This window comes from Enhydra lutris, unplaced genomic scaffold (genome assembly GCF_002288905.1).
Source record: "Enhydra lutris kenyoni isolate GAN:26980312 unplaced genomic scaffold, ASM228890v2 scaffoldscaffold12, whole genome shotgun sequence".
NCBI classification, from domain to species: domain Eukaryota; kingdom Metazoa; phylum Chordata; class Mammalia; order Carnivora; family Mustelidae; genus Enhydra; species Enhydra lutris.
Window position 1 is genome coordinate 1271241 of NW_019154096.1, and position 144179 is coordinate 1415419.

General features: G+C 41.1%; 3 protein-coding genes, 1 long non-coding RNA gene and 1 pseudogene across 6 annotated transcripts; 2 read left to right on the top strand and 3 right to left on the bottom strand.

Annotated features, from left to right (window-relative positions):
* Window positions 1-10159: 10159 nt before the first annotated feature.
* On the top strand, window positions 10160-56051 carry LOC111144751 (galectin-8-like). 3 transcript variants are annotated; one of them, XM_022499189.1, is made up of 11 exons: window positions 10160-10455; window positions 37815-37964; window positions 46631-46719; window positions 47657-47867; window positions 49378-49497; window positions 50166-50222; window positions 50942-50968; window positions 51095-51217; window positions 51690-51778; window positions 52528-52693; window positions 55218-56051. In XM_022499189.1, the coding sequence occupies exons 2-11, from the start codon at window positions 37923-37925 to the stop codon at window positions 55365-55367; spliced, it is 1074 nt and encodes a 357-aa protein (XP_022354897.1). In that variant the 5' UTR covers window positions 10160-10455; window positions 37815-37922; the 3' UTR covers window positions 55368-56051. The 3 variants fall into 3 exon arrangements, with proteins under 3 accessions (XP_022354897.1, XP_022354898.1, XP_022354899.1); XM_022499190.1 differs by lacking the exon at window positions 51095-51217 and having other exon boundaries at window positions 10164-10455; window positions 49378-49551; XM_022499191.1 differs by lacking the exon at window positions 51095-51217 and having other exon boundaries at window positions 10169-10455.
* A 1923-nt stretch (window positions 56052-57974) lies between these two features.
* Window positions 57975-59561, bottom strand: LOC111145416. The gene is made up of 2 exons (XR_002640470.1): window positions 59230-59561; window positions 57975-58282 (listed from the first exon to the last, which is right to left on the bottom strand). It is a non-coding gene; the product is annotated as an uncharacterized LOC111145416 (long non-coding RNA).
* Window positions 59560-67600, top strand: LOC111144744 (galectin-8-like). The gene is made up of 8 exons (XM_022499182.1): window positions 59560-59571; window positions 60927-61046; window positions 61715-61771; window positions 62491-62517; window positions 62644-62766; window positions 63239-63327; window positions 64077-64242; window positions 66767-67600. The coding sequence occupies exons 1-8, from the start codon at window positions 59560-59562 to the stop codon at window positions 66914-66916; spliced, it is 744 nt and encodes a 247-aa protein (XP_022354890.1). The 3' UTR covers window positions 66917-67600.
* A 1923-nt stretch (window positions 67601-69523) lies between these two features.
* LOC111145103 (HEAT repeat containing 1) lies at window positions 69524-118232 on the bottom strand. Its single transcript, XM_022499745.1, has 45 exons — window positions 118175-118232; window positions 117727-117900; window positions 116970-117186; window positions 114695-114836; window positions 113542-113643; window positions 112983-113123; window positions 111785-111996; window positions 111499-111632; window positions 110217-110319; window positions 109218-109328; window positions 108679-108796; window positions 107549-107653; window positions 105057-105152; window positions 104533-104621; window positions 103447-103658; window positions 102232-102353; window positions 101563-101754; window positions 99350-99533; window positions 99069-99205; window positions 98182-98374; window positions 93835-94004; window positions 93308-93466; window positions 91577-91819; window positions 91175-91306; window positions 90276-90379; window positions 89969-90112; window positions 89209-89327; window positions 88986-89107; window positions 87277-87405; window positions 85471-85701; window positions 83766-83892; window positions 82233-82393; window positions 79330-79376; window positions 79108-79231; window positions 78361-78501; window positions 77559-77848; window positions 76727-76877; window positions 75230-75388; window positions 74941-75075; window positions 74682-74786; window positions 74424-74592; window positions 73790-73944; window positions 73098-73256; window positions 70779-70887; window positions 69524-69831 (listed from the first exon to the last, which is right to left on the bottom strand). The coding sequence occupies exons 2-45, from the start codon at window positions 117866-117868 to the stop codon at window positions 69743-69745; spliced, it is 6426 nt and encodes a 2141-aa protein (XP_022355453.1). The 5' UTR covers window positions 117869-117900; window positions 118175-118232; the 3' UTR covers window positions 69524-69742.
* Window positions 118233-125178: 6946 nt separating this feature from the next.
* LOC111145311 lies at window positions 125179-126153 on the bottom strand (annotated as a pseudogene).
* Window positions 126154-144179: the final 18026 nt, after the last annotated feature.

A 144179-nucleotide genomic window follows, 5' to 3' on the forward strand; every position in this document is an offset into this window, starting at 1 on the left:
CCCGCATTCAGTTTGCTGCAGTAGCTCACAGTTCAGAGAAACATTTTACTCACCATTTTACCACTTTATTCTAAACAGAGATGGAACTCAGTTATAGCAGATGGAAGAGATGCTCGGTGCAAGGTATGGAGAAAGGGTGCCGAGCTCCCTTGTCTTCCCTGAGTGGGTCATTCTTTCTAAACCTCCGGTTGTTCGGAAAACTGGAAGCTCCCCCACCCCATGCTTTAGGATTTTTATGGAGGCTTCATTACATAGGCATGGATGATTCAATCTTTGGCCACTGATGATTGAACTCAACCTCCAGCTCCTCCCCTTCCCCTGCATGTTGACGGGTGTGGGACAGAAAGTTCCAGCTCTCCAGTCACATGGTTGGCTCCAAGGTCCACCATCCTCTATCCGTAGTTAAGGTCAGAAAGGCACCTCATTAACATAATAAAAGGCACCTTTACAGCTCTCTTCCCTTAGGAAATTCCAAGGAGCTCTGTGCCAGAAAAGAGGACAAAGACCGAATGTATATTTCTTTTAAACTGTATTTATTTTCTTTGTTTTAGAGAGAGAGAGAGCAAGCATATGCACATGTGGGAGGTGGGGGAAGGGGCAGAGGAGAGAAGAATTGGAAGCAGGGTCCATGCCCAGCACGGAGCTCAATCCAGGGCTTGATCTCATGATCGAGATCATGACCTGAGCCGAAGAAATCAAGAGCCGTATGCTCAACCAATTAAGCCACCCAGGCACCCCCCAAATACATAGATACCTTACTATAAATTACAATATCACAGGCACATCCACACAATAGTATAATATGCAGCTGGAAGAAAACAAAGAATATCTCTGAAAAAAGAGCAAAGTGCAAAACTATGCGCAGTGTGCTATCATTTTTTTACAGTGCAAGTGTGAATATAAAAACTATCGACATATATTATGTGTAGGATGGAGAGGACAGGGCTGAAAATTAGGATTCCACGAATGTGTCTTATTTGTAGATTTGTTTGTAAATTTGGTGTTGGGACCATGTAAATATTTCATAAAATTATAATCCAAAATTAAATCAAAATGAAATAAACTAAAAGCAAGCCCCCAAAATTGAAAGCAAAATGAAACCAATGAATCTAGTGGTGTGTTCAGCTGATGCTTTATTCACACAGAGATAAGTTATTTCAAATTATTATTTTTTTAAAGCTGTCGTTAACACAACATCAAAGTTAGCATCTCGACCGTTTTAAGTGCACGGTTCAGTAGTGTTAAGTACATTCACATTGTTGTACAACAAATCTCCAGAACTATTTCATCTTACAAAACTGAAATCCTATACCCACTAAACAACTCCCCATTTTTTCATCGCAGCCCATGGAAACTACTCTTCCACTTTGTTTCTATGAATTTGACTTCATTAGATGTCTCATGTAAGTAGCTGTCTTTTTGTGACTGGATTATTTCATTTATCATGATGTCCTCAAGATTCATCTATTTTGGGGGCCTGGGTGGCTCAGTGGGTCTGCCTTCAGCTCAGGTCATGGTCTCAGGGTCCTGGGACCGAGCCCCGCATCGGGATCTCTGCTCAGCAGGGAGCCTGCTTCTCCCTTTCTCTCTGCCTGCCTCTCTGCCTACTTGCGATCTCTGTCTGTCAAATAAATAAACAAAATCTTTTTAAAAAAAAAGATTCATCTATGTTGTCTCATGCAACAGGATTTCCTTCCTTTTTAGGCTGAATAGTATTCCACTATAGATGTCATATTTTGTTTCTCCTTTTGTTTATCAAAGGACATTTGTGTTGCTTCCTTTTCCTGGATATTATGAATAATGCTGTTGTGGATGCAGGTGTACAAACATCTCTGAGATCATGCATTCAGTTCTTCTGGATATATAACCAGAGTTGAGATTGCTGGATCATATGGTAATTTTAGTTCTAATTTTTTTAGGCACTGCCATACTGTTTTTCATAGAGGCTACCCCATTTTACATTCCCATCAATAGTGCTTAAAGATTCCAATTTGTTGGGGTGCCCGGGTGGCTCAGTGGGTTAAGCCTCTGCCTTCAGCTCAGGTCATGGTCTCAGGGTCCTGGGATCCAGCCCCGCATTGGGTTCTCTGCTCAGTGGGGAGCCTCTTTGCCTACTTATGATCTCTGTCAAATAAATAAAATCTTTGGGGAAAAAAATTCCAATTTGTCCACATCTTTGGCAAACCTCGTTAGTTTTTCTCTCTTTCTTTCTCTCCCCCGACCTTTCTTTTGCAGTAGCCATCCTAAGGACTGTGAGGTGGTATCTCACTGTGGTTTTGATTTGCAGTTCTTTATGGTTAGTGATGTTGAACTTGTTGGTCATTTATGTATCAGCTTTGGACAAATATCTGTTCAGATTCTTTGAACATTTTTGATTTGGGTTATTTGTTTTTTGTTGTTGAGTTGTAGGAGTTCTTATATATCTGTTTTGGATATTCACCCCTTATCAGATATATTATTTGCAAATATTTTTCCCTCTTCCATGGGTCGCCTTTTCACTCTGTTGATTGTGACCTTTATGCACAGAATTTTTAAGTTTGATATGGCCCTGTTTGTCTATTTCTTAATTTGTTTTCTGTACTTTGGGTGTCATATCCAAAAAATCATTGCCAAAATCCAAAGTCATGAAGTTTCCCCCTCTGTTATTCTCTTCTAGGAATTGTATAGTTTTAGGTTTAATGTTTAAATCTTTAATCCATTTTGAGTTAATTTTTTTATAAGGTGTAAGGTAAAGGTCCAATTTTGCATGTGAATAACTAAATTTCGCAACATCATTTGTGGAAGAAGCTGTCTTTTCCCCACTGAGTGGTCTTGGCACCCTCTTTGAAGATTATTTGACCATATGCATAAGGTTTTATTTCAGGGCTCTCTATTCTGTTCTGTTGGTCTGTATGGCTGTCCTTTTTGCCACCACTACACTATTTGCTTAATAGCTTTGTAAGATGTTTTAAAATCAGGAAGTGTGAGACCTCGAGCTTTGTCATATTTTTCAGAGTCTCTTGAGATTCCTGATGAATTTTAGGATTTTTTTTTCCTATTTCTTCAAAAAGCACTGTTAGAGGGATGCCTAGGTGGCTCAGTCTATTAGGTGTCTGCCTTTAGCTCAGGTCATGATCCCAGGGTCTTGGGAATGAGCCCCACATTTGGAATCCTTGCTCAGCAGGGAGCCTGCTTCTCCTTCTGCCTGCCACTCCCCCTGCTTGTGCCCTCTCCCTCTCTTTCTGACAAATAAATAAATAAAATCTTAAAAGAAAAAGAAAGAATTTTTTTTTAAAAGCCCTGTTGGAATTTTGATAGGGATTGTGGTGGATCAGGAGATCATTTTGTATTATTATTTTTTTTTAAAGATTTTATTTATTTATTTGTCAGAGAGAGAGAGAGAGAGAGAGCGCGAGAGTGAGCACAAGCAGATAGAGTGGCAGGCAGAGGCAGAGGGAGAAGCAGGCTCCCTGCTGAGCAAGGAGCCCGATGTGGGACTCGATCCCAGGATGCTGGGATCATGACCTGAGCCGAAGGCAGCGGCTTAACCCACTGAGCCACCCAGGCGTCCCGATCATTTTGTATTATGAAATTATTTTAAGACACAGAAATATTATACATTGCTTGTGAGATATAGCTTAAAGACAGAAAGCAACTGCAAATAATCCTTCATTTTGTTTTGCAATCATATTGTTACGATATTTAACTTTTTAATCCCCAAACCCTTATATATAATAAATATAAAGAAAAAATAGAATAAAGAAAAAATAGAATAAAGCAAATAAATATGTTAATGTTGTTAGAAACTAAGATTTTTATTTTATTTTTTTACCAAGCTTTTAAAATGTGGTATAAATATAAAATAAAAAAGCTAAATGAAAACATTGTAATCCTAAATTGTATGAAATTAGTATAAACTCAGATATATATTTATATTTTATATATATATGTTTAATTTTAAAGATTTTATTTATTTATTTGACAGAGAGGGAGACAGACACAGAGGGAACACAAGCAGGGGGGAGCAGGGGGGAGCGGGAGAGGAAGAAGGAAGCTTCCCACCATGCAGGGAGCCCCGTGTGGGGCTCGATTGGGGCTCAATCCCAGCACCCCAGGTTCATGACCTGAGCCGAAGCCAGACGCTTAACTGACTGAGCCACCCAGGTGCCCCTATATTTTATATATTTTTATTTAAATATATATTTTAAGTATGTGTTTATATATTTAAGCATGTATTTAAAAATAGATTTATATATTTAATATTATATATACACAATATTATATTTTATATAATATTTACTATTTAAATTTTTATAATATATATAATATTTACTTTTTTTTTTAACAAACATTTTTCCGGCATCACCTACAGAGGAAGTCTAGAAAGCACCCCAGTGTCTATAATCATTCCTAGTCAAATTTGTGGTCTCTATATACCGTTTCCCCCTGAAAGTTTTCTTGGAGAAACTGCTAAGTCTGGGTTTAGCAGGAAATAACAATGGTAGCTTGGGACATTTTGTCATAGCCCAAAGCAAGGAAACTAAGATTACCAGGTTGTGTCAAAAGAACCCACAGTGGTTCTCTCTGAGGGGAAAATGGGATAATTATGCATATCCTGTATGATTGTAGGATAAATTTTGGGATAATTTAAGTATCAGAAAAAAACTAGAAACACATCAAGCATATTAATATTCATCAATTCATAATGACCTTTAAAAAAAGATGATTCATTGGTTACCTTTTGTGGAGGCTAGGGAGTTGAGTGAAATATGAAATTCTCTACATAAAGGGAAAGAATCGAACCCTTGCCTTTCTGGTATGAACTTCACCTTGGGATCACTGAACTGTATTTCCTTATACAAGAATTCCAACTCATAAACGTAGGAGAAATGATGGAATTGATCTACCACCCGTTTTCAGTTCCTAACGAAATAATGGATCTAGACAATGACCATCAACAGGTAGTTGCTAAAAATATTTGATCAAAAACTGATGAGAACTTTGTAACAGATGAGTCGGGCTGACATCATCTGAAATCACTGGCCAGTCTTGACAGCATAAAAAGAAAAACCAGAAATTAAGTGCCTCCTGATACTTGCAAATTGAAAGTACATATCACTTAGGAGGTCTTCTGGCCAAAAATGTGAACCTGGATCTTAGGAAACCTGTAAAGTTTTAGAGATTAAATGAAGTCTGAAGATTTGCTTCCAAATGAGCCAGTGGTGGGGAGGGAGTGCGGACAAGACAAGATAGGCCATCTTGATAGTTGCTGGAACTAGACAATGAGCACATGGAAATTCATCCTGTCATCTCTCAAGTGATGTGTATGTTTTTACATTTCCAAAATAAAAAGGGGTTTTAGTATGTGGACTCAATCACATTTTTCTAGTCGGAAAAAACCATCTGGATTTCTTGCTCGCTCTAACCTGTCTCAGAAATTCTTCCTCTGAGGTTTCCCTTGTTACTTTATTTTACAATGACCTGTGTAAATACTAGCTAGAAGAGGATTAGCCATATACAAGAAGGATTGGTTAAATATTCAGATTGGGTTGCTCAGGGAGGCCTTTACAATTAGCAGTTATTGAGCCTCAGATAAAGCTCATTGGCCACAGTGCAAAGCTGAGGGAGGCCTTCCAACAGCATTAAAAATCTCTGCTCCTGGGCACCTGGGTGGCTCAGTGGGTTAAGCGGCTGCCTTTGTCTCGGGTCATGATCTCAGGGTCCTGGGACCAAGCCCCGCATCGGGCTCTCTGCTTAGCAGGGAGCCTGCTTCCCTCTCTCTCTCTGCCTACCTCTCTGTCTACTTGTGATCTCTCTCTGTCAAATAAATAAAATTAAAAAAAAAAAAAAGAACCTCTGTTCCTTTGCACGAACAAAGATAACAAGGGGCATTAACAGTTACTGACATCATTCTTCTGCATTTTAAAATACATATGCATAATTACTTATTGTCCAATTCCCACTAGATGTAAGCTCCAGGAAAGTGATATATTTTTTTAATTTTTCATTTTTTAAATTTCTTTTCAGTGTACCAGAATTCATTGTTTATGCACCACACCCGGTGCTCCATGCAATACATGTCCTCCACAATACCCACCACCAGGCTCACCCAACCTCCCATCCCCCGCCCCTTCAAAAACCTCAGAATGTTTTTCAGAGTCCATAGTCTCTCGTGGTTCGTCTCCCCTTCCAATTTCCCTCAACTTCCTTCTCCATCTCTCCATGTCCTCCGTGTTATTTCTTATGCTCCACAAATAAGTGAAACCATATGATAATTGACTCTCTCTGCTTGACTTAGTTCACTCAGAATAATCTCTTCCAGTCCCATCCATGTTGCTACAAAAGTTGGGTATTCATTCTTTCCGATGGAGTCATAATACTCCATGGTATATATGGACCACATCTTCCTTATCCATTTGTCCGTTGAAAGGCATCTTGGTTCTTTCCACAGTTTGGCGACCATGGCCATTGCTGCTATGAACATTGAGGTACAGATGGCCCTTCTTTTCACTATATCTGTATCTTTGGGGTAAATAGTAGTGCAATTGCGGGGTCATAGGAAAGCTCTATTTTTAATTTTTTGAGGAATCTCCACACTGTTTTCCAAAGTGGCTGCACCAACTTGCATCCCTACCAACAGTGTAAGAGGGTTCCCCCTTCTCCACATCCTCTCCAACACACGTTGTTTACTGTCTTGTTAATTTTGGCCATTCTAACTGGTGTAAGGTGGTATCTCAATGTTGTTTTGATTTGAATCTCCCTGATGGCTAGTGATGATGAACATTTTTTCATGTGTCTGATAGCCATTTGTATGTCTTCATTGGAGAAGTGTCTGTTCATGTCTTCTGCCCATTATTTGACATGATTATCTGTTTTGTGTGTGTTAGTTTGAGAATTCTTTATAGATCCTGGATATTAGCCTTTTGTCTGTACTGTCATTTGGAAAGCGATATTTTTTACCCATTGTACCCCTAGTGTCTAAAATGTTACCTACTATAATATACATAGTTTAAGTATTCTATTGTGTTTTCACTTTAAAAATTTACATAATTGCAGATACGTTCTTACGTAGAATAACAATACCCTATTCTTTCGTTAACATACCATTGTCTGCCAAGTCTTTCAAGAGAAGTAGTTTAAAAATAGGACAGCATCTCATTCTTCGGGCCATTGGGATGAATTGATTTAATTTATATTCCTCTGCAGATCTTTCACATCTTCAAGGTTCTTTTATTTTATGACAAAACCATAGTTCTAGAAGCTTGTTCCTCACACCTGAAAAGACTGGATAAGGAACATGATCCTGTAGAACAGAAGAGGTAAGCCTGATAAATCTGAACACAGCGGGGTCTGAAGGTTGGGAAAGAAGGCTGAGTGCTCATGCGTGGTGTTAGTAGTGGGATGTGAGAGAGATTAGCTCAAAGCAAGAGAATTCAAAGAAGAAATGAGTCCATTTACAGAAAGGGGGGGATATTCAGAAGAGGTTGACGGCACCAACCATGAAATTTTCCTGGGAAGTAGACCTGTGTATAAGCAATATAAGTGCTGTGGTTTCATGAAGAATGTACTCCTGGAGTACCTGGCTGGCTCGGTCCATAGAGCATACAACTCTTGATCCTGGGGTCATGAGTTAGAGCCCCACAGTGGGTATAGAGATTACTTAAAAAAAAAAAAAAATCAAAATAATGCATTCCTAAAGACAGCATCATTTAAAATCTGCATAATTCAGGACTAATTTTCTCACGGGACTAGATGAAAAGCAGGTGTATGTTTTATAAATCTGTAACTATTGTGGCAGATTTTTTTTTTAAGATTTTATTTATTTATTTGACACAGAGAGAGAGAGATCACAAGTACACAGAAAGGCAGGCAGAGAGAGAGGGGGAAGCAGGCTCCCTGCTATCCCAGGACCCTGAGATCATGACCTGAGCCAAAGGCAGAGGCTCAACCCACTGAGCCACCCAGGCACCCCGTGGCAGATTTTTTAAAATAGTGCTTTTATATATATCATTATTCTTGCTAAAATATATCATTATTCTTGTTCTAGAGTTTTGACTTCTAAATGCACAGTGTGATCTATCAAAGTTAATTTAATTTAATTTAATTTATTTATTTATTTGACAGAGATCACAAGTAGGCAGAGAGGCAGGCAGAGAGAGAGGAGGAAGCAGGCTCCCCAATGAGCAGGGAGACTGATGCGGGGCTCCATCCCAGCACACTGGGATCATGACCTGAGCTGAAGGCAGAGGTTTTAACCCACTGAACCACCCAGGTGCCCCATCAAAGTTTTTACTTAAAGTTCTTTACAGTGTTTTAGCACACCTGACTTGTATTCCAAAATTATTGATTTGAGGTCTATTTTCCCAGCCATGGCACCACCATCCAATCAATGCTTGGAGATTAAAAAATTTTAATTATAATACAAAAACACAGCAACACAATAACAAACAAAATCACCACCAGAAGTGCTTCCTACCTGTAAACAACACGATTCACATCATTAAACTGTGGCAGATGTTTCTTTCTAAGGTGTTAATCCTACTAAGGAACCAGAAGAGCATACAGTTTCAACTCATAAAACTAAAATTATTTTTTACTGCTTTTTAAAAAAGTGTTAATCCTACTAAGGAACCAGAAGATCATACAATTTCAACTCATAAAACTAAAATTATTTTTTACTGCTTTTAAAAAAATTGGGGCATTATACATTTGTTCACATTTTGCTTCTAAGACACTTTTTATATCGTACACATTCTAAATTGGCAGCCCCTCTTAAGTGTGTCTTCTTGAGTGAGGAAAGAGGTCAATAAAGTGATGAAAAGACATTGATGCAACTAGAAACGATCCCTTCAGCTTTGGAACTCTAAGGCAACTGTCTGCAAATAATTTGTAACATCTATGTTATTGTTTTGAACTGATATTCTGAATGTTTATTGCTGTGTTTTGGGGGCAAAATCATCTCAAGAACCACTCTTGTAATTATCCCCTGTCTCCTCCATCATTAGCGTTCTCCGCTATACTGTATCATTCATAGGAGTAGAGTCAGTAGTGTGGTGGTAAATGTTTAATATCCAGCTTTGGGGGGGTAGGGTGAGTGGGGGAAAGCCTTAGGTGGTAGTGGTGTGGTGTAAATACTTCCACTCGTGGCCAATTTCAAGATACCAGCATGGAAATGAGGTGCAAAATTGGGTCTCCCAAGCCAGTATGATCCAGCTCCAATATATCCCTGAAAATGTTTTTCAAACCTCAGTTGATAACGCGCTAATGGGTCTTGCAAACATTTTAGTGGCAGCATTTTTTAAATGAAAAATTAGAGTGCTTTGCATAACAAGTGTATTGTTTTGCAAAGTTTTTTTTCATAATTTTAAATATGTATGCGACAAGTCACAATGTACATGTAGTTCTTATTGTGGCTTACTCAATTGAGTCTACAAGGCACCACTGTAGTATCTTCTTTTTTTAAAGATTTAATTAATTTATTTGAGAGAGAGCGCGCGCACAAGTGTGCATGAAATGGGGGTGGGAGGGGAAGGGAGGGGAGGGGAGGGGAGTGCGTGACGTGAGGTGGGAGAGTGGGAAGGAGGGGCAAAGGGAGAGCAAGAGACAAGCAGACTCCACGCCGATTGCTTGAACATGAAATCTTTGCGGTGCCTAACAGAAAACAGATGGCAAGCAGCCAGCTGTTCAAGTGGCTTACATAACTTGATTTGCATTTGTTTTTACAGCAAACCAGCGGCCAGTGTGGGTCCCTGACCGAGAAATCGGTTATTTACTGGACATCTAAGTCTGCTCGTAACTGTGCCCCATCCTGCTGGCACTGTTCCCTAGGGGAGGCGTGTAACTTAGAAAACCAACTCGTCAAGTACTTGACGAGTCGTCCACAGCTGCGGCAAGTCCAAGTTAAAGTAGCCCGACGCAGCGCGCGGGGCTGGGCGCCGTGCAGCGGTACCGAACCCGCTCCCCGCCCATGTCACGGGTACCCAGGTTGTGTACGGGCAAAAAGGGGCGCCTCCAGGTCGGGTTATCTTTCACAGCACCATCTGCACTCTGACCCGAGGCAGAGGCCGGGACACGTGCGCGGGCGGAACACGCGGGGCCCAGGGTGCTCCAGTTTTCTCCTTTCCAGCCCATTTCCCCGCCCTCCCACCCCAACCACGGGGCAGGCCAGCCGGGCCTAGGCAGGCGGGCGCGCTCAGGAATTTTTAAAACACACCCTGCTGTCCTCCCTCACCGTCCGTCCCGCAGCAAGCCGAGGGCGGAAGGTCCGCCTGGGGGCGATCCGCGGCCACCGGCGCGCAGCAGACACACACAGGCGGGCTCGCCGGCGACGCCCTCCCGGGCCTGCGAACCGCGAAACGGAGGCGGACTGACTCCTCTGGCTTGCCGTAGTCGCCCACGCCTCACGGGGTCCCCGGGACGCGCTGCGGCAGAAGAACAGTCCGGTGCACGACGGACGCCTGCGACGCCAGTCCCGGGGTGAGTCGGCCGACGGCGGTTCGCTGGGGGCGCGGCGGCAGAGGAGGGGCCGCGGACTTCGTCGTCTGCGAGTCGGAGTTTGGTGTCTGGGACGTCTGGGGGGCACCCGTTCCACAGGTTCTCTCCGCGGCCGCGTGGGGCGGGGTGGCGGGAGGCTCCCGGGAGGGACTCGCCGCGGGACCTGTGGCCCGGCCCTCCCGGCTGCCGCTGCGGGCTGCCCCGCCGCAGACCCTCCCCTCCGCACCTGCTGGCTTCCAGCCCCAGCCGAGCGCCGCCTGCCCCCGGGGGGTCTGGACACTTGGGGACGGACCTCCTCTGCTCTCCGGACTCTCCGCAGACACGTTCGTTCAAGATGCCGAGTCATTTGCAGCGTTAAAAAGTTGGGAGTGTAGTAGCTTTGACTGTCGGTGAAACGTGGTGGTGGCTTTTTGTGAAGCGAATAAACAGCGGGACCCGTCCGTTTGGGAATGACTGGTTTCACGCAAGCCTGTGGTTTAAACCGGGTACACTCTGGTCTTGATGTAAATTATCAGTGTGGCCGTGGCATCTCTGTCCTTTCTGTTTGCTCGGATTCACCCTTCCTGAATTTGACGGAGCGGAAGGGTTTTGAGGTTTTGACTAATGTCTAAATTGATGGCAGGCTGGGGTTACATTTAGGGGGTAAACCTAGAGGGAGGCAGTATTTTGTTCATAGAAACTCGTAGATGCGGTTACTGCGTATTTGTGGTGCGGTGTAATGACAGTTGGCGGAAGTAAAGGTAGGAAGCTTCACTTTCGGTTCTCTTTTAGTTCTGCTCGACGACTTCAAGGCTTCGCTGGAGCTAGTTAATGTGAACTTCTATCAGATGAGTACTTTTATCTTAATGCGCAGCAGCCCCCGCCCCTCCCCGCGGGTAGTATTTGTTGTTTTAAGCCACAAGGGAAACTATATCATTGTTATCGAAGGGATTGGGTTTTTTTCTTTTTTTTCAGATTTTATTTATTTATCTATTTGAGAGAGAGCGGGAGCATGAGCCCGGGGAAGGGACGGAGGGAGAGGGACAAGCCGACTCTCCGGGGAGCTGGGAGCCCAGATCAGGACCCCAGCCAGAGTCAGAGCTTAACTGACTGAGTCACCCAGGCGCCCCTGGATTTTTTTTCTTTTTGACTTGTTTAATGTGGAGGAGGAAGAGCAATGGCTCCTATTAAAATAAGAGCAAGCATTTATAAAGCACTTACTATTCCACTGTTTTATTAATTCATTTAATCGGAACAAACCTGTAAAGTGAATGCTATTCTTATTCTCACTTTACAGGTGAGAAGAGCTAAATGAGTATCTTTAGTAATTACAGGACTCTTTGCTATTATTTTATTTTTAGTAATAAATTCCAAATTAGAGATTTTCTATGCATGTATTCTAAATTTATTATTTGGTTTTATTTTTGTTTGAGCAACTTTAGAATTTGGGTGGCAAAAATAAGGGACAATTAGTGCTAATTTTGCTTATCACAATTAACGTCGTCTTTCCTCCTGCTGTTACTAATTTGCCTGCATGATCCGATAAACTTGGTCTTCTTTTTTAATTGAAGAATAATTGACATATATTGTGTTAGTTTCAGGTGTAACATTGAGTCTGTATTTATAAAGTTTATATACATTATTTATGAAATGATCACAATAAATCTAATGAACATCTACCACCACAAAGTTGTTACAGTATTATTGACTATATGTGTATGTAGTAAACGTTGGTTACTATAATGGAACCAACAGGAGTCTGCTCCTTGATGAGTCAGAGATAGAAACTACACCCGGGTGAGTTGTCCCACAAAGGAAGCTTTGTTTGCATCAAATAAGGAGATCCTGGGGAATAACTTTCAAAGCTGGGACTCCCCTAGGCAAGGTGAATGGGTTGTTATGTAAGTGAAGTTTGTGCTTCTCCTGGGTATTATATTAGTATTATAATGAGGTCAAGGTTATTCTGGAGGTCACTCCTTGGTCCATCTGTACAAGCCTGAGTCAGGGGTTTAGGGCCACCAGAGTTCTTCCTCTGGTCATTATTATTTTTATTTATTTATTTGAGAGAGAGAGAATGAGAGGAGAGAGGTCAGCAGGAGGAGCAGACTCCCTGCAGAGCAGGGAGCCATATGCAGGACTCAATCCCAGGACTCCAGGATCATGACATGAGTCCAAGGCAGTTGCTTAACCAGCTGAGCCACCCAGGTGCCCCTTTGGTCATTATTGATTGAGATGTTTCCATCATGGGATTTTTTTTTTTTTAAAGATTTTATTTATTTATTTGACAGACAGAGATCACAAGTAGGCAGAGAGGCAGGCAGAGAGAGAGGAGGAAGCAGGCTCCCCGCTGAGCAGAGAGCCCGATGCCGGGCTCGATCCCAGAACCCTGAGATCATGACCTGAGCTGAAGGCAGCGGCTTAACCCACTGAGCCACCCAGGCGCCCCTCCATCATGGGATATTATGCCCACGGGGTCTTTTGCCTGAATTAAGACATAAGCTGTAAAGAAGAGCTTAAGGAAAAATGCAGGATACCAAGGTTGGTGGGTAGAAGGAGGTGGGTGGTAAAGGTCATGTCTTGGGGGTCTAGTTGGTGATGTCACCCTACAAGATTGTTACAATATTAGTGACTATATTCCGCATTATATCCCTTTTATTATTTACTTTATAACTGAAAGATTCTGTCTCTTCATTTCCTTTACCTGTTTCCTCCATCCCTCCTACCCCTGTTCCTTCTGGCAACATGAGTCTCTTTTCTGTTTTGTTACATACTTCACTTAGCCTAACACCATCTAGATCCATCCGTGTTTGTTACAAATGTCAAGATTTCATTATTTCTTATGTCTGAGTCATATTCCATTATACAAATAAACCACATCTTTACCAGTTCAACTATGATGGACATTAGGTTGCTTCCATATCTTAGCTATTGTAAATGCTGCTATGAACATAGGATTATATATGCCTCTCCTAATTAGTGTTTTTCATTTTCTTGGGTAAATATCAAGAAGTGGAATTGCTGGACCATATGACGGTTCTATTTTTAATTTTTTGAGGAACTTCCATACTGTTTCCCGCAGTGGCTGTACCAGTTTACATTCCCACCATCAGTGCACCAGGGTTCCCTTTTCTCCACATCCTTGTCAACACTTGTAATTTCTTGTCTTTTTGATTTTAGCCATTCTGACAGGGGTGAGGTGATCTCTCATTGTGGGTTTGGTTTGCATTTCCCTGGTGGTTAGTGATGTTGAGCATCTTTTCTTGTACCTGGTGCTTATCTGTATGTCTTCTTTGGAAAAAGGCCTATTCAGGTATTCTCATTTTTTAATCATACTGTTTGCTTGAAACTGAGTTGTATTATTTTATGTATTTTGGATGTTTTATGTATGTATTTTATGTATTTTGGTTGTTAACCCTGATTGGGGTATAATTTGCAAATATCTTCTCCCATTCGGTAGGTTTCCCTTCTGTTTTGTTGGTTTCCTTCACTGTGCAAAAGCTTTTTATTTTGTTGTTGGCCCATTTGTTAATGTTTTGTCCTTGCCTGAGGAGACAGAGCCAAAAAGATGCTGTTGACACTGATGTTAAAGAGCTTACTGCCTATGTTGTATGAGTTTTATGGTTTCAGGTCCTATATTTTATAAGTTTTTAATCCGTTTTTAGTTTATCTTTGTATTTGTTACAAGAAAGTGGCCCAGTTTCTCTTTTGCATGTAGCTGTCCACGTTTTCAACGTCAGTTATTAAAGAGACTGTCTTTTCCCTATTGTTGCCTCCTTCGTCGTAAATTAATTGACCACGTAACCATGGGCTTATTTCTGCGCTCTCTGTTGTGTTCTGTTCATCTCTTTGTTTTTTATTACTCTACCTTGTAGTGTACTTCAAAATCTCGGAGAATGATACCTCCAGCTTTGTTCTTCTTGTCAGGATTGCTTTGGCTACTAGTTTTTTGTTTCTGTTTGTTTGTTCTGTTTGTTCCATACAGATTTTAGGATTATATTTTCTAGTTCTGTGAAAAATGCCATTGCTATTTTGATGGGGATTGCATCAGATTTTTTTTTTTTTAAGATTTTATTTATTTATTTGACAGAGAGATCACAGAGAGAAGAGGCAGGCAGAGAGAGGGGGAAGCAAGGCTCCCCGCCGAGCAGAGAGCCCGATGCAGGGCTGGATCCCATCATGACCTGAGCCCAAGGCAGAGGCTTTAACCTGCTGAGCCATCCAGGTGCCCTGCCTCAGATCTTCTGATTGCTTAGGGTAGTTTGGACATTTTGACATTATTAATTCTTCCAGTCGGTGAACATCGTATATCTTTCTATTTATTTGTGTCCTCTTCAGTTTCTTTCATCAGTGTCTTAGAGTTTTGAGATTCTAGGTTTTTTACCGCCTTGATTAAATTTATCTCTAGGTACTTTATTCTTCTTGATGTAATGGTAAATGGGATTGTTAATATCTGTTTCTGAGAATTCATTATTAGCGTATAGAAATGCACTCATTTCTGTATACTGGTTTTTATATCCTGCAACTTTACTGATTTCATTTATTCTAATAGTTTTTTGGTGGAGACTTTAGGGTTTTTTATACATAGTATGTCATCTGCAAATAGCAACAGTTTTACTTCTTTCTGTCCAATTTGGATCCCTTTTATTTTTTTCTTGCTTAATGGCTGTGACTAAGACTAGGACTAGTACTGTTTTGAATACAAATGGTGCAAGTGGGCAGATTTGTTCCTGATTTGAGAGAAGCTTTCAGCTTTTCACCATTGAGTAGGTTGTTAGCTGTGGGTTTGTCATATACGTGACCTCTATTATGTTGAGGTATGTTTCCTTTGTACTCACTTTGTTGAAAGTTTTTATCAGAAGTGGATATTGAGGGGCGCCTGGGTGGCTGAGTGGGTTAAGCCTCTGCCTTTGGCTTAGGTCATGATCTCAGGGTCCTGGGATCGAGCCCCACATCGGGCTCTCTGCTAGGTGGGGAGCCTGCTTCCCCTTCTCTCTCTGCCTGCCTCTCTGCCTACTTGTGATCTCTGTCTGTCGAATAAATAAATAAAATCTTTTTTTTTTAAGATTTTATTTATTCGACAGACAGAGATCACAAGTAGGCAGAGAGGCAGGCAGAGAGAGAGAGAGAGAGAGAGAGAGAGAGAGAGAGGAGGAAGCAGGCTCCCTGCTAAGCAGAGAGCCCGATGTGTGGCTCCATCCCAGGACTCTGGGATCATGACCTGAGCGGAAGGCAGAGGCTTTAAACCACTGAGCCACCCAGGCGCCCCTAAATAAATCAAATCTTAAAAAAAAAAGTGGATATTGAATTTAAGCAAATGGTTTTTCTGCATCTATCGAGATGTTCATATGATTTTCATTCTGTTTTGTTAATGTGGTACAGCATGTTAAATTGTAAGGACCTATTTTATTTTATTTTATTTTTTATTTTATTCTATTTATTTGACAGAGAGACATCACAAGTAGAGAGGCAGGCAGAGAGAAAGGGAGAAGCAGGCTCCCTGTTGAGCAGAGAGCCCGATGCGGGGCTCGATCCCAGGGTCACGACCTGAGCCGAAGGCAGAGGCTTTAACCCACTGAGCCACCCAGGCGCCCCTAAGGACCTATTTTATATTTTTATTTTAGCCAGAGGCTTCCATTGAGGTTAAACAATAACTTTGTTGTTTAATCCTTAAACTGTCCCTGCTCCCCTTCCCCCAGGGGACCTACTTAAAAACAAGTCCCAGAAACCAGCTCCAAGTAACAAAGCTCAAATACAAGGGTGGGTCAGGCCAGGTGGAGACATTCGATCAATGGGGGGGATGCATACTGTCTCCGTAGTTACCAAGGAGTATGGGCCCCGCTCTTTGGGAGCCTTTTGGGCGCCAATCCCAACCAAGGTGATAGGCTGGGTCAAATGTCTACTAGGGTAAATTGTAACTCAATTGGTCACCTAGCATCACTGTGGAGTTTCCTGTGTGTGTTACAATCTCATTGGCCACCTGTGCATGGCCAGGCCCGACTGCATGGCCTTTGCCCTTAAAAGCTAGTCTGTGAAACAGAGAAGGGTCACCCTGTCTTGTAAGAGGTGCGTTCCCGAACGTTCGGTTAGATTCTTGATGCTTGGCGCGAAATAAAGCTTTGCTTGATCTTCGCTTTATATCAGTCTAGCTCCTTTATTCACGGACCCATTATTGGGGCATAACAAAATGATTTGCGGATATTGAAAGAACCTTGCATCCCCAGAATATATCCCACCTGAGCACATGTATGGTCTTTTTAATGTATTGCTGAATTCAGTTTATTAATATTTTGTTGAGGATTTTTATAGCTATGGTCATCGGGGATATTGGCCTGTAATTTTTTGGTTGTGTCTTTGTATGTTTTGGTATCAGGGTAATGTTGGCCTTGTAGAATGAGTTTGGAGTAGAAACATTCTTTGATCTACAGTTTTTTGGAGGCGTTTGAGAAGAATAGGCATTAAGTTATTGAAATGTTTCATAGAATTCACCTGTGAAGGTTTCTAAGTCCTGGACTTTTATTAGGAGTTGTTTGTTTGTTTGTTTTAATTAACCTACAATGTATTATTAGCCCCAGGGGTACAAGTCTGTGAATTGCCAGGTTTACACTTCATAGTTCTCACGATAGCACACACTCTCCCCAGTTACCATAACCCAACCTCCCACCCCCGCCAACCCTCAGTTTGTTTTGTGAGATTAAGAGTCTCCTATGGTTTGTCTTCCTCCCGATCCCTCTTGTTTCATTTATTCCTTTCCTACTTCCCAAAGCCCCCACATTGCCTCTCAATTTATTAGTTTTTGGATTACTGATTCAATTTCATTTACAAGTGATTGGTTTCTTCAGATTTTTAGTTTCTTGCTGATTGAATCTTTTTTTTTTTTTAAGATTTTGATTTATTTGACAGAGATCACAAGTAGGCAGAGAGGCAGGCAGAGAGAGAGAGGGAGGGAAAGCAGGCTCCCTGCTGAGTAGGGAGCCCGATGCAGGACTCGATCTCAGGACCTGATATCATGACCTGAGCGGAAGGCAGCTGCTTAACCCATTGAGCCACCCAGGCACCCTTGCTGATTGAATCTTGAAAGATGGTATGTTTCTAAGAATTTATCTATTTCTTCTAGGTTGTCCAGTTTGTTGGCATATAATCATTTGTAGTAGTCTCTTATGACCTATGTATTTCTATGGTATCAGTTATAACTTCTTTCATTTCTGATTCTACTTATTAGACCCTGTCTTTTTCTTGATGAGTTTGGTTAAAGGTTTATTAATATTGTTTCTTTCAAAGAACCCATTTCATTGAACTTCACCATTTTTTGTCTCCATTTATTTCTGCTCTGATATTTATTATTTCCTTCCTTTTACTAATTTTGTACTTCTTTTTTTTTTTTTTTCTATTCTCCTGAGGTGTAAGGTTGGATTGTTTATTTTTTTGTTTTTCTTTTTCTTGAGGTAGGCTATGGCCTTTCCTCTTAGAACTGCTTTTGCTACATCCCGTATGTTTTAGAATGTTGTGTTTTCATTTGTCTAATTTTCTCTGATTTTTTTTTCATGGATCCATTGGTTATTTAGTAGCATGTTCTTTGTCTTAACATGTTTGTGGAGGTTTTTTTTTTTTTTTTTCTTCTTACTGTAAGTGATTTCTGGTTTCATTCCATTGTGTTTGGAAAAGTTGCTTGATACGATTTCAGTCTTTTTTAAATTCATTGAGACTTATTTTGTGGCCTAATGTGTGGTCTTTCCTAGAGAATTTCCGTGTGTACTTGAAAAGAATTAGTATCTACTGTGTTGGGATTGGATGCTTTGTATATATCTATTCAGTCGACCTGGTCTAATGTATCTACTAAGGCCAGTGTTTTCTTTTTTTTTTTTTTAAAGATTTTATTTATTTATTTGACAGAGAGAGATCACAAGTAGGCAGAGAGGCAGGCAGAGAGAGAGGAAGGGAAGCAGGCTTCCTGCCAAGCAGCGAGCCCGATGCGGGACTCGATCCCAGGACTCTGGGATCATGACCTGAGCCAAAGGCAGCAGCTTAACCCACTGAGCCACCCAGGCGCCCCTAAGGCCGGTGTTTTCTTATTAATTTCCTGGTTGGGTGGTCTCTCCAGGGATGTAGGTGGGCGTTAAAGTTCCCCACTGTTACTGTATTGCTGTTAATTTATTCATTTGTGTTTGTTAATATTTGCTTTATATATTTAGGAGCACCTATGTTGGGTGAATATTTACAATTGTTACATCTTCTTGTTGGGTTGATTTATCATTATGTAATGCCCTTGTCTCTTGTTACAGTCTTTGTTTTAAAATCTACTTTGTCTAAAATAAGTATTGCTATGCCATGTTCTTTTCTTTCCTGTTTGTGTGGAATATATTTTTCCATCCTTTCACTTTGAATTGGTGTGTGTCTTTAGATCTGAAGTGAGTCTCCTGTGGGCAGTATATGGATAGGTCTGCTTGTTTATTTATTTATTTAAAAAATTTATTTTAATTCCAGTATGGTTAATGTACAGTGGTATATTAATTCCAGGTGTACAGTACAATTCTCTGTAGTACTCCGTGCTCATGAAGATAAGGGTACTCTAATTCCCTTCACTTCTTTCACCCATATTCCAGCCCTTCCCCTCTGGTAACCATCTGTTTGTTCTCTGTAGTTAAGAGTCTGTTTTTTGGTTTGTCTCTTATTTTTTCCTTTGTTTCTTAAATTCCACATATGAGTGAAATCATATGGTATTTTTCTTTGATTTATTTCACTTACTCTCTAGATCCATTATGCTGTTGCAGATGGCAGGATTTTATTCTTTTTTATGGCTGAATAATATTCCTCTGTGTGTGTGTGTGTGTGTGTGTTCCACATCTTCTTTATCTTTTCATCTATTGATGGATACTTGGGTTGCTTCCAAAATTTGGCTATTGTAAATAATGCTGCAGTGAACGTAGGGGTGCATATATCCTTTCAAATTGTTTTTGTATTCTTTGGATAAACATCCAGTAGTGCAAGTACTGGATCATAGAATAGTTCTATTTTTTATTTTTTGAGAAACTTCTGTACTGTCTCCCACAGTGGCTGTACCAGTTTGCATTTCCACCACGAGGGTTCCTTTTTCTCCACATCCTTGCCAGCACTGGTTGTTTCTTGTGTGTGTGTGTGGTTTTTTTTAAGATTTTATTTATTTATCTGATAGAGATCACAGGTAGGCAGAGAGGCAGGCAGAGAGAGAGGAAGGGAAGCAGGCTCCCTGCTGAGCAGAGAGCCCGATGCATTCCGGGCTCAATCCCAGGACCCCGGGATCATGACCTGAGCTGAAGGCAGAGGCTTTAACCCACTGAGCCACCCAGGTGCCCCTCTTGTGTTTTTGATTTAGCGATATCTCATTGTGGTTTTGATTTGTATTTCCTTGATGTGAGTAATGTTGAGCATCTCTTCATGTGGCTGTTGGCCATCTGGATGTTGTCTTTGGGAAAAGTGTTCGTGTCTTCTGCCTATTTTTAAATTGGATTATTTGTGGGGTTTTGGTGTTGAGTTGTGTAAGTTCTGTATTACGTTTTGGATGTTAACCCTTTATCAGATATATCATTTGCAGATATCTTCTCCCATTCATTAGGTTATCTTTTAGTTTAGTTGGTTGGTTCCTTTGCTGTGCAGAGCTTTTTATTTTGATGTAGTCTCAATAGTTTATTTTTGCTTTTGTTTCCCTTGCCTCAGGAAGCATATCTAGAAAGACATTGTTATGGCCTATGTCAGATTAATTACTGCCTGTGTGCTTTTCAAGGATTTTTACAGTCTCAGGTCTCACATTTTGGTACTTAATCCATTTAGAGTTTATTTGTGTGTATGGTGTCAGAAAGTTCTTTTGCATGTCCAGTTTTCCAGACACCATTTATTGAAGAGAATGTCTTTTTTTTTTTTTTTAAGATTTTTTTTTATTTATTTGACAGAGATCACAAGCAGGCAGAGAGGCAGACAGAGAGAGAGGAGGAAGCAGGCTCCCTGCTGAGCAGAGAGCCCGATGCAGGGCTCGATCCCAGGACTCTGAGATCATGACCTGAGCCGAAGGCAGCGGCTTAACCCACTGAGCCACCCAGGCGCCCCGAGAATGTCTTTTTCTTATTGCATATTTTTTTTTTAATTTCTTTTCACTGTTCCAGAATTCATTGTTTATGCACCACACCCAGTGCTCCATGCAATACACACCCTCCTTAATACCACCACCAGGCTCACCCCCATCCTCCTCCCCTCCAAAACCTTCAGTTTGTTTCTCAGAGTCCACAGTCTCTCATGGTTCATCTCCCCCTCCGATTTCCCCCAACTCCCTTTACCTCTCCATCTCCCAATGTCCTCCATATTATTCCTTATACTCCACAAGTAAGTGAAACCATATGATAATTGACTCTCTCTGCTTGACTTATTTCACTCAGCATAATCTCCTCCAGTCCCGTCCATGTTGCTACAAAAGTCGGGTATTCATCCTTTCTGATGGAGGCATAATATTCCATTGTGTATATGGACCACATCTGCCTTATCCATTCGTCCATTGAAGGGCATCTGGGTTCTTTCCACAGTTAGGCGACCGTGGCCATTGCTGCTATGAACATTGGGGTACAGATGGCCCTTCTTTTCACTACATCTGTATCTTTGTGGTAAATACCCAGTAGTGCAATTGCAGGGTCATAGGGAAGCTCTATTTTTAATTTCTTTTTTTTTTTCCAAAGATTTTATTTATTTGACACAGAGAGAGAGATCACAAGTAGGCAGAGAGGCAGGCAGAGAGAGAGAGGGAAGCAGACTCCCCGTTCAGCAGAGAGCCCGATGCGGGGCTCGACCCCAGGACCCCGAGATCATGACCTGAGCTGAAGGCAGAGGCCTAACCCACTGAGCCACCCAGGTGCCCCTATTTTTAATTTCTTAAGGAATCTCCACACTGTTTTCCAAAGTGGCTGCACCAACTTGCATTCCTACCAACAGTGTAACAGTATTTTTTTTTAATTTTTAAGATATATTTGATTTTTAAAAAATATTTTATTTATTTGACAGAGATCACAAGTAGGCAGAGAGGCAGGCAGAGAGAGGAGGAAGCAGGCTCCCTGCCAAGCAGAGAGCCTGATGCGGGGCTCGATCCCAGGACCCTAAGGCAGAGGCTTAACCCACTGAGCCACCCAGGTGCCCTAGTGTAACAGTATTAAAATAGGTATTAACTCTTCTTCTTTCTCCACATCGTCTTCAACACATGTTGTTTACTGTCTCGTTGATTTTGGCCATTCTAACTGCTGTAAGGTGGTATCTCAGTGTGGTTTTGATGGGAATCTCCCTAATGGCTAATGATGATGAACCCTTTTTCATGTGTCTGTTAGCCCTTTGTATGTCTTCATTGGAAAAGTGTCTGTTCATGTTCTGTGCATTTTTTATGTAATTGTCTGTTTTGTGTGTGTTGAGTTTGAGGAGTTCTTTATTGATCTTGGATATCAGCCCTTTGTCTGTACTATCATTTGCGAATATCTTCTCCCATTCCATGGGTTACCCTTTGTTTTGTTGACTGTTTCCTTTGCCATGCAGAAAGAAGCTTTTGCTCTTGATGAGGTCCCAAAAGTTCATTTTCACTTTGTTTCCTTTGCCTTTGGAGACATACCTTGAAAGGAGTTGCTGTGGCCGATGTCAAAGAGGTTACTGCCTTTGTTCTCCTGTCAAAGAGGTTACTGCCTTTGTTCTCCTCTAGGATTCTGATAGACTCCTGCCTCACCTTGAGGTCTTTTATCCATTTCGAGTGTATCTTTGTGTATGCTGTAAGAGAATGGTTGAGTCTCATTCTTCTACACATAGCTGTCCAATTTTCCCAGCACTATTTATTGAAGAGACTATCTTTTTTCCAATGTATATTTTTTTCCTGCTTTGTCAAAGATTATTTGACCATAAAGTCAAGGGTCCATATCTGGGATCTCTACTCTGTTCCACTGGTCCAAGTGTCTGTTTTTATGCCAGTACCATGCTGTCTTGGTGATCACAGCTTTGTAGTAAAGCTTAAAATCAGGCCATGTGATGCCCCCAGTGTTGTTTTTTTTTTTTTTTTTTTTTTTTTTTTTTCAACATTTCCTTAGCAATGTGGGGTCTTCTGGTTCCATACAAATTTTAGGATTGTTTGTTCCAGCTCTTTGAAAAATGCCAGTGGAATTTTGATCGGAATGGTATTGAAAGTATAGATGGCTCTAGGCAGTATGGACATTTTTAACAATGTTTATTTTTCTGATCCATGAGCATGGAATGTTTTTCCATCTTTTTGTGTCTTCTTCAGTTTCTTTCATGAATGTTCTGCAGTTCCTTGAGTACAGATCTTTTACCTCTTTGGTTAGATTTATTCCCAGGTATCTTATGGCTTAGGATGCTATAGTAAATGGAATCGATTCTCTAATTTCCCTTTCTGTATTTTCATTGTTAGTGTATAAGAAAACAACTGATTTCTGTACATTGATTTTGGATCCTGCCACATTACTGAATTGCTGAATGAGTTCTAGTAGTTTGGGGGTGGAGTCTTTTGGGTTTTCCATATAAAGTATCGTGTCACCTGTGAAGAGAGAGAGTTTGACATCTTCATTGCCAATTTTAATACCTTTTATTTCTCTTTGTTGTCTGATTGCTGTTGCTAGGTCTTCTGGTACCATATTGAATAAGAGTGGTGAGAGTGGGCATCCTTGTTGTGTTCCTGATCTCAGAGGGGAGGCTGTGAGCTTTTCCCCATTGAGGATGATATTTGCAGTGGGTTTTTCATAGATTTTATGAAGTTGAGGAACGTTCCCTCTATCCCTATACTTTGAATTGTTTTAATCAGGAACGGATGTCTTATTACATATTCTTTTCCCCCATTGCATATTCCCTCATTTGTCAAAGATTAATTGGCCATAACATTGTAAGTTTATTTGCATTCTGTTCTTTTCCATTGATCTTTGTGTCTATTTTTGTTCCATACTGTTTTAATTACTAAAAGCTTTGTAATATAACTTGAAATCTGGAATTGTGATACCTCCAGCTTCATTTTTCTTTTTCAAGATTGCTTTGGCTATTTGGGGTACTTTATGGCTTCTCACAAATTTTAGGATTATTTGTTACAGTTCTGTGAAAAATGTTGTTGGCATATTGATAGGGATTACATTAAGTGTGTAGATTGCTTTGGGTGATATGGACAGTTTAACAATATTTGTTCTTGTAATCCATGAACACAGAATGTTTTTCCATTTGTTTTTGTCAACTTCGGTTTTTTTTTTTTTTTTTTCATCAGTGTTTTATCATTTTTAGAGTACAGGTCTTTTACCTCCTTGGTTAAGTTTATTCTTAGGTATTTTACTATTTTGGGTGCTGTTGTAAATGGGAGTTTTCTTAATTTTTCTTTTTGCTGCTTCATTATCAGTATATTGAAATGCAGTGGATTTCTGTGCATTGATTTTGTATCTTGCAACTTTACTGAATTGCTTTATCAGTTCTAGTAGTTTTTTTGGTGGGGTCCTTAGGGTTTTCTGTATAGAGAAGCATGTCATCTGCAAATAGTGACAGTTTTACTTATTCCTAAGTAATTTGGATCCCTGTTATTCTTTTTTCTTGTCTGATTGTTGTGGCTAGTACTTCTAGTACTATTCAATAAAAGTGGTGGGAGTGGACATTCTTATCTTATTCCTGACCTTAGGGGAAAAGTTCTCAGTTTCTCCCATTTAGGATGATATTAGCTGTGGGTTTTTCATCTGTGACCTTCATTATGTTGAGATATGTTGCCTCTAACCCTACTTTGTTGAGCATTTTTATCATGAATAGTGGTTGTTCTTTGTTAGATACTTTTTCTGCATCTATTGAGATGATTATATGGTTCTTATCCTTTCTCTTTTTAAAATTTTTTTTAAAGATTTTATTTATTTATTTGACAGACAGATCACAAGTAGGCAGAGAAGCAGGCAGAGAGAGAGGAGGAAGCAGGCTCCCTGCTGAGCAGAGAGCCTGATGCGGGGCTTGGTCCCAGGACCCTGGGATCATGACCTGAGCCAAAGGCAGAGGCTTAACCCACTGAGCCACCCAGGTGCCCCTCTTATCCTTTCTCTTATTGATGTGGTGTATCACGTTTATTGATTTGGGAATACTGAACCACCCTTGAATCCAAGAATAAGTCCCACTTGATAGTGGTGAATGATATTTTTAATGTATTTTTGGATTCAATTTGCTAATATTCTGTTGAGGATTTTTTTTTTTTTAAGATTTTATTCATTTGACAGACAGAGATAGTAAGTAGAGAGGCAGGCAGAGAGAGAGGAGGAAGCAGGCTCCCTGCTGAGCAGAGAGCCCCATGTGGGGCTCGATCCCAGGACCCCGAGATCACAACCCGAGCGGAAGGCAGAGGCTTAGCCCACTGAGCCACCCAGGCGCCCCTCTGTTGAGGATTTTTATATCTATGTTCATCTGAGATATTGGTCTGTTCTCCTTTTCTGTGGTATCTTTATCTGATGTTGGAATCAGGATAATGCAAACATCATAAAATGAATTTAGAAGTGTTTCCCTTCCTTTTCTGTTTTTTAGAACAGTTTGAGAATAGGTATTAACTCTTCTTTAAATGTTTGGTAGAAATTGCTTGTAAAATCATCTGGTCCTGGAGTTTTGTTTGTTGGGTGGTTTTTTTTTTTTCCCCCTCTTTTTTTTTTTTTTTTAATTTATTTGACAGAGATCACAAGTAGGCAGAAAGGCAGGCAGAGAGAGATGGAGGAAGCAGGCTCCCCGCTGAGCAGAGAGCCCGATGCGGGGCTCAATCCCAGGACCCTGGGATCATGACCTGAGCCAAAGGCAGAGGCCTTAACCCACTGAGCCACCCAGGCGCCCCTGTTGGGTGTTTTTTTGTTTTCTGATTCAATTTCATCGCTAGTAATTGGTCTATTCAAATATCCTATTTCTTCCTGCTTCAATTTTGGTAGGTTATATGTTTCTAGGATTAATCCATTTCTTTTAGGTTGTCCAATTTGTTGGCATATGATTTTTCATAATATTCTCTTATCTTGTATTTCTGTGGTGTCAGTTTTATCTTTCATTTCTGGTTTTTTTTTTTTTAGTATTTAGTTATTTGTATTGATTGGATGAGTCTGGATAAAGGTTTATCAGTTTTTTTAAAAGATTTTTATTTATCTGACAGAGATCACAAGTAGGCAGAGAGGCAGGCAGAGAGAGAGGAAGGGAAGCAGGCTCCCCGCTGAGCAGAGAGCCTGATGTGGGGCTGGATCCCAGGACTCCAAGATCATGACCTGAGCCAAAGGCAGAGGTTTTAACCCACTGAGCCACTCAGGCACTCCAGGGTTTATATATTTTGTTCATCTTTTCAAAGAAACAGCTTTTGGTTTCACTGACCTCTTCTATTTTTTTAGTTTCTATATTGTTTATTTCTGCTCCAATATTTATTGCTTCCTTCCTTCTGCTGGTTTCGGTCTTTTTTTTTCCCCCTAGTTCCTTGAGGTGTAAGGTTAGATTGTTTGGTTTTTTTATTTTTCATCTTGAGGTGGGCCAATATTGCTATGAACTTCCCCTCTTAGAACTGCATTTGCTGGATCCCAAAGATTTTGGACTGTTGTGTTTCATTTTCATTTGTCTCCATGTATTTTTTTATTTCCTGTTTGATTTTTTTGGTTGACCCTTCTCATTGTTTAGTAACGTTATTTTTTTTAAAGATTTTATTTATTTATTTATTTGACAGAGACAGAGAGAACGCGAGAGATCACAAGTAGGCAGAGCAGCAGACAGAGAGGGCGGGGAAGGGGTGGGGAAGCAGGCTCCCTGCTGAGCAGAGAGCCATGTGGGGCTTGATCCCAGGACCGTGGGATTATGACCTGAGCCAAAGGCAGAGGCTTAACCCATTTAGCCACCCAGGCGCCCCTAGTAATATGTTATTTAACCTCCATATATTTGACTCTTTCCACATTTTTTCTTGTGGTTGATTTCTAGTTTCATAGCATTGTGTGGTTTTTTAAATTCATACTTGTTACATGATCTGTTGTGGAGAGTGTACTGTGTCCTTTTGAAAAGAATGTGTATTCTGCTGGTTCAGGTTGGCATGTTCTGATTATATCTGTTAAATCCGTCTGGTCCAGTGTGTCATTCAAAGCCACTGTTCCCTTGTTTTTCTGTTTGGATGATCTGTCCATTGATATAAGTGGGGTGTTAAAGTCCCCTGCTATTATTGTATTACTATCAGTCAGTTCCTTTATGTTTGTTACTAACCGTTTCATGGATCTGGGTGCCCCCATGTTGGGTGCATAAATATTTATGATTGTTTTGTCTTCTTGTTGGAGTGTTCCCTCTATGATTATATAGTATGCTTTTTTGTCTCTTGTTACAGTTTTTGTTCTGAAGTCTATTTTGCCCAGTGTAAATATTTTTACTTTGGTTTTCTTTTGACATTCATTTGCATGACAGATGTTTCTCTATTCCCCCATTCTAAGCCTGCATGTGTCTAGTTCTGCGATGAGTCTTTTGTAGGCAGCATATAGATGGGTTGTGTGTGTGTATGTTTAAAGAATTTATTTCAGATAGAGAGCACAAGCAGAGGGAGAGGGAGTCTGATGTGGGGCTTGATCCCGGAACCCCAAGGTCATGACCAGATCCAGATGCTTAACTGAAGTGAGTCACCCAGGTACCCCTGGTCTTTTTTTTTTTTTTTAATCCACTCTGTCACTCTATGTCCTTTTTAAAAAATTTATTTTATTATTCTTTAAAGATCTTAGGTTTTAAAAAATATTTAAAGATTTTATTCATTTATTTATTAGAGAAAGAAAGCATGGGCATGCATAAGCACCGGGAGGAGCAGAGGAGCAGAGGAGCAGAGGAGCAGAGGAGCAGAGGGGCAGAGGGGCAGAGGGGCAGAGGGGCAGAGGGGCAGAGGGGCAGGGGGATGGATGAGCACTCTGTGAAGTGAAGCCTCATGCTGGGCTCAGTTCCAGGACCCTGAGATCATGACCTGAACTGAAATCAGGAGTCAGATGCTCAACGGACCGAGCCACCCAGGCACCCCCCACCCTTTGTCTTTTAATTAGAGCATTTATTCCATTTACATTCCTAATGATTATTGATAGGTATGTATTTATTGCTCTTTTGTTACTAATTTTGTGGTTGTTTTATAGTTCTGTATTCCATTCTTCCTTGCTCCCCTCTCTAATGGTAAGTCTGCTTTCTTCAGTGATTTACTTGGATTTCTCTTTTATTTTTGCATATCTGTTACTGGTTTTTGATTTGTGCTTAATATTAGGTTTGTAAATGACATTTTACATATATAGCAGTCTGCATTAAGTTGATGATTGCTTAATTTTTTTTAAAGATTTTATTTATTTGACAGAGATCACAAGTAGGCAGAGAGGCAGGCAGAGAGAGAGAGGAGGAAGCAGGCGCCCTGCTGAGCGGAGAGCCCAATGTGGGGCTCGATCCCAGGACCCTGAGATCATGACCTGAGCCAAAGGCAGAGGCTTTTAACCCACTGAGCCACCCAGGCGCCCTATGATTGCTTACTTTTAAACCTATTCTTCACTTCTCTTTCCCCACATTTTAGGTAGATGGCATCATACTTTACATTGTTTTATTTTATACATGGCCTGAGTGAGTTTTACAGATATACTTATTTTTACTGCTTTTGTGCTTCCTACTTGTTACTCTTACTCATGGTTTTTCCTTTCTGCTCAAATAGTCCTCTTTAACATTTCTGGTAGGGTTGGTTTAGTGGTCATGCATTCTTACCTCTCTTTATTCTGAATGACAGCCTTGCTTGATAGAGTATTATTGGCTACAGATTTTTTCCTTTAAGTGCTTTAAATATATCATTCTTCTCTATTTCTGGCCTGCCTGGTTTCTGCTAAAGAATTAGCTGATAGGCTTATGGAGTTCTCTTTCTCTAGCTACTTTTTTTTTTTTTTTAAGATTTTATTTATTTATTTGACAGACAGAGATCACAAGTGGGTAGAGAGGCAGGCAGAGAGAGAGGGGAGGAAGCAAGCTCCCCACTGAGCAGAGAGCCTAGGGCTTGATCCCAGGACCCTGAGATCATGACCTGAGCCAAAGGCAGAGGCTTAACCCACTGAGCCTCCCAGGCGCCCCGTCTGTTGCTACTTTTAAATGTTCTCATTATCACTACTTTTGTGCCATTTTAATTACTTTGTGTCATGGTGTGGGCCACTTTGGGTTGATTTTGTTGGGGGATCTCTGTATGCCATAGATCTGGATATCTGTTTCCTTGCCCAGACTTGGGAAGATTTCAGCTATTACTTCAAATAAATTTTCTGCCCCCTAATTCTCTCTTCTCCTTCTAAGATTTCTATACTGCAAATGTTATGCTTGATGGAGTCACTGAGTTCCCTGAGTCTATTCTCATTTTGCATTTTTTTTTTTCTTTTAACTGCTTAGCTTGATTACTTTCCATTACTCTGTCTTCCAGGTCACTGATTCATTCTTCTGCTTTGGTACCCTGCTGTCTATTCCGTTAGTGTATTTTTAATCTCATTTGTTTTGTCCTTCATCTTTGCTTGGATCTTCTTTATCTCTCTTCAGGGTCTCACTGACATCCTCCACTTTTTTCTCAAATCCAGTGATATGATTATTACTTTAGATTCTCTGTCAGGCATATAGCTTATCTCCATTTTGCTTAGGTCTCTTGCTGTGGTTTGGTCCTGTTCTTTCATTTGGCAACTATTTCTCTGTCTCCTCATTTTGTCTAACTCTGTGTCTGTTTCTGTGTGTTAGGAGAGTCACCGATGTCTCCTGGTCTTGAAAGTCGTGGCTTTATGAGGATTTCCTGTAGTGTCCTCTAGTGCAGTGTCCCTGTTCTGGAACCTGGTGCCTCAGGGGTGTGTCCTGTGTGTGTTACAGGCACCCTGCTGTGGTGGCTGAGCCCCTTGTGACTTCAGTCCATTCATCCTCAGTGGCTCTCTTTGTTGTGGGCAGTGTTTGGTCCTTGCAGTGTGAGTGGACCTGTGTTGGGCTGCCAGGGCTTGAGTTGAGTCAGAACAAGCATTTGCCAGAGCTGTGGTAGCTCTGAACTTCTGGGTGCTCTTTGTTGTTCCCTGCGAAGCTTTAGTTGGTGGGTGGGACCTGCAGTCAGAGCAGATGTCTGTCTCCACGCCTCTGCTGGGTCAGCAGTCAGACTGGTATGTGTGGTCATATTCCCCTCGCCCCGGGGCAGTAGTCACTGGGAGTCAGGCCAGCCCCTGCCAGGGCTTCTTGCACGTGGCCCGGCTTGTGGCCCGACTTTGAATGGGCCCCATCCAGGAGTGTATTGGAGGCTATAGATCTGTAGTGTGGGGGCGGGGTGTGTGTGTGTGTGTGTGTGTGTGTGTGTGTGTGTGTGTGTGTGTGGGCAGCAGTGTTAGCAAGGTTTGCACACTGCTGGTTTTCTACAGGAGAGGTCCAGAAGTGAACTGAAGCACGCCTGGCTGGAAGGGGCATATTCCTGAAGCCCAGGGAGCGGGAAGCGATGGAAGCAAGTTAGGTAGTGAAAGTCAGCACAGCGCTGGTTCCCACAGATTGCTCTGTATTTATGCTGGGGGAGGGTGGGGGAGGGAAATGGTGCTTTTCAGTTTCTTTGTTCTGGTGGAGTCCTCCAATGACCCCTGCCCCTCTAGGACCTGCTCTGAGATTAGTAAATAAATCTCCCTCCCATGGGCCCCAAGCATTTTTCAAATTGCTGCTTCTATTCTGTATCTCTCTAGGCTGTTTGTTGGGCTCTTTCTTTAAGGGCAAGGACTGAGCTGCTCATTCTCGGGGCTCTTCCACAGCTGGGCCCACTGATTTTTAGAATTCCAGACTTAAAGTCCCGCTGATTGAACAGGCTCACAAAATTCAGCCCCTCTGGCTTTCAAAGCCAAATATTAAGGGAATTCGTCTTCCCCGTGTGATCTTAGTGTGATAGTCTGTTCCCCTTCTCCCGGCCTGCACGTTCCTCACATCTTTGGGAGGCTCATAGTCTGTTTAGCTCCTCACTGTGTTTCTACCCTTCCTGCCCTCTTTCGTGTGGTCTTTTCTGTGCATTTAGTTCTGGAGTTTGTTCTGCCTTCAGGTTGTTTTCTGGGTGGGGTTTTTTGTTTTTTTTTTTATGCTGATATGGGTGTTGTCTAATTCTGTCTGTGGAACAGGGTGGGCTGAGGGTTCTCCTACTGCACCATCTTCCCAGCATTCCTCCTGAGAGGTTCGAATCAAAGGAGCGAGACTGATACAAAGGCGAAGGTCAAGCAAAGCTTTATTTCGCGCCAAGCATCGAGAATCAAACCTGACCGTTCGGGGCCGCCTTTTACAGAGAAAGCGACCCCTCACAGACTAACTTTTATAGAGCAAAGGCCACGTGGTTGAGCCTGGCCACTCACAGGTGGCCAGTGAGATTGCAACACAGAGAAAGCTGCACAGTCATGCTAGGTCACCACGGGTGTCCAGTTGAATTACAATTCGCCCCATAGTAGCTATTTTGAACTAGCCTATCTCTTTGGTCAGAATTGGCACCCGAAAGGCGCGGCCCACACTCCTTGGTAGCTAGGGAGACAGTATGCGCGCCCCACTGATTGGAGGTCTCCACCTGGCCCCACTCGTCCCTGCATCTAGGTTCTGTCATCTCCACCTGACCTGACCTGCCCTTGTATTTGGGCTCTGTTACCAGGGACTGGTGGACCACATTTTACTGGTTTCCCGGACTTGCTTTTAAGTAAGTCCCCTGAGGAGGGGGAGGGGCAGGGTCAGTTTAAGTTTTACTGCGCAAACAACAAAATGGCTGTTCAACCGAGATGGAGCAGCTCTGGCTAAATAGGCCCTTACGGTCCACCTTACTGTCTTTTTTTTTGTTTGTTTGTTTTTTCTTTTTGTTTTGTTTAGTTTAGTTTTGTGAAATGTACTCAGCCATCCTAAGTCTTTTAATGAGCATTTAGTCCATTTACATTAAAAGTAATTATTGAAAAGTATGTATTTATTGCCATTTTATTGATTGTTTCCTGGTTGATTTTGTAGTTCCCTTTTCTTCTCTTGTGATTTTATGACTTTCTTCCATGTGATGTTTGGATTCCTTTCTCTTTTATGCGTGTTTGTCTATTATAGGCTTTTAGTTTTTGGTTACCATGAGGTTCATATATAACAACCTCATATATAGCAGTCTGTTTTTGTTTTTGTTTTTTAAGATTTTATTTATTTATTTGACAGAGAGAGATCATAAGCAGGCAGAGAGAGAGGAGGAAGCAGGCTCCCTGCTGAGCAGAGAGCCCGATGCGGGGCTCGATCCCAGGACCCCGAGATCATGACCCGAGCCGAAGGCAGTGGCTTAACCCACTGAGCCACCCAGGCGCCCCTATAGCAGTCTGTTTTAAGTTGGTGGTTGCATAAGTTGGCGCATGTTGTAAAAGCACTACGTTTTTACTCTCATTCCATGTCTTTTTAATGTCATGTCTTACATCCTTTTATTTTGTGTGTCCCTTGACTAATTATTGTAGATAAAATTGATTTTACTAATTTTTCTTTTAAATTTCATACTAACTTTCTCTGTTATTGATCTGCTATCTGTACCATATGTTTGCCTTTACCAGAGAGATTTTTAAAATATATTTCTTACTTCTTGTTATGGTGTTTTCTGCTTAAAAAAGTCCTTTTAATATTTCTTGTAGAGCCAGTTTAGTGGTGATGCAGTAAGTTCCTTAGCTTTTGCTTTTCTGGGAAACACTTTACCTCCCCTTCAGTTCTGAATGATAACCTTGCTGGGTAGAGCATTCTTGTTTTTCCTTTTAGCACTTTGAATATATTGTTTCTTGCTCCTGGCCTGAGAAGTTTTTGCTGAAAAAATCAGCTGATAATCTGGGGGGGGGGGTCCGCCTTTTTTTTCCCTCTTGGTGCTTTTAAGATTCTCACTTTATTTTTAACCTTTTAATTGTAACATGACTTTGAGTGGATTTATCTGGGTTCATTTTTTGGGGGGGGGTACTCTCTGTGCTTCTTGGACCTGGATGTCTGTTCCCTTCCTCAGGTTTGGGAAATTTTTGGCCATTATTTCTTTAAAAAGTTGTTTGCCTTCTCTCTCTTTTTTTTTTTTTTCCTGGCACCCCTATACTGTGAATGTTAGCATACTTCATGTTGTCCTAGAGGTCCCTTAAACTATCTTGTACTTAAACTTATTATTATTTTCTTTTTTTGCTGTTCATTATGGATGATTTCCACTACCCTGTTTTTAGACCTCTGATCCATTTTTCTGTATCTAATCTGTTTATTCCCTCTATTGTATTTTTCATTTCTGTTACTGTATTTTTCAACTGTGATTGGTACTTTCTTATATTTTCTGTTGAAGTTCTCAATGTGTTCACTCATTTCTTCTCCCTAGGTCAGTGTCTTTTTGACCATTACTTTGAACTGTTTATTGGGTAGATTTCTTATTTCTGTTTTGTTCTTTCTCTGAAGTTTTGTCTTTTTTTTTTTTTTTACATTTTTATTTATTTTTTGTTTATTCTTGTTGTTGTTGTTGTTGTTCTTTTGTTTGGAACATATTTTCCTGTCTCCTCATTTTGCCTGTCTCTGGTTCTGTGTATTAGGTAGTTCGCTATGTCTCCCGGTCTTGAAGGAGCGACTATATGTAGTTGTTCTGTGGGGCACAGAAACACAGTCCCCTTGGCCTCCATAGACCGTTGCTCCAGGGCTTTCCCCCTGTGAGGGCTGCACGTGACCTCCTGTTGTGGCAGTGCTTGGACTGCAGTTGTCGTCCATTTCTCTGGTGGGCCGGGTTATCACCCCCTTGGCTGCGAGGCCACACAGAAGCACAGGGTCATGTGGAGCTCAGCAGTGTGCACCCCCTGACACTAGCAGTCTAGAGGGCGGATCAGCATGACAGAAGGAGACAGCAAAAATGGTTTGCCGCTGGTGTCTCAGTCCCGGGGAGAGACCCAGCTGTCCCCTGCCTCTCCAACAGATGGCCCAAGGTTAATAGGGGGTCTCCTTCACCTGTAGTCTCTATGCTTCTTGTCTGGTATTTTTGTGCTGGTTTCTGGGTCGAATGAGTCTGCACAGGCCCTTTAAGAATGGGTTTTCCCTCCCTAGATTCCTATAGTTTGTATGGGTGATTCCTTGTTGGTTTTGAAAGCCAGTTGTTTGGGGGGCCGTCTCATCTGTGCAGGATATAAAGCCTGATGTGAGTTTGAATTTCTCACTCCTCTGGGAAAATTTCCATTCCTTTGAGATCTGTCTGGACTGTGCAATACCATTCCTGGGTGTGGTTTTTCCATTAGTGAGACAAGATTTCTGCCTCGTCTACCTGTCTCAGGCTGTGTCTTGTTGTGTAAGTGCTGTTCATCCAGTTTCCAAGTCCCCCTTTAGAAGGAGGTTTGCCATACGTAGTTGTAGGTTTGTTGTGTCCTTGGGAGGAGGTGAGCTCCGGATCTACCTATGTGGCCATTTTGAACCATCTTCTCTACTAACGTATATTTTATTTTTTTTTTTTAAAGATTTTATTTATTTGACAGACAGAGATCACAAGTAGGCAGAGAGGCAGGAAGAGAGAGAGGGGGAAGCAGGCTCCCCGCTGAGCAGAGAGGCCAATGTGGGGCTCGATCCCAGGACCCTGGGATCACGACCTGAGCCGAAGGCAGAGGCGTTAACCCACTGAGCCACCCAGGTGCCCCTCTACTAATGTATATTTTAAGAGTCTCATGCTCTACCGACTGAGCTAGCTGGGCGCCTTACTAATGTATATTTTAAATCACTATTTCCTGCACCGATGATCCAAAATTATTTATTTATTTATTTATTTAAATTTTTTATTAATGACTTTTCAGTGTTCTGGAATTCATTGTTTACGCACCACACCTAGTGTTCCATGCAATACGTGCCCTCCACAATACCCACCACCAGGCTGGCCCAACTTCCCACTCCCGCCCCTTCAAAACCCTCAGAATGTTTTTCAGAGTCCATAGTCTCTCATGGTTCACCTCCCCTTCCAATTTCCCTCAACTCCCTTCTCCTCTCTAACTCCCCTTGTCCTCCATGTTATTTGTTATGCTCCACAAATAAGTGAAACCATATGATAATTGACTCTCTCTGCTTGACTTATTTCACTCAGCATCATCTCTTCCAGTCCCGTCCATGTTGCTACAAAAGTTGGGTATTTGTCCTTTCTGATGGAGGCACAATACTCCATAGTGTATATGGACCACATCTTCCTTATCCATTCGTCCATTGAAGGGCATCTTGGTTCTTTCCACAGTTTGGCGACCGTGGCCATTGCTGCTACAAACATTGGGGTACAGATGGCCCTTCTTTTCACTACATCTGTATCTTTGGGGTAAATACCCAGTAGTGCAATTGCAGGGTCATAGGGAAGCTCTATACTTAATTTCTTAAGGAATCTCCACACTGTCCTCCAAATTGGCTGCAACAACTTGCATTCCCACCAACAGTGTAAGAGGGTTCCCCTTTCTCCACATCCTCTCCAACACACGTTGTTTCCTGTCTTGCTAATTTTGGCCATTCTAAGTGGTGTAAGGTGGTATCTCAAGGTGGTTTTAATTTGAATCTCCCTGATGGCTAGTGATGATGAACATTTTTTCATGTGTCTGATAGCCATTTGTATGTCTTCATTGGAGAAGTGTCTGTTCATGTTTTCTGCTCATTTTTTTGATATGATTACCTGTTTTGTGTGTTGAGTTTGAGAAGTTCTTTATAGATCCTGGATATCAACCTTTTGTCTGTACTGTCATTTGCAAATATCTTCACCCATTCCGTGGGTTGCCTCTTTGTTTTGTTGACTGTTTCCTTTGCTGTGCAGAAGCTTTTGATCTTGATGAAGTCCCAAAAGTTCATTTTCACTTTGGTTTCCTTTGCCTTTGGAGACCTATCTTGAAAGAAGTTGCTGTGGCTGATATAGAAGAGGTCACTGCCTATGTTCTCCTCTAGGATTCTGATGGATTCCTGTCTCACGTTGAGGTCTTTTATCCATTTCGAGTTTATCTTTGTGTACGATGTAAGAGAATGGTCGAGTTTCAATCTTCTACATATAGCTGTCCAGTTTTCCCAGTACCATTTATTGAAGAGACTTTTTTTTCCCCATTGTATATTTTTTCTGCTTTGTTGAAGATTATTTGACCATAAAGTCAAGGGTCCATATATGGGCTCTCTACTCTGTTCCACTGGTCCAAGTGTTTGTTTTTATGCCAGTACCATGCTGTCTTGGTGATCACAGCTTTGTAGTAAAGCTTGAAATCCGGCAACGTGATGCCCCCAGTTTTGTTTTTGTTTTTCAACATTTCCTTAGCAATTCAGGGTCTCTTCTGATTCCATACAAATTTTAGGATTATTTGCTCCAGCTCTTTGAAAAACCGGTGGAATTTTGATGAGAATGGCATTAAAAGTATAGATTGCTCTAGGCAATATAGACATTTTAACAATGTTTATTCTTCCGATCCAAGAACATGGAATGGTCTTCCATCTTTTTGTGTCTTCTTTGATTTCTTTCATGAATGTTCTGTAGTTCTCGAGTATAGATCCTTTACCTCTTTGGTTAGGTTTATTCCCAGGTATCTTATGACTCTTGGTGCTATAGTAAATGGCACTGATTCTCTAATTTCCCTTTCTTTGTTTTCGTTGTTAGTGTATAAGAAAGCAACTGATTTCTGTACATTGACTTTGTATCCTGCCACCTTACTGAATTGCTATGAGTTCTAGTAGTTTGTGGGTGGAGTCTTTAGGGTTTTCCATATAAAGTATCATGTCATCTGCAAAGAGAGAGAGATTGACTTCTTCGTTGCCAATTTAGATACCTTTTATTTCTTTGTTGTCTGATTGCTGTTGCTAGGACTTCTAATACTATGTTGAACAAGAGTGGTGAGAGTGGGCATCCTTGTGTTCCTGATCTCAACGGAAAGTCTGTGAGCTTTTTCCCATTGAGGATGATATTTGCTGTGGGTCTTTCATAGATAGATTTTATTAAGTTCAGGAATGTTCCCTCTATTAATCAGGAACGGATGCTGGATTTTGTCAAATGCTTTTTCTGCATCAATTGAGAGGACCATGTGGTTCTTTTCTCTTATTGATTTGTTCTATCACATTGATTGATTTGCGAATGTTGAACCGTCCTTGCAACCCAGGGATGAATCCCACCAGGTCATGGTGGATAATCTTTTTAATGTGCTGTTGGATCGTATTTGCTATTTGCTAGGATCTTGTTGAGAATATTAGTGTCCATATTCATCAGTGATATTGGTCTGAAATTCTCCTTTTTGGTGGGGTCTTTGCCTGGTTTGAGGATCAGGGTAATGCTGGCTTCATAAAAAGAGTCTGGAAGTTTCCTTCTGCTTCAATTTTTTGAAACAGCTTCAGGAGAATAGGTGTTATTTCTTCTTTGAAAGTTTGGTAGAATTCCCCAGGGAATCCGTCAGGTCCTGGGCTCTTGTTTTTTTGGGAGGTTTTTGATCACTGCTTCAATCTCGGTACTAGATGTCGTTCTATTCAGGTTGTCGATTTCTTCCTGGTTCAATTTTGGGAATTTATAGTTTTCCAGGAATGCATCCATTTCATCTAGGTTGCTTAACTTAATGGCATATAACTGTTGATAATTACTTCTGATGATTGTTTCTACTTCCTTGGTGTTAGTTGTGATATCTCCCTTTTCATTCATAATTTTATTAATTTGGGTCTTCTCTTTTTTCTTTTGGATTAGTTTGGCCAATGGTTTATCGATCTTATTCTTTCAAAAAACCAGCTTCTAGTTTCATTGATGCGTTCTACTGTTTCTCTAGTTTCTACCTCATTGATCTCTGCTCTAATCTTGATTATTTCCATTCTTGTGTGTGGAGTTGGCTTAATTTGTTGTTCATTCTCCAGTTCTTTAAGGTGTAGAGATAGCTGGTATATTCTGGATTTTTCAGTTTTTTGAAGGGAGGCTTGGATGGCTATGTATTTCCCCTTTAGGACTGCCTTTGCTGTATCCCATAGGTTTTGGACCAAATCGTCTTCATTCTCATTGGTTTCCATGAATTGTTTAAGTTCTTTGTTTTCCTGGTCGATCCAAGCATTCTTAAGCAAGGTGGTCTTTAGCTTCCAGGTGTTTGAGTTCCTTCCAAACTTTTCCTTGTGATTGAGCTCCAGTTTCAAAGCATTGTGATCTGAGAATATGCAGGGAATAATCTCAGTCTTTTGGCATCTGTTGAGCCCTGATTTGTGACCTAGTATGTGGTCTGTTTTGGAGAAGGTTCCATGTGCACTTGAAAACAAAATTATTTAGTGTGCACGTACACAATGAAAGAATTGGGGTCACAGCTTTGATTGTAATATCCTATTATTTGGTAGATATAAGTAAAATAATTTGTAATTTAAAAACAGTTAAAAAGAAAAATAATGCATGCTAATTTTTCTTTCTGACTTTTAATTTTACACAGGGCAAGAGCATCAGTTTTAATCTGGGAAGCCTTTAAATGAAACTTGCTTAAAATCTTAGATCCTACACAGAGGAGAGACCTCAACCAACAGTAAGGTGGAAAAGAGTGATGTTGTCCTTGACAAACCTGCAGAATATCGTCTATAACCCGGTAAGTGATTGCTATACAATCACTTTTTATCTGTGGCGGGATTTAGAGCAAATCCAACTGGATAGTAATTGTCCATTGCTGGGGAGAAGAGACCATCAAATTCAGTAAACATATGGAAAGGGACTGTGACAGGGACTGTGGTGGAGCTCAGTCTAGTGGAGGACGAGGTCACGGTGACAATACAGGGTGGTGAGGACGTGTTCTGAATGGAGAGCATGGCAGTGCGGGGAAGCCAACTTTGGTGGTGCTGGGAAGATAATCACAAGACATAATTTTCAAAGGAAAATGGATTCATTGCTCTACAAATTTTTAATTTTCTTTTTTCATTAGACCCAGTTCATGAGAAGTAAATGTCTCAGCTTTTCCCTCTGCCTTTCAAATACTGTTTCGTACTTGTATGGGGAAAAGGTCAAAAGCTAGGGGCAACATGGCTAAAGAGAAGAATTAGGGTCTTGTGGTCCAAGAGCCCCAGTGACTGCAATTGCTGGAAGTTTCAGGAACATCCTGGGAAGGAATGAACTTGTTTTAATGTGGTGGAAACAATCTTTAGAAATGTCTGGTTTCCACATATCTGAAGCTGAATCCTGAATTTAGGTCTGAGGTAGAGTTGCTGCTTTTCTTTTGTAACCATCCCCCCAGGAGACTGGTGGGCAAGAGAGACAGGGTGTGAGTCCTTAAAGCAGGTAAGCCAGTCTCATTAGTGTTTGTGGTCCCCTTTTTTTGTTACTTACTTTCTAGTGGTAACTCTTTTTAATCCAGGTTTTGATGTCATTGTGCAGAGCAGGGACAACCAGCGCTCAAGCAAGTTCCATTTTAGAAGAAATAGCCTTCACTAGTAGGCGTCCTTTAAAAAGGAAGACCGAGTTTGAAGTGAGACATATAAAATGATTTTCTGTATCTTTGAGTTAAAAACATCTCCAGGTTGGGGATGCCCGGGTAGTTCAGTTGGTTAAGTGTCTTGATCTCAGGGTCGTGAGTTCAAGCCCCACACTGGGCTCCATGCTGGGCGTGGAGCCTACTTAAAAAACAACAGCAACAACATCTCAAGGTTGTAGATGGACTTTCTGCAAAGATTAAAAAAAAAAACCTGTCCACAAGGGTGCCTGGAGTACAGTCCTGGCTCCCACCAGGAGGTGGAAGGGATGGTCGGGTGACGCTCCGCAGTTCTGCCCTTCCTGCATGAAGGTGCCTCATCTGAGTGCGATTTAGAGTCATTTTTTAGATTAAAATCCCTGTGCATCCTGGTACAAGCATGCTGATGATTCCTGTAATTTCTGGCTTTAGCACATTCAGCTGAAGGGTCGAAACAAGAGTACACTGATGTTCATTTCCTGCCGAACGCCCAGAGACAGTGCTGCTCCGGGGCGGGAAACAGCCAGGGCATCCACACGGCCTCGCTCCTGCGCTGAGGGTAGTTTATGGTGACACATTCTTCCACAGTAAAGATTTTTGGCAGAAGCCTTTCTTTCTTTTCCTTTTTTTTTTTTTTTTTAAAGCTTCTCTGTATTATAGTCTGTTTTCACAAGCAGAAAAGGGTCGAGATAGAAAGATTGACCTGAATAGCAAAAATGACATTTTGCTGGGGCAACACGTCCTACTCTTGATTTTGGCTCAGGTTGTGATCTCAGGGTCATGAGATTGAGCTCTTTGTTGGGCTCTGTGCTCGGTGCAGAGTTTGCTTGGGATTCTTTCTCTCCCTACTCCCTAGCCCCCCATGCCTTTCTCTATTTCTGTGTCTCAATCTCTCTAAAATAAGTTAATCTTTTAAAAAAATGACATTGTGCTCCGTCTTTAACTTATTAAAGAAATATTCATAGCACCCAAGTGCTCACACTGCTATGCTCACTAACAAAATAACTGTAATGCAAGAAAATAGTTCTTTTTAAGTCTAGGTTGTATAGTATCCTAATAGATTGACTTAAAATCTCTAAATTACTTGGCAGCCTCTATTTCTTTTACCCGTTGTGTTTTGAACATTGGAAGGGTAGCTAGCTACAGATGGGAGAAGAGCTTAAGCAGTGTGCACACTCATGTGTTTGTTGACTTATCAGGAAGACACAGAAACTACTGCCTTTTAGTTTTTCTTAATGTTTCTAAAGTTTCCATCCACATTGGCAGCAAATTCTATCCACATTGTCTTCTTAGAAAAAGCAAAGTGCACTGTTAACTGTTCTGTGTGCTTTCTCATACCCAATTCATTTCACTGATTGCTATTTATGCAGTTCTTAATCTGTGACCGAGTGTGAGCTGGTTAAGATGCTCTTTAGCAGTGACTCACACTGGTGGTTAACATTCATTCCACCTGGTGCCAAAACACCCTTCCAGTCTCCTTGGGAACCTTGCTTCCACGTTTATCCTTCATCTCCTTCATATTCTGAGTAGCCCCCTTTCTGCCTTAGCACTGAATCTTAAAACACAAAAGAGTAAAATCTTTTTTTTTAATGTTTTTTTTTTTAAAGATTTTATTTATTTATTTGACAGAGATCACAAGTAGGCAGAGAGGCAGGCAGAGAGAGATGGGGCTCCCTGTTGAGCAGAGAGCCTGATGCGGGACTCAATCCCAGGACCCTGAAATCATGACCTGAGGCTTAACCCACTGAGCCACCCAGGCGCCCCAAAAGAGTTAAATCTTAACCTCCATGGTCTCATCCAGCCCCATGTCCTTCTTGTTCTCCCCTAGCAGACTAGTGTCCCGAGACAGCATCCGTTCTGCAGTCTTCATTCCCTCACCACAGCTCTGCCCTCTGATTTTTTTTTTTTTAACTCTTTCTTAATTTCCTCTTTGTCTTTACTAGTCATGTCTTTTCCATTTTGTCTTTACTGATCACTGTTAGACCTTCTGAGTATGTACACAGTATGTGAGCAGTTCTGGCCTTTTACCCAATGCTCTTAGATGCTCTGCCGGCCTTTCAGGACTGAGGAGTTTATAACTAAAGTCATGTCTTCCTCCCCGAATCAGCTTCCCTTTTGCGGGTTTCCATTTCTTTCCATGCCTTTCTGCTGTTTAATTATGCCTCCTCCCATGCCGCCAAGCCCTGAATAGTTTGAGGATAATCTGTGTTCCAAATTTCATTTCATTTATTTATGTTCAACCCAGTGGCTTTTCCTTTTTTTATTATTATTTTTAAAATCTAATGACAGTATGTATAAATCATTTTTAAAAATTCAAACTGTAGGGGCGCCTCGGTGGCTCAGTGGGTTAAAGCCCCTGCCTTCAGCTCAGGTCATGATCTCAGGGTCCTGGGATTGAGCCCCACATTGGGCTCTCTGCTCAGCAGGGGGCCTGCTTCCCTTTCTCTCTCTGCCTGCCTCTCTGCCTGCTTGTGATTTCTGTCTGTCAAAAAAAAAAAAAAAAAAAAAGCAAACTGTATTTAAGGGTTACATTAAGCCATAATTTTCCTTCTGCCTTGGTGCTCGGTTCCCCTCCCTGAAGGCAACCATATTTACCGGTTTTTTGTATATCTTTTCTGAGAGTACACGTGAATATCCCAGAGTGTGTTGTATCACTTTTGTTGATCCTGTTTCTTCACTACAGACCTCGTTTTGTGGTGCTTCTCGCAAAGTGAGGGTCTGTGGCAGGCCCAGTCAGGCCTCTCAGCACCATTTTCCCAACAGCGTTTGCTCTCTTCACAAGTAGGCAGAGAGGCAGGCAGAGAGGGGGAAGCAGGCTCCCTGCTGAGCAGAGAGCCCGATGTGGGGCTCGATCCCAGGACCCTGAGATCATGACCTGAGCCGAAGGCAGAGGCTTTAACCCACTGAGCCACCCAGGTGTCCCCGTAGCAGTATTTTTAAATTAAAAAAAGTACTTTTTGGTTTAGGTGTAGTGCCATTGCACACTTAATAGACTGTGGTATCTTGTAAATATAACTTCTTCCTGCACTGGGAAACCAGACAGCATATCTGAAGAGCTTTACTGCCCTCTGCACTCTACCGAAGTGGCCCGGAATCCGAGCCCGCAATCTGAGTGTGCCTGCATAGACACTGCTCTGTGTGCTGCTTTCCCCAGTGAATGCGTTTCGGAGAGTTCAGTACACGTGGCACTGCCTCGCGAATCTTCCTGGCTGCACGACTGGCCCGTGGTATGGGTGTACTGTCGCTTATTCAGCCAGTTTCCTTTAAAGGACTGTTGGCTTTTGTGATGGGATTCAGTGCTGTGTGGTACAGCCTGGTGTATGCCTGAATTTTACAGTCTGTAAAAGTGGAATCACTGGATCAAAGGGCATGATCGCCACTTCGTTATCTTTTTAAAAAATCTTCCTTATTTATCCATGTTAAGGATTTTGACAGCCTTCCCATGTGGACATTGACCTCCTTGATGTGTCTAGCTGACTGGGCCTTCTCTCCTTTCTCTTCCCGTCCCCCGCATCGAGGTCCCTGACACACACACCCAGGCGTGATGACTCACTGGCACAGAGTCCTACTCATGGCTGTGATTTATTACAGTGAAATGACACAGAGCAACGTCACTAAGGGAAAGGCACCTGGGGCGAAGTCCAGGGGAAACCAGGTGCCGGGTTCCGCAGGCCCTCCCCCAGTGGGCTCCCCCGGACCCACTGGAACCCCCCAGCAACGAGCTGCGACAGTGCATGTGAAATGCTGCCCACCGGGGAAGCTTGCACATGGCTTGCCGTTTAAGTACAGGAGACCACCCTTAGCCGTCTGGGTGGTGGGTGCACTCCCTAGATCCAAGTTCCTAGACCCCAGCCAAGGGCCAACCTCGTCAGGAGGCCTTGCAGCGCTGGCGGTCTGTCTGTGAACTCCCTTCTGCATAGTCCCTCAGTTTACAAACCATTTTATAAACCTTTGCCCTAGCTTTTCCATTCTTTTAGGTTCCATGCCTTGATACCTTCAGTAACCCTCTCTTCTTGGACTCAGAGCGTGAGTCCTGGCCTCTCACATCCCGTGTGGCCCTGTATCCACTATTCCTTTCAGCGTATGTGCTCTTAGCCGTTCTCCCAACCCGTCACACCAGACTTGTTCAAAATGATACTCCTCTTCCTTCTGAAATTGGTTTCCTCCTCAGTTTTACCGTGTTAGATGGTGGCCCTCTGTAGATCGTTCCCTTGGAAGTAGTTCTTGTGTGTGTCTCTTCCTCCCCGCGTCTCCCCATGTCTGCTGCCATCAGCCTGGCTTGTCCTTGTCTCCGGCTCCCTAAAGTAGCCACTCTCCCCGTGAATGCCCCATGCTCCACTGTGCTGTTCCCGACTGGACTGCTGTCCCCAAGCCCTGCTTTCGTGATCACATACTGCAGTCCGACCCTCTGTCTTGAACTCTCCCCCACCCCCATTTAATTTTTTCAAAGATTTTATTTGTCAAAGTAGAGAGCTAGCACAAGCAGGGGAAGCAGTGGGCAGAGAGAACAGCGGGCTCTTTGCTGAGCAAGGAACCTGATGCAGGACTCCATCTCAGGACCCTGGGATCATGACCTGAGCCGAAGGCGGACATTCAGCCAAGCCTCCCAGGCGCGCTGTACCGCCCCCTACTGCTCATGTCTGCCGGATCTGTTTCGTCTTTTCCTGCCTCTGCTTTTGTAGATGGACATGTCTTCCTGAACTGGCTTTCCCCTCCTAACTGCCCAGCTCACATCACACCTCCTTAGAAACTGTATTTGGGCAACCTGGAATGGTTTCTGGAGCACCAGTTTGGCCTCTTCTGCCCTATATTTGAAGGTGTTGAGCTTCGAGCTTGCAGCTGCAAGCCCAGGAGCCAGTCTGAGCCGAAAAGGCATTATTCACTGACACCCAATAGTTCTGAGAATCTCTAGCAGGACTGAAGAACCACGCTTGGCAACTACAGAATCACAGACGACACTCAAAGTCGTGCTGTATGACTGTTAACCCTCCTCCCCCAAGATGGTCCCCTTGCACTGGCAACCCCACCTGGACCGGCTGTGCCTCCGACCCCAGGGAGCGCTGCCGCCCACCGGCTGAACCAGCACTCTGATTCTGGCTTCTTGCCCTGGTTCTAACTTCCTGTCTGGGAGGTCTGGCAGTCCTAAGTGACAGGGATTCGTCCCATGCCCTTGCCCTTCCCTGCAGTCTGGATGAGGCTGAGGGAGGATCTTCCAGATACGGGACAAGACTGTGATTCTGAACAGCCAGAGTATCCCATGTCCACGGGGCTCTGACTTCTCCCCAGCTGCGTTATAAGCTCCTCCTGGACAGGACTCACGTACTTCTTTTAGCTGCAGCAGCCGCCTAGGGAGAGGCCTTTGTGGGTAGCAGACATCACGGAAGTAATCCTGCAATAGGCAGAGCAGGATGAGACAGCTAGGACGCTCCAGCAGGTAGCACTAAACCCAAGTATGGCTTCGGCTTACGGTATTGTCTCCAGTGTGATCAGAACTGGCTTTTAATTTTTTTACATAAATTATTCATGAAACATCCGAAGCCTGACATTTGCCTGCAAAACAATACCCTTCTCCCTTTCTGCAGAGTGCTGAGTTCAAGGAGTGGGCTGCAGAGCCTTTGTGTCACTCACATGGTCCCAGTCACCTGAGTATGACTGACACCGTGGAGGGCGCTTTCCTATGTAGAAAGCGCTCATGCAGACAGCTGAAACAGCAGATGGCGAAGGAGTGCAGCACTGTTGTTTCTCAGAATAAATAACAATTTATTAACAATTGGGGAGAACTTATTAGCGGTGATGGGAATAGATTACTGGTCTCAGAAAGTTTCCAAACCTAAAGTTAAATATATAATAAAAACTTGTTATAAAAATATAAATGCTTATCATAGAGATCTGCAAAATATAAAAATACATGAAGAAAATTAAGATCCCATTCCTTAAGAAAACTATTGTTAACATTCTTGGTTTCTTTCATTACAGTGTTTTTTTTTTTTTTAATGTTTATCATTAACTTAGTTAGATCATACTGTGTCTAGTTCTACAGGCTCTTTTCTCACTAATATTTATATCCCTACCTTTTTGCATCATTCTGCATAAATACAGTTGAAATGTATATAAAATTCGAAGTCACGAAGACTGTTCAGTTGATTAAGAGATTCACCCTGAGAAGGGTGCTGCTGGCTGTTCCTGGAATTGGCCGCAGCCCAGATCAGTGTGGAAGTGTAATTCCTTCCGTATCCTCTCCAGGCAAAACCCAGCAACTCTGGTGTGTGGCAGTAGCCTCCTTCTGTGCATGTGTTGTGTTTTCTGGTGTGATGGGCTCTGTTCCTCCCACCCACCTTGCTCTCAGCAGTTGTCACGACACTGGGTGACAGCTGGCTTCAGTCATTTCCTGCTGCGCTCAGCCATCGCTCGGCTCACTGGTCCAGGCCGCAGCACGCTCGTTGAGCTGCCGCCGCTCAGCTGCATATGTGTGGCTTGCCGGAACCTGGTTTCTGGGCTGACGAGCACTCACTCCTCACCATGTAACCACCGATCATCTCCTGACCCCAGTTGTGGGCACCTGAAGGGGCCGACTGAGGCCTGCCCTGCGCAGCTTAAAATTGAGGCAGCGTCTCATGTGCTGTGAGGGGTCCTTGGAGAGGGGTTAAGTCTGTTGGCCCATGGAGTCTGAAAAAAGCTTCATGGAGGAGATGGCCCTGGAGCTGAGATTTTCTGTTTAGGAGCAACCGATCTACAACTACTTTTTTTTTTTTTTTTTTAAGATTTTATTTATTTATTTATTTGATACAGAGAGAGATCACAAGTAGGCAGAGAAGCAGGCTCCCCGCCGAGCAGAGAGTCTGATGTGGGGGCTCAATCCCAAGACCCAGGGACCATGACCTGAGCCTAAGGCAGAGGCCCAACCCACTGAGCCACCCAGGTGCCCCTCTACAACTACTTTTATGTGTCCTCTCATTTTAGGTCTTATTTCTTGATGATCAGAGCTACCTTGGATAGACTTTAGCATTTTTATCATAACTGGAGTGAGCTTGGTGTAGAGCATGATGGCATCTGGCCTGCTTGTCTTGCTCAGATGCCCCTGAGTGGAAGGGGCGATGGTCGTGATGCAGGAGACACAGCCAGTGGGTGGGGACGATGGTGGAGTCGGCTCTGGGGAAAGGGAGTGACAAGATCTGATAGTGTGTCCCAACCCAGGCAGAAAGGCTGAGTTCCGTGATAAGGGGGCAGGCAGAGACCTGGATACTGTGTTACAGCCTAAGTCTGCAGACTGGACCAGGCCAGGCCAGGCGGGTGCTAGGCCTTGAGATACCATAGGCACCCTAAGATCACGCGGTTCTGATTCCCAGCAAGGGTCTGGAATCCTGGCAGGGAAGATTAGACACTCGGATCCCAGGTGTGGAGAAGGGGCTATGTTTGGAGCCCCCTCCCCAGGCAGTAAGTGAATGTTGCTGCCTCCATCAACATGGGCTTGGGGCCTTGCATGGTCTCGGTCCCACGTTCGGATCATTAGTGGAACTTTAGGGGAAACGGAGGGGGAGAGGGAGAGGACTTCCAGCAAGTTGTTTCTTCTGTTAGCAGAATTATCCTGTTAAGTAGACATTTTATTTCACAAAACCCCCAGCCAAATAAAAAGTTCTATGAACTTCCAGCTGTATCTTTCTCTGAAGAACTCCAAGATGTTTCAGATCCTGTCACTATCCTGTTTGAATAGTGACTTGGAAAACGCTATAAGATTCTGAGATTTACATGCATCCTTTCAAAATGTAGTCTTTGTTTTCTGTAAACATCCACTTGTTAAAATTATTTTTTCCTAGGTAATCCCCTATGTTGGGACCATTCCTGGGCAGTTGGAGCCTGGAACTTTGATTGTAATACGTGGGCATGTTCCCTGTGATTCAGACAGGTAAAGCTACCGTGGTTAGTTGAAAAAGGAACAAGACTGAACTTTTTGTGGGGAGACTGTTTTGGTACTTTGAGGCCTGGTTTTGCTTTCATCGACGGCCCAGGTGCTGAGGAGATGGGAATAAGCAGCTGAGATAAAGTTCACTTGGATGTTTTGTTTTACTGCTGTAAAGTATTAGAGATTTAGTTAGCGATGGGAACTGTGGTCAGACCCCAGGGACAAGGTCGAGTTGCAGTGTAACATTCCCACAGCATTGCTTATGATCCGTTCGGGGTGAGTCGTCTGATGCTTGCTCTGGTACAAACTGGATGAGGCTGTCTTAAGTTCGAGCTGGGCCGCCTCTGAGGCCTGGATGACAGCGGTTTAAGTAAGAAGTGAAAGTCAAGTCTGAAGAAGATAGCCCACATGTTTCTAGGGAGTTCCGTAGAATCTAGAGAAGCAGGCCTCTCAGCTCACAGTTCTGCTGTCCCTTGGGTTGGGTCCTTTTTCTCATGGTTCGTGGCAGCTAGAAACCTAGCCCTCACACCATGTTTTGGGTGGCTGGGTGGGTGCCTGAGGGGTTTGGGGGGAGGGGGCAGGGGAGTGGACAAAAGACAGATGCCAGCTGACTGGGGCCATTCTCAGGAGTCTTCCCTGAGCACCTGCACCTCAGCAGAACCTCCGGCACCAGAGGCCACCTGCCTTCCAGGGAGGCTGAAAAATGTGGGCTTTTGCTCTGCATTGACATGGCCCCTTGCTCTGCATTGACATGGCCCCAGCTCAGGGCTCTGCACTGAGGAAGGAAAGGAAGATTCTGTAAGAAGGTATTTAGGCCACCTGGGTGAGTGAACAGAGGATCAGTCCTAGGTCTCTGAGGCTGGAGTTTTGTGCTTGCTGGGCTTTCCCCTGCAGCCTCCTTCTGGGCTCTCAAATGGCTCCTCGCTCCTTGCTCTTGCAGGTTCCAGATTGATCTACAGTGCGGGAGCAGCGTGAAGCCGCGTGCCGACGTGGCCTTTCATTTCAATCCACGCTTCAAGTGGTCGGACTGCATCGTGTGCAATACTCTGAAAAATGAAAAATGGGGGTGGGAAGAGATCACCTACGATGTGCCTTTCAAAAAAGAAAAATCTTTTGAAATTGTGATTATGGTGTTGAAAGATAAATTCCAGGTAGGTTTTGGAGAAAGAAGGTGGAATCCTCATTAATGACCATAAGCGCCCAGGGCAGCTCTGCACATCCATGAACTCATCCTTTGTTATTTTAACTCAGAGAAAAAGAGTGGCTCCATCCTTTGGCTCGAAAGCAGGGGCCCGGGGAGTACCTGAATGTGAGGTGGGGCACACCTGTGTCTGCCTCTGGTGTTTCATCCGGAATATGTGTCCAGGGAAGCCAGATCTTTTTATTCGATCCTATTTCTGCTAGCATGGCTGAGCTTAGATCCGAATCAGCACAGCATCCTCTAACTGGGATAGTAAACCGTGATCACTGTGACCCAAATGTGGGGGCATCCGGAACTCACAGATGGATAGGGAATCAGAGTTAAGTCCTGCCACAAGTTCTTTAGGATCATGAGATTTTAGATGCAGAGGAGTTCGTAGAAGTCCTACGCATAGTAAATACCAGCGTTGGCTTCAAGCGGTAAAGCCCCTGCCCGTGCTAGCGTGTAGGGGTGAGGCAGAAGGTGGCCCTGGAGGCTTTGGAGGCACTGACCCGCAAGCCCCATGGAGCCTTGAACCTCCCTGAGGTTCAGAGCTCAGATCTCAGCGGACCTGAAATCCGCTCGCCTTAGAGGGAAGATTCCCCATCTCTAGTGTGGGTCCTTTCTGTCCTTCGGGATATGCTCCCAAGACAACGCCCCAGAATCGCCCAGTCGCCATTTATCCCTCCCTTGCCTGGCTTTCTGAGCACTTGTGTCTACAGCATTCTTTAAAAACACTCCTTCCTGTACTGTGGTGCCTTCTTCTGGGTTTATTTTACCCACCAGTGGGATTTTAAGCTTCTGGAGGTCGGGGAATGGTTTGCATGTGGCCTGTGTTCTCCCGACATCCCCTGTCTGGGAGGGAGGGCCGCGGAGCCAAGTGGAGCGGGTCCCTGCTGGCAGGCCCAGTGCTGCAGGACGCTCAGGAGTGACTTTCTGGTCTCCTCCCAACAGCAGCCCTTGCCTTGAGGGTGAGCCTTTTCCCACTTACAGTAGGAATTGAAGCTGAACTGAGTAGCTGGCCCATGTGTGTTCATTCAGCAGATACAAGATTTACTGAGCACCTGTGGTGTGCAGGGTGGTCTTCCTTAGAGTGTGGTCCTCTAGGACAGCGGGCAGGGTGGCAGGCTTGCAGGACGAGGCGATCAGGTGACTCTGAAGCCCAGTGTCTCATGTACATGCACAGGGACACACATGCGTATGCACATCTGTATTCATGAATGCATAATTTGTCGGTGGGCGGGGAGGTTCCATGGTTGTTCCTCAGAGGAAGTTAAGAAACACTGCTAATATTATGGATGCTTCCAGTCAGTTTGGTCAGACATGGAATGTGCAGAGAAGACACTAAACCCAAGTAAACATGATTTAAATTTGGATGCATTAGTAAATGTATTAATTGGTGTTTTTTTTTTGTTCTTTTTTTTGTTGTTCTTTTTTTTTTTTTTTTCGGGGATGCTGGGCTGTCTTCTCTGTCCATGTAGGTGGCTGTAAATGGGAAACATATACTGCTCTATGCCCACAGGATTAGCCCAGGGAAAGTAGACACTCTGGGCATTTATGGCAAAGTGAATGTCCACTCAGTTGGTTATAGCTTCAGCTCGGTGAGTACCCTTCCACCGCTGGGCTCTTCTTCGCTGATGTCTTCTGATGACACGGTAGGAAATATCTTTAGTGTCTTCTGTTAAGGTAAAAATTCTGTAAATGTTTCCGTCATTAGTGTATTAATTTCTTGGAAGTGAATCTTTCAGACTGGTAGTTTGCTATGTCCGGGCCAGGGCTTCAGTGTCTATAGGATCTCAAATCTTGTATGGCTCTGACAACAACAAAACCCAAAACAGTGACTACAAAACAAAACAAAAACCCTTTTTAACAGGGGCAAATTCCTTGACACAGGAATACAATGGAGGATTTGTCAAAGATCAGTTCCTAGAAGTAGAAAGTCTGAGTCAAAGGTATTTGCATTTTAAGTTACAACTGATAGCAGCTGGAGGGCTGGCAAGCTCACCTTCCAGAAAGCTTTCCAGGAACGTTACCGTCTCGGCTGCCGTGCCCGCTCGCTCACATTCTTCTTGATGCTCATTCTTAGTCTCTGTAATACTTGCCAGTCTGATTGGGGGGGTGGGGGGAGGACCCTTACGTTAAGTACATTTTTGGATTGTAATTTTCAAGCATATTTTCATGTTTAGTACTATTTATAATTGTTTTTGATATGTCAGGGAGGGTTGTATTTAGAATTCTGATGGATGTTAAAAATTAATCTTATCTTCAGGATTTCAGAAGTACCCAAGCATCTACTCTGGAACTGACAGAGATAAGTAAAGAAAATGTAAATATTACATCTTTTAATGAACTACCAGTTTGAAAATGTTCTTTTAGTTGCCATGTGAATCAGGTGGTAGGCTGAGTTTTTAAAAATTATGTTTTTAATGTGAAAAATTATTTTTAATATTAATAGGCTTGAAGTAAGCATTTGAAAATTAAGGCATTTCCTTCTGTCCCAGGCCCTGTTAGTTGTGCAGATGCTTGAGCTCAGTGCATCTGCCCACTAGCTGCCATTCTTACATAAAACAAAAAAAACCCCTCTCACTTTTACCTGTTGAAGAGAACTGTCACAGTATTTATAAATACTGAACACAGTGCATTGACACATGAACTCCCACATGTATCTTCTCGCTGGTAGGAACAAGTACAGTCTTTGTTATTAATGGACAAAGTGATGCCTTAGTGGTCTCGGAACCTGTGACCTAATAGATGGAATATAGTAGCTCAGCATCTTGGGAGCACCTTGGAAAGAACAAGTAAAATATGTCTGAATTTCACGTGTAGTCCTACAAAAAAGTTATTTATGCCAGAGGATACAGGCTTCCGATGACCAGGGCCATGAGGCTGTACCCCCAGCCTGAGCAGCCTGTCGCTCACAGCTCCACGGCACACCGTCAGGAAGCGCCGGCTCTGCCTGTTATAAGCAATAGGCTCTGACTGATCATGTTAGAAAATGCATTTTTCCCTTTCAAATGTCTTCACTTTGACTTTCTTTTCCAATAGGTACTGAAGTCCGACATGCCACATTTTGTAAGTATTTCTGCCCAGGTTATAACAGGGAACATTTTGTAAAATCGCCCAGGACATGAATAGTTTAAACCTTAGAAGACAGCTTCATTCCTTCCCCACCTTACTGCAGAACTCTTTCCCCAACAGCCTAGTAATAGAGGAGACATTTCTAAAATCGTACCCAGAACTGTCTACACCAAGAGCAAAGGTTCGACTGCCCATCACACTTTGACTTGCGCCAAAATACTACCTACCAGCTGTTTGTCAAAGGTTTGAAGAACCAAAAATTTTCTTAATTTTGTATAACCGATTAAGCTTGAATTAGCTGGTAATGTATAACTTCTGCCCTCAGTAGAAGCCCAGAGCAGCCACTCTGCCTTTCTGTGCGGACCCCGGACAGAGGAGATCAGCTGGGCATCGAGTCTCTGGGCTGAGTGTTTCTGTAATGCTCCCACCTGGGCCGCTTCCCTCAGGCAGAACGTGGAGCACGGCTGCAGGCCCCGAGTGTAGGCGACTTTCTCAGTGTGTGTGACTCACACGAGGGATTTCAAACCCCACTTCACATTTATTCATTTCCTCCTCTGAGACGCTTTCCTTGAGTGTTGGCTGTGAGCCAGGCGGTGCTGACCGCTGGGGCTTACGGGGGCAAGTCCTTTAACCATGGCCCCGTATCTTCGGACAGTTTTCTCCCATGAGGTCGCTCTCTGCAGGCCTTCTAGTGCTCACTGTGGTTTCTCTTCAGACTCTGCCGTTCACTGCGAGGCTGAACTCTTCAATGGGCCCTGGACGAACCGTCTTCATTAAAGGAGAAGTGAATAAAGCTGCCAAAGGGTCAGTACCAGTTACCAGGACGAGTGCGAACACTTTCCACGCACGTCTCCTCCTGCCTTCTTCCCCTAACAGTCTTGGGGGACGGGCGCGGGCCTAGTGTCCTGATCCTCACCAGAAAGGGGAGGCTGTCGAAGTAGCGGGAGGTCAGGCTGCCAGCAAGACTGCTAACGAGCTGGTGGCAGAATCAGGGGCTGAAGGCCAGTGTTTTGAGCTAGGCTTTTTGTGGCCACACAGGAGGGTGGCATTTCTGTCCGGGAAGCCCACCCGTGCCTTGAAGACTTGAGGGCAGCCCGGAGGTCCCCTGACTTGTTAGGGCCCCTTATGTCATGTGACTTGGTGGAATTTCTGAAGAACCTTTTCTAGAGACATTCAAAAGACTGAAATCCCCTATTGCCTAGAAAGCAATAAACTGAAGAACAGAACAGCTGTAAACGATGACCGAGAATAGTACTTGAGAGGGCGGCAGCCCGAAGCAAGCATTTTGGTTACTTGCTCTAACCCTTCGGTTGCTTCCCACCCAGATCTGTGGCTTCAACTCTAATGTTCAAGTTTTTTAGGTTTTTATTTTGCAAAGAGCATATTTCCATCAGTGGAATGCTAACTCCGAATTTAAAACTACCTTCATCCGCATTCCTAGGTCTGTGTGTGCACACGTTTTGTGTAGTTGTGAAGAGAGCTCAGTTCTGCTTGTTAAAATTGTAGGAAGAGCACTGCTGACTACCGGTTAATTTTCTTTATTCTCTCAAAAGCTTTAATGTTAACCTCGTATCGGGAAAATCAAAGGATATTGCTCTTCACTTGAACCCACGCCTCAATATTAAAGCGTTTGTAAGAAACTCTTTTCTTCACGAGGCCTGGGGAGAAGAAGAGAGAAATATTACCTGTTTCCCATTTAGTCCTGGGATGTACTTTGAGGTAAGATTACGTTATGGGACAGGGCAAAGAATCCTGGGAGGAGGGACAGGATAAATGGTCTTTTAAAATCAAGTCCCTGTGGAGATTGCATTTGGCTTTTATTTGGAGACTGTGCATATAAAAGGCATTCAAAATACAGTCAGTATTTTGGTTGGCATAAATGGCATAGCAAGTAGAATAGCACACTATTTGCATTGGAATTATTACTGTGTGGTGCTGTATTAGTTTGTAGGAATTTTAACAGGAACCTTGTGCCTCAAGACAGATTTAGGCTAATGCTAAGTGAACCAGAGGACACAGGAGCCATGAAATTGTCTGCTCTGTCACCTGCCATCTTGGTTCTATGTAGCTTTAGGTGGCAGTCCTTTCTTCCAGGTTAGTCCTGTTCATGTATATTCAAGGAAAAAGAGGTTTAGACCCTTAGAACTTAAAGACATACAGTCCTGAGTCCCCCAAGTGTGTGAATATTATGGTCAAACAGCCTTTCCCAAAATGCTTCTGGATGCTGAGCGGATGAGACGTGGATGCTGGGTGGCTGGCTAGGTCCGCTCACCAGCTTAGGTGAAGCACTGCCTTACATGGTCATTCAGGGTCCCTGATTTAGGACATGCTTCTACATCCTACAAACGGTCACATGCTCTGGACCATTACACGGAGTTCTTAAGGACTCATCAAAAGTAGTTGTTAACAGCAGGAACGTCAAGGCTGAATAGAAGACGGCAGTCAGACATTCATGTGTATTCATAAGTTCCCGGTACATGCTGTGACCAATGTGAAGTAGTTGTAGGAGGGTCCCTGGAAGGTGTGGATATGGGTTTGAAATTCAGAAGGATGGAGGAAGGTGAAGTGAAAGGTGGCTTTTCCACATTGAGGGGATGATTTGAACAAGATGGGGAGGGGAGAGTGTAGCATAGGGGTTTTCTTGGCTTGGCAGGAGGCCAGGTATAAAAGGTAATGGGGGGCTCACTGGAAGGACACAGAGGTGGCAGCTGCAGAATGAAGTGGACCCCTGGGGTTGGTGACAGGAAACCAGTGACATAACTTGTTCTTTGAACTGACCCCAAGTTTGGTTCTGTAATAAAATGAAAAAGGACAAGAATTCTTTTAAATAATCATTTTTTCCTTTTGTTCTGTATCTCAGTAGCAGTAATTACCCTCCTCTTAGACCACTGTTAATTTTCTATCGTGATCAGTTTTTCTCTGCTTCAAATGCCTGCCTTTTTTAAGATTCTAAATGATTCCGTTAGTTTGATTTTAACCAGTATCTTCTGTTCCTCATTGTTTAAAATTCATTTATTCACTCTAACTACTACAGTCTTTAAAAAAATATTTCAGTTCTGTAAATTTTTTTTTAAATCATCAAATCACGTTGGTGTGAGCTGTTCTAGAACATCCAATGGTTGCGAGGGATTTTGTTGTTCCATATTTTCTTGGAGGTTGTGGGTCTGTCTTTTGCATGTTGTGTACTTGTGTAGCGGCAGTGTGTACCCCGGGCCACAGACTTGTCCCGCCCGTCGGTAAGGCAGCGGTGCGCCACCTGCTCTGGTACGATGTGGTGACTGATGGACTCTTCCCACTGCGCCCCTCTACTGCCCATTCCGGGCACGAGGCTGTATTTTGTGTTGAGATTTTGTCAAAGGTACCTTTGCACTAGTCAGAGCAAAAGAATAAATACACTCTTTGCTTCTTTGCAGATTTAGGTTTTGCCTCAACCTGGCCCCTGGGGATGGAGCTGGGTTTGCAGGAGGGCTGCTCCTTTCCGCTCTGCTGAAGCCTGACAGAGGGAAGACGCAGTCGGGAGAACATAGTGCAGGTTCACCACACAGGTCCTTTTAGTGGGAGTGGAGAACAAATGGCAGAATTGTTGGCTGATTGGCAGCAGGAATGTCTTATCAGAAGTAGGAATTTTAGGTGCAAAAGTGAATTAAAGGGATTGGAGTTTCTTTTGAGTTTTAGGCAGACATCTCTGAAAGACTCTCTAGTCACGAATCGGAACTGAATCTTTCTCAGAATGCGAATTCCTCCATGGATTCACAGAAGCCTGAGCTTTTGGGAAACAGATGGAGACCAAGAGGTGCTGAACTGGGAGGGAAGTCAGGGCCACGAGGCAGCTGTGCAATCCTATAGAGTGCAAAAACTTGGTTTTTGATTATATGATTTGTCTAAGACCCTAGAGTTTAAGGCAGAAAAGTCCCAATCCAGGTCCTTGGTTTTCAACTGTAAACTGGAATCGGCTTCTCTGTGAGTGCCAGTATGGTGGCAGTTTCCTGCGTCATTACAGTCCCCAAACACTGGCAGGGGAAAGGGGACAGCAGAGGTAATGTGCTGAGGGAAGGAAGGCCTCAGGCCCTGGGGACAGTGTGAAGCTCCAAGCATACTCAGTTCCCTGAGTCGGACAAAAGCAGAAGATGCTACTACCCGATAACTTCTAAGATGCTGAAGTTTAACAGCAGCAGGCTGGGAGAACATCTGTATAAAGCAAACCCAAGGGGAGCCACTAATGTTGTGTGTACTTTCCTTCCAGATGATAATTTATTGTGATGCTAGAGAATTCAAGGTTGCGGTAAATGGTGTACACAGCCTGGAGTACAAACACAGATTTAAAGAGCTTAGTGATATCGACACACTGGAAATTGATGGAGATATTCACTTACTGGAAGTAAGGAGCTGGTAGCTGATATGCTTGCTACAAAAACTGAAATACAAAATGACTTATGTAACACTGGCCCTGTTAAAATGCATCTGTTATATTTGTATATATATATTAAGATGAGCTTGTATAACGTGAAGTCCTACTAGGCGTTCTCACACTGTGTTCCTTGCCACACAGTGTGGCTTTGTCTATCACAGAATAAGGAAATTTGAGGCAACAGCAATGTACAGTCATTATTCAGGTCTTTCTATTCTCTCTCCCACCCTGGCCTCTTCTTTTTAAAATCTTCACATTCAGCAAGTAGCTGTGGGGACAGAAGTATACAGTGGAGCACAATATTCCCTGTTCTCAAGCTCAGAATCTTCTGTGCTCTGACATCATGCCACTGCTTTTCCCACAGGCAGTAGTCACAAAGTAACCAGAGATAATTACTCAGCCGTGAAGTCACCTACATTAACTTATGAAATACTACTTTTCCAGCGATCCCTTTCATACCTAAAGTTCAATCACATCCCATAATGGAAAGGACTGATGTTGCCTTCCATCTCGCAGTTTCCTTTGGCATGATAAATACCTAGCTTTACTAGCTGTAAGCATTGCCAAATAATTTAACACTACAAAATCTGAACACAGCGCAAAGACTAAGGCAAAAAATGCAGCAAAACAAAACCAGTCGTATTAAAATTAACCTGGGGCGCCTGGGTGGCTCAGTGGGTTAAGCCGCTGCCTTCGGCTCAGGTCATGATCTCAGGGTCCTGGGATCGAGCCCCGCGTCGGGCTCTCTGCTCAGCAAGGAGCCTGCTTCCTCCTCTCTCTCTGCCTGCCTCTCTGCCTGCTTGTGATCTCTGTCTGTCAAATAAATAAATAAAATCTTAAAAAAAAAAAAAAAAAATTTATAAAATTAACTTGATGTCAGTCTCAAGGCCAATGATGTCTCTGTCAGTAAATGCTTGGTGTACCTGAATTCAGGATGAGTCCGAGGTCTGCACATACCCCAACAGAAAATTTTAAGGGACAGGACTTGAGCAAAACAAAGTCAAGATTAGATATCATGACTGTTGATAAAATAGGCACTATCAGAGGGTAAATACAGAGAGACCATTGGGGCAGAGAGGGGTGTAACACTCTGTTGCTTGTCTCTATGCAAACGAACCCTGCCTTTCTGCTCCTCTAAAGGTTAGTCCCTCATCATTAGCGACAGATCAAAACACTGTTCCACTGTAAGTGATTAAAATCAGACTTGTATCAGCAGGTTAAATTATTGCATTTCTGTAATTTTTTTCTATTATTCTTTGAAGTGAGTTGGCAGAAGTTCTTTGTACAATTCTTACAGGTCAGATCTTGTTACAGGAAATTTCAAAGGCTTGGGAGTAAGGAGGTAAAAAAGCTGAATCAGTTTGATCATTTTATCACGTTAAGTTGCTGGGCTGAATATGCTGCCAGCATTTAGAAATATTTTCTACAGGTTTTGGTTAGATATTATTTGTACCCATATACCAAAAAGACTAAACTAGCAATCTGATTTTTTTTTAGAAATACTCAGGGAAGAAGTTTCTGACACTTAATTCTTTTCTATTCATGTTAATTAATTATGTTGCCTCTTGTCAAACTTTCACTTGGGAAAGTTGAAGGAATCCCCCAGGGTTTTGTTTTTTTTTTCCCCTTTAAAAAGAACATCAGAGGGCATGACTAAGACATGCAGACTACAGGCCACTCAGAGAAAAAAGCCCACATATATTGTTTTCTCTAATACCTAAGCATACTTATGTTTGCTCTTTTGTTACACATGAAGGTATTATTAAGCCATAAGACAAGTTCTGTGACAGGAAAAAAAAAAATCAGTATTTTAAGAAGAAACTGTTAGCACTTACAAATTAATCTTACCAAGACATTGCTTAGCTGGGAGTGCCCAGTCCTCCCAAGCCGGATCTCTGAAGCTACAGTTTAGCCTTTTGCTTCTCTGTCTCAGTTCCTCACTAAATTTCTATAACAAAGGCTTTCAAACGAAACATTCTATGGGAAGTTCTTAGACGCTTTAAATTTTTTTTAAAAATGCATAACGAAATAAAATGCCTTAATAAAGGCAGGTTTAATTTTTCTTAAGCCTTTGCTTCACATGACAGAGATTAGAAAACTTCAAAACTTTGAAACAAATGATACTTTCTCATACAAGTAATTCTTGGATCACCACCAGTGGAAATGCGATCACTTCTAATCCTGGAGGAGCCACACCACCTAGTGTTTTTGGGCCCTGCCTCCACAGTCCACTGCTGTGGCACCCCAAAGACTGAAGGGTAAAGAAGACAATCCTAGTCCTGAGTGGGAAATGCATTCCAGAACTAATTCCCTCTGGCCACACACACAAAAATTAGGGCTGAAGTGTCATCTACCCAAAATGAACAGTTTTCCAAATAGTCCAGTCCGAAGCGCTGCCGAGTGCATGTCCTTGAAGAGCTACCGTAAGTGAGATCACGACTTGCACACATGTACATACGACTTCCCTTTCTGGAAAGAGTTAGGTTTTACTGTCTAAATGAGGTACTGAGTGCCCAACTTAAACACAGCCGTAGTATCAATAACTTCAATCAGAAGAGACTCCAACAAATGTTTAAACAAACACAGACTGCGTACAAACACCGGGTACCATTTACTCTCACGGCCATTCTGTACAGGGGGTGGGAGAGGCTCTACAGGAGCACAAACTAGGCAGGAATTTTATAAAGGAGTCCGCATAGGGGTCAGGGTACCAAAAGGTAATATGGTACCAAACACCCAAAAATAAAAATATGAAAAATAAATCTGACCTCTGCACAGAGGAAGAAAGAAGAAACACCAAAAGCCCAAGGTTTAGAAGTAGCTCTGGAGCGGCTCTCCCAGTATAGCTTCCAGTTGCTGAATAGTCTTTTGGCACTGATGTTCTACTTCTTCACATTCATCTAAAAAACAAAAAAACTGAACCAATCTTCTGCTTTAACCACTCGTCTAATACGTCAGGTGTTGCATTCTGTGGCCACTGTTTGGTCACCAGAGGGAAATGGAGCAGAGAGCATCGTGGAACCCCTCTGCATGCCCTTCTTGCCTTGGTTCCCTTCTTGGTTTTGGACCTGGAAGCTGAGTAACGTGGAGCCCTCAAGGTAGTGGTACACTAATGAAAAACCCAAATTCCTAGTGATGCCCCTCATTCAGGACATAAGAAACCGAGGTGAATGTACTTTTAGAAAAGTAGCGAACCACTAAAATGAAAAAGTATCTGTCTGCTTGGCTCTTTCGGCCTTGCTGAGTAAGACCTGAACGCTTCTCCCTCAGGCTGCATGATGGCATGAGTGCCATATGTCCACAAGTGTGCACAGCTGGATTCCAACCCTACTTCTACCTGTCCCACTTTATTAGATTCTTATAAAGCCTCTAGTTTCTTCCTTTATGAGAACAGGGATAATGGCATATAGCCCATCGTGAGGATTCAATGAGATCCTGCATGCAGAGCGTGGAGTAAATGGTCATTACTAACAGGCAGCTCATCTACTGCCATCTTAATGGCACTAGACACTCTGCTACAATAGCCCTATGTCTGGGGACCAGGATACTCAAGGATATAAACATCCAAGGTTGATGAAAAACCACATAGGACGATCTTACCATCATAACACCAAAGTACAGGTAGTGATTACAGTGTAAACGAAGTTTCTCATGAACACCTAGTGGTCCCCTAACGTGCTCCCACCCTACTCAAAACAGGAACTCCACCTCCCGCGTCTGCAGCGGGAGATGCGGTGTAGGAATAAGATTGGAGCCAAGGGCTCACCCCATTCTATCCACATTCCCATTATCACTCAGTACATTTTCACAGAATTTTACTCCTATTTCTTAGTAGTTTAGGAATTACCTTCCATCAATTCAGCTAAGAAAGGAATGGACTCTGGTAGCAAGACAATATAATTCTCCTTTAGTTTCTCAGCCAGCGCTAACACGGTAATCAGAGCGGCAAATCGAACCTGAAAGGGATAGAGGTAAAGAATGATGATTTAATACGAGCAACCTTCTACAAACCAGTGTTTTATAAGTGTCTTCCAGTGCTGCAGGGCCCAATGCGAATTTGTTTTTATAACCTTTTCTCCCCGCCCCCTCCTACCGGAGAGAGCACCATGCCTGTGAGTGCAGGTGGTGGGAGGCTGGGGTAGAGACAGAGAAAGAGAATCTTAAGCAGATTCGGAGCATGGTGCCCAATGTGGGGCTTGTCTCATGACCTTCAGATCAGGACCTGACCTGAAACCAAGTCAGACGCTTAACTGACTGTACCACCAAGGCACCCCCACGTTTTCCTTTAAAAATAAATAAAATGCCACACACAAACTCAAGAGTGTCATCCCAAATTTATGTATGCTGGAACTCAGTGGCTCGCCTGGCTGTTGGAGATGATGCTGGCCTGGCTGAAGAGCATCCCTGGTCACCTCAGAACCCTGTGTCACTACTATAGTTGTGGGAGGGGCTGGGCACTGGCTCTGGTCTCATGCTCAGCACAGAATTAAAGTTTGGGTGTCTCACATGACTGGTCTATGAGAAGTAATGCAAGTGGTTGTCAGGCACTCAGTGATTACCTTTAAAAAACAAAAGATTAGATAAATAGATTTGTTAATTAATTAATTATTGCAAGAGCACCAGCGCCCCCCCCCCCGGGGGGGGTTGCCTAGGAGGAGGGAGAGGGAAAAGTAGGTTCCCTGCTGAGCTGGGAGCCCAATGCAAGGGCCAAAAGCATGTTTAATGGACTGAACCAATGAGGTGCTCCAGTGATTCAGCTTAAAATCAAAGCTGTACCAGTCTTCTTTCTAGTTTTGGATCATTTAAAAAAATATTCGGGGGCGCCTGGGTGGCTCAGTGGGTTAAGCCACTGCCTTCAGCTCAGGTCATGATCTCGGGGTCCTGGGATCGAGTCCCGCATCGGGCTCTCCCACGTCGGAGAGCCTGCTTCCCCCTCTCTCTGCCTGCCTCTCTGCCTATTTGTGATTTCTCTCTCTGTCAAATAAATAAAATCTTAAAAAAAAAAAAAAATATTCGGATACAGCAAAATGACTTAAGCATCTGTAACCACCTACGTTCAAACCAGACTTTCTTGGTATTATACAGTCATAAATTTCATGCTGCAACTTTGTAAGAAGCTGCAATTTAAAATCTGGGGGCTCGGGGCGCCTGGGTGGCTCAGTGGGTTAAAGCCTCTACCTTCGGTTCAGGTCATGATCTCAGGATCCTGGGATTGAGCCCCGCATCAGGCTCTCTGCTCAGCGGGGAGCCTGCTTCCTCCTGTCTACTTGAGATCTCTGCCTATCAAATGAATAAATAAAATCTCTAAAAAATAAAATCTGGGAGCTCATGAAAATAGCTTCATTGTTCTCTTTGTTCTAATAAATAAATATTATGAATTTCAAGTACAAAACCTTTCAATAAAATTTGCTTTGGTGGGCGCCTGGGTGGCTCAGTGGGTTAAAGCCTCTACCTTCGGTTCAGGTCATGATCTCAGGTTTTTTTTTTTTTTTTTTTTTTTTTTTTTTTTTCGGGGATGCTGGGCTGTCTTCTCTGTCCATGTAGGTGGCTGTAAATGGGAAACATATACTGCTCTATGCCCACAGGATTAGCCCAGGGAAAGTAGACACTCTGGGCATTTATGGCAAAGTGAATGTCCACTCAGTTGGTTATAGCTTCAGCTCGGTGAGTACCCTTCCACCGCTGGGCTCTTCTTCGCTGATGTCTTCTGATGACACGGTAGGAAATATCTTTAGTGTCTTCTGTTAAGGTAAAAATTCTGTAAATGTTTCCGTCATTAGTGTATTAATTTCTTGGAAGTGAATCTTTCAGACTGGTAGTTTGCTATGTCCGGGCCAGGGCTTCAGTGTCTATAGGATCTCAAATCTTGTATGGCTCTGACAACAACAAAACCCAAAACAGTGACTACAAAACAAAACAAAAACCCTTTTTAACAGGGGCAAATTCCTTGACACAGGAATACAATGGAGGATTTGTCAAAGATCAGTTCCTAGAAGTAGAAAGTCTGAGTCAAAGGTATTTGCATTTTAAGTTACAACTGATAGCAGCTGGAGGGCTGGCAAGCTCACCTTCCAGAAAGCTTTCCAGGAACGTTACCGTCTCGGCTGCCGTGCCCGCTCGCTCACATTCTTCTTGATGCTCATTCTTAGTCTCTGTAATACTTGCCAGTCTGATTGGGGGGGTGGGGGGAGGACCCTTACGTTAAGTACATTTTTGGATTGTAATTTTCAAGCATATTTTCATGTTTAGTACTATTTATAATTGTTTTTGATATGTCAGGGAGGGTTGTATTTAGAATTCTGATGGATGTTAAAAATTAATCTTATCTTCAGGATTTCAGAAGTACCCAAGCATCTACTCTGGAACTGACAGAGATAAGTAAAGAAAATGTAAATATTACATCTTTTAATGAACTACCAGTTTGAAAATGTTCTTTTAGTTGCCATGTGAATCAGGTGGTAGGCTGAGTTTTTAAAAATTATGTTTTTAATGTGAAAAATTATTTTTAATATTAATAGGCTTGAAGTAAGCATTTGAAAATTAAGGCATTTCCTTCTGTCCCAGGCCCTGTTAGTTGTGCAGATGCTTGAGCTCAGTGCATCTGCCCACTAGCTGCCATTCTTACATAAAACAAAAAAAACCCCTCTCACTTTTACCTGTTGAAGAGAACTGTCACAGTATTTATAAATACTGAACACAGTGCATTGACACATGAACTCCCACATGTATCTTCTCGCTGGTAGGAACAAGTACAGTCTTTGTTATTAATGGACAAAGTGATGCCTTAGTGGTCTCGGAACCTGTGACCTAATAGATGGAATATAGTAGCTCAGCATCTTGGGAGCACCTTGGAAAGAACAAGTAAAATATGTCTGAATTTCACGTGTAGTCCTACAAAAAAGTTATTTATGCCAGAGGATACAGGCTTCCGATGACCAGGGCCATGAGGCTGTACCCCCAGCCTGAGCAGCCTGTCGCTCACAGCTCCACGGCACACCGTCAGGAAGCGCCGGCTCTGCCTGTTATAAGCAATAGGCTCTGACTGATCATGTTAGAAAATGCATTTTTCCCTTTCAAATGTCTTCACTTTGACTTTCTTTTCCAATAGGTACTGAAGTCCGACATGCCACATTTTGTAAGTATTTCTGCCCAGGTTATAACAGGGAACATTTTGTAAAATCGCCCAGGACATGAATAGTTTAAACCTTAGAAGACAGCTTCATTCCTTCCCCACCTTACTGCAGAACTCTTTCCCCAACAGCCTAGTAATAGAGGAGACATTTCTAAAATCGTACCCAGAACTGTCTACACCAAGAGCAAAGGTTCGACTGCCCATCACACTTTGACTTGCGCCAAAATACTACCTACCAGCTGTTTGTCAAAGGTTTGAAGAACCAAAAATTTTCTTAATTTTGTATAACCGATTAAGCTTGAATTAGCTGGTAATGTATAACTTCTGCCCTCAGTAGAAGCCCAGAGCAGCCACTCTGCCTTTCTGTGCGGACCCCGGACAGAGGAGATCAGCTGGGCATCGAGTCTCTGGGCTGAGTGTTTCTGTAATGCTCCCACCTGGGCCGCTTCCCTCAGGCAGAACGTGGAGCACGGCTGCAGGCCCCGAGTGTAGGCGACTTTCTCAGTGTGTGTGACTCACACGAGGGATTTCAAACCCCACTTCACATTTATTCATTTCCTCCTCTGAGACGCTTTCCTTGAGTGTTGGCTGTGAGCCAGGCGGTGCTGACCGCTGGGGCTTACGGGGGCAAGTCCTTTAACCATGGCCCCGTATCTTCGGACAGTTTTCTCCCATGAGGTCGCTCTCTGCAGGCCTTCTAGTGCTCACTGTGGTTTCTCTTCAGACTCTGCCGTTCACTGCGAGGCTGAACTCTTCAATGGGCCCTGGACGAACCGTCTTCATTAAAGGAGAAGTGAATAAAGCTGCCAAAGGGTCAGTACCAGTTACCAGGACGAGTGCGAACACTTTCCACGCACGTCTCCTCCTGCCTTCTTCCCCTAACAGTCTTGGGGGACGGGCGCGGGCCTAGTGTCCTGATCCTCACCAGAAAGGGGAGGCTGTCGAAGTAGCGGGAGGTCAGGCTGCCAGCAAGACTGCTAACGAGCTGGTGGCAGAATCAGGGGCTGAAGGCCAGTGTTTTGAGCTAGGCTTTTTGTGGCCACACAGGAGGGTGGCATTTCTGTCCGGGAAGCCCACCCGTGCCTTGAAGACTTGAGGGCAGCCCGGAGGTCCCCTGACTTGTTAGGGCCCCTTATGTCATGTGACTTGGTGGAATTTCTGAAGAACCTTTTCTAGAGACATTCAAAAGACTGAAATCCCCTATTGCCTAGAAAGCAATAAACTGAAGAACAGAACAGCTGTAAACGATGACCGAGAATAGTACTTGAGAGGGCGGCAGCCCGAAGCAAGCATTTTGGTTACTTGCTCTAACCCTTCGGTTGCTTCCCACCCAGATCTGTGGCTTCAACTCTAATGTTCAAGTTTTTTAGGTTTTTATTTTGCAAAGAGCATATTTCCATCAGTGGAATGCTAACTCCGAATTTAAAACTACCTTCATCCGCATTCCTAGGTCTGTGTGTGCACACGTTTTGTGTAGTTGTGAAGAGAGCTCAGTTCTGCTTGTTAAAATTGTAGGAAGAGCACTGCTGACTACCGGTTAATTTTCTTTATTCTCTCAAAAGCTTTAATGTTAACCTCGTATCGGGAAAATCAAAGGATATTGCTCTTCACTTGAACCCACGCCTCAATATTAAAGCGTTTGTAAGAAACTCTTTTCTTCACGAGGCCTGGGGAGAAGAAGAGAGAAATATTACCTGTTTCCCATTTAGTCCTGGGATGTACTTTGAGGTAAGATTACGTTATGGGACAGGGCAAAGAATCCTGGGAGGAGGGACAGGATAAATGGTCTTTTAAAATCAAGTCCCTGTGGAGATTGCATTTGGCTTTTATTTGGAGACTGTGCATATAAAAGGCATTCAAAATACAGTCAGTATTTTGGTTGGCATAAATGGCATAGCAAGTAGAATAGCACACTATTTGCATTGGAATTATTACTGTGTGGTGCTGTATTAGTTTGTAGGAATTTTAACAGGAACCTTGTGCCTCAAGACAGATTTAGGCTAATGCTAAGTGAACCAGAGGACACAGGAGCCATGAAATTGTCTGCTCTGTCACCTGCCATCTTGGTTCTATGTAGCTTTAGGTGGCAGTCCTTTCTTCCAGGTTAGTCCTGTTCATGTATATTCAAGGAAAAAGAGGTTTAGACCCTTAGAACTTAAAGACATACAGTCCTGAGTCCCCCAAGTGTGTGAATATTATGGTCAAACAGCCTTTCCCAAAATGCTTCTGGATGCTGAGCGGATGAGACGTGGATGCTGGGTGGCTGGCTAGGTCCGCTCACCAGCTTAGGTGAAGCACTGCCTTACATGGTCATTCAGGGTCCCTGATTTAGGACATGCTTCTACATCCTACAAACGGTCACATGCTCTGGACCATTACACGGAGTTCTTAAGGACTCATCAAAAGTAGTTGTTAACAGCAGGAACGTCAAGGCTGAATAGAAGACGGCAGTCAGACATTCATGTGTATTCATAAGTTCCCGGTACATGCTGTGACCAATGTGAAGTAGTTGTAGGAGGGTCCCTGGAAGGTGTGGATATGGGTTTGAAATTCAGAAGGATGGAGGAAGGTGAAGTGAAAGGTGGCTTTTCCACATTGAGGGGATGATTTGAACAAGATGGGGAGGGGAGAGTGTAGCATAGGGGTTTTCTTGGCTTGGCAGGAGGCCAGGTATAAAAGGTAATGGGGGGCTCACTGGAAGGACACAGAGGTGGCAGCTGCAGAATGAAGTGGACCCCTGGGGTTGGTGACAGGAAACCAGTGACATAACTTGTTCTTTGAACTGACCCCAAGTTTGGTTCTGTAATAAAATGAAAAAGGACAAGAATTCTTTTAAATAATCATTTTTTCCTTTTGTTCTGTATCTCAGTAGCAGTAATTACCCTCCTCTTAGACCACTGTTAATTTTCTATCGTGATCAGTTTTTCTCTGCTTCAAATGCCTGCCTTTTTTAAGATTCTAAATGATTCCGTTAGTTTGATTTTAACCAGTATCTTCTGTTCCTCATTGTTTAAAATTCATTTATTCACTCTAACTACTACAGTCTTTAAAAAAATATTTCAGTTCTGTAAATTTTTTTTTAAATCATCAAATCACGTTGGTGTGAGCTGTTCTAGAACATCCAATGGTTGCGAGGGATTTTGTTGTTCCATATTTTCTTGGAGGTTGTGGGTCTGTCTTTTGCATGTTGTGTACTTGTGTAGCGGCAGTGTGTACCCCGGGCCACAGACTTGTCCCGCCCGTCGGTAAGGCAGCGGTGCGCCACCTGCTCTGGTACGATGTGGTGACTGATGGACTCTTCCCACTGCGCCCCTCTACTGCCCATTCCGGGCACGAGGCTGTATTTTGTGTTGAGATTTTGTCAAAGGTACCTTTGCACTAGTCAGAGCAAAAGAATAAATACACTCTTTGCTTCTTTGCAGATTTAGGTTTTGCCTCAACCTGGCCCCTGGGGATGGAGCTGGGTTTGCAGGAGGGCTGCTCCTTTCCGCTCTGCTGAAGCCTGACAGAGGGAAGACGCAGTCGGGAGAACATAGTGCAGGTTCACCACACAGGTCCTTTTAGTGGGAGTGGAGAACAAATGGCAGAATTGTTGGCTGATTGGCAGCAGGAATGTCTTATCAGAAGTAGGAATTTTAGGTGCAAAAGTGAATTAAAGGGATTGGAGTTTCTTTTGAGTTTTAGGCAGACATCTCTGAAAGACTCTCTAGTCACGAATCGGAACTGAATCTTTCTCAGAATGCGAATTCCTCCATGGATTCACAGAAGCCTGAGCTTTTGGGAAACAGATGGAGACCAAGAGGTGCTGAACTGGGAGGGAAGTCAGGGCCACGAGGCAGCTGTGCAATCCTATAGAGTGCAAAAACTTGGTTTTTGATTATATGATTTGTCTAAGACCCTAGAGTTTAAGGCAGAAAAGTCCCAATCCAGGTCCTTGGTTTTCAACTGTAAACTGGAATCGGCTTCTCTGTGAGTGCCAGTATGGTGGCAGTTTCCTGCGTCATTACAGTCCCCAAACACTGGCAGGGGAAAGGGGACAGCAGAGGTAATGTGCTGAGGGAAGGAAGGCCTCAGGCCCTGGGGACAGTGTGAAGCTCCAAGCATACTCAGTTCCCTGAGTCGGACAAAAGCAGAAGATGCTACTACCCGATAACTTCTAAGATGCTGAAGTTTAACAGCAGCAGGCTGGGAGAACATCTGTATAAAGCAAACCCAAGGGGAGCCACTAATGTTGTGTGTACTTTCCTTCCAGATGATAATTTATTGTGATGCTAGAGAATTCAAGGTTGCGGTAAATGGTGTACACAGCCTGGAGTACAAACACAGATTTAAAGAGCTTAGTGATATCGACACACTGGAAATTGATGGAGATATTCACTTACTGGAAGTAAGGAGCTGGTAGCTGATATGCTTGCTACAAAAACTGAAATACAAAATGACTTATGTAACACTGGCCCTGTTAAAATGCATCTGTTATATTTGTATATATATATTAAGATGAGCTTGTATAACGTGAAGTCCTACTAGGCGTTCTCACACTGTGTTCCTTGCCACACAGTGTGGCTTTGTCTATCACAGAATAAGGAAATTTGAGGCAACAGCAATGTACAGTCATTATTCAGGTCTTTCTATTCTCTCTCCCACCCTGGCCTCTTCTTTTTAAAATCTTCACATTCAGCAAGTAGCTGTGGGGACAGAAGTATACAGTGGAGCACAATATTCCCTGTTCTCAAGCTCAGAATCTTCTGTGCTCTGACATCATGCCACTGCTTTTCCCACAGGCAGTAGTCACAAAGTAACCAGAGATAATTACTCAGCCGTGAAGTCACCTACATTAACTTATGAAATACTACTTTTCCAGCGATCCCTTTCATACCTAAAGTTCAATCACATCCCATAATGGAAAGGACTGATGTTGCCTTCCATCTCGCAGTTTCCTTTGGCATGATAAATACCTAGCTTTACTAGCTGTAAGCATTGCCAAATAATTTAACACTACAAAATCTGAACACAGCGCAAAGACTAAGGCAAAAAATGCAGCAAAACAAAACCAGTCGTATTAAAATTAACCTGGGGCGCCTGGGTGGCTCAGTGGGTTAAGCCGCTGCCTTCGGCTCAGGTCATGATCTCAGGGTCCTGGGATCGAGCCCCGCGTCGGGCTCTCTGCTCAGCAAGGAGCCTGCTTCCTCCTCTCTCTCTGCCTGCCTCTCTGCCTGCTTGTGATCTCTGTCTGTCAAATAAATAAATAAAATCTTAAAAAAAAAAAAAAAAAATTTATAAAATTAACTTGATGTCAGTCTCAAGGCCAATGATGTCTCTGTCAGTAAATGCTTGGTGTACCTGAATTCAGGATGAGTCCGAGGTCTGCACATACCCCAACAGAAAATTTTAAGGGACAGGACTTGAGCAAAACAAAGTCAAGATTAGATATCATGACTGTTGATAAAATAGGCACTATCAGAGGGTAAATACAGAGAGACCATTGGGGCAGAGAGGGGTGTAACACTCTGTTGCTTGTCTCTATGCAAACGAACCCTGCCTTTCTGCTCCTCTAAAGGTTAGTCCCTCATCATTAGCGACAGATCAAAACACTGTTCCACTGTAAGTGATTAAAATCAGACTTGTATCAGCAGGTTAAATTATTGCATTTCTGTAATTTTTTTCTATTATTCTTTGAAGTGAGTTGGCAGAAGTTCTTTGTACAATTCTTACAGGTCAGATCTTGTTACAGGAAATTTCAAAGGCTTGGGAGTAAGGAGGTAAAAAAGCTGAATCAGTTTGATCATTTTATCACGTTAAGTTGCTGGGCTGAATATGCTGCCAGCATTTAGAAATATTTTCTACAGGTTTTGGTTAGATATTATTTGTACCCATATACCAAAAAGACTAAACTAGCAATCTGATTTTTTTTTAGAAATACTCAGGGAAGAAGTTTCTGACACTTAATTCTTTTCTATTCATGTTAATTAATTATGTTGCCTCTTGTCAAACTTTCACTTGGGAAAGTTGAAGGAATCCCCCAGGGTTTTGTTTTTTTTTTCCCCTTTAAAAAGAACATCAGAGGGCATGACTAAGACATGCAGACTACAGGCCACTCAGAGAAAAAAGCCCACATATATTGTTTTCTCTAATACCTAAGCATACTTATGTTTGCTCTTTTGTTACACATGAAGGTATTATTAAGCCATAAGACAAGTTCTGTGACAGGAAAAAAAAAAATCAGTATTTTAAGAAGAAACTGTTAGCACTTACAAATTAATCTTACCAAGACATTGCTTAGCTGGGAGTGCCCAGTCCTCCCAAGCCGGATCTCTGAAGCTACAGTTTAGCCTTTTGCTTCTCTGTCTCAGTTCCTCACTAAATTTCTATAACAAAGGCTTTCAAACGAAACATTCTATGGGAAGTTCTTAGACGCTTTAAATTTTTTTTAAAAATGCATAACGAAATAAAATGCCTTAATAAAGGCAGGTTTAATTTTTCTTAAGCCTTTGCTTCACATGACAGAGATTAGAAAACTTCAAAACTTTGAAACAAATGATACTTTCTCATACAAGTAATTCTTGGATCACCACCAGTGGAAATGCGATCACTTCTAATCCTGGAGGAGCCACACCACCTAGTGTTTTTGGGCCCTGCCTCCACAGTCCACTGCTGTGGCACCCCAAAGACTGAAGGGTAAAGAAGACAATCCTAGTCCTGAGTGGGAAATGCATTCCAGAACTAATTCCCTCTGGCCACACACACAAAAATTAGGGCTGAAGTGTCATCTACCCAAAATGAACAGTTTTCCAAATAGTCCAGTCCGAAGCGCTGCCGAGTGCATGTCCTTGAAGAGCTACCGTAAGTGAGATCACGACTTGCACACATGTACATACGACTTCCCTTTCTGGAAAGAGTTAGGTTTTACTGTCTAAATGAGGTACTGAGTGCCCAACTTAAACACAGCCGTAGTATCAATAACTTCAATCAGAAGAGACTCCAACAAATGTTTAAACAAACACAGACTGCGTACAAACACCGGGTACCATTTACTCTCACGGCCATTCTGTACAGGGGGTGGGAGAGGCTCTACAGGAGCACAAACTAGGCAGGAATTTTATAAAGGAGTCCGCATAGGGGTCAGGGTACCAAAAGGTAATATGGTACCAAACACCCAAAAATAAAAATATGAAAAATAAATCTGACCTCTGCACAGAGGAAGAAAGAAGAAACACCAAAAGCCCAAGGTTTAGAAGTAGCTCTGGAGCGGCTCTCCCAGTATAGCTTCCAGTTGCTGAATAGTCTTTTGGCACTGATGTTCTACTTCTTCACATTCATCTAAAAAACAAAAAAACTGAACCAATCTTCTGCTTTAACCACTCGTCTAATACGTCAGGTGTTGCATTCTGTGGCCACTGTTTGGTCACCAGAGGGAAATGGAGCAGAGAGCATCGTGGAACCCCTCTGCATGCCCTTCTTGCCTTGGTTCCCTTCTTGGTTTTGGACCTGGAAGCTGAGTAACGTGGAGCCCTCAAGGTAGTGGTACACTAATGAAAAACCCAAATTCCTAGTGATGCCCCTCATTCAGGACATAAGAAACCGAGGTGAATGTACTTTTAGAAAAGTAGCGAACCACTAAAATGAAAAAGTATCTGTCTGCTTGGCTCTTTCGGCCTTGCTGAGTAAGACCTGAACGCTTCTCCCTCAGGCTGCATGATGGCATGAGTGCCATATGTCCACAAGTGTGCACAGCTGGATTCCAACCCTACTTCTACCTGTCCCACTTTATTAGATTCTTATAAAGCCTCTAGTTTCTTCCTTTATGAGAACAGGGATAATGGCATATAGCCCATCGTGAGGATTCAATGAGATCCTGCATGCAGAGCGTGGAGTAAATGGTCATTACTAACAGGCAGCTCATCTACTGCCATCTTAATGGCACTAGACACTCTGCTACAATAGCCCTATGTCTGGGGACCAGGATACTCAAGGATATAAACATCCAAGGTTGATGAAAAACCACATAGGACGATCTTACCATCATAACACCAAAGTACAGGTAGTGATTACAGTGTAAACGAAGTTTCTCATGAACACCTAGTGGTCCCCTAACGTGCTCCCACCCTACTCAAAACAGGAACTCCACCTCCCGCGTCTGCAGCGGGAGATGCGGTGTAGGAATAAGATTGGAGCCAAGGGCTCACCCCATTCTATCCACATTCCCATTATCACTCAGTACATTTTCACAGAATTTTACTCCTATTTCTTAGTAGTTTAGGAATTACCTTCCATCAATTCAGCTAAGAAAGGAATGGACTCTGGTAGCAAGACAATATAATTCTCCTTTAGTTTCTCAGCCAGCGCTAACACGGTAATCAGAGCGGCAAATCGAACCTGAAAGGGATAGAGGTAAAGAATGATGATTTAATACGAGCAACCTTCTACAAACCAGTGTTTTATAAGTGTCTTCCAGTGCTGCAGGGCCCAATGCGAATTTGTTTTTATAACCTTTTCTCCCCGCCCCCTCCTACCGGAGAGAGCACCATGCCTGTGAGTGCAGGTGGTGGGAGGCTGGGGTAGAGACAGAGAAAGAGAATCTTAAGCAGATTCGGAGCATGGTGCCCAATGTGGGGCTTGTCTCATGACCTTCAGATCAGGACCTGACCTGAAACCAAGTCAGACGCTTAACTGACTGTACCACCAAGGCACCCCCACGTTTTCCTTTAAAAATAAATAAAATGCCACACACAAACTCAAGAGTGTCATCCCAAATTTATGTATGCTGGAACTCAGTGGCTCGCCTGGCTGTTGGAGATGATGCTGGCCTGGCTGAAGAGCATCCCTGGTCACCTCAGAACCCTGTGTCACTACTATAGTTGTGGGAGGGGCTGGGCACTGGCTCTGGTCTCATGCTCAGCACAGAATTAAAGTTTGGGTGTCTCACATGACTGGTCTATGAGAAGTAATGCAAGTGGTTGTCAGGCACTCAGTGATTACCTTTAAAAAACAAAAGATTAGATAAATAGATTTGTTAATTAATTAATTATTGCAAGAGCACCAGCGCCCCCCCCCCCGGGGGGGGTTGCCTAGGAGGAGGGAGAGGGAAAAGTAGGTTCCCTGCTGAGCTGGGAGCCCAATGCAAGGGCCAAAAGCATGTTTAATGGACTGAACCAATGAGGTGCTCCAGTGATTCAGCTTAAAATCAAAGCTGTACCAGTCTTCTTTCTAGTTTTGGATCATTTAAAAAAATATTCGGGGGCGCCTGGGTGGCTCAGTGGGTTAAGCCACTGCCTTCAGCTCAGGTCATGATCTCGGGGTCCTGGGATCGAGTCCCGCATCGGGCTCTCCCACGTCGGAGAGCCTGCTTCCCCCTCTCTCTGCCTGCCTCTCTGCCTATTTGTGATTTCTCTCTCTGTCAAATAAATAAAATCTTAAAAAAAAAAAAAAATATTCGGATACAGCAAAATGACTTAAGCATCTGTAACCACCTACGTTCAAACCAGACTTTCTTGGTATTATACAGTCATAAATTTCATGCTGCAACTTTGTAAGAAGCTGCAATTTAAAATCTGGGGGCTCGGGGCGCCTGGGTGGCTCAGTGGGTTAAAGCCTCTACCTTCGGTTCAGGTCATGATCTCAGGATCCTGGGATTGAGCCCCGCATCAGGCTCTCTGCTCAGCGGGGAGCCTGCTTCCTCCTGTCTACTTGAGATCTCTGCCTATCAAATGAATAAATAAAATCTCTAAAAAATAAAATCTGGGAGCTCATGAAAATAGCTTCATTGTTCTCTTTGTTCTAATAAATAAATATTATGAATTTCAAGTACAAAACCTTTCAATAAAATTTGCTTTGGTGGGCGCCTGGGTGGCTCAGTGGGTTAAAGCCTCTACCTTCGGTTCAGGTCATGATCTCAGGAATCCTGGGATTGAGCCCCACATTGGGCTATCTGCTCAGCGGGGAGCCTGCTTCCCTTCCTCTCTGCCTGCCTCTCTGCCTACTTGTGCTCTTTCTGTCAAATAAATAAAATCTTAAAAAAAAAAAAAAAATTTGGTCTGTTTTAGTCACTGAGGCTCCTGTATGATAATTAGAGAAATGGTGATTCTCTGCTAACCAGTTTGAAAACACTGACACTCAGACATGGGATTTTAATTTCCACTCATCCTCACGCAGGCCAATGAGCTGCTTACCTTTCATGATTCCACAAAATCCTAAGCCTGATAGATTACAGTGAAGATAATACACTGCTCTAGCTCAAAGGAATATTCCGTGGCAAACTGAAAGACTGTCTCTGGGAACACAAAGACACTTAAACAGTGGAATTTAGGTTAAACAGAGGAATTCAGGTTTTCTCAAAATTTAGAAGTATTTACAAAATGTTAGTACTTGGGTCTAACACACTGCGGTGGGGAGAGGACTTCTGTTATTTAAGTAAAAACCAAAAATTTGTCAGGCTCCAACTTATGCCTCACAAGCATCCTCTAGTTCTACAAGACAAGCTGTGTCCCTGCAGATTTACCAGGGTCCTAATATCCTTGACTGCTTTAAGGTTGTTCAGATTGTATGGTCAACACACAGCTTCAATGCTTGTCAACCACGGTTCCTACCTTGGGTGAGGAGTCTCTGGTCTTGAGCAGAATCTGGTAGTTCAGCGGCTTCCAAAGGGAGTCATCTGCCATGGCCACGGAGAACTGCGCGATGCAAGGGATCAGGTGCTTCGTCACCCGCTCCTGGAAGCGTGCGTCCCCTCCCAGCTTGTTTTCTAGCTATGAAGAGGGAGAGACAAGGACTTTGAGCAACAAGTCTCCTTTCTGTTTGAAAAAATACCCAATGTATAAGTAATTTTTCACTCTCTTTCATGATGGCAGCAGGCTCAAAAACCAGGTGTAATTCTAGTACTCTCTAGAACAAATTTACCATCTTTTGGAGCTCAGACGCTCCTAACCCTTAGCATCACTCCCTTCCCTCCAGCAGAACAGCTGACAGGAGTTCTTCCAGAGAGCAGCAAGTCCTAAAACATTCTCAATAAATTCAAGTTTAGAAAATTAAAAATCTAACCATGGTGCCTTATATCATGCCTTTCATTTGAAAAATTCAAAAGTAAGACTTAGTACACACCACTGTGAAGAGAAGTTCCTTCCCTTCAAAATGAAAATCAATTTTGAAATAAAAATTTCATTAAAAAGTCTGATTAAAACCCAGCAGCTGTAATTTTGAGTAGATGTTAAAATCTAGGAACACTTTAGCAGGGATGGCGGCTTCCTCAGCGTTTGTCAAAGAGATGGTTCTGTTTGGTTACCTGGTCCACCAGGGGCATCATCAAGGCCTCTGCTCTCTCTTTACTGATAAAATGCTGAGTGTCAAAAAGGAAGATTTTATACAAACAGTTCAAAATAAACTGTAAGAGTAAGCAACACTTTTCAGGGTCCTTGTCAGAGTCAAAAAACGCTTCATCTGTAGATAGGAGAGAATAAAAGTGAAAAAAAAATTTTCACAATTTAATCGCCAATGTTTAAATTCAAATCACTATTAACACCACAAACAACGGTATTTCTAAAATGAAATCAATCAGGATGAGGGCACAATATGAATGGCTCTGGATACATAACTTCTTAGGAGAAGATTCTCAGCTGAGATCACTTGGTTTGGCAAGTTCAATTAGCAGCTGTCAAGTGGGTCACTGGGCAGTGCGCAGTGCGCCGGTCTGAACATCTTACAGTTCCTTTCAGGAACTTACAGTTAGCGCCCATGTGCTTTATTCTCTCTCCCAAGTGCATCAGTTGACCATAACACGCTTTCATTACCCTGAAACAAAACACTTCAATGCCTGTCAACTGACCATGAAGTAAAAGCTTCACCTTCCTTACACTTACTGTACCGTGCGTAAGGTAGCAAGAGTAAAGGTGTCCACTGAACTAGAGGCCGCTACCAACCTGTTTTGGAGATGTTCACCTGGTTCAAGGTGTCAGCGAAAGGCTTTACCAAGTGGCCAGCAAACAGAGTAAAAAGCCCTTTCAACTTTTCAGAAATGCAATCCGCCAAGTTGTAAAATGTCAACAGTCTGTCCTTTGGGGCATCCTCTGTTTTAGCCCAATCAAACAGCTAAAAAGATAAAGTAGGATTACTTTATTCTATTTATCTTGTACCGTTTATATCTGGATACAAAGGAGACGTGGGAGAAGAAAGCCTACCTTGAAGAATAGCGGCCTGAACGTGACTTCAGAAAGTTTTACAACCATGGCTACTAGACAGTCAATGATATAATTTTCTGTTTTTCCCACTTCCTCCAGATCATTCTGAAAACAAAAGAGCATCTGATCTATTAGCCAGATTACTAACATCTGGCTCTCAATAACTTTCACAAATAAGACAGGTTACACAGCTAGATTTTTCTCTGGCTCTTAAATAGGCAGATAACTTTAGGATTTGGGGAAGAGGAAATAAGCTTACTTCAGGGTGTTGTGCTCGGAAGTCCAGGGCTTCCAAGAAAAACGTGGTCAGCTGAGACTGATGGGAGGTGAGCTCTTCCTTTTTCATGACCCCAATGTGCTCTTGCAGGATGCTCATAAATGGACCCATGTGGTTCTACCAGTGACAGAGTAAAGAGATGTGCCAATTTTTAATATTCTCAGAGTTCATTAATGCATTCATTAAGGAATTAATCTTCTTTAAGGGAAAACTTAAGAATTTTAGTACTTTATCTGTCTTCTCCAAAGTCTAATACCCAGTATGATCTAACCTTCCAGTTCTTCTCAATTTGCTTGTATGTTCTGTTGACTGCTGGCAATAAGACTCGGGGTGAGAGTGTGGTAGCCAGTGTCTTCTTAAGGGATATGACACGGACATTAGCTTGTGAGGCAGAACCCATTTCACTAGTGATTTTCTCCAAATGAACCACCTATAGGAATATAAAAAGAGTGATCAAAGCCAGTATTAGAACTCACTGACAATGTCTGCACACTTACAGAACTCAGTTCAGATGCTAGTGGTTGCCGAAAGCTCAGTGCGCTTCACACAGAATTCCTTTTAAAGGCAGCCCTGAACATCTGTAGAGAAAAATGAATAGATGCCTCTTTCCCAGGTGGGAGTCAGGGATGTAGGTACATGGTGGAAGGCAGAAGGACACAAAGCACGCCCACTGTTTTTTTTAAAGATTTTATTTATTTATTTGACACAGAGAGAGTGATCACAAGTAGGCAGAGAGAGAGGGGGAAGCAGGCTTCCCACTGAGCAGGGAGCCCATTGCTGGGCTTAATCCCAGGACCCTGATTTCATGACTTGAGCCGAAGACAGAGGCTTTAACCACATTGAGCCACCCAGGTGTCTCATTCCCACTGTTTTTTCTGTTTTTGTTTTTTTAGAGGACAGGAATGCAGAGACCATGAGAAAGTCCAGTTCTTCCTAGAAAGCCCCTCAGAGGGGCGCCTGGGTGGCTCAGTGGGTTAAGCCGCTGCCTTCCGCTCGGGTCACAATCTCAGGTCCTGGGATCCAGCCCCGCATCGGGCTCTTCGCTCAGCAGGGAGTCTGCTTCTCTCTCTCTCTCTCTGCCTGCCTCTCTGCCTGCTTGTGATCTTTCTCTGTCAAATAAATAAATAAAATCTTTAAAAAAAAAAAAAAAAGCCCCTCAGATGCAGTGGTCCCTTTCTGTAATTTAAATCTTGGCTATAGAGTGTGTGAATCAGCTAAGTAATTTTCACCATGGCAGTTAAGGCTCCTAACCTCATAGATGGCAAATGACAGAACAGAACAAGGATCATTTGGGGGCATTTTCAGTTAGAAATGTCACTTGCCCGCTGCCTGTGTGCCAAGTATGCAGTGAACTACGATAGAAGAATCCTGCTCTGAAAGATACCTTACGATTAAAAAATCCTTCATGTTAGAAACAGGGCACACTAATTCCTATAAGAATTAATAAAATGCAGCTCTACCAGCCTAATGCCAAAAATCTCATGGCGGGGAGGCAGAACAAAGGCAATAAAATACATTCTGCAAAATCGAAAGAGATGAGCCTTGCAAGACAGCAATAACCGTATCACGGTCACAATCAAGCAGGTGGGACAATGGGAGAGAAAAAGGGAACTTTTACTAAAAAAGCAAGACAGCTTTCAGAAATAAGAGCCTTCTGCGAAACAGAAACTAAAAACTTAAAGAATAAACAAAATTGTTAGCTTTGTAATTTGCCCCCTTCTCCCGCCCCTGCCATCTCAGACAACATGTTGAGGTCACTGTGGCTCACCTGTGACAAGACCCCTTCTAGGTAAGGGCTGATGAAGTGTGGGAGGGTCTCCACGACCTTCTGTAGGGCCGCCAAAGCACTGAGCAGATAGACCTCACCAGCGACCAGCTCACTGGTGTTTTTCATTGTTGTCAACAATGATGGCATCAGGCTAAAATGAGAAAACGAGTTGTAGAGTAACTTTAAGAAGAAACAGAATGGAGTAGAAGTCATGAAAAAATCCAAACTGTGCCTGCTACATCACCTCACCGCACAGTCCACAAAATGGCGTCTGCACATGTTATGAGCCCAAGAGCGAGAGATCTCCCAGTACCCATGGTTACGCAGTCATTTTTAAAAATAACGGGGTCTCTCAATTTAACATTTGCTATGTGTCAGGCACTGTGTGAAAACCCTTACACTCATGGTCCCACCAGAATCCCATGTGGGAGGTATAATCTTGGTTTTAGAGATGGCAAAGCTCTAATAGACTAACCTGCCCAGGGCTGCGCAACTAGTAAATACCAAAGCCAAGGACAAAGTCAGGAGCATCCAACTTCAGAATGTGGGTGGCAGGATGCAGCTTTTGCCCAAAGAGATGGGGCCCTCTAGAGGGACTTTACCCTCTACACCCTAGTTACAGCAGGCCAAAGGGGAATGAAAAATCAGGGGACAATAACCATCATAAAGGGATATGATAATGTTGTAGGTTTTAGCTTGAAGCAAAGATCACGTCTGTAACTAATGTTACATAACTTTTACTTAGAGGCAAAAAAGCCACTAACGTACTATTTTTCAACATGTACCAGAAACCCAAAGTGACGGTTCCTGTCCCAGGTCCCAGTCAGCCCACCTGGGAAGCTGGGGGATGGCCAGTGCTTCCAGAGTGGAGGCCACCTCGGCCACACACAGCAGAGCACTCCCCAAGACATTCTTCTCTTCTTTCATTTCCGGTGCAATCAGTTTCACTGCAGTGTTCAGCACTGGGACAAAATGTTCTGGATTTTCTGCACCAAAATTCTTGCATAAAATCTTCAGGGTATACAATGCTATCTGTCTGTTTATTGCTTGTTCTTCTACTGTCTTTTTTTTATGCTGCACAATGGCCAAAAGGACCGGAACCAGTTTGAGGAAACGATAAACCTGAAGAGGTCAGCCAAGATTTTCATATAATTAAAGCTGCAAAATAAAACACTAGTCCATTTTCCCACTTTTACTGTTTGAGACCGTCTAAATGGAAATCAGACCAGGACGTCCTATGCCAAACAATTCTACACAAGCAACTGTTTCCCCACCTGCTTTATTTACCGCTGAGCCAGTGAATGTGCTTGTGACCAATTTCCGACGTATTTATCTAAAGCACCCTACCCGTCTGGAGCAAAAAAGGATTAGAATTATGCTAAAGCAGTATGCTAAACCACAACATCTGGTCTGTATTACCAAGAATTCCACTAGGCTGAGATTCCATTCTAAGAACTCTTATCACAAATCCTATTAGAATTAACATCACATGTTAGAAACACACCTCATGGCATTATGTTCAGATAATGATACACTTATTTAAACTGTACCACTGGATGAACTTAGGGAGTTAAATGCAGTGCTCTGATAAAGCTAAGAATGGTAAATGGGTCCGGTGTATGGTCTCCACTTACAATTTTCTTTTTCCAGGATATATTCTGCTGTAGCTTATTGTTCAAAAGATCCAGTGCTTTCCGGCGGACAGATGGCAATGGGTTATCCAGCAGCCCCCTGATCACAGCAATGAATGTCTCTGTGGGCAGCAAGGCATTGACCTAGACGGCAGTTTCACAATGAATAAAAAATTTTTTAAAAAGATCCACTCAGAATAAGACAGACTTCTATTCACTGCAGAGCTTCTAGGTTCCAGGCACTTAGAGATCCTTTTTCTTATTTCTTAGACTAACCTTTCAGAGAGGCATTACTAACCATGTTTATTTAAAAAAGGAAAAAAGGCTGATGCTAAGAGTAAGTGAACTGTTCAAAGCCTTATAGTTAGATTTTGATCAGTGATCCTAATGTCAAGGCCAGTGATATTTCTCGTATCCCCCAACACTCTACCTAAAGAGGTATTTTTCTATTTCACTTGAATAAAGTGGAACATAATCCAGTATTAGATGACTGAATATTCAAAGCATATGAGACACATGTTCTGAGACAGAGACACATGTTCTCATAATTGGTAGGGAAACAATCCTTTTACAGATGAATTTCTTTCTAGCCATCAAGGGATTCTTTTCTAAGAAAAATGTGAGCTGCAGTGTATTAAGAAAAGTCTATCGCTAAGTTTATTTTTTAAGTAAAACTTTGTATGTCAGATCATTTCACGATGACATAAACAGTCAACAAAACACAGGGGATGGAGAGAAATGAAAACCTACCTTATCTAACATGTCGTAAGCTTTGCTCAGCAGTGCCCGCCAAAATTTCACAGTTAGTTTGTCTGCATTTTTCTCCATGGATTGTGCTACAGCATTAATATAGCCAAGAACTGTTTCCAGCAACCTAAAACAAAGGAGACTCATATGAGAATTTTGTGCACGATGCTCGGCTTTTTGATAGAAGGTTGGAAATTATTTCCAAGTTAAGAAAAAGTAACATACCTCTGTTCAAGGCCTTTTAAAACCTGAGGACCACCACTTTCAACTACCTAATTTTTAAAGAAAACATCGTATCATCAGAACAGTATGGACTTAGTAATAACATCATTTGAGGTAAGTGCAATAAAACTCAGCTATCTAAGACTATTCAGTTCAAACTTCCCAGGGGCTGTTTTCTGACATTACAATTTAATCAGGTTCAGATTATCCCCATCATACTTTAATAACTCTGGTTCCCCTTACTTTAGCTATTCTATGCATATTTTATTATATTTTATACTAATTTTATGAAATTTTATGAAATGCTTTCCTTAGCTCTTAGCTGATTTTAAGACACTGAACACTACAGATACAGGTATAGTCCCGTGTACTGCTCCCTCTTCCCTTCTCCCAATACCCCCAGTCCCACCAACTTGAACCTGCCGTTAAATGAAGTCAGAGTACACAGCAGTTGGCAATGTGCTTTTCTGGGAATATGGGAGTTCTGGGATCTGTCTACGGGAACTCATGTCGTCCTAGTGCTTATTTAACGGCACACGGTGCTCCCTGCATACACCACAGAACATACCATGCCGTATCTGCTCGTCCACCTCTGTTTACCATGGACATTTTGGTTTACGTCCATGTCTTCTGCTGGTAAGAACGTTAGAAAAGAACATTTTTGTTTATCTCCCTGAACAAGCGGGCCCCTTTCTGTAGGGCACATACCCAAGAAAGGGAATGGCTAGATCAGAGGAGATGCACATCTCCAACCTGGAGACTGCTGCGTGCTTTCTGAAGTCCCTGTTCAGAGACCTTACCCATCACTGTGGACACAAATAACCGTGTCCCCACAGCCATGCCACTTCTTGGTAAAAAGAGCTTTTAAATTTTTGCCAATCTGAGGGACATCAGAGTGGCATTACCATTTAACCTGCAATTTCCTTCCTACTAGGAACGTTACTCGTTGCATATTAATTGGCCATTTCTGTTCCCTTTTTAGTGAATTCATATTCTCTGCCAGATGTTCTTAGGGGAACTGAATTTATGAACTTTGTATCTGTGGCTTTCTTTTCATTTTGTTTATGGTGGCCTTTTGTTGAACTGAACTTTTAAATTAATTCTCCATCCTCTGGTTACACTGTTCTCAATTTTCTTCTAAGTGTTCCTTTTCACAATCTACTTAAAGTTATCTTTTGTATACAATGTGAGATCAGTCTTCCTTCCCCAAATGGAAAACAAACCCTGGTGGCTCTAGTTATAGGACAGTTGTCTTTCCCCACCTACTTCGCAAAGCTCCCGCCACATCATCACCTCCCTTGCTTTTGCACAGGTGTGACCCCTCCGACTGCTTGTGCACCACCACTGTCCTCGGCAGACGGATCCTCAGGAGTGTCCACACTAACCCCTATCAAGCAAGCCTGCAAAACGAATTATTAGCTCTAGGAGTTTGGTGACCATGTTTTCTGATTCTTAGGCTCCACTCTTTTGCGGAATAGAAACGGCAATGGGACAGGACAGGACAGGACATCCTCCTTGTTCCAGACTTTACAATGTCTGTTTCATTAAGAAGTGTGATATAAACCAGTTTCTGGTATCTTCATTAGGCCAAGGAAGTTCCCATCCATGTTGGAGGCTAAGAGGATTTTTCTTAAACCATGATAAGTACTGATTTTATCTAATGATTTCTCTATAAATTCTTCAATTGTCATATGGTTTCCCTTGTTGACCTGCTCATGCACTAGACACAGAACAGACTTTCTAATGTTCAACCACTCCGATGTTCCCAATCCTTCCTTCTCTTCATTTTGCTTCTGTATTTCCTTCTTCCTGTGTGTAAAGTTTAACACACAAACAGGAAGACATATAAATCACAGGTACAGAGCTTGCTGTATGCAGATAAAGAGCCTGCAATTAGAAGCACTTCAGAATCCTTCCTCTACCTGATCTCATTACTACTCTTTCCCTCCTTCCCAAAGGTAAACACTGTCCTTAATTCTAATACCACAGATTTGTTGTGCTTATTTCTCAACTTTACACAACTGCAATTAGGGCGTATTCTTGTGTGTCTGCCTGTTTTCTTTTACTATTACCTTTTTGAGATTCACTCGTGTCCATTTATGACGACGGACACTTCATCTATTACTGACACACACCTGGCTTGCTGCCAGTTCTGGGCTACCACAACTACTGCTCTCACAGGAGTTCTCCTCAATGTGTTTTAGCACGTATGCTAAACGTTGGCTCATATGTATGTTTCTGCTGGGTGCACAGGCATACCTCGAAGATTCTGTAGGTTCAGGTCCTGACCAGCACATTAAAGTCATCACAGTAAAGTGAGCTGAATGAACTTTCTGGGCATATAAGTTTCCCTGGGCATGTAAGTTATATTCATGCTAACTGTAGTCTACCACATGTGAAATAGTGTTGTATAAAAAAAAAAAAAAAAAACAATGTACATACCTTAGAAATACCCTATTGCTAAAAATGCTAACCATCCCCTGAGCTCTCAGCAAGTCATCATTTATCACAGGTCACCGTACCAAATAAAATGAAAAAGTTTGAGGTGATCAATTGCTGTTGGAAAACTGATGCATGAGGCCACAAGCCTACAATTTGTAAATTTAAAAAAAAAATACACATAGCACCTGTGAAGCACAGTAAAACGAGGTATGCCTGTGTACCGCTTGAGAGTGGAACTACGGAGTGGCAGGGTTTACATGTGTACAGCCGTAACAGATCATGCCGAACAGTTTATGGTAAAGTCTACTGTATTTTTCTTATCTTTAAGGGCTGCCTCATGTTTTTATATTTGCCAATCTCTTTTTACTAATTTAAATGATAGTTCCTTAAAAAAATATAATTTTTTCGAAATAGTTCCTTCAAAAAAATAATTTTTTCATAAATACATTTAAAAAACACATCACCTTTCTGATAAAATGGCTGGAAGCCAGGAGCTGAGACATGAAGGACACGGACAAGAACTTAAAATGCCGCAGTTGCTTGCTAGTGTGAGTGTCTACATTAAAAATCTGTAGCATTTCTTCTTGTGATTCACTTTTAGTTGATACAGCTTTGGGAACAGCTTCTGAAAAAGAACAAGACGACAAGGACCTCACTCATCTTCATGTGAAATCTTTAGAAAGATATGGATATAAAGAGCATGGTACATGGGATATAATTTTCTGATTGGAATTTGTGAATCTGTCACACCCAGTTTTTCATCTTCTGAATTAGTGAAAGATGTCTATTTATTACCATATCCAAGAGCCCTGGGAGTACAACAAACAAAAAAACCCCAAGGCAATGGAGACAAGCAAATGAAAGACAAAAGCACTACAAAATATGTCTTTCAGTACTGCATCTATTCCTAATCCTGAAGCCACAGAGGCATTTACTTAGTGGCCCGGGACAGAATAAAGGAAGGGTCTTCTCTAACTTCAATGTTTAATTAATTCTAAAAGTTCACAGATGTGTCTCCGAAAACTTTGTAGAATCCCATATCCACATTTATCTAATATAGAAGGGTTTGAAGATACAGTAATTAGAAGTCCACAATGGGCCTCTTAGAAAACACTGTCCTAGAGAGTGACTCAAATTGAAGACTTCTTCCATAAACAGGTCACTATATACAACTCTCCAGGCTGGTCTGTCCCTGCCAGCCCTAAGCAGAATGGAGGATCAGACAAGCCATTGCAGGGCCAAATCAGCTAGCTGTACAGAAAATAGTCCCTGTGGACTCCTTGCTGCTCTGCTTCAAAGGGCAGAGAATGAAGAACACATCAAACCCTTTCTTAAACCAGGCTCACTGGTGCTGGAATCTGTGGAATTTTATTCTAGACTCACATACACAGCAAAATTTTAGTATTTATTTATTTTTAAAGATCTTATTTATTTACTTGACAGAGAGTAAGAGAGAGCGAGCACAAGCAGGAGGCATGGCAAGCAGAGGAACAGGGAAAAGCAGGCTCCCCGGTGAGCCAAGAGCCCAACATGGGGCTTGATCCCAGGACCCTGGGATCATGACCTAAGCCAAAGCCAGATGCTTAACCAACGGCCACTGAGGCGCCCCTAGTTACCAAAGTTGTGTTGTTTTTCTTCTTCCTGTCTCTTCACAAATATTTTAATGGGAAGACAAGAGACAGCTATTAAGTCCCTGCTAACCTGTTATCATTTTACCATAACGCATCCTGTGCCCCTGGTAACACTCCACAGCCAACACATCCACAGAAGCCCAGCAGTAAAAAAGCCAGTGTGTGAGGAGAGGTGAGCTGAAGTCCTACTTTCTATTTTCCACAAGGACTTGAGAAGACACACAATCATATACTTAAGTTAAAAATTATTAAGTTACTTGCAAAAAACCCTTCTAAAAACGTACTATGTGCTCTAAGGATAACGTGCACAGTCTTCTGCTTCTCTTAATCTTTCAGATGAAACAGTAATTAACACTTAATACTTACCTTCTTTTTCTTCTGGCAACTTTATTAAGTACTGAAGAATATTCATCAAGCTTTGTATCTGATGTTGGACACTAAATTCACAACAGACCGCAATCCAAAATTCAGTGTCTGCCTCTAAAATAGCATCCTGTACAGAGAAGAGAAATAGGTAATAAAACTATACCTATCCAATTTGTTAGTAAGTGCACGTTAGGGAAATGTTTTAAAAATATTTCTTAGCATGCAAAGGCATTACGTATTGTTCCTTACGGTCATGTGTATCCCAGATGAATGAGTTACGAAGTGTCCTACATAAAAAAGCCAATTTATGAGAACTGTGTGGGCCTAATTCCAGGAAAATCTGCATTGTGATTTCTAGCAGAATAGAATATGTTCCTTTACTTAGGGTAGGTCTAGACTTATCCCAGATCCTCTGTGTAAAAAGTCATTTAAAAGCCTAGCCTTGACCTAGAAGTTCTACCCTCATCTATGCAAATAGGGCTCTTAAAAACAATCACCAGTGTGGGGCGCCTGGGTGGTTCAGTGGTTAAAGCCTCTGCCTTCGGCTCAGGTCATGATCCCAGGGTCCTGGGATCGAGCCTCACATCGGGCTCTCTGCTTGGCAGGGAGCCTGCCTCCTCCTCCTCTCTCTCTCTGCCTGCCTCTCCGCCTACTTGTGATCTGTCAAATAAATAAAAATCTTTAAAAAAAAAAAAAAAAATCACCAGTGTTGTGACAATTTTGATGATCCTGACACTCCTCCCCTTCCCCATGAAATGCCTTCAAAACCATTTTCAAGAGACACAGTTTAATTACTTTATAGCTGTACTCTGTTAGGCTTAAAACAGAACCACCTAGCATGGCACTACAGACCAGTTCTCAGGAAAGTCCAATCACCCACAGCAAATAATCTGTTGCTACTGAGGGTATTCGGAGTGCCACAGGCTCTGAAAGCAATTGTAAAGAATGTCAAAAACAGGGCACCAGGTGGCTCAGTGGTTTAAAGCCTCTGCCTTCAGCTCAGGTCATGGTCCTGGGATCGAGCCCCACATTGGGCTCTCTGCTCCGCAGGGAGCCTGCTTCCCCCACAACCCGCCCTCCGCCTGCTTCTCTGCCTACTTCTGATCTCTGTCAAATAAATAAAATCTTAAAAAAAAAAGTCAAAAACATCTTTTAAAACAGTTCTGAGCAAGTACTGTTAAATAACGGACATAAGTGGGACGTCTGGGTGGCTCAGCCGGTTAAGTATCTGCCTTTGGCTAGGGTCATGATCCCAGAGTCCTGGGATTAAGTCCCACATCAGGCTCCTTGCTCAGTGGGGAGCCTGCTTCTCTCACTCTCTCTGCCTGCCACTCTGCTTGCTTGTGCTGTCAAATGGATAAATAAAAATCTTTAATAAATAAATAAATAGGGGCACCTGGGTGGCTCAGTGGGTTAAGCCTCTGCCTTCTGCTCAGGTCATGATCTTAGGGTCCTAGGATCAAGCCCCTTGTAGGGCTCTCTGCTCAGCAGGGAGCCTGCTTCCCCCCCACCTCTCTGCCTGCCTCTCTGCCTACTTGTGATCTCTATCAAATAAATAAATAAAATCTTTAAAAAATAAATAAACAAATAAATAAGTAAATAACAGACATAAGCATCACCGGCCCTACACATGAACTGGAAAGTATCACAAAGAATGTGTGAAACATCAACATTTCCTTCTAGTCACCCCACCCTGAACTCTGACCTTTTCTCCATAGGCAGCCACCAGCACTGTTTTAGTGACATACTGTTCAAAGAGCAGGAGGAGAAGAACCCAGAGGAATCTTTCTGCACCTAATGTATCAACAAGCTGAACAAGGATGGGCAGGCGCCTGTGCTCTGGAACGTGCGGCAGCGCGTCCACAAACACGTTAATGATTTTCACCACGATTCCTTCCACATTTCTCGTGACTTCTACAGAGTCTCCACCATCGGACTGCAGAATAGCAAGCAGAGACAATGAGTAGGAGCAAATAACCCTTCACAAGGAAGCTTTCAGGTAGACCTGGGAAGGCCTTCAGATGTGCCCCCCCCCCACCAAAATGATCAAAAGAACATGAATAATCAAGGACCTATTAGTAAATATTCAGTGAGTACAGATTACATACCAGGGACTGCATGGCCCTGAGGGGAATACAACGTGTGGGATGTGAGCCCCGCCACAAAGAAGATTTATCATCTGTATGAACAAGATTCACGTGGGGAATGATGCCAACTGGAGGTACTGAATGACAGATCCCAAGTATGTGGCACTCAGAACAAGTCTGCTCTTAGGCCAACTGGGAGCCTGCACCCAACAAGAAGGATTTGTGTTCTGCCCGGAGAAGAATGGGTATAATCTACCTAAGCAGAACACAGAAAAGGCCAAAAACTCCCTGTTGCTTACAGAATAATGTTCAAACCACTGAACTCTGGAACTGATACTCCAAATACAGTTGTTGAATGCAAGAATGAATGAACCAATGCCCTCTACTTCTCCCTGTCTCAACACTCTACACTCCACACATCACTCTAACTTACATTCTTCACACACACACACTGTACACATTCCCGGACCTTGTCATTTCATCAAGCAAATCCTGTCCTCCATTCCTATCAGTTCAAATTGTATTTCTTATGAAACTTTGTGGTCTTCCTGGCTCATGGGTGCTGTCTTTTATTCTGAACTCTTTTAGCACGGACCTATTCAATGGCATATATGATGCTGATGCATACAGTTATTTTTCTTTTAATACTTGCCAACTTGTTGGACACAGAGAGTATCAACCTAATACCAAGATTAAAAGAAGATGAGTGCTGAATAGGGTCATCCCTGGAATGGCCAATAATGTGAAGAAGACATTAACAACAGGTGGGGGTAAACAGAAAATTCATGCAGATGATCAAGCTCTTTCATTTTTAAGGATGATTTTTAGTTTCAAATGGTTCATCTTTCCTGGCAGAGACTCAATCATCTGAATACATGGCTCGTAGAGAACACTTGGAAAATGTTTGTTGAATTAACAAATTTGCCACTGTAGCTCTAAAATGTCCTACCTCCACTAACTTGCATAATGGTATTATCCAAGTGCAACATCCTGAAATATACGGCAAATTTAAATTCACTTTGTCAGCATAACAATAAGCCCCAGGTATAGTTCTACCCTTTTAGCACAGCAAACGAGTTACGCATGTTTCCTTGTATTTTGGGAGCGGACATTGTTACTAAAACTAATTATTAGCTTCAGCATTCTGAAATGTAAGAAGCACAAATACCTGAGCATTTCAGAAAGGCTTTTAATATCACTTATTTACTTCTACTTTCATACTATGTAAAAATTTAAAGAGCAAAAACAAACAAACAAAAAAACCGGGGGCACCTGGGTGGCTCAGTCAGTTAAGCGTCTGACTCTTGATTTTACTAGCTTGGGTCTTGATCTCAGGGTCATGAGTTCAAGCCTTGTGGTGGGCTTCATGTTGGGTATGGAGCACACTTAAACAATAAACTACTGATGGTATAAAGACAGCTTACCTGAATAAGTGCTGGAATAACCATCTTCACAGTCTTGTTAATAACCTGAAAACTGTAAGTATCATCTAGACGCATGACATTGGCTCCCATAAATGTAAAAATAGACATGATGTTGTGTAGAACTTTATCCTGAAAGAAAATACATCTTTCAACATTTTCCATTTTAAGCACATCAAATATCAATGATTCATTATAGTCAAGCAATAAAAGAAGACACAACCCCATTTAAAAATGGGCGAAGGATTCACAAAGACATTTTTCCAAAGGTAAAGAAATGGTCAATAAGCACATGAAAAGATGCTCAACATTAGGCATTTAAGGAAATGCAAAATCCAAATCCTAAGAAACTTCACACACCCTAGGATGACTTAAAAAAAAAAAAAAAAAAAAAAAAAAAAAGATCAGCTAGCAGTGAGGGTTTAGAGAAATTAGAATTCTCGTAACTGCCGGTGGGTACAAAATTATATAGATGCTTTGGAAAACAGTTTGGCTGTTTCTAAGAAAATTAAAGTTAACTTCTGACACACAGATTCCACTCCTCAGTATATACCAGAGAACCCAAAACATATTTATACAAAACCTCATGTACAAATGTTCACAGCGCATAATTCACAATACCCCAAACATAGAAATAAATGTCTGTCAACTGACCAACAAATAAGCAAAATCTGGCACATACATACACTGGAGTATTATTTGGCCATAAAAAAGAAATACTGATTCAAGCTTCAACATTCATGAACCTTGACAACATTGTGCTAAGTGAAAGAAGTAAAGCATTAAAAAGCACAGGTATAATAGGATTCCATTTACATGAAATGTCCAGAACAGGTAAACCAAGAGAGAGAAAGTAGATCAGCGTTTGCCAGGGGCAGAAATTACAGTGATAGAGGGAATAAAGAGTGACGGCTAATGAGTATGGGGTTTCCTCTGGGGGTGATGAAAATGTTTTGGAAGTAGAGAATGGTGATATTTATACAACTTTGTCAACATACTGAAATCAGTGAATAGTAGAATCTATTTAAATGGATGAATTTTATTGTAAATGAACTATATTTCAATTAAAGCAAAGAAAAAATATCAATGATTCTTAATTGTTTCTAGTTATCAACTCCTCTGAGGGCTACTGATTCTCTTCCAAGGAAAAAAGTCCTATATGCATAAAATCTACATGATGTTTAGTATACTGAAAGACCGCTAAAGCTCCCAGAGAACCCCAGGTTAAGAACCTGTGACCTAAATCCTCAACAGGAAAAAAAATCTCAATTACCTTCAAAAGATGTACTTCTATAAGGAACATGATTTCTCTAACCGAGGTGGTTTATAATCAAAGTACTTTTTCTCAACTCACTGGATGAAAGCTGTCTGAGGACCGTGGGATGGTAATTTTTGTCAAGAAACACCAACACTACTGCTTATAATTTACATGGTGCCAGGCTCTGTGCTAAGTGCAAACCATAAACTACCCAGTCACATCCTCACAATAATCCTATGAAGAAGGTTACTATTATTGCCATTTTACAAGAAGAGGACCTGAAGCTTAGCAAGATCAACCAGCTACAGTGCCACAATTGTTAAGAGACAGGGCTAAGAGTCCCACCAATAAGACCCAAAGTCGACTGAATTCAGACCAGTGAGCGCTTAAGCATTTCCACTGAAGAAAGAAAATATCAAAATATCTGCTGAAGTCTCAAATCATTAGTACTTACAGGAAATATTCCAGCAACAGTACCCAAAAGTAAAAGAGCATGGTGATGGGTCTGCGGCATTTCTGAAACACGGATGCACTGAACGATCAATTCCACATTGAACTTTTCTTCATCCAGAACATCTAGAGTGAGGAGAAAAAAAAAAAAAAATCTCTAAGTGGTAGGTACATATGCACGCAAAGCAAGTAATCCTTCCATCGTTTCCTTCCAACAAAGTACATACCCTTTGGTATCTTGCTACCATCCGGAGAGAGTTTTTGGCAGATATTGAGCAAACAACTGAGAATTAATTGTTTGGTGTATTCCATATTTCCCTGCTCCGGTGGCAGAGGTTCTAAGCTCCTTCAGGACCCACCGGCAAAGACATAATGGGAAATGAAGTTACACAATTTCAGTTATGCATTAATGACCACTCTCCAGAATACATATTTAATTAGGAGTAACTAAAATATTTACATTAAACACAGCCTATAAAACACAAGATTCTAACTGATTTTTTTTCTCATATGGGCAGGTGCTTAATGTCAAATTTTATCTCTCTTCTCTGTTGTACTCTCCATCAACCTATTTGAAATCTTAGAGAACCACCTTGAGAATTACATTCTCTTCAGACAAAAACAAGTTTTATCTACAATACAATGGCAAACACTACAGCTATCTGGTAATTTATACCTAAAAACCATAGCGGGTTTCTCCCTTTATCTTTAAAGTAAGGATACCCCAAGAACTCGATGCTGAAAGTTAAGAAACAGGCTATAAGGGGAATGGTTATTCACTATACAACATAAGAGGATGATCAATTTGGGCACTGACAATGGGTACCTAACAACTTTCTTTTAACCTTTCAACTACAGTACTTAACTTGCTTTATTTTAGAGACTAGTTAAGAAAAGACTATATTTTAAAAAAGAATGTTAAGTAAGATGTGCATGAATTAGAATCCTATTCTCTCATAGATCAAATGCAAAGGCAAGTGTCAGTACCTTGACAGCAGGTTAAAAAGAGTTGGTATCAGTATCTGAGGATTTTTTAGTTTCTTTTTGTGCTGCAGTAATTCTAGGATGAGGGTTACTCTTTGCCAGTAAGAACCTCCAACTTCCTGAACAGATTCTAGATCTTGTGATTTTCTGGGAAACAGAAAATATTTGAGAAGCAAACACTATCAATGCAAAGTAAAAATTATCATACTATGTATGCCAAATTAATGCACATCAAAAAATTATAATGGTTTCATAACATTCAAGGCCTGGGGAATAAACAGCATGTTTTCATTGCACTCCTAGCTCTTACTTCTGCTGCATTTTTTGTCTTCTCGTTTGCTGAATTGTGCCCAAGGACTTTGTTTTGTCTGGTGGCTCCAGTTCTATTCTGATTTGTTCAGCATTAACAGAAATCTGAAATATGAATGAAGAATGACTGATGATACACTTCAATGGGATAAAATTAGAGAAACAGATGTTGACTTAAATGTCCATGTCCACTTTCACATTTTCCTAGGACTTCAGAGCCCAAACCAATCCCAAACCCCAAAGGCAAATGCCACCATATTCTTTTCCATGTCCTAACAGCTGTATAAAGACAAAAACAACACCACACAAACAGGAGTGTAGTATACACACTGCTCTGCACCTTAATTTGTTTCACTTAGAAATCTGCATCTTAGAAATCTAAGAAAATATGTTAAATACTGAGAGCTGGTGAATCTGCATACTAGGACTTCCCCATACTAGTACCTATTTTTGTGAACTTGTTCTCTGTGTTTTCAACAACAAAGTAACTAAGTGGTTGTTCTGATGTACAGCTATGTTTTAATATACATATAAACCAATGAGCACATGCTCAATTCCATGATATACATATCAAACAACTATTTAAATTAAGTAGAACCCTTTGAGTACTCTGTTAAGTAATACTCCGTTGAAAATCCTTGCATAAACAGATCCCATCTAATGTAAGAGCCAAACTAACACTATACCCAACCTGGTTAAGATATAAATATTTCACAAAATAAAAATCATGGTGAAGACTTATAATTTTGATTCTGCACTTCTCTATGAGCTACTTGTCCACGATTCTTATTAATGCTAACATCTGATATTCTAAAAGCACTGGATATCAGAGGTTGGTTAAACATGGTGTTACTTGGAAGAGAACAATAATAAATAAATTATAGAAACTGCGTAACTTACCCCTTTAAAAACACTGCTAACAGTCTGAGCACAATGTGAATTTTTACAGTTCACCAATAAATCAAACAACATGCGCAAAAGCTTCTGCTGAACTTTTTCATCTGATATAGCTGCAAAAAATGGCTTGGTAATCTAGAGGAGGTAGAAAAAAGGCAACTGAGCTCAACAAATGTGAATCCCAAAAATGACCTTTAAATAGTTCTTTCTTATGACGTAATATCATTCCCATTTTGTCAGCTAAAATGCTTTATCACACATACATATCACTCAATTTTGCAAAAGCAGGCCAAACAGATCATATCCATTTTAAAACATGTCCAGTCCACTTTAGCTTCTCCAAGTAAAACATTACAAAATTTTAAGAGCTTGAACATACTTTAGTCTTTGAAAAAAGTCACTGACCTTTTCAAGAGCTGTTATCTGAATGGTTGGCATTCCTGTGCAAAGTTCCTCTGTTGTATGTACAGCTTTTATAAATATATCCAGACTCTTTGGGTCCTTATGTAAAAGGGAAGCTGAATATTCATTATATTTTCCCAGAGTGAGATGTAAAATAAAGATCTCATCTTTTAGGACAGCTGTCGGCTCCTTCTGGATTTTTTCTAACAGTTGTTCAGCCATAGGCAACAGCTGAGAAAGCACCATCTAAAGTTGGAGAAATTTATTAGCAAACAGTTATCTATACTGACACCTATTTTTGCTTGCTTTACAAAGACATCCCAAGATATGATGTTGCAAGCCTGGGAGCTTAGCCTGGAGAAAAAAAAAAACAATTAAAGATGATCCCTTGGGGGGCGCCTGGGTGGCTCAGTGGGTTAGGCCGCTGCCTTCGGCTCGGATCATGATCTCAGGGTCCTGGGATCGAGTCCCGCGTCGGGCTCTCTGCTCAGTGGGGAGCCTGCTTCCCTCTCTCTCTCTCTCTGCCTGCCTCTCTGTCTACTTGTGATCTCTGTCGAATGAATAAATAAAATCTTTAAAAAAAAAAAAAAAGATGATCCCTTGGACAGGAGCAAGGCTATTTAATCCAATTAAGCACTCAGGTTCTCTCTGATGGTTCAGTTTATAATGGTCAAAAGCTCTAAACCCTTCAGAAATGAGGAGTAATTTGTGGGTATCCCAAGACTTTCTGATAACAAGAAACACAAACTAAAGTTTTCGACCACAAAAATAAATTTTAGCAAACACTGCATATTTCCTCAAACAGAGCTTCCAAATTATGTATGTGAGGTCTTTAACAACTAAACCAAATGCCAGCACATTATGGCTCGTGGGCCAAATCCAGAGGTCCACCTGTTCTGGTAAATTTTATTTACTGAAATACAGCCAAGCTCATGTTTACATAACTGGCTCCAGCTTTCACAATACAATGGCAGAGCCAAGCACCTGCAAGAAGAAAGACTGTGGAGCCCACAGAACAAATATTTACTATTTGGTCTTTCACAGAACAAGACAGTCAATTCCTAGTTTAAACTACAAGGGATGACACAAAGCCGCTCAATGCCATCTGTTGGCTGCCACTAGGAAAATGTGATCATGTGGTTTTCACTCCACTGACCCCTGCTTTAGTTCTCCACGTTGCAGTCAGTCTGAGACTGGTGAAGCATCCATGCACTTTGGAACAGTCTGATCACACGTGCCATCACAAAAACCAGTGATTCACAACCTCCTTTGTGCCAGGGCCTCCCTCACAACATAATGAAAGCTGTGGATTTTCCCCCAGAATTAATGTTCAAACACACACATTTTATGAATGAACAAAGGATTCTAGAATGTTCATGCTTATGTCCAAATACATTATCTTGTGTAGGATTTCCACCAGAAGACACAAACCAACAGTTTTCTCAGCAGTGCATCTTCAGTGTTTTTCCCCATGTTTTTACTTTTTAAAATTCACTTCAAGTAAATGATAAAGTAGGGATAACATACAATTTTAAAATAGAAAAAAACCCACCAGTACTTGCTTTTTGTGTTCTCTGTTTCTACATCTCACTTCCCTCTCCCAAATTAGAAAGAAAAATTTCACTTCTGAGTGAGTATCTGTAACTCCTGCAAATGTTTTCCTCACTCACTAGCAGATACAATAGTGTTTAGTAACATTACATGGAATGTGTAAGCCACCTGAATTGCACATACCTCATTATTGACTTTCTGAAGTACTTTTGCCAAATCTTTTGCAATGTAAGATGGGCAACTATATACACAATTGAGTAAGTTTTTCAAAGTTTCAGATAACTTCTGATGAGATTTCAGTTTCTTTTCTCTCTGTAGTTCCTCAAATAAAGTAGCTAAATCCTAGCACACCAAAAAGAAAATCAGAAAAAAAAGGGTTAAGAAACTATAAAGGCTAAATGTACTAATCATAGAAGTCTTTTCCAAATCACATGATAGTGTATCATTTTTCATTTCCTGTTGAAACCTTAAAAGGAAATGGTACAATACCTCTAAGTTAGTACTAACAAAAGCCACATACTGAAACACTGTATGCTATCTTTTTTAAAAACGGTAAGAGAAAGTTGTGCAGATACTGACATCAATTTCCAAATTCAGTGACTTGACTCGATCAAAATCCCTACAAAGCAAAATGTCAAAAGAGGACAAAACCGTTCACAGGTATACACAGGCATGCGCACACAATCAGTCTTCTTTGATGATGAGTTTACCTGAGCAACATAGGTGGCATCTGAGGTGATCTCCTCTATTTTAGGAACCAAATGATCTATTACCAGGTGGAACTGAGACACCACTCCACTGAGGGCCTGGAGACAAAGAATGGAGGCCCTTCGCACTTCTTTTATGGGGCTTCCCAGATTAATGAGTAGAGATATTACCACTAAAACCAAAGGGGAAAATATTAAGCAACTTAAAAAATTTAAACAGTACAAAACTTAAATAGTACCAGAGGGTATGTCGAAGTTTTCTTCCTCACTGAAATTCTCTCTGAAGACCATTCACTGTTTACTATTCTAGCAACATGTTATTAGCTATATGCTACTACATCCTTTTGAAAACATACAAATGAGAGCAGAGCACACAATGTACACACACACACACACACACACAGAATGATTACATCTCAATTTATTTTGAAGTGTTTTCTATGTAAGTGTATCTAAATCATTCTTTAAAACTGGCTGGTTCTCCACTGTATTTTCTGTATTTTTTAAACCAGTATCTTGCTGGTGACTCAGTTGTTCCTTATCTCTCAGCACTACAACTGCTAACACAAATATCTCTTTACATACATCCTTGCAAGTACGCAGAGTAAACTACCCATTGTGTATCAGGCTTTGCAAATATTTTGTCTTTAGTGGACATCTGAGTTTCTAAAGCAGAAATTAGTCTAATTTTTCTTCTAGTTTTATACATTGCTTAGAGAGGCCCTCCCCACACGGAGTCAGTTGTTCAAGTGTCTATCTTCATATTCTGAGAGAGGCCACATGTATCACATGTTCTCTTCTACCGCTAGAGCTAAGTTGTGTGTTTTTTTAATGTGAAATCTTTAGTTCACATGAAATTTCTGTCTAAGGAATAAGATTGGAGTCAAACTTTTAATGTCTCCAAATGGCTAGCCAGATGTCCCATTTAATAACCCACCTAAAAATTCTAGAGCTTTTTTATTCATACATTCCGTCAGTATCTGAAATAGCTATTGCTGCCAACTACTACTTCTAGAACCAAGCCCAGTAATGTAATGAATTTAGAAGGAATGCTTTTAACTCTGCAGTTAAGAATGCTAGCTTTTGATCTGAGAAGTATTTTTATTACTCTTATTTTGCTGCCACTTAATTAGAATTACTGATTTTTATCTAATGCCTTTTCACTTTTTTGGGAAAATGGTATGGGTTTTCTCCTTTCAAATTGATATGGCTAATTATATTAAGAGTTAATTATTTTGAACCAATTTTGTATTATTGGAATGAACTCTATTTGGGTAAATACGTGCTTTTTAAAAATATACTGGACTCAATTTGCAAATACTTTAGAAATCTGCATTATTATTCAAAGAAACATGCCTATTGTTTTCTGTTTATTTGGAAGAACTGTCAATTTTCAACGTTACACTTGTTTAGACAAAGCATCTGGAAGCTTTTCTTCATTCTATGACCTGCTCAGTTCAACAGCACTGAAAAACCTGTTTCAAAAATCTGGTAGAGTATCTGTAAGCTCAAGTGAATTGAGGTTTTTTTGAAAAAATGTCTTTGGGAGAAAACGATACCTAAAATCCTTTTATGGTAATTAGTTACTTAAGCTTTATTCTGTGCTATCTACTGAGGCGAGTTGTGCCAACTTTTATTTTGGTAGTAACGATCCATTCCATATATTCCATTTCTGGAATGCTAAGAAACAGCTCAACAAACTTTTGAACCTGAGAAGGTAAACTGAAAGCTGGAAATCTTTCCTGGTCTCTGTAATGTTAACTCATAAAGTCAGAAACAATCAGCTCGAAAGCTGAATTCATGCAAGGGGCAGCATCAGGTCAAGATACTATTTGCTAAAATTCCCTGTATCATTCAAAAACGAATTCAAAGAACAAAGTACTACAGTTACCATGTTTCAGTAACATACTGGAACTCAAGGTAAGCAAAAACTACCTTAAACAATCAGCTTTTAAGAATGTTCTTCCATTTAAAATCTCTGTGACTTCATTCTCCCAAATCATTTTACTTAGATTTAAAAGTTATTTTACACAAAAATTGAAAAAAAATACTGAGCTTTGGTTTTAAATATATAAATGAATGTACTACATTGATCAGGTATTAAAAAACCAGAGCCAGTCTACATCTTTTTACAAATGAGGTTAAATATTTATTCATCTAACAAAATTTGCTGTATGTAAGCAAATTTTGAACTGAGTAAGTATCTGGACAGAAAGCAATAAACGGTGGTTAGATTCCCAAGCCACTGACAAAGACTTAATTCAAATAACAGCATACTATATTAATATGCCAATACCTTTTTCTTTTGACAGGCATAACATTTTTTGTAAACAGATTAAAAGAAGTATCAGCCAACACTTCCTGGACTCCTCACAGACAAGGTATGCATAGAAGCTCACTGTGTGCTCAAAGAGGAGAGCACGGAGGACAGGTGCAATGGCTAAATGACCTTCCACTTTAGGCCCCCTGGGACTCTAGTGTGCACTCCTTGAGCTTCCCAGTAGAACAAGGTGCATCTCTCCTGTTTTCAGTGGAGTACTGTGACATTTCTAGCAGCATAAATGCAAAAGTACTTTAGGAAGAAGGAAAGTGACAGATGACAAGTCAGAGGTAGACAGGGAGCCTATCTTGCAGCAAAACTGGGCAAAAGTTAAGTCTTTGGGTCCTCAGAAACTACTGCCTTTGATACCAAAAGATAACAGACATTTCATACTTAATTAGGAAATCCAAATAGTTATGACCTCTAAATAAAATACACATACCTTTATGAAAACTCCCAAATTTAACAAAAATAGCCATTTTAATAAATCATGCTACTTCCATACAATGGAATAATTTGCAAACATTTTAAAATAAATTCTTATATAAAGTACTACTATAGAATACTTGTAATGTAATACTTAATACTTTATTAAAGAATTAGAGTTTAAAAAATGTACAGGAGGGCCTTCTCATCCAAGGCAGAAAAAAAAACTGGAAAAAAAACCTTCTTAAAGTAAGTCTACCTAAAAAAAGGGAAGGCAATTTTACAGTGAGTGGTAAAGAAATTACATTCATGGGATTTTATTTTTTAAGTAAAACTTGAAATCTATGTATGTACATTACCTTGTATTTAACAAAATTTTGGTTACAATTGTAATTATGTGCTCTTTCACAGAGCTAATGAAAGATAAACAGAAATGATTTTGGGAAAAACATATGATCATTCACTTTACTTTCACAGAACATTTATAAAAAGCAATTTTAGGGGGTGCCTGAGTGGCTCAGTCGTTAAGCATCTGCCTTCCGCTCGGGTCCTGATCCTGGGGTTCTGGGATCAAGCCCCACATTGGGCTCCCTGCTCTGTGGGAAGTCTGCTTCTCCCTCTCCCACTCCCCCAGCTTGTGTTCCCTCTCTCACTTCAAATAAACAGATCTTTAAAAAAAAAAAAAAAAAAAAAGCAATTTTAGAATTAAAAAAAAAAAAAAAATCTAGAATACCCTCAAATTTCCCAAGGGCCACTCTTATTCCTTTGACATTAAAATCATTCCAGTTTGAAGTATCAATCATATGCATCATCCTTATCAATTCTCTCATCTTTAATCGCTACAGGGTCTAATTCTGCCAGATCCTCTCATTTGTCAGTAGCTTTTTATTTTTTTGGTCAGTAGCTTTAAAGTACCTATTTTCCAGTATCACGTTCATCAACTTCATGAAATTTGCAAATTTCATTTTATCAAAAAATAAACTTAATAAATAAACTTAAACTTGGGGTGTTTTATTAGTGAGTGCCCAACCTGAAAATGAGTTACACATGATTAAAGAGACAAATTCAGAAAGGTTTTCTGATTGGAGACCCATTTTCTAAGTAGTCAGATGAATACATTACTGTATTAAATGGCGTGGCTTCTCCATGTAACCCTTTACTGATGAAACGCAGAACACGAATAGCTGGATATTAACAACCCATTTTGGTTATTAAAAGTAGTTTATATAGGGGCTCCTGGGTGCCTCAGTTAAGTGTCTGCCTTCAGCTCAGGTCATGATCTCGGGGTCCTAGGATCGATTCCCACGTTGGGCTCCCTTTCCCCTGCTCCTCCCCACCTGCTGGTGTGCATGCCCTCTTTCTCAAATAAGTAAAATTAAAAAAAAAATAATTTATATATACGTATATACAGTTTATACATACGAATTTATATGTATACACCTAACTTAAAACACACGTAGACAGCAGAGAGTGTGCACACACTGTGAGTACTCTTCAGAAAAAAAAGTTAAAAAGAAATTCTCCCAACTATAACCCACATAAACTACATATAGAGAAAGCATTAAAGTCGGTCATGACAGAACACAACACGCTACTCACGATACCTGGAGAAGATACAGATGCCAGCTGCTGTTTATCCTGTGCCTTCTGAGCAGAGAGCATCTCACAACCTATATAAAGAGCTTGAGTCTGCAGTGCTGCTTTCACGCTGCAGTTAAGTGGATTTGAAAGGCTAGACCCGTATGTCCATAAAACAGAGAAGAACTTGAATAACTGAAAAATATCTTCTAGATGCACCTAAATTAAATAGACGACAGTGAAGTTTAATTTTTACTCACATTTAGTTAGTTCCAAATCCTCTTTTCACTAGTGTACAATTACAGAAAACACTTCGTTGCAATGATTTGCCCTGTCCCATGACTTAAAATTTTTCATACTTATTTTAACCAATGAGAAGTATGTAAATGAATCCAAAGGACTTGCTCTAACTTTGACTCTGTACACACTGGACAACGTAACAACATGTGAAAATAAGCAGAAAACCAAGACTCGTGGTGAGGGGGAAGCCCTGTTAAGGAAGAATTCCAAGATGGAGTAAGTGTCACCAGTGGTGCCAAAGTGCTGCTGAAAGGGGTAAGACAAGAACAGAGACTTAACTGCTGGACCTAGCAACACGGAGGTCCATGAAATTTCTTAACTGAGTTGCACAAGCTAACCTACCCCACTGAACAGCAGTTTCTCACTGGTAATGAACTGTGATTAGCAAATACATGACAGGCCGAACACACCACTAGAACTAGGCATGCAGCAATGTTAGTCTCTGGCCTACTGACTGGTGTCATGATGGTACCACTAGCTCACAGGGCCCGTGTATATTACCCCATCCTCTGCACTGTTCAAAAATCTACTTTCATTTTCATTAAACTGTCATAAATACTCTGCTATATCTTCTGAAAGGGAAGAGTATGCCTGAAAAAGATGAGCCTAGTACCTTTATGAAAAGTTTCATCAGAACCCTAAAATGAGTGGCATCAGTACCACTGAGTATCATCTCAAAGAGCCCAATAAGCAAGCGCAGATAGGCTCTGCTGTCTTCTTTCAGCTGCTCGGGATTCCACCATATATCATCTACAAGGACATGAAGAGAGAGAGAAATGATGAATAAACTTAGGTGAACACATGCTGGGAACTTTTCACTCAAAACAAAGAATAGTTGTGGAGAAAATAATTGTTTTCTTGAGTATCACATTCAAAAGTCACACTTTGTCCTACCTTTAGGAAAAGATTTAGGACCCTTCAGTGCATGAATAAAATTTTTCAGTGCAAATATGAGTAAAACAGAGTCCTCCACAGCAACACGCTGGGCCAAATTGAGCTGCTTTATGTAATGGGCCCACAGTTCCACTGGTATCTCTCTGTCCATCATCAGCTCAAAATGCCATTCGGAGGGGATTTCCTGAAATAGTAAAGGAAACAAAGAGCATAAATATGAAGGAGTTCTGAACATGGGTTATACACAGGGGAACTGCAATGATATATGATTGGGTAATATCCAAAATTTCGTCTCTATGAGCATTTGAGGACAGGATTAATAGCTTTAACCAAATTTGTAAGGTTTAACTACCACTATTTACAACAGAAAGATTAAGTTATCCACAGCTTCATTTTATCTATATTTCCTTGAAACACATATCTAAAAACAAATGTTATCCATATAAATTGTGTTTATTAAATGGCACATTTCTATAAAGAAAGGAGTTGGATTTCCAGGAGACCCTTAAAGGGAACTTTCTCATGTCACATACTTCTAATGGGGTGCAAATAGGTTACACAAGTAGCGAAATGTGAGGGTGTTTAAAAATTATATAGCAGATACTAAAAAGCAGCAGGAGAAAACAAGAAGAAAAATGATAAACAAGACCCTGTACAGAAGAGTGCAAAGTACTAACTAAGAAGGAAAATAACCCAAAGCCAGACTTGAGAAAATGTCTCTAGGGAGGGATTTTATTGGCTCAGTGTGCTGCTGCAGCCAGAAAGAGACTCAGGACTCCTACAAAGGGTACGAATATAAAACAGCATGTTATCTGCACATATAAAAAACAATCCATTTGTCCATACTTTTAATACCAAGGGCAAATACTATTCAGGTTATTACATTCTACAAAAGAAAGAAATTAAGAAGGGTTTATCTGGGCTACTTTTTAAAATATAAAAATCCACCACTCTTCTATTTTTTTTCTAAGATTTTTATTTATGTATTTGAGAGTGAGAGAGAAAGAGAGCACACGTGAACAAGAGGGAGGTTGACAGAATGTAAACAGACCCCGCACTGAGAATAGAAGCCAAGGAGGGGCTCAATCCCATGACCTGAGATCGTGACCTAACACAAAACCAAGAGTCAGATGCTTGACTGAATGAGCCACCCAGGAGCTCTGAAAAATTCATCCTTTTCAAGTTTACATAATTTTAGGTAACAATGACTATGGCTAGAACTTATAAAATCCTCAGGGTATATGTAAATGTAAGAAAGATGTGATTCGTTTCAGTGAACCCTAAAATGAGGAGCCCTCTGATTGTTGGAAGACAAAAACAAAATACTATTAAAAATATTAAAAGAAATCATCTTATTACCTCAAGATGTGATACTAGGTAAAATACAAACAACTGAAACATGCTCTTTAGCCAATACTGTCAAAGATAATAGCTGGTGAGATCCAAATCTGATGTAATATTAAAATAATACAAAAGATCAACTCCTGGGGCACCTGGGTGGCTCAGTTAAACATCTGACTCTTGCATTTCGGCTCAGGTCATGACTTCAGGATTGTATGACCACGGCACTTAGGGCTCTGTGCTCTTTGGGGAGTCTGCTTGAGATTCTTTCCCTCTCCCTCTCCCTTCACACCCCTCTCAAGTGTATTCTCTCTCTCAAATTATTTTAAAAAGAATCAATTCGTGGGGTGCCTGGGTGGCTCAGTGGGTTAAGCCTCAGCCTTCGGCTCAGGTCATGATCTCAGGGTCCTGGGATCGAGCCCCATATCGGGCTCTTTGCTCAGCAGGGAGCCTGCTTCGCCCTCTCTCTCTGCCTGCCTGTCTGCCTACTTGTGATCTCTGTCAAATAAATAAATAAAATCTTAAAAAAAAAAAATCAATTCTTAGTAAATAACAGAATGAAGTAAATATTTTGTTCAAGCAATAACATGCCTAGTGAATTCTTCATCACAAAGTGTAGTTAAGTATAACTCAGGTAATTAATAAAGATAATACAGGGAAGAGTCAACTATCAGGTACAGAACATCACAACCCTGAAATTCTATAATTCAATTAAATTCTCTAACTCTCTACCTATTGCTACCCAAGGCTGCTTCATATTCACCCCTCGTATCCAAAGATTTAGCATTTCAGCCCCCAATTTTCAGTGCTGCTGTGATTAGTAAGCCAGGCTGCCACTTTACTCAATGTTCCAAAAACTTTGCACTCCTTACCACCGCAGTAATCACACTCTCAAGCTTCTTTATTTTTTTCTGCAATAAACCGAAGACTCTGATCGCAAAGGGGAAGTGAGTTTCTTTTAAAGATGAACAGCAAGAAACAAGCACAGCCATGATCACGTGAAAAGTCACTTTCTGCTTCAGGCTAAAGCACTCCTTTTCCCCAATGCTTATTAAGTCTTCCACCTTGAAAAATAAACATACTCCATTACTGGTAGCTCTTCACTGATTTCTAAAGTAATAATAAAATTAAATAATCTCAGAATTATAATGAACATAATTGCATCTGGCAACTGGATAAATGCTTTAAAATTATACTCCTAAAACCTTGACAAAGATTTACTAAAGCAAAAGAGAAAAAACATCCTTTTAGAGATTGTTATTTAAAAAAAATATATGACTTTATATTTTAAATGACAGGAAACAAGAAAGCAAAAAAGTACACACTATTCTTACAGTCCAATGTAAAACCACAAAAAAATTATATAAAATGTAGAAGATTTCAAACACTCTGCAGAACATACTATGTAAAACCAAACATGTCTAAAGCATAATAAAGTAGTAAAAAATGTAAAAGTTACTTTAAAAAATCTAGTAAACCAAACACTGAGAATCTAATAAAATTTTAGGAAGTCCAGGGGTGGTCTTTGACAGCATACGTACCACCTTTAACATTGAAGAAGGATCCCCTGAACTTATATTGTCAGCCAATATTGCAATCATCTTCTGATTTGTTACACCAATTAGTTTTCCTGACTCTGTGCTTTTAATCACATTTTCAAGAGCTGTTAAAAAAAAAAAAAAAATGAACACAGAGGACCCCTGTATCACCAATACTCGCCTCATGAATTCTGTAGAGTAAGAAATTTAGGCAAAAGTTTCAATTTTCCTATGAAGGTTTGCTCTGTATTTTTCCTTTTATCCAATTCTGAATCTATCTCTGGGTCAGCTTCATTTTCATTGTCGTTGACTACTGAAAAACGTGGGGAATGGGGGTGCCAATGCCCCTCCCTAACACAAGAGAAAATCTGCATATATCCTCAAAAACTTAACTACTAATAGCCTACTACAGACCAGAAGCCTTCAAATAACAAACAGTTAACACACCTTTAATGTTATAAGTATGCTATACTGTATTCTTACAATACTGTAATCTAGAGAAAAAAAAAAGTATTTAAATAATCAGAAAGAGAAGAAAATGTATTTAGAGTATTGTATTTATCAAAAAATACCTGCATTTAAGTGAATCCACATGCCATTCAACCCTATGCTGTTCAAGAGTCAACCGTAGGTTTCTGACCTTGGCAAAAATCTTTAAAAATCTTGCTGACACAGACCATAGCAAACATGATTTCAAATAATGATTAGAGCCAACTCTTAATTGTACTTTTCTTTTTAAAGTATTTATTTATTTATTATTATTATTTTTTAAAGATTTTATTTATTTATTTGACAGAGAGAGATCACAAGCAGGCAGAGAGGCAGGCAGAGAGAGAGAGGAGGAAGCAGGCTCCCTGCTGAGCAGAGAGCCCGATGCGGGGCTCGATCCCAGGACCCTGAGATCATGACCTGAGCCGAAGGCAGCGGCTTAACCCACTGAGCCACCCAGGCGCCCCTATTTGTTTATTTTTTAAAGATTTTATTTATTTGACAGAGACAGAGATCACAAGGAGGCAGAGCAGCAGGCAGAGAGAGAGGGGAAAGTTGGCTCCCTGCTGAGCAGAAAGCCCGATGTGGAATTCGATCCCAGGACCCTGAGATCATGACCTGAGCGGAAGGCAGAGGCTTAACCCACTGAGCCACTCAGACGCCCCTCTTTTTAAAGTATTTAAAGTGTTGTTGGTTCCCCAGCCCCCCAAAGGCAACCAAATTTCTTACTTTCTTTCCAGCCTCTTAATACAGGGTGCAGAGAGCAAATTCCAGATTTCGATAAATATATGGCGATCTTCGTATCAGCAGATTCCATATCATCATTGACAATAATCATAAATGGCAGCAGATGCACCATCACTTGATTTGACAACTGATCATTTTCACTCAGTATCTCTTCCTTAATTAATATGTCTGCTGCTACCTCAAGTACCTTGTACCTGAAACACAAACACATTTGGTTGAGGGAGGGACCCATTAGAAACTTAAATTCAGCAAAAAAAAAAAATTATTACATTGTTCCCGCTCAACTGACACTATCCTGATCTCCTCACCAAACACATTATTCGGAGAGACCCTAGACAATCACTCAAAATCCATGCTAACAGGGAGCTATTTGGGACAGTAATTGTAAACTGCTTTTTTTTTTTTTTTTGGAGAAATCACTAGGTTGACTATAACATAAAATATGTATCTCACAACGTATCTTAACTCCATTAGAAATGAAGGATTCAATCATAAGTTAAAAAAATATATAAACACATGGTGTGTGCTAAGAACTAAATATGACAGATACAAAAATCTGTAAGACATGCTCTCCTCCCCCCAGGAGCTTAGGTCATTTTTTTCAGTGCAAAAAGCTTAGATGCGAAAAATGAAGTAACTAGAGTACATCAAACACTACAGGTGACCATGTGCCTCTGAGCTTATTTTAATATGTTTACTTTTAATTATAAAGTAATATACTATCCTTATAAAACAATAAAATAGAATTATATAAAGCAGAAAATTAAACTACTTCCTACCCTACTTCTCAGATTTCACCATTTATGTCACCATTATGTAATCTTTCCATTTTATTAGGAAAATTTTTATTAAGAAAATTTATTAAGAAAAATTTCAAACATAGAGAACCCCCACAAACCCTCATTCTTTTTATGATGCACAAGTTACATTATGGTCCATTCCACTACCATGACCAAAGGGCCATGTAACTAAATTATAAGATGCAAAAATGTAAAGAAAGAAAATAGAACTGAAATGGACGTAGAATTCTGTCAATTCAAAACAGTATGAGGAGAAATGAATACATACCATTCCCTATTTTTTGAAAGTTCTGCTCTTCGAAAGAGGCTGAGAAGATTTGAAACCGTCACTTCTGAACTAAAATATTGTTTGAAAATCTAAAGGGGAAGAAACACACGTAAGTAAATTTTCACTTGCTTCAGATACACATGGTACTTGTTAAATGAACTTTAAAAAAATAATGAATTATAAAGAATTTATCTCCCAACAGTCCTCATATAATTTCAAAGCTTTATGAGAACAGTTTCTCAAAAGTGGCATTTATGAGACAATCTTCCATGATCCCAAGGTATTTACTAATGATAAAAATTCACAAAGCACGTTTCCCTCTTGAAGAACTTCCATATACATAAAACTCTGCAGTCTAGTTTTTCCCATAAGCTTTCCTTAATCAGGCTTAAGTCTATGCTCTCAGGAGAACAAATTCCCAATGAAGGAATAATTTCCAAATATGTTCCTGCCTAGAGCAGAGAATCACCTGGGAATGAAAAAATATTTACAAATTGTGTATTTCAACAAACAAATTCACTCACCTTAAATGCATTTATAGCTGACAAAACAACATCTATGCTATCATCACCTAATCGAGTTAAAACAGCTTCTTTTATGAAAGACTCATCAACACTCTCCTAAGCAAGAGAAAAAATATGTAAATTTGGTTATTGCTAAAACCTCCCAAGAGTTTACATTAAAAAGAAAGCTTAGTTTTATGAAAAGCACTGCACTCATTATCTGTCAAGAAATACAGGCTCTACCCTAGACACAAACTCAAACACTCTAAGCATACTTGCACTGAACTTGATAATCTCTAAAGGGTCTTTTTTAGATGGGTAATTATTTGGTCCAAACTTTTCCCAGTTTCTACTGAAAATACCATAGAATATGTATAATCCAAACATAATTTTTGCATTAAGAAGTTCATCTTGCTAAACAAGAGCCCAGATATTGAGAGTGCATAGACTAAAGAACCAGAACATCTGGTTTAAATCCTAGCTCGACCACTTACCAACTGTGTGACCTGCAGCAAGTTACTTAACCTTTCCAGGTCTGTTCTTGTCTATCAAAGACAGCTAATAATAGCACCTATCTCAAAGGACTGCCACAAAATGAAATAATACCTGTCAGTGCATAGAACAAGGCCTTACACAATGTAAGTACTATTAAAAGTTAGCTATCATTATCAAGATTTTTTACAAGGATAAGGACATCTGCTGAGAAGCCAGTTGCCACTCTGTCAAAAGAGATCCTATTTTTCTTAACAAAAGAAAATAAAGCATATAATCATTCAAAGTAATGGAAAAGTAAGACTACAAGCCAACCTAAATATATCCCTACCTGTAGGTGGCATTTTTTATAATGCTATAAAAAAGTAACAGGGCTCTCTGTTGGAAGATAAAACCCAAATCCCTAGAACTCACAAAACTGAAGCTCAAATCTCATGTACCAAATGTCACCAAAATTTTCTCTAGAGCTAACAAGTAGCCAAATATCCCAATCTGAAATTCTATAATAGGATCTATGTTCTGTCACTGATGGAGAAGGGAAAGTGAAATCAAAGCATGCAGAGAAAGACAGTAACTGTAATGACAATATTGAACCTAAAAGGCAGATGTATACAGTGCCTTTTACTGAAAATCTAACCAGATCCAGAAAAGGACAGGGGAGGTAGGGATTAAGAGTAAAAGAAGGCTGAGAACAGCTTTAGGAGTATTAGGAGCTTCCAGGAATCCCTTTTTCATTCTAGACACTGGAATCTTCCCATCAAAACAAAGACCAGAATTCAGTAGTTTAACTAAAAAAAAAAAAAAAAAAAAAAAAAATCAATAGCACATACTTATCAGCAGTTTGTGAAATGTAACCTTATGCCAGATCAGAAATGAATCAAAATCAATAGATTATAAATCTGAATACTACAATCATTTTTAAAGAAACATTCTCACAGATCCTAATACTTTTATTATTTACAGATCATTTAAAATTAAGTAACTCAAAAATATAAAAAATATCAAAAAAAATTTGAAGTCCAATATTTAAAAACCCTATAAAACCAATAAAACTCAAACTGAAATGTATTTATTAGGGTAATTATGATTAGCTGAAATTAAATTCTACTTGTGACATGAATCTGGATCTACCAACCATGACACAAGTTTGAGTTCAGCATGTTTGTAGTACTACATGCCATGGGGAAACAACTCTAGGACCACTTTTTTTATTCCAGAAATTTTCCAAATATGTTAATAGTAGTACATATACAAGAGGATTTCAGATATCACAGCCATGAACACTCCCATTTCAATTATAGTAACAACAGTAAAATATCTCTACCAATGAGCTCTTCAAACCCATGATTTGATGGCTATGTAAAAATGAGTCCATTTAAAAGTGGGAGAAAAATTTTAAGAATATAGTATCAACAGTAAGCAAACAAAGCAAAAATCGTGAAGGTATTGTTTGAATGGCTCAATTCTGAAAAATAATGCTTCATTTGAATCATTACAAAGTCTTCTAAAATACCATTTTGGTATAAAGACATTATTTACAAATTAAGTCAGCCTTTGTACTTACTTCTCGCAGCCACCAAAATGTGAAACACAAATACAACTGCAGGTACTGAGATCATGAACGGCGTCCCAAAAGCTCTCATTCCCATGTTCCCAAATATACTCATGTTGAACTTGAGACTATCAAAGTTAAATTTCAAAACTAAAACATTCTCAGATAATTTGTGAGCCTCTGTAAATAATCTAGAAATTCTAGTCTGAAAAACACTAAGCTAAATAATAATCTGCAACGTGGAAACATGTGAAGACAGTTGTTAGTAGAGCATACACAAGTTAAAAGTGCCGCCTGCTGGTATGTATGGTCCTAAATCTTTGTCCTGTACACTCTCCTCTGCTTTATTCATCTTGTATCTGTAATTACACAATGTTAATTATAGTTGGTAACTTCAATTTCTTATTCTAGAATGACACTGTTCACCATAAGGATAAAAATACCACAAATGAAGCTATCTGATACAAACCTCTGATGTTTTCATATTTTTCAGATGATTAATGGCCAGAAGTCTCACAGGAGCAAGTGGATGATTCAGACTGAGCATCAGGGAAGCATCAGAATCTGCAAGAAACTATAGGATTCATCACAATCACCAAATTATTTCACCATTAAATCTGAACAGCATCTGATCAAGAATAAAAACTAGAGAAAACCATCCCAAAATGCCCAACATATTTGATAATAACCATCTAACTTCAGACACCATGAAATAAAGTAAAATCTTTGTTTCTAGAATAGGGTATGAGTTACAATAGATGAACAAAATGTATATTGTTAATGTTGTGACTTTGAGTACCCTCATGTCTATGGGTAGGTTTATTTAGTGAAGCAATCCTATGAAGTAACTTTGCATTCTTTATGTAGATCTGATTCCAGACTGAGAAGTACCTAAAATATATCATTGTAGTAGCACCTAAATGAAAATAGAAATTTAAAAAATTGGTCACTGAAGACAGAAAGCAATTTATCTAAATGATACAACAGTGACAGATTTATGACAACTTACTTCACTAAGACTTGGGAATGAAATGCCATTAAAGATGAAAGTCTAATTTTATTAGAAAAGAAAAACCAAAACAATCAAGTTTTTCTTCATATTTATTTTCAAGGCTAATTTTAAGAACTGCCTAACTTCTAGTAGAAAGATTTAGGGTTACTCACCAGGAAATTTCTAAGTTCTAACATGCTCATGAAATTAAAATCTACCTCCCTTTTTCTGAATAAATGACTTAAATAGCCATATATAGCAAGTGGGTACTGCACTGGAAAGTACAGATATGGGACAAAAATAAGAACATGCTGGAAACTACGTGAAGCCACCTTCTAGTGATTGCTGATGATCATCTGTAACATTTCCAAACAATACTCTTCCAAAATACATATCCCTTCAGTTATTTAAATTACTGTGCCTTTTCCAATGATTCAACCCCTGCCTCACAGCCTTACTTCAGGGAACTAGATAAATTGTATTAAATCTCACCTGTCCATAAAATTTTCCAAAGAAAGGTATGAAGTAGCAAACTTCCTTCCAGAGCTCTTCAAAGAACCACACAAATATACCCATAATTGTAGTAATTTCTCTGAAGAAAAACCTACCTGATACTTTCCTCCACTTGTGGAAAGAGAGATAAACTGATGAAAAAGTTCTTGTTTTTTTAGATCTGTAATTTCTTTTAGGCGTTCCTCTAGTACAACATCTAATGTTCTGGGATATCTGGGAAGAAATTAATGAGTTAATTATTCTTGGTAAAGTCACTGACCACATGCACCTTACACATATAAAAAAACAAATAAAACTTCAGAAATTACTGAGACTGAGACTTACAATTTTAACAAACGTATACGTAAAACAGTATACGTAAAATCTGGTGATGTTAATCAAGTCTGTAACTATGACTATTGCAACAGAGACTCTCCGTAAAAAAAAATTATACTCTCTATAGTCTCCACATAGCCCCTATTCCCTATATGAAAGTCAAATTTCAAATATACCTAAATCCCTCACCTGTCTTCCTCAAGGGGGAACAAAAAGGACAGCCTCTTTAGAATTCATTTACTTTATTTCAATGTGACCTGTGAATCTTTTTATAAATCAAGAGGCACACATTAGAGAACAGCACAAACACACAACTTACTTGCTTTCTAGAAGTCTGATAAGTGGAAGAAACTGTTCGTTAAGCAAAGATACTTTATCGGGATCGATTTCTTCCTGTGAACTATATGAAATATACTCTTCAAAAAGAAGGCTGCAAAACAAGTACCAGCAGACATGAGAGCTATTTACTGAGTACTCATTATGTTCTAGATGCCTTAGAAATATCATCTGCCATACTTCCACAAGGTAGAAGTCATTCTTTAGACAAAAACCAGGGCTAAGATTCTTGTAATTTGCCTGAGATCGAAGGAGGAGAAGCACCACGGCCAACACTTAGTGAGTCCTACTGTGTGTTTTCAACTCTAGTTTGATCCGGGGGCCCACACTCTCCACAGTACTTCCCATGTATACTATCATGAAATTCACAAGACAACTCTGTGAGCAAGGGGCACGAATGACACACACCAGCAGGCAGGCCAATGTTACACAACAGCAAAACCAGATCCAGGCAGTCTGACCTTCAGAACTTATTACTCTACTCTCCTGGAAATGAGAGAGGCAGGATTCAAGCCCGTGTTTGAATGCAGTGCCTACATTCTTTGCATTTCTATCAAGTTGCCCTTTCAGTAAAAAAAGAAAATGGGGAACAACTATCTTTACAGAAAAATAAGAAATAACCCTCACTTCACACCAACCCTCAGTATTAAGTTTCTAATTGATATTTACTAAATGCCAACTGTGAGGTATTGCTTCAGGCATTTTGATCATTTATTAATGGGAAACTCTAAACAGCCACTAGTTACATGTAGCTATAACCCAAATTTAGCTTAACGATTAAATTTCCATGATCACACATGAGCACTAGAGAGAAATTATTTTTTCCTTCTAGTGCCACAATTATTGCACTAAGTACTTCTAATTAGTGAAATGATACTGACAAATCTAGAAGCACATCATAAAGACATACTGGAAAATTCTAAAAAGTATACAAAACCACAAAATACAAATCAAAAGCATGTCAGAAATAATACCTTCTTACCTAGCCAACAAATGGTCTAAGTTGTTCTTCAGTGATATATTTGTAAGTATAGCTTCTAAATGTCTCCTGTAGATTTGACCATCCATCCCTTCAGTTTCTTCTCCTTTAGTATACAACATAAATTAAAATTGATTGGGAAGTTTTTTGCACTTACATTATTAAATTTACAGTAGAAAACCCTCCTATAGGAATAACTTTAAATCATATTCATCTGAAACCAGCTTTTTACCTGTTTATAAAAGTGTATTTTACCTATTTAGCCATTTATATATTTTTACATTTTTGTATACGTTACCCTCACTTATGCTTTCCCTGAAATTCTCTTTATTTTTAACAAGTTTTTCATGACTATCTTACTAAAACAGAAGTCCAAAAAACAGTCATTCCAGGTCATATTAGAAGGGGCTGAAGTAGGGACCCAAGCCTAGGTCTTAATAAACTAGCTCTGAAAACAAACTCAATCATCACCTCGATACACCTTACTGAACCAAGAGGTGTCATCTAATATTCCAGACTGACCATAGATGTATGCTGGCCCTGCCTTCAAAGATTGGGACATTACTCATCGCCACCAAAATAGGAAAAATGTACTTTTAAACATTTAGTCATGTTTCTGAAAAACATATGTAAACCAAGATCTGGGTAAGCAAACTTAATTTTCAACAGACTGACATAATTTAGAGATGTCTTCCTTAGTATGTCTTTCTTAGCGGTAATAGGACCAAGCATTTCTTCTTGTCTTTCTGTATTTATTGAAGGATAAAAAAGCAAATAATGGAAATAATCACTTTTAATTAAAGACTTTTTTAAAATTTGGGTTTTTATGTATGAGATTTTCTTGCTCTATGGTCAAAGACTCAAAGGAGAAAAACTTTTTTGGCAACTGAGTATTTATAAATGAGTCACTGAAGTTCATTAAATATCTAAAGGAGAAAGGGAAGTTTTACTTGGCAACATACATTTATCATTTTAAAATAATTCCATAGTTGTCTTCACGTACAGATAGGTAAAAAACAAAACAAAACACACATTAAAAAACAAAACAAAACAGAATTCTGAGTATATCCTTCAATGAATAAGGAAGGATCTCCCTTCAAACAACCTACTCCCCACCTCAAATGTTTTTCACATAAGAATAAATTACACAGAACAATAAATGACACAGAACAATTAATTAGAACCTTTAAATATCTTAAAGATAATAACATGAATGTGATTCCTATTTTAAGAGAATCTGATCTTAGACATTAAGTTTCTCAACACAAAATGTAAAACCACATACCTGTAACATGATTAACAATGGAGACAACCAGATGGGGAAGCATGTAACGCAGAAGAGGACTGATGTCATATATTTCAGAAATCCCATGAAGTATTGTAATGAGATCAGGAACATTGCACAAGTGAGGAAATGGCCTTTGAGAAATAAGTACATGTTAACTTCAGAAGTCAAATATACGGCAATTTAAAGAAAAACAACCCAGTATAAAATTTATCTTTGAAAGAATTATTCAAAATAACTTCTTTCTCCTTTAATTACTATCATTTTTCAATTCAATTGTACATACTTCTTTCCAAGGCTCTCTGGCTTCTGTCTCTGCATGAGCACTATCAAGCAACCTAATCCATCCTTGATCAAAGAGGGAATTTTGGTCAGTGTTTTGATGATCTGTGAGGCCAACGAATTAACGAAGGTATCTTCCATTGTCACTTTCACAGAAATCTGACATATTATCATATATGTGGCAGCTCTGTAATCTGGTAAAGATGATTTCAATCCCTAAATATTTTTTAAGATATAAGGAAAAATTATAAACTATAGCACTGAATTCTACTTAAAATGTCACTTTACCTTGACAAATTGAAAATGCCATAAATTAGAGATTAATACTACCTAACACAAGCTGAGAGTCAACCACACCTCAGAAGTCAACCTCCTTTCCTGAGCACATAGAGATAAGTCTCCTGGATGAAGGGAGGGATCTCAGAAGGTCTCCCAACTCAAACATCCACTATTTATGATAACAGGGGCCAGCCAATAGGCTCTTCTACAGGCAAACACCCACCACTATAAAGGAGACTTCAGAAATAAAACAATGTCTGATTAAAGATAATAATTTTGGGACACCAGTAGGAAGTGAAAGCATTAAATCCATGAGGGATCTGGAAGGGTGATAGGCAACAAGGCACTTGAGAAGAAGAAACACTGATAAGTATAAGTCAGTCATTGCAAAAAGAATAAAAGAGCCTATGCCTTGATGAGATTTTTAAATCCATTCCTTTTCCAGTGAATTAACATGACTGCTAAAAAACCAGATCTGGAAGACAGTGGCAGGGCCAAATAGCCAACATTAATTGTTAAGGAACCGTTATTAAGATCCCACATTGGTTACGTTTTTGTTTTTTTTTTTAAAAGATTTTACTTATTTATTTGACAGAGAGAGATCACAGTAGACAGAGGCAGGCAGAGAGAGAGAGAGAGAGGGAAGCAGGCTCCCTGCTGAGCAGAGAGCCCGATGCGGGACTCGATCCTAGGACCCTGGGATCATGACCTGAGCCGAAGGCAGTGGCTTAACCCACTGAGCCACCCAGGCGCCCCACATCGGTTACGTTTTTAAGACAAGTTTTTTTTTTTTTTTTTTTAACCAAAAAATTAAATCTTACCAACGACCAATTTTAAAATATTTATCATCAAGTGAAATTTTTAAAAGCCAGGAAATTCCTTCAAGTACAAAATAATCTACTTTACTTATGAGCAAGGCCAACCTTTTGGATGTATGGAAACAGCTTGGCAACTATATTATCCAATTTGTCCTCAGCAGTCACTAGAGCAGACACTATGGTAGAAGCATAAAAAGTTAAGAGCACCCTCAACTGAGCTGAACTCCCAGGATACTCAGCAAACACCTAGAACAAAAAAACACAAAGTACATATAAAAGTGGAAGCCCAACTAGATAAAAGTGTAAGAATATTTACAGCTCTCCTCAACTACTTCAGGCTGACATGTTTATTTTTACCACATACAACATTAAATACACAAATGCAACAGTTCAATTAAATATGACAAGAATGAACAATCCTGACATTTTTAGACCATCTCTTTATTTAAACAGTCACTATAAAGAGAATTTGGCAGGAAACAGAATAATTTTTGTAGGAAAACACCTTTAGTGATGCAAAACTGATCGAACTGCTCATGCTCTTTCACTTAAAAGGAACTTCTTCAAAGTACAGTAATTAGGAAATGCCTTAGCAGGCTTTCCCCATTCCAAGCAAGCAATCTTTTAATGGAACTATATAGTCATGAAACAAGATACTACTTACCTTCACAGATTTTGTCACCAGACTACAAATGAAATCCATGAATCCAAGATCTTTGTAGCAGTGGGTAATCAAAGTTCCCCTAGCTAAGGGCACTCCGTGTTGCTGTTATAGACAGAAAGAACCAACTACCGTTAAAGACATCCATCAACAGTTATTATTTTTTAAAGTACCTACCATAGTAACAACTTCCTACTGGTTCAGTTCATAAATACAAAATATACAGTCTCTCCATACAGCTTGTGGTGGATAGGAGATTAACATATAAAACTGCACAAAGTTTAGAAATCCAGGAGGTGAGCAGCAAGGGTGCAGACACTCAGTGAATATTGCCTACTTATGTTTTGTATTTTGATTAAGTATTTACCTAAGTCTATATTCTCCAGATTTTTTTTTTTTTTAAAGATTTTCTTTATTTATTTGACAGACAGACATCACAAGTAGACAGAGAGGCAGGCAGAGAGAGAGGTAGAAGCAGGCTCCCCGCTGAGCAGAGAGCCCAACACAGGGCTCAATCCCAGGACTCTGGGATCACGACCTGAGCCAAAGAAGGCAGAGGCTTTAACCCACTGAGCCACCCAGGTGCCCCTGTATTCTCCAGATTCTTAATACCTCCCCTAGTTAGATTCGTTTTTTTTCAGCCAATGTGACAGGCTCTCTCCGCTTTACAGTAACACTAGTAACAGAAATAGACGACGAACACAAAAAACTTATACTGCTATTCCCACCGCTTATTAGCATCATGCATGGCATGTACTAGGTGCTTAATAAATATTGAATAAATCAAAGAAAGGAGAATCTAAAATGAACTTTAATAGTGAGTGGGGTTTGCATACCCGAAACAACTGTGTTTAGAGAGCATCACTGTCTGTGTGTAGAGTAGGGGCAAAAATGGTCTTCATGTTATTAGCAGAGGAAGTAATGTGATAAGCTTTATCATGCTTGGCTTTCTCTTCTTGAACACCCTTTAGTTCAAGTGCTTTACATTCAAACTCTTAAACTGTATTTCTGATCACTGACCTCATATTATGCATAAGGTTAACTTTTTCCATGGTCGTACAGTTTGTTAGTCTACTTTTGTCCCCATTTGTCCTCCTCCTAGCCTGAACGGCCACACTCAATATTCAGTAAAACATGTGTCATTCAATAATCATACCTTAACTGGTGACAACCAAAACCATTTGTGTTTTGGATTATTAATTTTTAGGAGCTGTATAACCCGTACAAATATTCTTGTCTCGTGGTATGGTAGAACACAAGCAATGAGGCTATCCTGATTATAAAGATGGATATGGAACCTGGGGGGAGAAAAGCAAACAATTCAAACTGACAAAAAAAACCTACATGCATGTATTTCCTTACATGTCCAAATTGTTTATCAATGAATTAAAACTACTAAGAATAAATATCAGTGAAAACAAGCACATAACTATAAAATAAAGGGCATTAAATGATAACTCTCTATTTTGCAGGATTTGGTCAACTCTTATGCAGTAGTATTTTTAATATTCAATACCAAAATTTACATGCCATTCACTTTCAGTTTTTTTTTTTTAAACCTATTATTAAATTAATAAAACCGTGTGATCACTGTGGTCAAACCAACAGAAAAACAACTGGTCAATAGACAGTAAAGCTTGGCTCCTTTCCATGCTCTAGTAAGTTCACCTTCCACAGCTTCCTCAGCTTCCCTAATTATCAGAATTCTAAAACCAGAAGACTGATGAAAATCACATTACTTTCCTTGAATTAAAAAAAAAGAAAAACCTGTTAAATTACAACCATACATAATTTGTCCCTGAACTTCACAGAACTTTGTACTGGCGGCTCTACCATAATAAGTGATTCATTAATTACATCAGATACATTAAATCCTTTCTAGCCTTGAAGACCTAGCTCAAATATCTCCTTTTTCAGAATGCTTTTCCTAATTCTCCCAGTGAAGTGATCCCTCGTGTCTGTCTAAACTCTAAACTTACTAGCCAAGATACTACTTTCTCTATGAAGCTTCTCTCTACCTCAGGTAGCACAACACGCCCCAATCTTTGCATACACCTTTATTTTAAAACAATAACCAAGGTGGCTACTCACCTTGTATCGAACTTAATGTTTGCTTAGTAAATAAGTTACACAAATACAAGTATTCTTTACACTAATGATCTATTGGAGAGGGGAGATTAAATGCTAGAAGAAAAAGAGAAATACTACGTACTTGTTTTTCATCTGATGACTCTAATGTTCTGATAATCAGAAGACCCAAGTTAAACTTATGTTTTCGCAATGACTCAACTGCTTCCAGAAGGGAAATCACTTTATCCCCATGTCTCCAATTAATGACATAGCAGGTCTTTCTACTTTTAAAACATATTACACGGGGCACCTGGGTGGCTCAGTTGTTAAGCTTCTGCCTTTGGCTCAGGTTGTGATCCCAGGTTTCTGGGATCAAGCCCTGATTCCCTGCTCAACGGGAAGCATGCTTCCCCCTACTTGTGTTCCCTCTCTTGCTGTCTCTCTGTCAAATAAATAGAATTAAATAAACAAATACACAAATAAAACATATAAAACATGGCAGAATAAACAAAACTGTCTAAGCTGTGATGTGATGGAAATTAAGTGGGAATATAAACAGTATACTTACCAAGACAATTTCCAGAGAGGATAAAAGATTAAACCCTGGAAACAATTTTGTGTCTTAGCTTACTAGTTACATGACATAGGTAACTTAACTACACCTCAATTCTGTATATTGTAAAATGGGGACAGTACAACTATCTTTCCATAGGAATGCTCTAAGCACTGAATGCATGCAAAGTGCTTACCACAGCACCTCGTACAAAAATGTTCAATACACATTATCTATTATTGTTTTTAAGTTACAGTATTTTAGAGGATACTAGTTTCCTCTTCTCCAAGCATTGGTTTTGTTATATCAGCAACAAAGTAGTTAAGAACACCTTTACTCCAAATATGCAGTAATAATTTGTAACGGCAAAGTAACATGAGTTCCTTAGAAGAAATGAAGTTGGCCTATTTTCTTTTCTTTTTTTTTTATTAGCAAGAAAGAGCACAAACAGGCGGAGCAGCAAGCAAAGGGAGAGGGAGAAGCAGGCTCCCCATGGAGCAGGGAGCCTAATGTGGGGTTCAATCTCAGGATCCGGGGATCATGACCCCAGCTGAAGGCAGATAATCAACGACTGAGCCACACAGGTGCCCCTGAAGTTGGCCTATTAACTCAAGATCTCTAGGAGTTCTAGTTCTATCAAAAGAAGTGAGTTTAACGGGGACATGCTTATCTTACCCAACAGACATGGTGTTAATCTCTTAAATAATTTAAAGATGAGAAATTAGGTAAATTAAGTGCTCTCAATACTTTTTTTTTTTAAAGATCAAAGCTGTTAGCTCATAATTATTTCTGTAATTTTATTTGTTACCTGTGAATCAACCACTCCAGACACTTCTGTGCTGGCTTCAGTAGGAAGTAAGGAGACAAATGAATAAGGAATAATGAAATGTTTTCATCCAACTGCTTGTTCACTGCTTTGGTCTGAACGCTGCGCTCCAACGTTTTTGCTAGCTGGCTGAACAACGGTGCCTCAAACTGCTCAAAGGAAGGGTCGATCCCCAGCAGCTCTTCCAGGCCAGTGCATCCTAGGAAAAGGCCAGCTGATTTAACAATTATCTGCAAGCAAACTCATCTTAGCTCCCTTTACAACCTAACTTACCCCCAAAATCTCTGTATTCTTTTAGCAGATATAACTGTAATACAGTCCCAAACATAGATTTCTAATTTTCAACATAAAAAATAAATCCTATCTCCCTCACTAAAAACAGGAAAGTTCTGCAGGGCAGAAGCGACTCCTTTAAAAACAAGCAAACACCTCTCAGTAACTAGGCCAGTCCTCCTAGGGATTAGGAGATTCCTCCTGGAACCCAGTCACTGCCTCCAGACTTTTTTCAGCGGTTTTTCGCTTTACCCATTAGTCAACCTCTTTGTTTCTTCAACCTGTGAAATTCAGGTAGCCGCTACCTACATACATTTCAAGCATCTAGCACATAGTTATTTGTTATTCTCTATCCCTGAACAAGTTAGAAACTGCTAAGAATGAGGGAGAGTCAGAAGAAAAAACGATACACCAACATCTACAAAACCAATACTTCAGAGCTTTTCTTAGTTAACGGGTAACTCACCGATCGCGAAGGCGGTGTCCCTGTCGACGGTGGCCGCTTCCTTGGGGTCAAACAACAAAGAAGCAACTTCATCTCTCGATAACAGACTGCGGTCACTCTGAGGGAGGGCGAGTCGCTGGAGTTGCTGAGCTAGGGACGTCATCTCTCACGCCGGCGGATTCCTAAAAACACAGGCTAGGAAACAAAGCCACCGTCAGAAGTCTCTACAGAGTGGCTTAACTACAAGCCCCTAATGGCTCACATACAAGCAACTTTCCTCGCACTCAGCGCTGTCCCGGACACACACCACCTGCCCCGTGACTCTCGGACTCCAAGGTGCAGACACCACAGTTAAAGCTCTTGGGGCCACGCTACGGCTTCTTCAGCCCTGATTCCGCGACACTCGAAAACCCGCGGTCACCTCCCACTCCGCTGGTATATCGTCCACTGCCCTACAGCTCCTGCTCACCGGGAACTTCACTGCGGGAGGCGCGTACAGAGTAACCGGTCTTCACAGCAGCCCGCACATGGTACCCAAGCGGCCGTCTCTCGCCCGGAAATCCAGAGCACGCTTAAGGAGAGCTTCCGGTTTCAGGCACTACGGCAAGAGAAGAGGTACAAGCTTACCAGAAAGGCGATAAGAGGACTCCACCTCCCTGCGTCGAAGCCCCACCCCTTCGCCGTACAGGCTCAGGCTCAGGCTGCGGTTTTGGGGCGCGTTGGGCTCCCCAGCTGCGGGTTACTAGTCCGCACTGTGCGGTTTGCTCCTTAAGCGTTCAGTCTCAGGGCGAGCCTTTTGTGAGCATTAAGGATCTGTAACTGGTAGCATTTATTAGACACAGTTATCCAGCCTTTACTGTGCACCACCAGATTCGCCCGGGGTTAAAAATGTGAGCTGCGAAGTCACGTGGGCTGGGCTCAAATCCCGGCGCTGGCGTCCCTGTGCTGTGTGAGCTCCACGGAATTACTTCATCTCTCTGAGTTTGTTACCTTCTTAATAAACTGGGGAAAGGCGGAGGATTTCAGGAGATGAGCTCGCGCAGTGCGCGCCTGCTTGTCACTACTTTGCGTTCCTGGAGAGCGCATACTGAATTTTTTTTTTTTCTTTTAAAGTTAACCCTGTTGAGATACAACTTACCAATCGAACTAGCCACCTCAGTTCTACGAGTTTTAACAAATGAAGATGTAACTATCTCCCCAGTCAAGACACAGACACAGAGTTTCCATGGCCCCTGAAAGTTCCCTCTTGCCCCTTTGCTGTGATACCCATTCCCACTCCAAGCACCCGGCAACCGCTGGGTCTTGGCATCATTCAAGATTAATGTTGCTGAAGAGTGTCCCATATGGGTATACCACCGTCTATTTCCAAAGCAGTGTGGTATGTGCTACAGATGGGGTCTTCTCTCCAAGAAGCTACCCAGGGCGCAGGAGTGTTGGATATCCTATACCTGTTCTGGATGCATTCATTTCTCTCAGAAAATGGAACTTTTCGGTGCCAGGGTGTTAGTCTTTCAATAACCCTCTTCCCTGCAGCTTGTTGGAAACAGTTACAGATTTGGGGGCTCTCTGCTTCTATACTCAATGCATATTCTCTGCTTTTAACACAGTCTTTTGTTCTTGTTTTACTTCAGCAACATTCAGAACAACCTAGAAATCTCTTCAGTTATTCCTACAGATAGTTAATAATCTCCTTTTTCATGTGGTGTTAATTGCCTTAAGAGGATAACAGGATTTTTAAAAATTCTGGTGGTATCTACTTTACCCACACAAACACATCTCTCAGATTGTTTTGTCCTATGTATTAAGGGAATTTTACCTCTATAAGAGCAATCAGCTTAGGGAGAAGTTAAAGAGTAGTAAGAAATGAAAAATCAGTACCATTTTATCTACAAGACAAATTTGCTTTTTCACTTAAAAATCCTGAAAAAAAATATTTTTTTAAAGGATTTTATTTATTTATTTGACAGACAGAGATCTCAAGTAGGCAGAGAGGCAGGCAGAGAGAGAGGAAGGGAAGCAGGCTCCTTGCTCAGCAGAGAGCTCAATGCGGGGCTTGATCCTAGGACCCTGGGATCATGACCTGAGCCGAAGGCAGAGGCTTTAACCCACTGAGCCACCCAGGCGCCCTCTGGATATATATTTTAAAGCTTTATAAAAACGAAAATAAAAAGAAAAGTGCTACAGGTGTTTGGTTCAACTCTTTGTCAACCAAGAAATAATTCACTGAGAAGTCGAGCAAACAGGCATTTATTTGGGCAATGAGAATTGCAATTCAGGAGACAGATTCAGGTAGGAACTTGAACGTGCTCTGCGGAAGACAAGGAGGGGAGAGAGATGTAAAGTTGAAAGGTCATGAGTGCTGTTATCTTTTAGGTCCTCTATTCAAAATAGGAATTGAAAGTATGGTAATTGGGCTTGATTGGAGTAATAGATAAATGAAGGGTTGAAATTTGTCAAATCAAGTTGCCTCCTTTCAAAGTGAAGAATTTGAAAGATTCAGGTGTCATGATGATGAGGGAATTAAGTCGAGGCTGAGGGCTTGCAGCTGGCAAAAAGTTCGTGGTTCCTGGGCACCTGGGTGGCTCAGTGGGTTAAGCCTCTGCCTTCGGCTCAGGTCATGATCTCAGGGTCCTGGGATCGAGTCCCGCATCGGGCTCTCTGCTCAGCAGGGAGCCTGCTCCCCCCCCCCCGCCCCCCCCCCCCCCCCCCCCCCCCCCTTGTTTTGATTCTCTTCTGTCAAAAAAAAAAAAAAAAAAGTTCATGGTTCCTCCATTGAGGATGTTCATAAATGTCTCCTCCTTCATGGTCTTTCCACCCTGTTTAAAAGAACTAGGCTTAGCTAGTCTTGCTTGCTCCATTTTGAAATATTTTATGCCTTTCTATGTCAGCTCCAACGGTATACGGTGCCATGTTGAATTTTATTTTGAAAGTAAACTAGGAAAGAAAACAAATCAGAGACTCATTTTATATATACATATATTTATGTGTTTGTATAGGCATTTTATATATGTAATATATAAAATATGGGTTTATTTTAAAAAATACCATGATCTTGAATTACATCTTTTCCTCCATTTTAGAAGAATTTTTAGATATATTTCTGATTGTGTTTCGATTATCTCCTCCTTGGTTTTTGTGATTATATGCCTATCTCCTGGTTTGATTATTCAATTGAGGACCAGAGCAAACTTACTTTCTCAGTTGTTATTCGAATTTAAAATATCAGTTGTCTAAGAATCCTTTTCATGGCTTTCACTACTTTACATTCATTAAATCCACAACTTCAGCTGTAGCTGATAAATATTTCTTGATGCAAGGATAAACATGGTTTTTAGAGATGGTATTTTCACCATATGCTCTTTCATCTGATGAGGGATATCATTACAGTAGAGTGATGAATTCTGTTCCTCAATTCAATCATTGTTTGAGGCAAGGACTCTATTCCACCCCACAGTTTCTAAGAGTGATTTAAATGAATAAGTTTTTTTAAAAGATTTTATTTATTTATTTGACAGAGAGAGATCACAAGTAGGCAGAGAGGCAGGCAGAGAGGCAGGCAGAGAGAGAAGGGGAAGCAGGATCCCCCCTGAGCACAGAGCCCTATTCGGGGCTCTATCCCAGGACCCTGAGATTATGACCCAAGGAAAGGCAGAGGCTTAACCCACTGAAGCACCCAGGCACCCTGGGTAAGTTGTTTTTTAAAGGCTATCCTCCCTCCTTCACCCTACCCCCTTTAGTCCCCAGTATTAATACTTTGATTCATTCCATGTGTACTTTATGCCAGGCTAGGCATATAGTGGTGAACATGGAACCTACATTCCACCAGGAAGAGACAAGCAGTAAACAAATTGAAAACCAGAAAAGCATCAAGTAATGTGGTAAGTACTATAATGACACTACTACAAAGCCATATGTTAGGGGGGACTAAGAAAAGGCATCATTAGTTTGAGTGGTTGGAGAAGGACCCTCTGAGGAGGCGACATTTGAGCAGAGACCTGAATGAAAAGTCTTGACAAAATGGAGATCACCTCAGATAGGACTGATCTTGAACTTCACTCCACTCTGGTCACAACAGATCATCTTTCTATCCATCAAACAGACCAAGCTTGTATTTTCTCCATGGCATTTATGACTATCTAGATCAATCTGATTTGCTTGCCTATTTATTTCTTGTGTCCCCTCTCTTGAATACTGTCTTCATACAGGCTGAAATGAAATCTGCTCCTCAGATGGTGGAAGCTGGGCAAGTGTGCAAATAGAGACCCACCTACCATTGGTCTAAATATTTATTTTTTAAAAGATTTTATTTATTTATTTACTTGACAGAGAGAGAGAGAGAGCAAACGAGCACACAAGCAGGGGGAGTGGCAGGCAGAGAAAGAGGGAGAAGCAGACTCCCCTGATGAGCAAGAAGCCCCATGTGGGGCTTGATCCAGGACCCTGGGATCATGACCCGAGCCAAAGTGAGATGCTCAGCTGACTGAGCCATCCAGGTGCCCCTAATTATTTAAAAGTTAGGGGCACCTGGGTGGCTCAGTGGATTAAAGCCTCTGCCTTCGGCTCAGGTCATGATCCCAGGGTCCTGGGATCGAGCCCCACATCAGGCTCTCAGCAGGGAGCCTGCTTCCCCCCTCTCTCTCTGCCTGCCTCTCTGCCTACTTGTGATCTCCTAGGATGGAGCCCCCTCTTGTGCTCCCTGCTCAGTGGGCAGTATACTTGTGCCTCTCTCTCCCTCTTCCCCTTCCCCTGCTCATGTTCTCTCTTCCTCTCTCTCTCTCTCTCTCTCTCTCTCTCTCTCTGACAAATAAATAAATAATTAAATAGAAAAATTTTTTGCACAAAAAATTGTGATTTGAATATTCAGAAGCTTGTCATTCAATGTCCCTCTAGTTGCCAATGTATAGAATCTGTATTACCCTTCATTCATGTTACATTTATTTCTACCTTTTTTCAAATTTATGTGTCATATGAATTATTTAATACTGTAAACAGTCTTGAGCTACCATATCCAATTGTTGAGAATACTTTGCTGGTTCATGAGTACATCCAGACCCATGAAGTGGAAAACAAAAGGAAACAACAAGGTACGTTTGGAACTACTTAGAAATAACACTTCATTATGCAGAAGTCTATTATATTCATGCAGTCTGGAAGGAAGAACATGACAAGCTAATTACTTTGTCTTTTCTTTCTTGCCTAAGCCCTTTTACATACAAATCTTCCTTACACTCTGACACAGGGTCCAGAAGCAGTACAACTCATAAGTCTTCCCTGCATTCAAACAGAGTTTTCTTTTAGTTGGGGGACACAGGACAAAAGACCTGTTTCCCTGTCGCTTAAACACACAAATCAGAGATTGGATTTTTAAGCTCACAGGTTATGCCACAGCAGAGCTAAAGGCAGATTTTGAGAGACAGCCTCCCACATTTAAAAAAAAAAGATTTTTATTTACTTATTTGACAGAGAGAGAGAGAGAGAGAGAAAGAGAGAGAGAGAAAGACAATGAGAGAGGGAATACAAGCAGGGGGAGTGGGAGAGGGACAAACAGTCTTCCCGCTGAACAGGGAGCCTGATGCAGGACTCAATTCCAGGATCCTAGGATCATGACCTGAGCCGAAGGCAGCCGTTTAATGACTGAGCCACCCAGGCGTCCCAGCCTCCCACATTTTTTAAAAAATTTTATTTATTTATTTGACACACAGAGGAAGAGAGATCACAAGTAGGCAGAAAGGCAGGCAGAGAGAGAGGGGGGAAGCAGGCTCCCTGCTGAGCAGAGAGCCCTATGAGGGGCTTGATCCCAGGACCCTAAGATCATGACCTGAGCAGAAGGCAGAGGCTTAACCCCCTGAGCCACCCAGGCACCCCACCTCCCACATTTTAAAGCAAATTTTAAAAATGTGTTTGTGATATGTAGGGAGCAAATCTTACCCCAGCCCAAGGGTGGTCTTGAAATTAGGGCTTTCTCATGCTTACTTCTAAATCCCTGCTGTGAAGTAACATGCCTGGAGTGTGGTTGACAGTAAATATTTATTGGCTGAACATATATGTGTAAACTTTCTCTGTATATATCTCCTTCCTGTTCAAGAAATGTATATCAAATGTAAGTAAATGAAAGTAGTATTGTTATAGGAATGACTTAAAAATATTCTTAAAGTAATAAAAGTAAGTTATTCAGAAGCTTCCAATTTTTTTTGTTTGTACATTATTTGCATCATATATCACAACACATGGGACACTATCTACCTGAAAATATATCCATTGGTGAGAAATGAAATAAGGTGTATGTAATGAGCAATGTCAATTCAGCATGTGAAATTTACACTTTAGTCTAGTGGCGACAAATACATGATTAGTTCAATAAACCGAGAAGTTAAATATTTGTTCTTCATATTTTGTCCCAGGCAAGGTTATTACATTGTTATTAATTTGAATACTTGTGGTCCTGTCACTGGAAATGGCAATTATTTTTCTGGTTATTTTGAAATGCAGTCGAGGAGAACCGGGAATATAAAGGGAAAAAAAAAAAAAAAAAAAAAGGATTTGGCAAGCAATTAGAATAAGTACCTGATATAGCTCTAGGAACCAGCAGATGGCACTGAAGCATTTTCCTGACCCCAGAAGGCATTAAACAGTATCCCCAGGAAACGTGAAGCAGCAGCTTTCGAACTTTTTAAATTTGAAAATTGTATAAAATTATATAAACATTGGTTCATGTAATTTTCGATATATTATTAAAGGCAATAAAAGGAAGGCCTTTAAACATTTAGAGACCCACAGGATTTGAAAACGTTTAGATTTTCGTAGTAAATGAGAATTACGCGGTCATCTGTTTAACAAACACACGAAACTGTAGGTATGGGTGTCTTGAATCCCTTTCTCCCACCCCACCACATTCTAAGTTAATTTCCATTGAATGTTTGCTAGGGGGAGATTTTTGTGTTGAATAGGGTCCCAGAGAAGTAGAGAACTGGGTGGTGAAGTAGAGACCTAGGAAAACCAGCAAGGCGAAATTAATAGAAACATAATGACAAAGAGTTATGGGAAAATCCAGGAAAGTTTAGATGATTGGTATGAAGGGGAAGGATTCAGCTCTCTGTGAGTTGGCTTTGGAGAATTAGGGGGTAGAGAAGAGGTTGGGCGATAAATTGAAGAAAAGAGCAGCTCCGTGTGTGAGATGGTATTGGATAGGAAGTAACCAGAGAAAAAAATTTTAGACGTTTTCTTTGTGTTATTCTCCTTTTGGTATTCTTCTTTTTTTGGCTGGGTCAAGTATACTTTATTGATGGTACATGACAAGGTAGGGCTCTCTGAGACCTCACCCCTTCCCTTCTTCAGGGGTCTGGGAAGAAAACTGTGTAGTAGAGGTCAGGAGATTCTCAGCATGTTGGGGGTGAGTTGGGGTGAGAACTCTACAGCAGCTGAGGGCCCCTCTCTTCCTCTTGCTCTCACTGGGGCTGGTAGTCCAGGAGGCTATTACTCCTTGGAGGCCACGTGAAACAGAAGGTCTACTACCCTGTTGCTGTAGCCAAAGTAATTGTCCTACCGGGAAACAAGCTTGACACAGTGGTCGCTGAGAGCAATGCCAGACCCAGCACCAAAGGTGGAAGAGTAGGGGGCCCCTCTTGAAGTCACAGGAGACAAGCCTGGTCCTCAATGGAGCCCAGCATGCCCTCAAGGGGACTGTCTGATGCCTGCTTCACCACCTTCTTTATGTCATCATACATGGCAGCTTTATCCAGGCGGCAGGTCAGATCCACCACTGACAGGTCAGGGGTGGGGACACAAGGACCATGCCAGTGAGCTTCCCATTCAGCTTACAGATTACCTCATCTACCTCCTTGGTGTCAGTAGAAACAGGGACGATGCTCTGGACAGCCCCTTGAACTTCCCAGAGGGGCCATCCATGGTCATCTGAGTGTCAGTGATGGCATGGACTGTGGTCATGAGTCCTTCCATGATGCTAAAATTGTCATGGATGACCTTGGCCAGAGGGGCCAAGGAGTTGGTGATGCAGGAGACATTGCTAACGACCTTGAGGGAGTTGTCATACTTCTCATGGTTCACGCCCATCACAAACATGCGGGCATCAGTAGAAGGGGCAGAGATGATGACCCTGTTGGCCCCACCCTTCAAGTGAGGCCCAGCCTTCTCCATGGTGGTAAAGACCACAGTGGACTCCACAAAACACTGAGCACCAGTATCACTCCATTTGATGTCAGCAAGATCTCACTCCTAGGAGTTGGAGTTGGAGTTTCTGTTGAGGACAAGTTTCCCCGTTCGCAGCCTTGACTGTGCCATTGAACTTGCCATGGGTGGAATCATACTGGAATATGTTGAGGTCAATGAAGGGGTTATTGGTGGACAATATCCACTTTAGCCTGAATAAAAAGCAGCCCTGACGACATGGTGTTCAACATAGCCAAATCCGTTTAATCCAACCCTCACCATCGTGTCTCGGGGAGGTGGCTGGCACTGCACCAGAAGATGCCCCTATTTGTCCAATGGAGAGGAGCAGAGAGCCTCCCTTTGGTATTCTTTTTTTTTTTTAAAGACTTTATTTATTTATTGGACACAGAGAGAGAGAGATCACAAGTAGACAGAGAGGCAGGCAGAGAGAGAAGAGGAAGCAGGCTCCCTGCTGAGCAGAGAGCCTGATGCAGGGCTCAATCCCAGGACCCCAAGATCATGACCTGAGTGGAAGGCAGAGGCTTTAACCCACTGAGCCACCCAGGCGCCCCTCCTCCCTTTGGTATTCTTAAAAGACTTCTCTGAAGATTTCAGCTTATTTTCAGTTCTATATGGGAGCCGGACTAATACTTTTTTGTAGTATAACTATGCTATATCTAGTTTCAAGACTCAATAAACCAGTTTAGTTTAACGTGGGTTATTTAAGTATTGCAAATAAAGAAGTGAAAATACCATTATTTCCCAGTAATATGATTAAATACTTAGAGAAGCCAAGGACTCAGTTCTAGAGACACATGGATATAGTATGGAATATAGGAAACTAAATAGGCACGGGTATAAGCACACAGACACACACGACATGCATGTGATGTCCGTAGGTTGGTTTTTTTTTTTTTAAGATTTTATATATTTGACAGAGCGAGAAATCGCAAGTAGGCCAAGAGGCAGGCAGAGAGAGAGAAGGGGAAGCAGGAGGCTCCCTGCTGAGCAGAGAGCCGGACGACGCAGGGCTTGATCCCAGGACCCTGAGATCGTGACCTGAGCCGAAGGCAGAGGCCCAACCTACTGAGCCACCCAGGCACTCCTGTCCATAGCTTTTTATCTGTAATTGTAGGAAAGCAAACTGACAAAATAAAGGCCCATTTCCAGTAACTACACAGAAACACTAAGTACTTGAGAGAGAAATATATAAGATCTTTGTGAAGAAACAATAAAAACTTCTGAAAAATTAACTCATTTGAGTGAGTAGTAAAGATTGATAGGTATATTACACTCCTGGATAAGAAGACAAATATTATATAAAATGTCTATGTGTCATCTCCAAGTTAATTTACATATATAATTTAGTCTTAAGAAAAATCCCAGAATGGTTTTAAAGATTTGACAAAATGTTTCCCGAATGGATGTAAAAGAATAAGTATAACAGAATACATTTAAAAAATTCTCAGAGGGTGGGGCGCCTGGGTGGCTCAGTGGGTTAAAGCCTCTGCCTTCGGCTCAGGTCATGATCCCGGGGTCCTGGGATTGAGCCCCACATCAGGCTCTCTGCTTGGCAGGGAGCCTGCTTCCTCCTCTCTCTCTCTCTGCCTGCCTCTCTGCCTACTTGTGATCTCTGTCTGTCAAATAAATAAATAAGATCTTTAAAAAAAAAAAAACTTAAAAAAATAAAATAAAAATTCTCAGAGGGAAATTTAATGGAAGAATATAATAAGGTAGGTTAACGTTATCAGGTATTAAAAATATATGACAAAGAAGCTCCAGGTAAAAGAGTATAGCTCTGGGGCAAAAAATGAGTAATAGATCCACAGTACCAAAGAGCTAATGCAGAAATGTACCCCAATATATAGCACAAGGTAAATATTAAAGACAAGGAAGAAAATATTCACTAGAGTTGATGTTAGGGTAGGTAATTTGGGTGGAGTAAAAAAAATCAAAATAGATATTCACCTCAATCCATACACAAGAATTAATTGCAGAATACCTAAAGAAATCATAGTTCTGAACAGAATGGAGTAATCAGGGACTATAGTAACACTCCCACTGGAAACAACCAAAGCATGGACAAAATGTAAGAAACAATGTGTTTTTTTTTTAATTTTTATTTATTTTTTTTTAATTTCTTTTCAGTGTTCCAGAATGCATTGTTTATGCACCACACCCAGTGCTCCAAGCAAAACAATGGTTTTTAAAACACTGTGCATCAGGCAACTAAGTTACCAGTGATCTCAGAGAGACGTGATAAAAAAGAAGTGGCCCCATCGTTGTCCCAGTGTACCATCTTGGGAGAGTTTCCTGGCTAGAGACTGAGGACAGGAAACCTGGGAGGTGAAACCCAGGCGAGCACAGTGGATTCTCTGAGTTGAAGATGAGAAGCTAATAGTCTGGGAGAGCAAGGTGGCTAAAGTTTACTGACGAAGAGAGACCCTCAGAGAGAGAGAAGAGAGAGAGAGAGTGAGAGAGCTGTGGAGATCTGCAGGGATTCCCCGTTGAGTACTGGTCAGAGTTTGCTAGTTTGCTAAAGATGAAGAAAGAACCATCTGAAGGGATTAGAGGGAACACTGCCCACATTCACACAGCACCAAGAATAGAGCCTATTCCTCCCAGTGAGATGAAAGCCCCGTGACTGGGTAGAGTACACAGGAGAGTCTTGCCTCAGAAGTGGCGTAATTGGAGCAGCTGGCTGGACGTAAGCACTGCCCAGCGCCACCCAACACAGCAAGACATGACAGAGAGAACTGATGGCAAGTGACCTAGCTACATTCCAGAGTAAAACTCAATAATGTCTAAAGGAATACAAAAATATCCACCACCCAACAACCACCCACCACCACCCAATAAGGTAATTTTCACAATACCTGGTATTGAAAAAAAAAAAGATGAGGCCCACAAAAAGGAAGAAAATAGGACACATAATGAAGAAACATCAATTGAAACAGACCCAGAACTCACATAGACCTTGGAATTACCAGACAAAGACAATCATCAATTATTATAACTACATCCTATATGTTCAAAAAGTTAATAGAGACATAGGTTTTTTTTTTAAACTCACATTGAACTATAAGACCAGAAAACTGTGATGTGTAAGATGAAAAATCCACTGAATGGGAGCAATGGCAAAGTAGATGTCACCGAAGAAAAGGTTAGTAAACTCTCAAGCATAGGAATAGAAACTACGTAAAACAAAACACCCACAGAGAATTGTTTTTTGAAATGAACAAAGTACCACTAGATTATGACACAACCTGAAGTGGATGGATTTATTTGCAGTTGGAATCCCCAAAAGCAGGGGCAGACAGAAAAAAATTTTGAAGAGATAATGGCTGGACATTTCCCAAATTTGATGACAAATGATGAATCTATAGATTCGGGGAGCTCAATAAACAACCACACAAGAAACAGGAAGAAAAAGACACTAAGTCTTATCATAATCAAAATGCTAAAAATATTATATAAAAACTCAACTAGTGGAAGAAACAGAAAATGGAATTCCTTTTTTTTTCCCAAAGATTTTATTTATTTATTTGACAGACAGAGACTACAAGTAGGCAGAGAGGCAGGCAGGGAGAGAGAGGAGGAAGCAGGCTCTCCATGGAGCAGAGAGCCCAATGTGGGGCTCGATCCCAGGATCCTGGGATCATGACCTGAGCTGAAAGAAGAGGTTTTAACCCACTGAGACACCCAGGCACCCGGGAATTCCTTATTTAACAACTTGAGGGATGATGTGAGAGAGAACTTTCCAGATGCTTCAGAAAACAATTATTAGAGGGAAAGATCAGCAGATATACTATAAATTCAAATATCTGATGCTTTTTAAAAAAATTATTTTAAAGATTTATTTTTTTATTTTAGAGAGAGAGAGTACACAGAGGGGGTACTCTCTCTGTAGAATGAGAGTACTCTCACTCTACAGAGAGGAGTGAGAGGGGAGGGGAGGGAGAGGGAGAGAAGCAGACTCCCTGCTGAGCGTGGAGCCTGACTCGGGGCTCCATCCCATGACCCTAAGATCATGACCTGAGCCAAATCAAGAGTCAGACACTTAACTGACTAAGCCACCCAGGTGCCCTGATGCTTTTTAAAATAATGCATAAACAAAAGACAAGCAACAGAATGAAAAAACAAATACACATAAATATAGAAGATGTTCTTTACAACAAATGCAGAAGATAAAAGGATAATATTATATATATACATAACACACAGCTCATAATAATAATGAGAAAAACACTAAGATTTCGATGGCAAGGTAGCCGGAAAACATAACCAAATGATTCGCACACACAAAATCTAACTGTCAAATTTATAGGAACATATTCAACTTTGTTAGAAAGTAAACAAATGTATATTAGAATAATGCACCTCATACCTACTAAATTAGCAAAATTTTATGAAAGTAACGTTTATTCCTCAAAAAAGCAGATTTTAATTCATATTTTCATGCATTACCAATGATACTGTAAAGTGGTGTCACCCTTTCCGAAGTGATTTGGAAATATGCACCAGGAACTCAAAATATGTTCATACTCATTAACTTAGTAATTCCATTTCTGGATGCCTGTTAACAATCCAACATTCCACAGCCATAAACAGACTGTTATCACTTTATCGTGTGAAATGGTGGATCTTTAAATGTACAGTTATATATAATGAAAAGTAAATTCAGTTCATGTAAGAATGTATTTTAAATATAAACTTTTGAAAACTATACTTTGGTAGTTTTAAACAGAAATAATCAAGATCTTTTTCCGATTTATCTATGCATACCAATCATTTTTACATGGTATTTTCCATTTTAAATTGGCCTGTAATATTTAAACCTTAACAAGTATAGTCAGCATTTTTTTCCATAAAAACTTTGTATAGCTAATTAGAGATAATATACTAACACCTATTTAAACACAATGAGTATTTGGGGTTTTGCTATTTTAAAGGCTTTTCTCTTGCCTCAGAACAAAGAACATACTTTTTTAAAGAAAGGAGAAGGGAGTTGAGGGAAATTGGAAGGGGAGGTGAACCATGAGAGACTATGGACTCTGAAAAACAATCTGAGGGTTTTGAAGGGGCCGGGGGTGGGAGGTTGGGGGAACCAGGTGGTGGGTATTAGGGCACAGATTGCATGGAGCACTGGCTGTGGTGCAAAAACAATGAATACTGTTATGCTGAAAAGAAATAAAAATTTAAAAAAAAAGAAGACATTCAGTTCGAGGAGTCAGGTTTCTACAACAGAGGGAGTAATGAAATGAATTCACTCTGTTTAATATTCTTATGCAGACATTGGGAAATTTTTCATTATGTATCTCGGAGGATCTCTCTGTAAAAGTCAATGTAATTATAACAATTATATGCTAAAACTGTAATTGTAGATGTTAAAGAATCTTAGAATTAAAGGATGATATATTTAGGTATAAGGCAGTTGTTTTGAATTGTTAGGTAAAGGTGAAATGTATTTCCAAAATCAGTCAGGTCAAAATTATTTGAACATTTTGAAGGTTGGAAAGAGGACGTTATACCTTTAAAAAATTAATTAAATGAACGCTAACAAAGTGAGTCACATTACACTTCACACATGTTGTTAGTCTTGTCTCTTCATTGAAGGTGCTTTCAAACATTTCAGAAGGTCTCAGAATCTTTAGGGAGCTGTGGCTAGTGTACAGGAAGGACAAAGAACACTATAGAAATAACAGAACAAAATCTTTCTCATACCTCCTTCCAATAAGGACCTTGGGATCGCTGTGCCACAGACAGGGATCATTAGTAGTTTGTGCATTTGGTGAGTGTCCCTTCTTTGACGATGCTTTGTTGGAACTTATGCCAAGATCACCAATAAAATGAATTTCCAAGTAATATCAGATTTGCCTTTATGTCATGCAATTCAAGTCACTTCAATTAACATTAGAGTTTCTCTACAGTATGTCCCACCCTTTGATAAATGCTGGAAAAATGACCGATTCAGAGGGTCTGGATTTAGCCAGCAGGAAGCAATAGCAGAGTCCAATAAAGAAGACAGCCTTTTAAAACAGCCTCTGCCATTCTGTTTAACAGGCAGGAGACCAGAGATTGAGGGCACGAAGGGGTCAGCTTTCCCTGGAGAGTTCCTTTTCTCAGAAAAGCTGACAATCGAGCTGTATCTTGAAAGGTCGAATAAAGACAAGGGGATGACATGCTGGGGGACAAGTCCTTCTGGACAAGGGGACCACCCATGAAAAAGCACAGATATGAAAGCCAAGCATTTGGGTAGCTGTCAGTCTAAGTGGAACATGGGTTGTGCTGGAGGGAAAAAGGCAAGGAAGGAGGTGGAATCCAGAGATTGAGGTCAGATATGGGAGACGTTCTGAGACAAATCTGCTCTAAAGGGCAGAGACGTTGTAGGTGGTGACTCTGGACTCCAGTGGAGGTTGGGTCAAAAGGGTCTCCACTGGCTGCGGAGACCCGTAGGAGATCACTGCAATAGTTCAGTCCTGGGGTTATGTTAACATTTTAATAATTGTCCCTACAGATGCCATTGAGAAATTGTTTCCTCCATTCTTGGAGTATAATTGATTGGAATTTTAAAAGTTGAAAGATTTAAAAGTGCACAAGGATTTTATGAAGTAAAAAGGGCTACGGGAAAGGAATCACCAAACAACGAACCAAACAAAAAAACCAATGGTAGGTAATTAAGACCTTAGCCTTTACTACATTTGGAGCTTGGGGAAACTCACTAGCGCCCTAACTCTAGGAGATGGTTTCTGAATTGCTACAGAAAAGACACTGTAGCTCTTAATGGAACAACTGAGTGCTGCAGCCAGAAGGTCACATCAATCAAACTAACCTTCCCCTGGTAGATTTTCCACTGCTCTGTCATCGTCTTTTTTTTCCCCTAGGGCTGAAACTGAAAGTTATGTTAACGTTAGCATAGAATCTACATATTTAAGTAGATTTAGCCAGAAAGAAGACATGAATGGAGAAAGTTTCATCAGTGGAGTTATTATCGATAGTTACAGAGTCCCTGCTAAACGCTATATTTTATTTCATTTTAAAGATTTTATTTATTTATTTTGAGAAAGAGAGAAATCATGAGCGGGATGGAGGGGGATGGGGCAGAGGAAGAGGGAAAAGCAAACTCCCTGTTGAGCCTCACTTGGGGCTCGAACCCAGGACCCCAAGACACCAAGATCATGACCTGACCCAAAGGCAGACATTTAACCTACTGAGCCACCCAGGATGCCCCCTCCCCACCCCAAATGCTATATTTTGTCCTTTTGTCCTTGTTCTGTTACATGCAATACTGAAGGAAGGTTTATGTTTTTAGCCTTTTGTTCTGGGTTTTGTTTATTTTGTTTTGTTTTGTTTTTTGTTCCTCTGTTTTTTCCCTTTTAGTTAAAATTGTTGAAAATAGCCATATTTGTCTTCCTTCCTTTCAGATGAGGTTGATCGTCTAACTCTAACTAGATGTCCTACCACCTCTGGAATTCTCAGCAGAAACTCTCAGGACTGTGCATTCTACTTTTGCAGAAAGGTCAGAAATGGCCCAGAAAAATCCATTATGAAACCTCACATGTATGTCTTTAGACAAAGCAGTTTTGTTTTCCACATGTAGCATTTTAGAACCCAAGTGTCCTTGGAAATCATGCAACCCAGCTCTATACTGTAGCTTAAGAAAATTTTAGCAAGGGCACCTGGGTTGCTCAGTGGGTTAAGCGACTGCCTTTGGCTCAGGTCATGATCCCAGTGTCCTGGGATCAAGGCCCATGTCGGACGCCTTGCTTGGTGGGAAGCCTGCTTCTCCCTGTCCCTCTGCCTGGCGCTCCCCCTTCTTGTACTCTCTCTGTCAAATAAATAAAATCTTTAAAAAAAAAAAAAAAGAAAGTTTCAATAAGATTCCATGCTCACTGATCAGATTGGCAGGATATGAAAAGGTTATGGCATTCAGTGTTGACAAAGGGGTGCGAAAGGAGCATTCTCGTACTCCGTTGGGGGAAAGATCAGGTGGTATGTTTTTGGAGGGTAGTTTGGTACCACTACACAAATCTGAAATATGTAAAACTCAGCAGTTCCATTTTTAGAAAGCTATCCTAAAGAAACTTGATACATGTACATGGAGATATATGTACCAATGTGTTTGTCGTAGGATTTTTAGGTGGTTAAAAATTGAGGTCAGGGGCGCCTGGGTGGCTCAGTGGGTTAAAGCCTCTGCCTTCGGCTCGGGTCATGATCCCAGGGTTCTGGGATCGAGCCCCGCATCAGGCTCTCTGCTCAGCGGAGAGTCTGCTTCCCTTCCTCTCTCTCTGGCTGCCTCTCTGCCTACCTGTGATCTCTGTCAAATAAATAAATAAATAAATAAATAATCTAAAAAAAAAAATTGAGGTCAGTCTAAATGCCTATCGTAATGGAACTTGTTAAAAAAATTAGGATAGCTCTGTATCTTAGCTTTAAGGGTACAGTTGGAAAGAGTGTCCATGATATACTGTTTAGTGGAAAAAGCAAGTTATAGGACAATATATAGAGTTGGATCCCATTTTTACTAAAATATATATATTTAAGTGCTTATAGGGGAATGTGTAGAGTGACATACACCAAATTTTTAACAGCAGTTCCACTGTGAAGCAGACCTGGAAAGTGAGACAAAGTACATTTTGACTTTATATACTAAATATTGCTTAAAATTTTTGCAATGACAATGCATTATTTTTTACCATTCTTTTAGTGAGGGAAGAAAAATCTGAGCCTCAGAGAAGTGAAGTAATTTTTTTTCAAATCACTCAAATGGCTAGGAAAAAAGATAGTACCAGATTCCAGGTTTTTAAAATCCCAGTTGGGTGCTTTTTCTACTAAAGAAGTCCTTGAGAGACCTTTATCAGAATGCCTGGCTTTCTGCAGATCGAGTCAAATCTCCTGTTTCTCAGGGAAGTAAATAAAATGTATGATTTCCTGCTTCTATCAGGCAAATAAATTTCTGAGCCTCTTGAGCAACGATGTGTCCTCCTCAAGACTTTTTTCTGTATTTACCATCATAATCATCATAGAAATATTCATTTAGAGTTACCATGCTTCACTTACACGACCAATCCTGACCACTTCCCTAGCCATTAATCCACAAAAGCAGGATTAAAACTAACTAGGATCCACAGTTACACAGAAGACCCAGACTTTCCAATAGAGCACACAAATCTTTTCCAAAGTACAGAGGAATTTCCTCTCGTGTTTCCTCATCTGTTCTTACAATATCTGAGATAGCTTTATTCCAATAGTCGTTATTTTTAGTGCCGTTTTGGTATTCAGGGTGCATAGGACCACTGTTCTCCATTACGTCAGATAAAATACATGACATTTTTGTTTACCTAAAAATTAAGAGCACTATTAACTTTTCCCACATGCTTAAGTTTAATTTTAGGAGATTCAAAAATTTAAACTATAGATGGTGTATACCATTTCTACACATTTCTTAACAAGCATTTAAATAAATCTCAACACATTTTTCTATAAACATTTAAGTAAATATACATATATATATATATATATTTTAAAGACTTATTTATTTTAGAGAGAAAGCACAAGGGGGAGGGACAGAGGGAGAGGGAGAGGGAGAGAGAGAGAGAATCTCAAGCAGATTCCCCGATGAATGCAGGGCCCTTATGTAAGGGGCTCCGATCCCACAACCCTGGGACCATGACCTGAGCTGAAACCAAGAGTCGGAGGGTCAACCAACTGCATCATCCTTTTTAATAAAATTGGGATCAAACCCTATATATTGTTCTATAACTTGCTTTTTCCACTGAACGGTATATCATGGACATTTTTTCCAACTGTAGCCTCATATTTCTTGGTACTAAGATAACCTAATTTATTTAACAATTCCCATTATGATGGCCATTTAGACTGACTCCAATTTTTAACCATCGAAAAATCCTGCAACTAGCACATTGGTGTATATATCCCCACATATATGTATTAGGTTTCCTTAGATGGTTTCTAAACTATTCCAGTCTTTAGGAATGCCCATAATTATTGGGTTGATCTTTTTTTCAATTAATAAATGAAGGGTAACATCTGAAAGTAATTCAGGCTTTAAAAATACTATGTTTAGGGGTGTCTGGGTGGCTCAGTGGGTTAAAGCCTCTGCCTTCAGCTCAGAAGGCAGGGTCCTGGGTCCTGGGATTGAGCACTGCATCGGGCTCTCTGCTCACTGGGGAGCCTGCTTCCCTTCCTCTCTCTCTACCTGCCTCTTTGCCTACTTGTGATCTCTCTCTGTTAAATAAATAAAATCTTTTAAAAATTTTTTTTAAAATACTGTGTTTAAAATAATATTTAGGGGCACATGGGTGGCTCAGTTGGTTAAGTGTCTGCCTTCAGCTCAGGTCATGATCCAAGGGTCCTGGGATCAAGCCCCACATAGGGCTCCCTGCTCAGCGGGGAAGACTGCTTCTCCCTCTCTCACTCCCCCTGCTTGTGTTCCCTCTGTCGTTGTGTCTCTCTCTATCAAATAAATACATAAAATCTTTAAAAAAAAAGAATATTTAGTAATGTCAGAAAATGCCACATCACTATGCTAAATAAAAAGAAGTACGGGGGCACCTGGGTGGCTCAGTGGGTAAAAGCCTTGGCCTTTGGCTCAGGTCATGATCCCAGGGTCCTGGGATCGAGCCCCGCATTGGGCTCTCTGCTTGGCGGGGAGCCTACTTCCCCCTCTCTCTTTGCCTGCTTCTACCTACTGGTGATCTCTGTCAAATAAATAAATAAAATATTTAAAAAAAAAGAAAAAGAAGTACTACAAATGTGTATCTCCAATTATACCCATTCAGTAAACACAAATATTTTATATGCAATCACAGATGCATAGAATAAGATCTTGAAAAAAAGTATGCAAACATTAACATTTGCTCTGGAGGGTGAGCCTCTGATCTCCGTTTTCTTCTCTATATTTCCTCGTGTTCTCGCATTTCGTCAAAAGAATGTTTATCTTTGACAACAGAAAAAATTTTTTAAAGAAAATTTGGAAGCCAATATAACCTGAAAGAGTACTTACTGAACATTTTTTCCTGGGAATAATATTCAATTCTAGGTACTCCTCAAAGAAGAGTGAAACCTCAGATTGATTTGTGAGAACACTTGTTGGTGGAGAAGTCAAATCGGATTTTGACCTTTCTGAAGGAAAAATGAACTTTAATAAAGAAGGAAAGGAGACCAAAAGACAAGAAAAGAGAGAAAGGAGGGAAATAGACTGGCCGCCATTTTGCCAGGTAGGATCTCATATTTTGGAGCAGCAGGTACAAAGGCAGGGGACTTCCAAGCAGGGACTTCATGGGAAAAGGTAGGGGAAGAAGGTATGCTGCAGAATGAGAGAGAAATGAAATCACTCATCTGGGCACGGGAAAGGAGCTGCTGTACCTGGGCTATCTGCTTGCTTTTCTTTTTCCATCCCATCCTTCAGCAAGAGGTTAGCATAGTGTCCAGCACATGGCAGGCTCTCCAGGGTTTTGTTGTTGTTGTTTGTTTTGTATGTTTGTTTGTTTTGTTAAAACGGCACATGGAGGGAAATGGAGCAGTTGTCTGAACCTAGACAGGATTGAGGCTGAACCTACAAGCATAAAGGAAAACTCAACAAGATGAAATACACCAGTGAACTCTGGGTAGTGTCATGATGGTGGATGGCTTTGTTGCTCATCTGAGTGTACCTGAAAACATTTGCTGGGCAGAGTGGGCTGAAAGGAGGAAACTGAGCTAACCATCATGAAATATTGAAATTATGGGGGGAAAATGAAAAGACCAACTACCCTGTTATGTGTTGTTTTATTTTTTTAGGGATCAGGAAACCGATAAAGAGGGGTGAAAAGAGCTCAGCCACACTTAATGCAGATAGATTGATCAAAAACATCAATTTCTATGATTTAATGGGCCTGAATTTCCCAATAACATTGTAACATTTCTTCAGGCTCTTTCAGTGCTCCAATATTCTCCTCCAGAAAATAAGGTTCAAATTGTATTTTCCTCCTTAGCCTTAAAAATGATGTAAGCATGAAAAGGCAATGCGGACATAACAGTTTATGAACATATTGTGATATGCTACCATTCAGTATTCTTGGGAAAAAATCCCTTACCCACACACTCCTGGTTACTAACAGTTTATTTTAGATGAAGTAAACAAAATACCAAAGGGTTATGTACAGTAAATTCCCACTATTTCAAGTGTTACGAGTTTGGTTCATTATTTTTCCTCGTTCTCCATCCGGAAGATCAAAACCGGGTTGAGTGCTCATGGCCACCTCTTCTAGTGGTGATCCAAAGCGGGAAGTGTAATGGCAACTCCATCGATTTTTCTACATATTAGTACTCTTTTCCAAAGTTCTATCAGGGAAGACAGTTTGAACTATAGAATAAAACAAGAAATACTTGATTATCTGTAAATTTCACTTGTCTAAGCCATCCTTTACCAATAGCCATGAGGTCTGCCACACTTACCTCCTAGAATAGTTGATTCACTGGGGCAGGCGAGTGGAGTTGGTTTCTTAGAAAAAACAGAGCAAAGGTTTGGGAGATTTTGTTTGTGTTTTATTTGTAACGAAGTATATAAATTAACGTTGTTTGCATAGTCCCATAGAATATCTTGATGTTAGTTTCAAAAATTCTGAAATCCATGTATTTGTTTAGAAAACATTAAGAACCTGGGGTGCCTGGGTGACTCAGGTTATGATCTCGGGGTCCTGGGATGGAGCCCCTCATTGGGCTCCCTGCTCAGCGGGGAGTGTGCTCCCTCTCTCTTTGTCCCTTTCCCCACTCATGCGTTTTCTCTCTCTCTCTCTCTCAAATAAATAAAATCTTTTAAAAAATCCATTAAGAACTTAATATGTCCAAGGGAGTTATGCTGGGGGATAGAAATACAGAGATAAAGAACCCAGGTCCTTCATTGCAGACAGATCATACTGTAAGGACCTATTTAGCCAGAACACTTCCATCCGGTTAAACAATAATTTTGTTGTTTAAAACTTAAACTGTGGGGCGCCTGGGTGGCTCAGTGGGTTAAGCCTCTGCCTTCGGCTCAGGTCATGGTCTCAGGGTCCTGGGATTGAGCCCCGCATCGGGCTCTCTGCTCAGCAGGGAGCCTGCTTCCCTTCCTCTCTCTCTCTGCCGGCCTCTCTGCCTACTTGTGATCTCTATCAAATAACTAAATAAAATTTTATTAAGAAAAAAAAAAAAAAAAAAACTTAAACTGTCCCTGCCGCCCTTCCCCCAGGGGACTTACTTCAAAACAAGTCCCGGAAACCAGTCCCAGGTAACAAAGCCCAAATACAAGGGTGGGTCAGGCCAGGTGGAGACATCCGATCAGTGGGGAGGCCCATACTGTCTCCCTAGTTACCAAGGAATATGGGCCCCACCCTTTGGGCACCTTTTGGGCGCCAGTTCTGACCAAGGTGATAGGGTGGCTCAAATATCTACTAGGGTAAATTGTAATTCAATTGGTCACTTATGTGTGACCTAACATAACTGTGCAGCTTTCTCTGTGTGTTACAATTTCATTGGCCACCTGTGCATGGCCAGGCCCAACCACATGGCCTTTGCCCTTAAAAGCTTGTCTGTGAAGCAGAGAGAGGTCGCCCTCTCTGAAAGAGGCATGGCCCCGAACATTCGGTCTGATTCTTGATACTTGGTGCGGAATAAAGCTTTGCTTGACTTTCGCTTTATATCAGTCTTGCTCCTTTAATCACGGACCCATTATTGGGGGACCTAACAATACTTAAGATACAAAAAGCAGAAAACTTCTAAATCTTGACCCTTTATTACAAAAGCAATACATTTTGTTATATTTTGTTATACAGCTAAGTTAAAGGAAGACACATAAAATCACCCATTATCCTACCCACCTAGAGAGAATCACTTTTAACATTTACACACATAGATGCATATATTTAAAAGGAATCAATTTTGAAATAGCTACTGTTATTTAAGCTGTTTTCTCCACCTCCTGGAATATTTTTCCATGCTAAAATCTCTGTTTAGTAGCTACATAATTTGAGGGTACTCTAATGTATGGGTATCATAATGTATTTAAGTACTTTCCAAACATTTAGGCTGTGGAAGACATACCATGTGTTTTAAAAAAAAAATGTATGCAAGAAGGAGTTCTGGATATGTGTCACCCAAGTGAGGCTCATCTGTGACCTTACAATCTATACCTCACCTGGTCCAGAGAGTTGTGGCAACAGTGAGGAGAAGTAGAACGTTTTTCCTCTATAAGGTTGAGCTGTCTTTGGGTGCCAGGGAAGGGAGGCGGATAACATCGGGAAATTCCTGTGTGAAACACGAAGGAGAGGCTCCTGGGAAGACCAGGTCCTGCCAAAATGTGTGCCCCCTCTGATGGTAGGTTGACTTTGAATTCTTGAGTATGTTTAGTGTTCCTGGCCCCAACATGTCACAAAGAAACTTACAGCAGACAGACTGTAAAGTGGCCCCACAGCCCTTGTACTAGCATTCATGCCTTTATCCAAACCTCCTTTTCGTGTGGTTGAGGCTTGGGGCTTGAGTCTAACCCATGGAACACGGCAAAGGTGAAAAACTTGTATGTGATTCCATTGCATACAACCCTAACACCAGTCTCATCGGAAGACTCTCTTTCTTGCTGACTCTGAGGAAACAAGTGATTAGGGGGAAGACCCACATGGCAAGGAACTGAAAGCAGCCTCCTGTGGACAGCTAGAAAGAAACTGGGACCCTCAGTCCAACAGCCCACCAAGAACTGAATGTTGAGGGATGCCTGGGTGGCTCAGTTAAGCATCTGCCTTCGGCTCAGGTCATGATCCCAGAGTCCTGGGATCGAGTCCTGCATGGGGTTCTCTGCTCAGCAGGGAGCATGCTTCTCTCTCTGCCTCTGCCTGCTTGTGTGCACTCGCTCTCTCTCTCTCTGACAAATAAATAAATAAATAAAATCTTAAAAAAAAAAAAAAGAACTGAATGTTGCCAACAATCCAATGAGCTTGGATGCAGATCCTTCCCCAGTTCAGTTTGGATGAGTGCCCACCGACCGCCCCAGCTTACCCCTTGATTGAAGGTTTATTAAATGCAGAAGTGGATGACCAGGCTAGCTGTTCCTGGATTCCTGACCCACAGGAAGTGTGATGCAGTTAATGAATGTTGTTTTGAACCACTAAGTTTGCAGTAACCTTGGTATGTATCAAGGATGCCCTGAGTCTTCACTTATCCTGAGCCTCTGAAAGTAAGAAGAAAGAGAGAACAGAAAGACTGTGTGATCTGCATCACCGTTCACCTGCCTGCTTCACATTGCCAGCCCACAAGAGTAGAGATACCTCAACTTTTATTATATGAAGGATCACTAACAACTTCGTCAATTCAACATAAAATCAGAGTTCTAATGAGTCAACAGAGAAAAATACATTTTATTAAAAAAAAAAATACTAGTCAGGGGCACCTGGATGGCTCAGTTGGTTAAGTGGTCAACTCTTGATTTTGGCTCAGGTCATGATCTCAGTGTCCTGGGATCAAGCCCCGTGTTGGGCTCCACACTCAGCATGGAATCTGCACTCTCTCTCTCTCTGAAAGAAGGAAGGAAGGAAGGGAGAAAGGAAGGAGGAAAGGAAGGAAGGAAGGGGAAGAAGGAAGATAGACTAGCCAAAAAGAAGAGTATAAGCCAGAACTAACAAAATATGTCTAGCAAGTTGGAGTTGCTGAAGATGACAGACAACACCATGAATTTAAAAAAATAATAATAAAAGAAGTCTCACTTCTAATACTCAGTAGTTAAGATGGACTATTTTTTTTACAGATTAGATTTATAAAATCTTCACAAAATATGAAAAACATATTTTGAAATATGGAAATATGAAAAACAAATATATGAAAATATGAAAAACATATTCAAAATATGGAAAACAATAACTTAAAGTAGTAGAGAATGACCCTGAAGCAGGGTGACACTGGAAAAAAGTTTACTCTTGAATAATGAGCTGTGAGCCAGTAAGATCTCTCAGTGTGATCTCAGCCATCTTCTCATTTATTGTCTTCTGGAAGTCAGCCAAACTCAGTTGAACCTCTGTGTCTTGGTTTGTTGACGGCCTCCCACATTTTTGCCTTTTCCTGAATCTTCTTGTCTCTGTGGACTCAGGATCTCAGTGCCCGACCCCCCCAGCCAGCGAAGCCACAATGGGTGGGCTACCGGGTGGCCTTTGCATTCTGGGCCCTCCAGCGGCCCCTGCAGACTGGGCAGACTCCCGGAGGCAGGAGATGGGAGGCCCTGCAGCGGGCCCACTGGAGGCAGAGCTCTAGGGGACGCCAAGCAGTAGCATTAGCCCTCTGGGCTCAGCCCGTAGGAGGGTCTGGGCCCTGGGCCCTTTCTTTATGTACCCACTACTTCTGTCTTTCTTTCTCTCTCTCTCTCTCTCCCCCTGTTTGTTTGTGACTGAGAGTGGAGGCCGGGCCGGGGGCGGGGGAGCCTGGGTGGCCAAGGCCCAGCCCCACCTCCTAGTTTCTGTCCCTTACCCTGGCTGATGCTTCGGTCCAGCTGCCACTCGGAGTGGGTCTTTAAGTATGGATCCCAGCCCTTCCCTTCCCATGGCTCCTCCTTCTTTTCCCTCAGGGCTGCATTAAGCTGTTCTTAACAACTCTTAAATTACAACCACCTCACTATCTAAACACACAGTGAACTTGGCATCTGAGCAGCACTATCCCAAATTAGTATAGGCCTACGTCATACTGTAAGTCAATGACCTATAAAGCTTACCCATCTTATACCTATTTGACCTCTTCTCTTACTTCTCTCTGCTTTTCTCTCTCACCTCCAGCTATTGCCTTTTTGATATTCACTGGTTTTTTTTTTTTTTTACACAAGAGATATACTTTGACCTCAGGATCTTTGCACTTGCTGTCATAAATGTTCCTCCCCCCAAGTATCATCTTGACTCTCTTTCTTTTTCTGGTTTTTGCTATAATGTCACCTTTTCAGTGATCCCTTATCTAGAAATCTTGTCTAAAACTATCAACCCACTGCCACTGTCATGACACTCCTTCCTCCTTTCCTTGGCACTACTAACATGCTAGAGGTCTTACTTAGCTTGCGTGCTACTCATTTCTCCATCTAAAACATAAGTGCCATGTGTGCATGGGGTGGTGTCTTCTTTTTTCATTTGCTATTTCTGTAGTGTTCAGAACAGTGATGACACATATCATGCACTCAATAATTATTTGCTGAATTTCTCAATTTGGCTTAAGGGTTTCATTTTCTCATAGCATAATTTCTTTCACAGATTAGGGGCATGGCACTAAATTGCAGAGTTATCTTGGGTGATCCATAACCATGGTTGTAATGTTCTAGTTCCCTTCAGCTAGAAATGGTATTTGATCCTAAGTGACTAAGACAGAAGGAAATAGAGTACCTAGGACTCCCCCAATGCACAGTGTGATGGGTTCTAAAGTTCCTGTTTAAGTCAATTGTTTGGACACCCTAAACTCTTCTTCAGAACACAATTGGGCACAGCTAGTTAACTGCAAGGAGCCTGAGAAGACAGGAAAGTGCCAGAACTTGGAACCAGATCTGCTACTGGGATGGAGCAAGCTTCTGGAAGGACAGGAACAGATGCACTGAACTCTGAGGGTATTCAGTGTAGCCAACAAGAGACGTTGTCCTTGTTGGTAGCATTAGAGAGGGCATAGAGGAAATATTGTGACCCCCAGGAGGGGAAGTAGTTTAGCAACTGGCCACCTAGGAGTAGTGATACTTAAAAAACAAGTTTATTGAAAAACACAATTAAGACTGTGCAAAAGCAAGCCAAAGAATAGAGAAAATATTTGTGATAGGTCTATCGGACAAGTGTTTAATATTTAAGGAACTGAATATTTAAGGAACTGTTTCCAATGGAAAAGAAAGACAACACAAAAGACTTTAATACTCACTTCAAAAAAGACAACATCTGAATGTCTAATAAACATATAAACATGTTTGCAGCCTGTGGTCGAATTCAGCTGCAGCGAGATCTTACTACACACCACCAGTAGGGTTAAGCCTAAAAGGACCGGCCATGCCAGGTGTTGGTAACGATGTAGAACAACTGAAATTCTCTTATGCTGCTGGTGGAAGTGAAAATTAGTACCAATGCTTTGTAAAGTTGTTCTTTTGTGATTGCAGAAATCTCAGGTATAAGCTCAACAGCTACGTGTGCCCAAAAGGCTTGTCCAAGAATGTTTGCTGCAGCATTATCTGTAATGGCTTACCATAGGAACAATCCAGATGTTTATCAACTGAAGAAGAGACACATACATTGTGGAATGGTCGTACAATTGAACACCATGAAGAAACAAAAATG

Bases quoted from the DNA above. Each gene is read 5' to 3' on its own strand.
- LOC111144751 (XM_022499189.1), top strand. From the start codon at position 37,923: ATGTTGTCCTTGACAAACCTGCAGAATATCGTCTATAACCCG. The intron at 46,720-47,656 runs GTAAAGCTACCG...TTGCTCTTGCAG, and splicing joins GTTCCCTGTGATTCAGACAG to GTTCCAGATTGATCTACAGT. The intron at 49,498-50,165 runs GTGAGTACCCTT...TCTTATCTTCAG, and splicing joins TTGGTTATAGCTTCAGCTCG to GATTTCAGAAGTACCCAAGC.
- LOC111145103 (XM_022499745.1), bottom strand. From the start codon at position 117,868: ATGACGTCCCTAGCTCAGCAACTCCAGCGACTCGCCCTCCCTCAGAGT. The intron at 114,837-116,969 runs GTAACAAATAAA...TTCTCCCCCCAG, and splicing joins CTGGAGTGGTTGATTCACAG to GTTCCATATCCATCTTTATA. The intron at 113,124-113,541 runs GTAAGTAGTATC...TTTTTGTTCTAG, and splicing joins TGGTGACAAAATCTGTGAAG to GTGTTTGCTGAGTATCCTGG.
- LOC111144744 (XM_022499182.1), top strand. The intron at 61,772-62,490 runs GTAAATATTACA...CTTTTCCAATAG, and splicing joins CAGAGATAAGTAAAGAAAAT to GTACTGAAGTCCGACATGCC. The intron at 64,243-66,766 runs GTAAGATTACGT...CTTTCCTTCCAG, and splicing joins GTCCTGGGATGTACTTTGAG to ATGATAATTTATTGTGATGC.